Source organism: Leptidea sinapis, chromosome 31, assembly GCF_905404315.1.
Source record: "Leptidea sinapis chromosome 31, ilLepSina1.1, whole genome shotgun sequence".
Taxonomy (NCBI): domain Eukaryota; kingdom Metazoa; phylum Arthropoda; class Insecta; order Lepidoptera; family Pieridae; genus Leptidea; species Leptidea sinapis.
The window spans coordinates 5,517,489-5,661,667 of record NC_066295.1 but is presented as its reverse complement, the minus strand read 5'-3'; the positions used below and the strand labels follow the sequence as shown (position 1 = coordinate 5,661,667).

General features: G+C 36.2%; 4 protein-coding genes across 5 annotated transcripts in view; 1 reads left to right on the top strand and 3 right to left on the bottom strand.

Annotated features, from left to right (window-relative positions):
* The window catches only part of LOC126974121 (serine/threonine-protein phosphatase PP1-beta catalytic subunit), a 13,987-nt gene extending 4,542 nt beyond the window's left edge, over positions 1-9,445 (bottom strand). The window contains exons 1-6 of the mRNA XM_050821546.1: positions 9,296-9,445; positions 8,347-8,478; positions 5,302-5,517; positions 4,983-5,174; positions 2,527-2,678; positions 201-335 (exon numbers count right to left, since the gene is read on the bottom strand). Of these exons, the coding sequence (XP_050677503.1) occupies positions 201-335; positions 2,527-2,678; positions 4,983-5,174; positions 5,302-5,517; positions 8,347-8,478; positions 9,296-9,344 (876 nt within the window). The 5' untranslated portion in view covers positions 9,345-9,445. The remainder of the gene's footprint in view (positions 1-200; positions 336-2,526; positions 2,679-4,982; positions 5,175-5,301; positions 5,518-8,346; positions 8,479-9,295) is intronic.
* Positions 9,446-30,630: 21,185 nt separating this feature from the next.
* Positions 30,631-55,511, bottom strand: LOC126974061 (breast cancer type 1 susceptibility protein homolog). The gene is made up of 9 exons (XM_050821445.1): positions 55,210-55,511; positions 44,329-44,528; positions 41,378-43,179; positions 41,045-41,184; positions 39,267-39,836; positions 37,153-37,249; positions 35,006-35,140; positions 34,142-34,259; positions 30,631-33,393 (listed from the first exon to the last, which is right to left on the bottom strand). The coding sequence occupies exons 1-9, from the start codon at positions 55,299-55,301 to the stop codon at positions 33,239-33,241; spliced, it is 3,309 nt and encodes a 1,102-aa protein (XP_050677402.1). The 5' UTR covers positions 55,302-55,511; the 3' UTR covers positions 30,631-33,238.
* A 27,684-nt stretch (positions 55,512-83,195) lies between these two features.
* Positions 83,196-123,059, top strand: LOC126974056 (nuclear factor related to kappa-B-binding protein). Of its 2 annotated transcripts, XM_050821439.1 has the most exons (23): positions 83,196-83,961; positions 84,069-84,362; positions 85,755-85,871; positions 86,681-87,039; positions 87,279-87,400; positions 87,500-87,739; positions 89,223-89,335; positions 90,286-90,401; positions 91,587-91,703; positions 98,732-98,896; positions 100,270-100,416; positions 102,108-102,219; positions 105,636-106,412; positions 107,380-107,493; positions 108,567-108,659; positions 109,844-109,943; positions 111,014-111,087; positions 113,162-113,983; positions 115,089-115,166; positions 117,211-117,280; positions 117,703-117,758; positions 118,951-119,001; positions 120,937-123,059. In XM_050821439.1, exons 1-23 carry the CDS (start codon positions 83,527-83,529, stop codon positions 121,042-121,044), a joined length of 4,680 nt encoding a protein of 1,559 aa, XP_050677396.1. In that variant the 5' UTR covers positions 83,196-83,526; the 3' UTR covers positions 121,045-123,059. The 2 variants fall into 2 exon arrangements, with proteins under 2 accessions (XP_050677396.1, XP_050677397.1); XM_050821440.1 differs by lacking the exon at positions 108,567-108,659.
* Positions 123,060-125,562: 2,503 nt separating this feature from the next.
* Positions 125,563-137,377, bottom strand: LOC126974109 (uncharacterized). The gene is made up of 3 exons (XM_050821527.1): positions 136,183-137,377; positions 135,750-135,878; positions 125,563-130,748 (listed from the first exon to the last, which is right to left on the bottom strand). The coding sequence occupies exons 1-3, from the start codon at positions 137,218-137,220 to the stop codon at positions 130,689-130,691; spliced, it is 1,227 nt and encodes a 408-aa protein (XP_050677484.1). The 5' UTR covers positions 137,221-137,377; the 3' UTR covers positions 125,563-130,688.
* Between the last annotated feature and the right edge of the window lie 6,802 nt (positions 137,378-144,179).

Here is a 144,179-nt window from a genome sequence, read left to right as displayed (position 1 = left end):
CAAAATTTATGAACGATACGGGTCTCGAACGGTTGGCTTAGTTGGTAAGAGCGCTCGGACGGAACCCGAGACGTCGCGGGTACGAATCCCGAACTAGTAACAAATTGTAGACATGTACAACCTAGTATAAATAATTGAGTTTCATAATTTGTTTTGTTGTGGTTCTATCACTTAATGTATGTGTATTGGTCGCATCTCACCTGAAACGAGCACATGAGTGTCTCGTCCACCGACATCATGCCACCGGCATTGTCGAACTCCCCGCAGTAGTTTGGAGCTGAGAACAATGTAACTAGCTGCCTCTTAGCGAAGAATTCATAGCCGTCCTCAACCACCTGCCAAAACACTTTCACACTACATTCATTTACAGGTTATTTTGTGTTACTCTACTGTCACCGTGACTGTCGTTCCAGTTCAATAAAAGACACTTCAATTCCAATGTGGTCATAGTTCCGTAGAGCTCCTTTAATAACGGTGGTGATACTCGGTAACTAGTGACTGTCTGATGTTAGCGCCATCTACTTTATGTAGTATATTCTTTAGAGGTAACTTCGAAAGTTCTGTTCATTGTGGTAAAACAGTACCTAATTTTTTAAATAATTTTGATGTAATAATAATTATTATTATGATTCAATAGTATATAGTACATTATTAAAATTGCGCGCAAATAATTCAAGGATATATTAAATAATGATAGTAATTAAGAAAATATATTTCTTAGAGGTACTATCAATTAATTATCAATATACTAGCTGTGAATAAATACGAATACGAAAAATATCAGAAATTAATATAATAAGTAGATACCTAATAACTAGAAATAAAAACGGTTTTAATTGAAATGTACTTTTATATTTTACTAACCTACATACATATATTATCTAAATAAATAGTATGTTAAATAAATGCATGAAAGAATTGTATTTATTATTGACGAAAATATCAGAAATATAAATATTCAGTAGTCAGTATAAGTAAACGGGGTTTTTTTATCCCTCATTTAAAAGAAGGGCTGAGCCTAACTATTTTATTATTGAATCAGAAATAATTTAACAGACCTACAAACAAACCACATAATTATAGCTGTGACAAAATACTAGTTGTTACTTAATACTCGTAATCACTTGTCCAGTGACAGCTGTTAGTCAAACAACAGTCGATACTGAAATGTCCGTGAGTTCCGGATCGTTGAAGTAACATTTATCACTCACCTCTATATGGAAGTTGTTTAACTTTACGTTTCTTGCTTTCTTAGTCTCTTACAAATAAACTTGGAATAAAGTTATACCAGATAATTTGCAAATAGACATTTTTTTATTTGCAAGGCTGCTTGACAGTCGGAATCTTCATAATTATCATTGTAATGACAGTGTTGTCAGTGATGTAGTCAAAATTTTGCATATTTTTGGTTTATTCTCAGGTATAGCTTTATAACCAAGTTTATTTGTAAGGTTGTTAGGATTGTGGACAATAAACCGGTTTATTACGGATTTTTTCATTCACCAATTCATTTGTCAGAGCACAGTTTCAATTTGAGTGATATATATCTTATATTGAAACGAGCGTGGGGTCTTGGTGGGTACGCTCACCTCTTAACGGTATAAACCGGTCACTACGGGCTCTTCAATGGTTTCCTAAAGTTAATTGTAATCAATGAAATCCGAGAGAGATAAGAATTCGTTTCAATATTTGACATTTAACATATAGAACAACAATTACAAGACACATTTTGTCGACGCAAGCTACTTTCATACCTTGTTTTATCCTATACATGTTTTATATATTGTTGTGAAGGCATTTCATTGCAATTTTGATACAAGTATTTTTGAACAGAAAACATAAGTAGTGTGAAGGATAAAAGTTGGATGAGAAAAATCGAATAGCACCAGATCAAGTTTTGAAGGGTCTTTTTAGAAATTGGCAAATAAAATGATGAAGAATTGTTCGCGAGGTACCTTAGTAAAATTAAAAATTACTTTCTTCCTGTAATTTGAGTTTCTAAGTGCTATATGCTTTCAAAATCGTACCGACCTACCTTACCTTACCTTCTACAATTTTACATACTGAATTATTGCTGGGATTTAATTGCTTTCATATAGTCATTTCGGCCGCCATTTTTATGACGCAGTATACGCCGCCGCCGCCCAATTTTGACCTCCACATAGGAGGCACGTCCGCCGGCCCGGGCACAACTAATACAATATAAAATGTTTTGAGATTCCTCTTATTTTAATGTATACGTCCCTCAAAGAATACATTTAAATTTGTTTGTCAGAACGACCGCCGTCAAGCTATTAAAATTGTAAATTTGATAAAAAAAAACAAAGAAGAAGCCCGCTGAGTATCTTGCGCCCGTTCTTCTCAGTTCTAAGACAATAATTTCCGAATGGACAGTAGTTTTTGACTTTCAATAAGTATTTCAAACCTAATTTTGAATAAAAATGCTGCTCAAACTATCGGGTTCAGTGAACATCCAAAGCGGCTCTGTATTGTATTGAGCAGGCAGTATCAATGACCCTCACTCACCTGATGGGCTCTACAAATCAAGTCCAGGTCGTGTCTGTTCAGAAACTTGCTAACGACATCAGGTCCGAACGTGAACGACACTCCACGGTCGTTCTCGCCCCAGCCTTGCACGTCCTTGTCTGGATCAGACCACAACAGGTCACACAGGAGACCTGTAATATTCAATTATAATTATAACGATTATATCCCTAAAAATCGATTTGACCACGCCGTCACCGACGTTTATATTAAAACAGTGTTCGACGTTTATAGTAAAACACAGAACACTACTTTAACTTCATACTAGAGTTCCCGAATTGACGCACACACACATACACGGCCGATAAGCAATCTTGAGATGACAAAACTGTTGAGTGTCACGCCGTACGCCGCCGAGACTGATCACTGAACGAGTTAAATTAGCTACGCCGCGACGTCCGCGTCGACAATATTTTTCTTTGTACCAACCCTAGCGCTCCGCCCAGACTTAAATATAAATTTCAAGGAGACCGCCGCTAAAAATATTGGTGTTAATATTATGGTTATGGCAGTTTCTAGCAAATACAAATACATAACATTATCAAGGATATATTGAGAAGAAACAGTTAAGATATTAATTTTGCTGTCAATTATTCTTTAGGACATAAATAGCGCGAATAGCCCTCTACTGCAGCACAAAGAAAGTATTAAAATCGGCTGGATTGCCTCATAGTAGGACATAATACTATGAAAATAATTACTAGTCGCGCCGTATCTATGTCAGTTTACCGGTGGGAGGCTCCCTTTGCACAGGATGCCGGCTAGATTATGGGTACTACAACGTCCTGCTTGTCTCGTCAGTGCAGTTAATTGTCTAATCTTTTTAACCTGAGTATGCTGCAGAACTGAGTCTATTCGCCAATCCTTAAATATGGGGCCCCATTGTAATTTGGATATTCCGTGAGACAACTTGTTCTATTAGTTTTATTGAAGATTAGCAAAGACGAATTGATGAAATTATTTAATATCATATTTTTGAAAATTAAGGAAAAATTTATTCTAATTCGGTCCACGGAGACTCGTACAAATTTTTCACCGTTTTCTGCTAGAAAAATAATTATATGATACTTGCCAAGACCCTATGTGAGATTTGGAAAGCTTTGGTCTGGTTTCGGGAGAGGGGATCTCCCTCTAGAACAGTAATTAATGGACGCCCCCTAAGCTCTAATCTCGAAAGTTAATACATTTTTGGTAAGTTCAGAATATCGGAAAAGAAATACTCACTTCTACATGTTTTATTAACATTTGGATATCATTCTTATACAGCAATGACATTCTATATACGTATGGACATATCATTCATAGTCTGATAGCGGAATAGCGAAAGTGGGCATAAAGACAATGTAAGCACAGTTTTCTGCTTACTCGTGTTTCAACTGTGTTTCAATCACCAAGCCTAAGTGTGCTATAAAAAAGTGCCCAAATAATGCATTAACGACGTAAAAAAGATGGTGTGACTTATCTCCGGTGAGTTTATTTTGTTGTGAAACAAATAAGTAAAACGATTATTTTTCATTAAATATTGTGCAATTATTGACAAGTATTCACATCCCGTTCTCTCCCGCTTGTCAGAATGAGACGGATGAAAGGACCCGACCAGCACACGGTCAGAAATGAAAACATAGAGTCGCTCTTTTTCATAAAGGCCCAGTGATCAATGATTTGTGCGCGAGTCGCTCTTTTTATTGTATTAACATAATATTAATACAATAAAAAGAACGACTCTATCGACTAACGGTAATTGTTACGCCCTGCCCATTACAATGCAGTGCCGCTCAGGATTTTTGGAAAGGTAATATTTTTCAGCTATTACGTATACGAGATTATTTTATGTAGAACCAGTTTACCAAATTATTTTATGTAGAATTATGTTTAGAAGTATTATATTATTTGAGTGTTTGTTTCTCTCATTAGGTATAGGTTACCTTAACTTATTAGATCCAAATCCATTATAACGTTAAGGAGTAACAAATATACAAACAAATCAACATACAAACTTTCGCCTTTATGAGTCTGATTTTTGATTAAAAACGTAAAAAACCTGCAACTTAACAGGTGATGGATAAGAAAATAAGGACAGACTGACAATCGTAAAACTCACAGCAACCCTCTTTTTCGTCAGGGCTTAAAAAAATACTTAACTGCTACTCCACTGATGTCACTGTCCAAATCGGGTTCTAAATTAATCACACGCAGCTTAAACTGAAAAAATGTTTACATTGCTGCCTATTGAAAAATAATATTCTAAATAATTGGAGTAAACGCAGTAATGTATACCTTTAGCAGTTGAAGCTAATTATGGTGTAATTGATGGCATGTGCCATATTTCGACTTTGTTTTTGTATGCCGTGCATTGCCTATGTGTATAGAACGTCATTAGGGCATGAGACCAGTGTTTAGTACAATGTTATAAAGTTAGTATACAAGACATTAATTACCAGTATCCGGCACATCTGTTGGTCTCATTATCCTTCGAATTTGCTCCATGCCCTGTAAATCTGGCGAAAGTCCTCCATGGCAGCAGAATATCTTCTCATCAATAATGGCAGCAATAGGAAGGCAATTGAAACAGTCTGTGAAGGTCTTCCACAGTTTTATGTTATAGCGACGTTTACACTCATCATAGAAACCTATAACAATCATATAAACATGTGAAACTTGATTCTGTACAAAAACATTAAGGTCTGGGTATATAATTTTACAAGCTTACAACACTAACAAGTCTAAACTATGAATTGAAGATAAACAGATTGTTACCATAAATACGATTAATGCTCGCGCACTCGTGATTCCCGCGGAGGAGAAAAAAATTCTCGGGATACTTGATTTTATAAGCGAGCAAAAGGCATATGGTTTCCAGAGATTGTTTGCCGCGATCTACGTAGTCGCCCAAAAATAGATAATTGGCTTCTGGCGGGAAGCCGCCGTACTCGAAGAGACGCAGCAAGTCAGTGTACTGACCGTGAATATCACCTGCAACAGAGAACAAACAAGCAGCTGCAATATTATATTAATAATACCACGTACTGGGAATATATCGTTTAATTATACATTTTAATATACTACAAGAAAATATATAAGTATTGTAACTAAATTAAGAAAAAAAAAAGCGCTGAGATTTTTGCAACCACTCTTCTTAGGTCTGAGGCATACTATTTCGAATAGGTGGTAGTTTTTGACATCCAATACGTGATTTTAAGTCCTATTTTGAATAAAAATTCTTGTATATGATTGTATGAGCAAACTAGTACAAATCAGTGGTTTAGATTTTGTGCTGACATCGATTTTTAAGGTAATAACTTTCACTTCTAGGATTAATACACAAATAAAATTTGAAAACAATTTTTTTTTGTTTGCAAGAGCGACATCTCATGGTTATCAACTGTTAAGTAAATCCTGTAGATGAAGCCGCAACCGAGAGTTGAACAAAGCATACAAGATTTTATGACGATACGTCACTCAACCGGTTAGCTCAGTTGGAAGAGCATTAACACAGAACGCGAGAGGTCGTTCGAGTACCGCATCGTTTATAAAATTTTGTTTTCAAATTTTATTTGTGTAGTTGTAATACAGCACTCCACACGAATCTATCACACAGTGATTTACCGCGTATCAATCAATCATTATATCAAACTGTAAATCTGCTTCTATTATACACTAGCGGCCTGCTCCGGCTTCGGACGGGTATAAAATATACAGCCTATGTCATTCACTGAAAAAATGATCCAGTAATTTTGATTTATTCATTACTACCCGTGGCCCGCACGCGTTAAATTTAGAGTAAAACAATTCTCTTTCCCTAAACCATGAAGATTTCCTGCTATCTTTGGAATATCTAAATTCATACACTACATTTTTACTTATTTTTTTTTTTTATGGAATAGGAGGACAAACGAGCGTACGGGTCACCTGTTGTTAAGTGATCACCGCCGCCCATACTCTCTTGCAACACCAGAGGAATCACAGGAGCGTTGCCGGCCTTTAAGGAAGGTGTACGCGCTTTTTTTGAAGGTACCCATGTCGTATCGTCCCTGAAACACCGCACAAGGAAGTTCATTCCACAGCTTTGTAGTACGTGGAAGAAAGCTCCTTGTAAACCGCACTGTGGAGGACCGCCACACATCCAGATGGTGAGGATGATATCCTAACTTGTGGCGTGTCGTGCGAAGGTGGAATTCGGCGGCTCTTCGGAACACTCCCCGTGATAAATGCGATAGAAGACACACAATGAAGCGACATTATTATTTACATTCATACCTATTTATTTTATTTTTACAACAATTAATATATTACAGCGCTATTTTATAGGCACGCTCCAGCCGTCCGGCCGACCGGATCGCCGCAAACGCTACGTCCGGCAATTATTAAATCTGTAATATCTTCGAAAATATTCATTTAAATCATATTCTGTAACGGGCCAAATAGATCTATATAAAATCAATAATATATTTAAGGTCTTTAATTAGATAATGATAAATGCTGTATTGGTTAAAAAAGCTTCGAAAATTAGCCATTATTTGTCGTAAAAAGTAAATGACAAACAAATGTTATTGTGGGATATCCATCAGAGATAGACATATACCATTTGTATACCAGCAGAGTTTTCTGTAGACCTTTTCAATGTGTACAATACTTAGTACATTATTATGATTAATCTCGTAGGGTTCAGCCTGTGTTTGCAATATAAGTATCATGTACTACATCACATTAGAAACCTCAAAAATAACAAGTATTTCTCCACTCCAATGGATGTTACTGTACATAGAAAAAAAAACGCATCAAAATCTGTAGTGTAGTTTTAAAGATTTAAGCATACATTGGATATTCGTTTTATACTATTTTATTCTATCAGTTTATCATTTAATCATCATACAATTCTCTCTATTCAAATGCAATGTACATTTTTTAATGATAAATTGATAGAATTAAATATGTATAATAAAGTAAGAAGCAGATTTACAGTTTGATATATTGACTGATAAGAGGTGAATCACTGTGTGATAGATCGCATAGAGTGCTGTATTACAACTACTGAACGTTAGAAATAACAAGTATGTGCTTCTCTGCTCATCTATATCAGCAAAAAACCTAAACTATGGGCACTACAATTGTGTGTTAGAATAACCTATTACATATATATATATGTAATATATTATTATTTATATGTTTAATTTGTTTCCAATACAATATTATCATAAAACAAAAATTAAAATGGAACTGCAAAACAACACACAGTAAATGTTGTTTAATTCAAGGTCTCTAATTCCTTTTTCAGATAGAGTAAAATTATTCTTTGGCTAAAAAATAGTTATTATGACAACTGCTGAAGCAATAATACTGACAAGTTAATCATGTAAAGATTCTCTGTGTTAAGTTTATTACTATGAGTGCTAATGCTAATGAATTGTGGACATAAATGAAATTTAATAAGAGCTACTAAAGTAAATAACAATGTTGGAATGTCAGGACCCCGTTACTGTAAGGGAATAATGATATCAACAGACCATGTTGATACATGATAAGGATGCTAGCCCTCCAATATAATATACAAAATGTTATTTAAAAAGATATTAATGTAAGTGAAACTTATATTTTATAAGCATACAGAGTGCATATTTTCTTTTGACAAATACAAAACACTTCTATAATATCAGACTTGTACTATAACTACATTTACAGCAAGCTTAGATGTTTCAAAAATATAATATATTTTAATAGCAAATGAGTTAGTGATTATAACTTGGTAAAAAGTATATCATTTTGAGGTTATTATGTTGCATTACAACATACAAAAATATTTACCACAAATTTTAAGTGGCGCCTCCAATTCCAATAATATTGGTTGTTGCAGGAATATTTCTCTGGATTTTGTACACAGTCCACGCACTTCTGACTCTGACATCTGCACTGTTTTCCCAGGACGGCATCCTCTGACTGTCATAATGTAATTTAGTTTACAAGCAACACCACATATAGTAACATGACAGATAGGAAAAGTGTGTTTTGTAAAATGTAGGTTTTGTAAAAATTGGTTATGCATGGATACAAACACAAATGGAAAATTGTAATGCACCTAACAGGTTAACATAATTCTACTAAGTACTAACAAATTTGAATACTCATCATTTTAAATGATTTTCAAAATGATGGATATACTTCAATAAAAGAGTTAAAGTGAAGTATCATAAGGATGAAATGAATATTTAATACAAAATTTATAAGAAAACGACTAAAATTAACTGAAAAATCTAGCATGTTACTGTTCTTATAACTCAGGATATTATCATACATTCTCCTGAAAAGATGTCTTTCAATTTTCCTTTTCTCCTTGCAGTCTCCTGTTGCAGCCTGAACACTGAAGTAACCCACACAACGCAGCATAACAAAAGTGAAATGAACCAGTAAAGTAATACACAATGTCATGTTAGCTAGGAAATTTAGTGGGAGATCTCATTGCGATAGGAATGGAAACCATCATCATCTTTACAAAGCACAAAATCAATTGTGTATCAATATCAACAGTAAAATCAATAAATTTCTCTGTGATTCAAAAACTTTTACAATATCAGATTCAGAATAATGGATACATAATCGATTAATAAATAAATATATGAGTTAGACGTTTCAATCGTCTAACACTCCAGTATATGTATGCAATTTTAAAATCCTATCACGTAACTCACATTATATTATCGCAAAACGATTAGAGATCGTAAAAAAACATTTTGTAAATGACTTAAGTATATTTTACCTTCTAAAAGCCTATGAATTAGACTATCAACATTGAGTTCCTCCGCCATGTTTACTAAATCACGATTATTTTACGTCAAACTCTGAAACCACAAACGAAACAATGAAAAAAACCCTTACAATATTCTAAGCTCTATCTACGTACGTTTCGACATTTCTACATCATCTTGACATAGACATATATCACCGTTGATATCGACAGCATACCTCGACCTGAAATTGGCTAAATTCTGATGACCTTTCCGCAAAATACACACTATTTTAATGGCATAGAAAATACAGATAACTGCATGACAATCAATTCTGATACATTACATAATCAAAAATATATTGAGAAGCAACAGTCAAAATGTTTATTTCTTTAAATTTTTCTCTTTCTTTAGGACCTAGGTTATAAAATGTGCGTATAGCCCTCTTCTGCAGCACAAAGATGGTATTAATATCGGCCGCACTGCCCCATAACAATATACCATAGGAAATAACTAAAGGTTACTTCTCACGCTGGTTTTACCACCTCTCCGTTTAATAAAATATTCGCACCTACATTTTTGACATTTGGCGCTGTAAATTTAATATTTATTTGGTTTTATGATTATTTAACAATAAGTTATTGGCGCTAAACCAGTACTCGATGTCAGATAGAGAATTGTTGACTTCGTCAAATAAAACTTGGCTTCCTTTCACTTTGAATATAAGTGAAGTGTCATCTGCAAACAATACCACCTTGTGTTTTTTTTCTACAATTAAAATGGGATCTCAATTTTGGGAGTGGAGGAAGATTTGCACTAGGATTAGGATAAAGGGAGTCAGGAGTTGAGAGAATGACAGTGGAATTATCACTATCATGAGAAGAAGAGAGGACAGACTAGAAGCCAGGGAAGGAGAAGTTATTAAGACATCAATTGCAGTCTTTGGATTTTGAGATGGAGGGACTCTGCGAGTAGGAGTCCCGTCATTCAAAACACCTAAATCTAATTCATCATAAAGGTCACCGAAGGAAAATGAAATAGAGTCATAGTAATAACATGCCCAAGAATTATGATGAATATTAAAGTCATCTAAAATAAGGATAGGTTTTTTTTTTATGGAATAGGAGGACAAACGAGCGTACGGGTCACCTGGTGTTAAGTGATAACCGCCACCCACATTCTCTTGCAACACTTGAGGAATCACAAGAGCGTTGTCGGCCTTTAAGGAGGGTGTAGCGCTTTTTTTGAAGATACCCATGTCGTATCGTCCCGGAAACACCGCACAAGGAAGCTCATTCCAAAGCTCTGTAGTACGAGGACAAAAGCTCCTTGAAAACCACACTGTGGAGGACCGCCACACATCTAGATGGTGGGGATGATATCCTAACTTGTGGCGTGTCGTGGTCGAAGGTGGAATTCGGCGGCAGGAATCAGGTTAAACAGCTCTTCGGAACACTCCCCATGATAAATGCGGTAGAAGACACACAATAAAGCGACGCCTCTATGCAACGTCAAGTGATCCAGCCGTTCACAGAGCACTGGGTCCCCGACAATTCAAGCTGCTCTACGTTGTACGCGGTTGATTGGATCGAGCTGATAGGTGAAGGAGGACTGGTAATAATGCATTTTGATTCAGAAAGGAGAGGATGGTTAGGATTAGGAATGTAGATGGAGAGGAAAGAAATATTATCAACTCTAATAGCAGTGGCAAAAATGTGGTTACTGTGGGAGACTCCTTTGCACAGGATGCCGGCTAGATTATGGGTACCACAACAGTGAACAACAAGTGAAGCAGTAATGTGTAAACATTACTGTGTTTCGGTTTGAATGGTGCCGTTGCTAGTGAAATTGCCGGGCAAATGAGACTTAACATGTTACGTCTCAAGGTGACGAGCGCAATTGTAGTGCCGCTCAGAATTTTTGGGTGTTTCAAGAATCCTGAGCGGCACTGCATTGTAATGGGCAGAGCGTATCAATTACCATCAGCTGAACGTCCTGCTCGTCTTGTCCCTTATTTTCATAACCAGCCTATCCACCAGTCCTATCGTCCCGAATACATGAGTAACCCGGGATCCTAAAGTGAGATCCCTTAGTCCCCTGCCATGTCTCCTGAACGGCGAAGTCAGAAGAATTGTATTTATTGATAAGAGAAATAATTTCATTCTTCTTGTGATGAATGCTGTGACAATTCCATTGAAGGATGTTCGGCTTTTTGAATAGTTTTCTAAAGTGAGTAAGAATCATCATCATTCACAAGAACTAATAACCACAGTGCGTAACCATCACTCATGAGGTTCTAAATTAAACTAATTTGTGTCATAGTTTTGTAATATTAAAAAAAGTTATAAAGTGAGGGTAATTTTAAATTGCATAAATAAACAACTAATCTCGTAACGTCGTCAAGCTCACGTATTAAAACACAGGTTTACAAATTTCAATCAACCAAGTGTGTAGTGTGTAGCTGTGCGGTAAAAGAACGTCTGTACATCGCGGCGCACCTGGTTCAAGTCCATGAAATACTAAGTGAACTATTTTAATTTTATTTTAATAACTTTTTAAATTCAAGTGTAATATTATTATTTTTTGGTCTATTCAGTTTTTTTTAAATAATATATTGAGAATATATAGTACATAATTGGATTATATACTAAAGATAAAATTAATCTATGAACAAAGAAACTGCGAACTTAAAAAACACTTCAATCATGCCTCCAGGTCCTTCAAAAGAGTTATTGCTGACGCGAAGTCGAAGCACATTGGCAGAATTGGCGAGAGACTTGCACGCCTTCCCTCGGGAACTCGTGCGTTCTGGTCGTTTGCCAAGGCTGTCCAAGGAAACTTCTGCCTGCCAGCCATTCCGCCACTGCACAGGGATGATGACTCGCTGGCCTATGACGCAAAAGAGAAAGCTGATCTCCTGGGCTCCCTCTTCGCGTCCAACTTGACTCTGGATGACCAACGTGCACCCACCACCGCATATTCCGCGGTGCGATTCATATATGCCGGAGGTAAAAATCCGGCATAGTGCCGTGCTTAAGGCGCTTCACACCTTGGACATTCACAAATCGAGCGGGCCCGATGGCATTCCCCCGATAGTGCTGCGGACATGTGCTCCGGAACTGGCGCCGGTCCTTACCCGTCTTTTCCGGCTCTAATACTCATCAGGCGTAGTCCCGAAATTATGGAAGGCAGCTTTAGTGCACCCGATCCCTAAGAAAGGTGTACGCTCAGATCCGTCCAACTAACGCCCCATTGCCATTACCTCCATTTTCTCCAAAGTAATGTAGTCGATCATCAACCGCCAGCTCTTGGGATACCTAGAGGGGCACCAGCTGATCAACGACTGCCAGTACGGTTTCCGTCAGGGTCGCTCAGCTGGTGATCTTCTTGCATACCTCACCCATAAATGGTCGCAAGCGGTTCAGTCGAAGGGAGAGGCGTTGGCGGTGAGTTTGGACATAGCGAAGGCCTTCGATCGGGTGTGGCATAAAGCGCTTATAGCGAAACTGCCATCCTATGGGCTTCCCGAGAAGTTGTGCAACTGGGTCACTAGCTTTTTGGCTGATCGGAGCATCAAGGTTGTTATCAACGGTGCATGCTCCGACTTAACACCCATAAACGCTGGTGTCCCGCAAGGCTGCGTGCTATCCCCTACGCTGTTTCTTCTGCATATCAATGATATGCTGCAAATCAGCAATATTCATTGCTATGCAGACGACAGCACAGGGTATGCTTCCTACACCGGCCGTGCCAACATGTCCCGGGATAGCGTCGACGAGAACCGGAACAAACTTGTGTCTGAAATCGAGACTATGCTTTGCAAAGTCTCGGAATGGGGCCGACATAATTTAGTCCAATTTAACCCCAAGAAGACACAAGTTTGTGCGTTCACCACTAAAAAGTCTCCCTTTGTCGTATCCCCTCGATTCGAGATCACTTCTCTAACTGCCACAGCCTGTATTGGCGTCGATATATCGAGCGACGTTCAGTTCCGTGGTCACTTGGAAGAAGGCCAAACTGGCCTCTAAAAAGCTTGGTGTACTCAGTAAGGCGAGACAGTACTTTACTAAAAGCCACCGCCTCCAACTTTATAAGGCGCAAATTCGGCCTCACATGGAGTACTGTTCTCACCTCTGGGCGGGTGCTCCCCAGTACCAGCTTCTTCCATTTGACCGCATACAACGAAGAGCGGCTCGAATCATCGACGATCAAGTCATCTCCGATCGGCTTGATTCTCTAGCATTGCGTAGAGATGTGGGTTCTCTCTGCATCTTCTACCGCATTTATCACGGGGAGTGCTCAGAGGAGCTGTTCGGGTTGATTCCAGCGGCCGAATTCCACCATCGGACATTACGTGCAAAGTACCATCCGCATCACGTAGACGTCTGGCATTCCACAACCGCGCGTTTTGTTCGAAATTTCTTGCCTCGCACAGCCACTTTGTGGAATCAACTACCGGCAGCGGTCTTCCCGAACAGATACGACTTAGAGACCTTCAAGAAAAAAGCATACTCCCACCTTAAAGGCCGGCAACGCATTTCTTGACACACCTGTTGTTGCGGATGTCCATGGGCGGTTGCCTCACCTCTCCCCATCCCGTGAGCCTCTTGCCCGTTTGCCCCTTCTCATATAAAAAAAAACTATGAACATTACTGTTCGTAAGAAGTCCACACCTTCTTCAGCTCTTACTTCATTTCGTTCTGAGTTACCGCGTATGTTATCTAGCGCTCTACACAAAGAGTTATCTGAAATAAAGCAAGAACTGCTTGAATATCGGAAATCAATTGACTTTTTGAGCAACTCTCATGATGATTTAATAAAGGCCGTGGAGCGTCTGAGTTCCGAAAATACGCAGCTGAAAAAAGAAAACGGATCTTTGAGCTCTACCGTACTTAATTTATGTGATAGATTGAACAATCTGGAACAACACCTGCGGGAAAATAATTTAGAATTAAACAGTGTACCTGAAAATCGTTCTGAGAGCTTGCCTAATTTAATACAACAATGTGCAAATGTTATTGGCCATAAATTGTACGACGCTGATATCGTTGACTGTACGAGAGTTGCAAAACGGGATAAAGATAGCAAGTTACCTCGTGCAATCGTAGTAAAGTTCAAAAGCCTAAGATGTAGAGATGAATTCAATTCTGCTGTATTTCGGTAAAACAAAGCGAATCCCAATAAAAAACTAAACACCGCATTACTCGGCATAACTGGACATAAAAAACCTGTATATGTCTCGGAGCATTTGTCTCCTCAAAACAAATTTTTACACGCTGCAGCCTGGAAAAAAGCCAAGGAATTAAAGTACTCATTTGTTTGGATTCGGAATGGAAAAATTTATGTTAGGAAATCTTCTGACTCAAGTCATTTTGATCAGAAATGAAAAAAGTCTTGAATTAATCAGTTAAAACGTAAGACGTTTTGTAACGGTATACTTTTTGCAATCGATATTTATTTGACTTCTCTTTTTGTACAAATGGCTATGTCTCTATATTACCAGAATGTAAGAGGTTTAAAGTCAAACGATTGATGTGTTTAATGCTTTTTTGTGTAATAATTATTTTGAGATTGTATGCTTAAATGAAACGTGGTTAAATGTCAATATCAACTCTTCTGAATTGTTCGATGATCGGTTTTTTGTAATGCGCAGAGATCGAAGGGAAAATTTCCTTAAACATTTAAAAAAAACCCATGGTGGAGGCGTACTTATGGCAATATCTAAAAAGGTTGAATACGTGTTGATATGCGATTTGCAATCCGACTTGGTGGAGGATTTATGGTTTCATATAAAAGTAGATCCTGTTGCTAATATCAATTTATGTACGGTATATGTACCGGATTACCTACCCACCTATATGTAGATTTTCTTAATAAATGTCAAAATATTATGAACAGCCATCCAAATCATAAAATCTGCATTATTGGTGACGTTAACTTGGGTAGTGTGATGTGGTCGAACCAAACAGGACTTCCTCTAAACCACGTGTGCGAACACTACCTTAGCTCTACATCTTAACATTGCAAAAGTATCATAATCTCTAGGATTACCGTAAGTTTTAAATTTGACATGAAATTTAAATTTAGATTTTAGCAGTTTTACTAGCCCAGTAGAGAACCAAACGGGATAAGATTTTTTGCGTACTTTGGTTTTGGGTGTGTACTTTTCAACTATTTCATACAAAGTATTATAAAAACAATGAACGAACTCATCACAATCAAGTTGCAATGCCGACTGCTTTCAATCAAAGTCTTGAATTTCCCTATTACAGCTCTCGTAATCGGTCTTATGAAAACAGAGTTTCTCAGTTACAGAGTTGTTGAGTTCAAGCAACGGGACTCGTCCACTAAGTAGGGTAAGCTCAAAGGGAGGGTGGTGTGAGTCTAGCAGTACTAAGTACGCCAGGATCAGATTTTTACCCTTACTATCCTTGTTCCTTACGAAGAGGCATGGATCACTCTCACATTGTTTAAATCATATCTTTAGGATGTATTCGGTAATGCAATGTTTCCAACACCGAGGAGTCTGCTTCAAACCATATAGACTCCTTTCGAGTTTGCATACCTTACTTGACTTATCATTATAGCCTTCAGGAGGCTTTTTCCATATAGAAACGCGGTTGAAACGTCGAATTGTGACAAAACTAGATTTTCTTGCGCAGCGACACTCAAAACTGCTCTAATTGTACTCGTCTTTGCTAGAGGACTAAATATCTCATAAAAATCCAGTCCTTTCTTCTGTGAATAACCTTTTATTACCAAACGTGCTTTCTATTTATCAACCGTGCCATCAGGATTGGTCTTGATCTTATAAACCCACTTACAAGGGATCGCTTTCCTATCTTTGGGTAAGTCTACCATATCCCACGTTTGATTTTCATTAAGAGAGTTGATTTCGCTTTCCATTGCTTTACGCCATTTGTCAGCTTCAGTACTTTCAATCGTTTGCTTGTATGTGGTCGCTTCTATTATAGGCCGATCTGATTTGGACTGAGCATGATAGATATTACACACAAAATCTCTGTATCGGTTTGGAGGTCGAGGATTTCCACGATTGCGTAGAGTCATTTATACCTTTGTGCTCTATTTCTGTTAAAGGGATCTGTGCATCATCATCTTCAACATCTTCTGCATCATCGTAAGCACTTTCACTACCAGATTGAATTAAGTGTGCTATATCGCAATCTTCGTCATTTACTCCATTATTTATAATCTCTAACCCTTGTTTAGTATCAGTGTTTTCATCACTGAGAACTCCTTCGCCATTGAGTTCTCTTTCATTATTACTGACTGATTCTTCTCCCACAACAAAGTCTTTACTGGATCCATACTGAAATCCTAAGAAATCAAGGTTAAATTTATTGTACTGTGACTGGCTACAATCCTTTTGAGTGTTTATCATATTTGGCTTCTCTGCCTTACGTTGCAGCTCTAATTTGTTCTCTTCCAAATCCTCTGCTTCACCAACGAGAGGATATTCTTTGAAAATGACATCATGTGACCGAATCAATTTGTGATGTTGCTCATCCCAAATTCGATATCCTTCATCATGGTCATATCCGACTAGTAATCCCTTTTGAGCCTTCTTGTCCAACTTCTTCCGTTTCTCTTTTGGAACATGAGGATAGCATGTACTTCCAATTACACGCAGGTGCTTTATTCTTGGTTTCTTGCTATGCCATGATTCATACGGTGACTTTCCATCAGGTCCTGGTACTGTTATGTTAAGGATATACACCGACGTTAGAATTAATTCTGCCCATAACGGCGCTTGCATCTTTCTCTTGCCATCTCCACAACAGTCCTAATCTCTTTCGCTCAGTACGATTCTGTTGAGGGGTGTAAGGCATCGTCAGCCTTTATATGATACCTTGTTTTTGCAGTATTTCTCGAACCTTAGCATTGACAAATTCACCTCCATTGTCGCTCAAAATCTCTTTCACCTTCACACTGGCTGCCTTAACTTCAGCTAGCATTAATAATAGCTTTAGGTGGACTTCTGACTTTTCTCGCATTACATACGATACTTAGTATGGACATCCTTGAATAATACAAAGTAGCGATTCTTCGCATGGGAGAAGGGGAAAGGGCCGCAAACATCAGTACAAATTAATTCACCTGGTCGGGTTGCCTTCTCTCTGGTACCAAATTTAAGTCTGTGGGATTTTCCGTTAATGCAACCTTCACAAATTTCCTTGTTAGCCTGTGTTTTGATGTGCAGTTCCTTTTCTAAAATTTTCTTAACATTCTTATTTGATGGCCGAAACTATATTATTCTGATGGCCGAATCGTTCATGGTAAAGTTGAATAACGTTCAGCGTCGATAACTGGTTTACTTCTGCAGGCTTTAAGCATCTCATTACTAGGCAATAGAGATCACCATGCTTCTCTTTCTTTCCAATTAACCGCTTTACACCGTTCACCTTAAATATGCACGTTGTTGGTGTTGACTCAAATGTGCTATTATTCAAAATATCATGTGCCGCAAGGACTGAGAAAAGATTTCGACTTATGGTGCATACGTACCATACGTTCTTTAAGGTAATCTGATCTACTTTGCCATCTAAATGTATTTCTGCTCTAATGGTACCAATCCCTACTGCATGATTTTTTTGTCCATTAGCGCCTCGTACTGTGTGCTTGCTCTTGAAATGGTTGAACTCCACAAAAAGATCTTCTCTTTTTTTTACGTGATTTGTTGCTCCATTATCTACATAAAAATTTATCGTATCTTTTGTTTCATTATCAGTTATGGACAAGATAATCATGTTGACATTCTTATTGTCATTTTTTGACTTCTTTGGCCTTCCATCACTTATCCATTTCTCACATTTCCTTACAAAGTGACCGAGTTTGCCACAATAATTGCACCTTTTCTTATCTTTTCGTGTCTCTACCTTGCTTTCTTCTTTGCTGTTAGCTTTGACTTCCTTCTTTCCTGTTTTTACCCATAATGCGTCAGCATTGCTGCTGCATTCATCGTTTTCTTCTACTTTTACAAGAACCTTCTCATGAGAACACAACTGGACAGTCAGGTTATCAACTCTGCGTTCCTTCTTCGTCATCAAGAGCCAGCTTGATTTGAACATCATGTATTCCGGTGGTAACGTATCAAGAATTTTGTAGATTAACAGAATATCTGGCAGATCCTTTTCCAGGTCCAGTGCTCTGTGTAGTTCATGCCATAAATTCTTGAGCGTCGAAATATGACTTGCCATATCATGCGTAGTGTCTCTTTTGTATGAGAAGAAAGTTTGGCACAACTCCTAGCTTTTATCTACTATGCAACCTCCGAATAATCTGTGTAACTCATCCCACATATCTTTTGAGTAGTTGAAGCGCATCATTTTCTCTAGTATGTCATTTTCAGATTTGATATCAACAGGACGGAAATTACGCTATCGAGCTTATCGTAATCCTGTACTTCTTTTTCATACCTCGTCTTGTCTTCTGGTGTGGCATTAGGCAGTAGTGTTGGCCTAGGTTTCTTTCCTTCCAACACATGTCTTGCCCCTGGTAGCCCCTTTAGTACCATGAAAACTCTAAACTTCCACGTATTGAATTTCTTGGCATCTAAATCCCCAATTCGAACCTTGCAAACCTCTGCAATAGATTTATCCATCTTGACTGCAGGTCCAATTTTGTCAAATTATTAGAACTATGTCAATCTGTAAACGCTCTGCTACCATATTAACGAATAATGAACTGATGTGGAAGTAAACACGAGTATAATATATTTATAATATAATTACAATATGATACAAATACGGAATCGAAACATAACTCTTTTCAGACAGATGTCAACACATAAAACATTTGACAATTATAACGTTCGTTTACCAAGAAGGTGCGTAGGCTAAAGGCTTACTACCTTCTTAACACTTCTAAGTTTCTTCTTCTTCTTCTAAGTTAACTTCCTAACAAATGTGGCGTACAAGGAACCACCTCTTACCGAGAGATAATTCGTACAGATGGGAATCATCGTACGCATGAACGATTGAACGTAATGGTTTTTATGCAGTGAATGAATAGTATCGGGTAGTAGAGTAGAAATAATACGACAAGTTATTTTAATAGTTTTATTATTCGGATTCCGATGATAAAAAATATACCTATCTTATAATATTATTATACCTATCTTGTAATATTATTTATACCTATCTTATTATAATAAATTAAAAAAATAATATTATATTAAATTAAAAAAAACAATTAAGTGACCAGGAGATTTACGTCAGGAGCGAAGTTCGTTATTCCAATTTCATAAACTGTTCAGTAAGTTACGAAATGATAATAACTAATAATAATGTAGTTCCACCTCCACGAAAATTTATATAAATTTTTAACTCTGCGTTTAGAGTTTCCCCAAAGTCGGTACCTCCTTTCTGACTAAAATAAAAATAAAATACTTGAAATGTATACCACAAGTATTTTATTTCGAACTACACACAGATCAAAATCATCCAAAATATTTTTTTTTCTTGAATGCGTTTTTTTTTGAAAAGTGGATATGGCAACTTCGCCTTCTTTAGTTATGGTGCTTACGGTTTTTTCAGATATTCCTGAAACAGGAAAAAAGTTTTATTTTATAAAGCCTATTTTATTTTAAATCAAAAAAAGCTGTGTATATAATATATAGACATTTATTTCTTACCAATAATGTTCATATTTAAATATATACCTGATCATACATACATAAAACATACAAAAAACATCACAAGACTCGCAAGAACAACAACAAGCAGTCTAACATTTATGGTGAGAGAAAATCAAAGTTGACGCGACAGAAATTATGTACCGATGCCGGTAACGCTAGGACATCAAGTTTCCACTAAAATTGGGAAAAATACCAAAGATGGCTAACCCTAATTTACATAACCCTCATGGCGGCAACTCGTTGAGGAACATTTCCAAATGGAATTAAAGGAGCATTATTTTCTTTTTCTCTTTCACAGAAATCACGCACCGATAGTATAATATTTCTTCCGCTACTTTGAATTCTTTTCGGCATGCTAACGGTTGAAATATCACAAATATGAAAGAAAAACGCTAGGAACTTCACAGAACGACTCGACAGGAACACCGACTTAAGAAAACATATAATGACTTCTGTCAGAGGTAAAATAACTGTGAACGGACTGTACTCTGTTTGTTGTCCTGTCATTTCATCTTTTGACCCGTGGGACGTGCCTTCTATATAGGCATTTAGGCAACGCCTACCTTAATAAGAACCTAAACTAATATATATCACTAGTTTTAGATAATTTAGTTCCATTATTTCTATAACAAAATTTATATTGAACATCCACCCAGTAATTTTTAGCTTACTTACATTTAAAACCACAAAATTGACATGTCGAGAGTAAATCTACAAATTCTACCGCATTTCTCACGGGGAGAGTTCCGAAGAGCTGTTTATCCTGATTCCTGCCGCCAAATTCCACCTTAGCACGACACGCCACAAATTAGGATATCATCCCCACCATCTGGATGTGTGGCGGTCCGCCACTGTGCGGTTTTCAAGGAGCTTTCTTCCACGTACTACAAAGCTGTGGAATGAGCTTCCTTGTGCGGTGTTTCCGGGACGATACGACATGGGTACCTTAAAAAAAAGCGCGTACACCTTCCTTAAAGGCAGGCAACGCTCTTGTGATTCCTCTGGTGTTGCAAGAGAATGTGGGCGGCGGTGATCACTTAACACCAGGTGACCCGTACGCTCGTTTGTCCTCCGATTCCATAAAAAAAAAATCACAACGTCAACCTCTTCGCATTATGTGTGCGGTACCTAAATATTATATTATTAAGGTAAGTACTTGTATCTACAGTGCCTACCTGGCTAGAAAATCAATGCACGCCCCTGCGTCGGACTGGATTGAACAATTCTCTTGTAGACTAGTAGTTTGGTTTCCGCAAGGGTTCTAGTACTGTGGATAGTCTAAGCATATTTGTCACTGATATTCGTGTTTCCTTTTCTGAAATGAAGCCTTTAGTAGGTATGTTTTTAGATGTTTCATCGGCATATCACAATGACTTTCTTCCAGTGCTGAGTATGTTCATTCATTAACCAAAATAATCCGGCCTATGTCAAAGTATAGGTCCAGCATAAAATCAGGATCAAATAGAGCGTGTTGTATTACTAGTTACTTTACCCTAGCCCGTATGCCGCTGCCAAGCACATGCTATGTATCCTATACTGTATTCCAGTTGGTATCGACTAACAACAGGAAGAGTTGAACAGCTGATGGCTTGCAAGAAATAGACATTGTATGCAGATTGAAGGAATCTGGGCAACACACCACTAACAATCACTGAAACCAATGTTACTAGGACGCTTCGAGGAGGAGGAAATGTCATTCCATCCAGACACTTGCTTCTTTATGGACCAAAACCTCCACACGTGGAGGTTTTTGCTGACCACCTCAAAATGTTGATTTTTGTGACTCCCCACAAGCCTGGGACTTTCTTATTATTTTTAATCGAATAGGGAGAAATTTATTCAGCTAAAGCTGATATAGATTTAGGCTAGCAACATAGGTCTACCGTTACGACAATGTCTGATTTATATAGTTGTTGTGCATCCATTTGTCAAAAAACCACGTTGACAACGAAAATTTGACCTATATTGTGACATAACTTTTTAATTGCAATTAAATATCATTCGTCGTAAACGGCTGCAGAATATTACTAAACATTACCAACTCTAAACATCTTTATTCTAATTAATCTATGCTTTCACCGGATCCATTAATTTGGTGAGTCGAAGTTTTCTGAATTCTATTGTGACATGTGGCAAGGCAATGATTATGTTATTTTGAATTTGACAGTTCATAATAATTCAGATTTCATTTCAGCCTGTTTTAAAAATTAATTTTAAAATCTCATTTCACTATCAAATAAATCAATCAATAATCATTATTGACGAGTATACTAGAGACCAGAGTATACTGTACTGTACTGTGCAGTACTGCAGTGCGCACAATCGGACATCGGTCCAGCGGAGCATTAATAGTGAATATTTCTAATTTGTTAATCAACAGAGTCCTAGACGGTTATATATAGGTACCGATTTTTTTTTTCAGAATTAGATCGTAAATCGTAATCTAATATGGCTGATAAACAAAAGGTAGATCTTGGATTATTAGAAGAGGATGATGAATTTGAAGAATTTCCTGCAGAGAGTAAGTAACCGTTAATCTCTTTATTATATTATCTGTATTGAGAAATACCTTTTATTAATTGGTAACTTCAAAATCTTTTATTTATTCAGACTGGGGAACAGAAGATGCTGATGATGAAGAACTCTCTGTATGGGAGGATAATTGGGAAGATGATGTTGTTCAAGATGATTTTAACCAACAATTAAGGTAAAATGTCTTTGTAAGCTTTGTAAGCTGTTTGTCTCTTTATTTTTTCGTTTGTCTCTGGCTGGTTCTGAAAGGCAAAGTGCAAAAAAAGAAAGAAATTAGTAATATGTTTTTCTTTTCGTCAAAAAGAGTGAATCTAGTGAAGAAATTTAATACATTTAATCTAGTACTGATGAGATTAAAGTGGTGTGGGCATAGCCAACTATTTAAGTTGATACAAGCCCTGCTAAGTGTGGCTTGCTGGCAATATTCAAATGAGTGGTGCTATCTTACTTTATTATTATAAATCTGAAAGTTTATGAGGATGTGTTGATGCTTATTAATGTTTAACCCAAAAACTACTAATCAGATTTTCATGAAACTTTCCAGTAATATAGCTTAGATACCAGACTAACACTTGGGCTAGAAAGTATATAGATAATATTTAATTTCGCTATTATATAATGATAAGAACCAAATATGCGAGTGAAAACGAGTCTTATATTTCAAACTCATTTTCTAAATCTAAAATTCTAAACTGTAGGTAAATTTATGTTAAAAGATGTTTGTGATATTAGGTATTAAAACAGGTAGGTATTATTATTAGATAGATTAGATATCTTTATTAAAAACTTAAATCAATACAAGAGTGTTCAGTTTAGATTATTTAATATAATATTAGAAAATTATTTTTATAATTTTTCCAACAGATTTCAGAGAGCCACAAAGTTCACAAGTATTATTGAAATCTGTATCAAAATAATCTGATGTTAAACTTTTATAAAATGTTACATTGTAAAGTAATTACTTCTGATTATTGATAGTGACCAACAACAATATATTCAAATATAGAGGCAAGGTGATACAAAACATATTATTTAACTGAATCTGTTGGAATAAAAAAAAACACCTTTGTTTAAAATAAATACACTTTACCAGATAACTGTCCTTTACTCTCAATTGCCAACTGCTGACACATCTTGCAACTAATCTTACATTGAACTATATGTGCTGCAGAACCACACACATATGAGATAGCAGATTCATTAGGTTCTTATAATTCTAAGCAATCAGTAAAAAGAGAAAGGTTATCGTCACTTTTAAATTAACTTATTTTCTTAACACATTCTAAAATATTGGTTAAACTAAAATTATAATTGCTACAAGGTAATCTATGATAGGCGCTAAGTCATAATAGGCATTTATTTTATAATTATTGGATCACTTAGATATTACATATGCATGGACAAATCTGTTAAAATCATAAGTACAAAATAAGTTAGTTGCTTAGTAGTTTCAAAGTTGTATGTGAACTTAAAAATGTGTCACTAAATCAATTTCTGCCATTGTTAACGATTTGTAAATAATCTGTGTGTAAACTGTTGTCTGTATGTCTCAAAATCTTATCTGCTAAAAGTACTTTGCCTATGTAGCTTTTTGGGATATAATGACTTGTAATTTAATGACCATGCTCTATTGACTAAACATTTAGACTATTTTTAATGAAAATGGTGGCATTATTGATTCTGTGAATGATTCTTCAGTGGATGTAGGAATAGATTCATAATCATTTTTTTTAAACCAGCTCAATAGGTTTGCAAGTTGAGAGTAAAGAGTTTCATAGAACTGTGTAAAATCCATTCCAAATAATTAAATGTTAATTTATTATCACAAAGATACAGAGTTGCAACTAAATCACTAATACTGCTAAATAAAAATATAATATGAAGACACAAAAGAATTTATCTTACTTAAAAACTCATCATAAATTTTAATATCATCTATGTTCCAAAACTCATCAACTACATAGTCATAGTTGTATGTTATTCTCTCTACACTTTCATTGGCACTTGGTGGTAGGTTAAGTTTGCTTAATTATGAGGGCACATTTAGAAAAATCAGAGCATCACACCAACTAATTTTAAATGTTCTATGGGCATTAATAACACCCACTGAAGTAACTTTTTTTATTGTTCTATCACTTCACTGTCACTTAAGTGCTTAATGTACACCACAGAGGACTCAGAAAAGGGAACATCTTTTCCGAGGTATCACCTTCTTTGTAATTCTTCCAACTTTCAAGATGACAAACTAGAAACTATTCCTTCGATCTTCACAGTCTTGTCATAATAGTTGGAGTAATATTCTGGTAAGCAGCATCTCCTCGGCATCTGTGTGGTAATAAAACAATAAAAATAAGCTTACTTTGAGTATTCTGGAAGGTTAGAAAGTAAATTTTTCTTGATTGTTAATACTTGAAAGAGAAACTGCGGTAAATATGCCATGTTGCATTAGAACCATAAACCTTGTTTATTTTACACATTATACTGAGATAAGTATATTACTGTATACTAAGTTAATAAAAAAGATGTGTGCAAGTCACACACGGAAGAAGTGAAACTTCTTAAAAGTATTTGCGCACTGTATATTTATAAATACATAAAAAAAGAATAAGGATTATTGAAAACAATTCAAATTTAATCTTTTTCAATGAATATTTTTAATCAGGTAGGCTATGAGAGATTGAGATGGATGTAGAGTATCAGGATAAATGTAAGATTTACTATTTTTCACCAAACTTAAAAATGATTTAATACAGGGTGAACCAAAAGTCTGAACCTAAACTATGTGGCCAACTACAGAAAACGCGCGAGGTAATTGCATGGTCAGGAATAAATGCATACCTAATAATTATTATGGTTTTAATTATTTTATGTACTGTAAATATTAATTATGTTATGTACTTACATAATATTTTTTTCTTTTTTCAGACAACAACTGGAAAAGTTGCAGGAACAAAATAAAGGATAATTTCATCAAAACTACATTTACATATTAATTGTTAAGGTTATTTCAAATGATTTTTTATTTCATTTAATTACATCTAAGTTATTGTAATATCTGATGTAAATCTTTCATTTTCCAACACCCAAATATAGCTCAAAATAAAAGCCTATATTGACTCTGCTCCAAAATCTTAATGTGATTTTGGAGATAAGCTGATATGTTTACAGATAATACTTTTTCAATGTCGGCCATTAATAGTTTTCTAACTTCTTCCTATGTGATTTAATTAGCTATGAATGATGCACTGCCTATTAAGTTTATGTCACAAATAACCAAACCTTTATTTGAGAACAGCTGTAGAAATGAAACTTCCGAAAACTTCCTGATTTAAAATACTCATTGAAAAGTATTGAAAATTAGGATTATTAAAAACACTTCAAATTTCATCATTGTAGTAATAAGTGTTTTTATCAGGGGTAGGCTACGAAAGATTGGATATTATAGGCTAGAGTATAAGATAAATGTAAGTACTATTTTTCACCAATCTTAAAAATTACTTAATATTTAATGTAAACAATTATATTACAAATTCTGCAGCTTTACAAACCACTTATACGTCGCTGGAGGCATATGTTATTTCATCTGCATCTTGTGAGCTTACATACTCATTTGAGGTACTTAAATTTACTACACTAAGTTTTTTACTAAGTTGATGCAACCCATGCATGACATTTTGAGGTGACAGAGATCTCACCTCAAAACCAGCTATATATCCAACTATTTGCTATACCTAAGCCTTGAATGAATGAATGATTTATTTATTCAACAAAATGCAGGTACAATAGATCGAAAACAATCTGTCATGAGCCATAAACATTTACATTTTACCAATGTAACTGGCGTTTGAATATAACATTAAATTTAATTAAATAAAGAAACAGAAACAAGATAGGATTAAAAAGTTAAGTTATACATAAAATTTATACAAACAAAGCATAATTGCCACAAAGAAAAAAATATCTATTGAAAATAAGATTTAACATAATTATAAAAAGCTTATTCAAAGTGGTCTCCATTGGCTGCAATACAGTCCTTTAAACGTTGAGGCCAGTTATCAATAGAAGCACGCACTCTTTCCATGGGAAAATTCTTCACTGCCAATCGTACGGATTGTTTTAGGGACTCAAAATTATCATGGCTCTTGTCATACTCTCTAAAACACACCATAAAGCATAATGCAGCAGTTTAAGACGGACTAGACGACGGCTAGAGTCTCCATTCTTGGTTATTGAACATGGTTTTGTTAAGGGGCTTCACTACCTTCTCAAGAATGGTATTTTTATACACTTGTGCCGATGTTTAGATACCTACATTTTTCACAAAATTATGGCTCAGTCACTCTTTCATAGCTAATACCCCACCAAACCATCACAGAAGTCGGATAGTGCCCACGCTACTAATTGCGAAGCTTCCTTAGAGCTTTTAGCATAAATACGGTCATTTTGTTGGTTAAAATGTTGGTCAATTGTAAAAAAAATCTCATCCCTATACACAATTTTTCTGTGACCTCCCACCGCCACCACCCTACGTTCCGCTTCAGTAGTTGTTCCGATTTTACTGCCCTATTCTTTTTAAAAATTATCAGTTAAGAAATTACCAGTAGGCATCCGTCTATGGACATCCGCAACATCAGGGACATAAGATGCGTTACCGGCCTTTAAGGTGGGAGTATGATATTCTTGAAGGTCCCTATGTCATATCGGTTCGAGAAAACAGCAGCCGGTAATTGATTCCACAAAGTGCGAGGCCAAGAAATTTCTTGCACAACGCGCGGTTGTGGGAAGTCAATCGCCAACGTGATATTTAGTATTTACAATTTTGACGTAATGTCCGGTGGTGGAGTCCGGCCACTGGTATCAACCTGAACACTCCCACTGATAAATGCGGTATAAGATGCAAAGAAACCCATATCTACGCAGCGCTAAAGAATCAAGCCGATCGGAGATGACTTGATCGTCGATGATTCGAGCCTCTCTTCGTTGTATGCGTCAAATAGAAAAAGTTGGTACTGAGGAGCGGCCGCCGAGGTGAGAACTTTCATATGAGGGCAAATTTGCGTCTTATAGTGAAGTACTGTCTCGCCTTACTGAGTACACCGAGTCTCTTCCAAGTGACCCCGGAACTGGACAACGCTCGATATATGGACGTCTAGTATGTCGATACATGCTGTAGCAGTTAGAGGAGTGAACTCGAATCAAAGTATATAAAAGGGCCTAGGGGATAAGACTTAGTACTTTTAGCGGTGAACGCACACTTGTGTCTTTTTAGGGTTGAATTGGACTAAATTTTCTCGGCGCCATTCCAAGACTTTGCAAAGCATAGTCTCGATTTCAGACAAGAATTTATTAGGTTTAAAGATATTTATTTTCTTATTAAAAACTTATCGTCACTTACATGAGAACAATAATATGATTAATAATTTGTGTGCCGCTTAACATGTCTCAGTTCATACATATCTAGGTACTTTTACTAGTGGGAGGCTCCTTTGCACAGGATGCCGGGGTTATGGGTACCACAACGGCGCCTATTTCTGCGTGAAACCGTAATGTGTAAACATTATTGTTTCAGTCTGAAGGGCGTTGTAGCTATTGAAATTACTGGGAAAATAAACATCTTATTTCTCAAGGTGACAAGCGCAATTGTTGTGCCGCTCAGAATTTTTCAAGAATCTGAGCGGCACTACATTATAATGGGCAGGGCGTATCAATTTCCATCAGCTGAACGTCATGCTCGTCTGGTCTCTTTTTTCATAAAAAAAACGTACTTAGTATATTCTTAACAAAATTTATAATTACACTTTTACAGGTCACTGTCGAATTACAACCTATTTCAGACATGTTTTTTATAAAAACTTTGAAATAATGTAGTAACTAAGAAAGAAGAATGTTTATTGACGTCATTATACATTATGATAATAGTTCTTAAATTTATACCATTCTAATTATGATCTAATGACGCCAATGGGCAACTCAACTCAGCATAAGTAGTTGTGGTTTCGAAAGAATCTACAACGCTGGTCTTCCGTGGAAACCTAGAGAGCGCTATAAATAACGCGCAGTCCTATCAAACGAAGGTTTAAAAACTATTAATTCTCTATGAGCACAGAGCACAAAAATAGTGAAACTAGGATCTAAAATGAAAACTAAAGCAATTAATTTATTTTTTCCGGAACAATACAATTAAACTTGCCATTGCCACACAAAACTATCTTCTTTTTTTAAATATTTTAAAATGATTTTTGGACATTAATGAGATATTCCTTGTATTTTAATTTAAATAGCCCTTAACAAACTCAGTTCCGTATGGGAGGCGGGATATTCCAACACTTCGTGGAAGCATACCGAAAGCTGCCAAGAAATGCAGTTGTACGGTGTTTTGGGCAAACCAAACGTGTAGCCATACGCACCTGGCGTCGTAAGAACTCTAATTTGTGGAACAAATAAGGTGGTGTACGAGTACGGATAATTTTAAAAAGCAAAGTGGCAAAATGAAGGTACCGACGCCAATTCATGTTCATAAGGTTACTGCGGTTAAGGTAAGGGGTAATGTGGACTCTACGAAGGATCTCTAAAAGCTAAAGCGTGCACATGCGTTCTGTACTTGCTGAATATTTTTTTTAGATTTAGACAGAAGACACTGGCCAATAGCAGAGTCAGCGTAATTAAGTTTAGATAGATAGATGGAACAGAATCCTAAGTTCCTCGCTTAAATATTGCCGCACGTTATACAAAACTTTTAACCTGTAGTAACAGCTTCTAACAGTCTCAAGCACATGGCTATGAAATTGCAGTCTGCCATCCATCAAAACACCCAAATTCCGAGCTTCATCAACCCGATCAATACTATTACCCGAAATACTAACAACAGGTGAATTATCACTAATAACTTGTATTTGAGTTTTTGAACCTAAAATCATAATTTTTGATTTAGATGGATTTAGAACTAACCCGTTTCTATGAGACCATAAATCCATTCTATCCAAATCTTCGTTCAGTTTAACAACTGCTGTTGTAGTATCGTTAGGATTGAAGGTAATATGCGCTTGGATGTCGTCAGCATAAATATGAAATTTACAGTTCCGGAAACTACTTGTTATATCCGTGCAATACTAAATAAAAAGGATTAGCCTCAGAATTGAGCCTTGCGGCACTCCTCTAGTAACCGAAGAAGCTCTCGAATAATGTTTAGCACCAGAGGAATCACTGATTTCAACTCGTTGCGAACGCCCACTTAAGTAACTGGAAAACCATTTTAATGAGGCGCTGTCGACACCGTAGTAAACTAGCTTGGAAAGAAGTATTGGATGGCTTACAGTTTCCAACACGCGAGAAAGTCTAGTAACGCAAGAAGACTTCCCTCCCCCACATCCTGCCCCGCTAGAATATCATCAACTACATCCAAAAGTGCTCCGGTCTGCCCGGAACCCCGATTGTTTTTGAGGCAAGATATTTATTACATAAAAATTCTGACAATTGCATGCAGACTTCCTTTTCAACAATTTTCGATATAACACATAGGATACTTATTGGCCGAAGATCTTAAGGAGCAGTTGGATGAAGTTAGTCTGATAATTTGAACATAAAACATTTAAATGTTTTTAACGACTTTGTTCCGGTTCTCGTCGACGCTATCCCGCCACTTGTTGGCTGGGACATGGCTGGTGTTAGGAAGCCACCCTGTGCTGTCGTCAGCAATGGCTTGTTATCGCCATCGCTATCGCGGCTGATTGATGCTCCGATGACCCATTTGCACAACCTCCAGGAAGCGCTTTATACCACACCCGATCGAAGACCTTCGCTATGTTCAAAATTACCGCCAACGAACGGATGGGCCTTGAACTGAACCGCTTGCGCTCATTTATACGAAGATATCAAGAATATCACCATCTGTGCGGCCCTGATGGACCGTACTGGCAGTCGCTGATCAGCTGGTATGGCAAGAGCTGGTGGTTGAAAATCGACTCCATAACTTTGGAGGTAATGGCAATGGGACGGTAGTTGGACGGATCCGAGCGTACACCTTTCTTAAGGATCGGGTGCACTAAAGTCGCCTTCCATAATTTCGTGACTACGCCTGATGAGGAAGAGAGCTGGAAAAGACGGGTAAGGACCGGCGCCAACTTTCTTCTCAGAGTTTCTTCATGGAAATAAACCAATTCAAAAATAAAATAACTAAAATAGTTCATAACGTTATATTAACAATTCTATGTACATGTATAGGTATATAGTATATTTATTATCAGATTAAATTACAAAAACAGTTGGATATAGTCTAATCACAGAGTAGGGATACATAATTACGTATTAACAGAGATACAGCTCTCTTATTACGAATGAAGCTATCGTAGGGAACATAGCGACAGTGTTGAGCAACAGAAAGTAACACAAATAATTTATACATACGGCACGCTATGATGGCCGTTTTAAAGTTTGTCTACTCATGAAGTTTCGTATTAACTAATAATTACATTGAAGGAGCAAATTACTGTTCATTATTGTCTATTTTCGAGAATAAATTGACATTTTACATCACTATTACAATATGTCAAAACGGCCATCATAGCGTGCCGCTAGTATAGTTCTTATATTATGCGTTTCGAATGTGCTGTAGTTGTGTCATGTTACTGACACAAGATGGCGCTTAGCACAAAACTTGATGTATGAAATATGTAGGTGAAAATAATACTTTCGTATGATTGGAATTAAATGACGCTGAGAATCAATAACGTTGCGCGGGATTTACAATATATATAATTTATATAGGTAGCGTCTGTAATTTAACTGTGGATTTTCTAAACTTACGATTTATTTAGTTTGTCAATAGATTTGCTTTTTTATACTTTTTACATCTGAATTACACTTTTCTCACAAAGTTGTTACATACATAAAATAGCTGATAAGAATGTAACGCTGTACACGGTGTCTTTACATGAGACTATACTATATTTTATTCGCTCTTTCACCCGATGTATTTATTTTGGATATGGCAGGATATAACGATCTGAAGGATACAAGGTACCTGGGGCTGATCTTATAAAAAATGTTTAAAGTAAAGGTACATAATGCGGATATTTTGTATAGATTATAAATTGTTTTTCCGGATAGGAACGTCGACCTCCGACGTCGGCCAAACACCGATGACGCGTGCTCTTCGTGCTCGAAACACCCGAATTTTATTTTTAAATTTCATGATTTTATATATGTGTAAAATATTACATCTCTATCGCATTAAGATGTGATGCATTAATCATAGTGTTTAAAATAAAGAAAATATTTTAGTCAGAAGTTGAAGCTTTTGTTAGATCGAGCAAATAATCCAAGTCTATTTATGTATGACAACCACAGGCCTACTAGACCAGGGTCGATAATTTTTGAAACAAAAAAAAAATAGTAGGATGAAACCTATTGGAAAAGGAAAAGAATATAACAAAAATGAAAGGAAAAATAAATTACGGGCGATCTGAGGTCGGGAACGGGAAAAGGCCCCCTTCTTTGTAAAAAGGTAAAAACCCGTTTATTTTGATTTGCGACGAAACTACAAGTCCTATGGAAAAAAGGTAAATAGTAAAGATGTAGGTTAAAAAAGATCTACCACTTTAATCTTCACACTTTTTTCACATAACCTCAAAATTTATGTGAAAAATTCAAATAACCAAGTCTTTGGTTTTTATTTTTATCATATACAAAGTAATTAATTTTTTCACGAACGCTCGGCTTCTACTTTAAATGAATATGTTAAATTCATCGCTAAAAAGTCTCATTTGTCTTATTTCCTTGACTCGAGATGACACGTCCTTGATGAGACCCCTTTCATGTGAAATTTTATGGCGAAACCCGTCAAAGCAAGGGACAAAATAAAGTTAATAATTATTCGAAGAAATAGCAGTTGGCCTGTACAAACCAGATTTAAAGTTTTACATGACACTTTTTAGCCTGCTTCTGTAGCGCCATTACTTGAATCGTTACCCTGAAAGCTACGCAGGCAAAGTCGCGGGTACCTGCTTGCTACATAATTATCACATAAAATTACAAAAAATATTACATTTACATATTTAATTTAAATAATCTATTATCTACGGATAGAGACCTTTTTCCATGCTTTAATAGCCCATGTTATTACTCAAAACAAACATCCAAGTGGTCCATTGGGTGAAGTCTCTCGTTATTATCTCGGCATGAATCTTAAATTGTATAGAGCTGACCAGACATGCTTGTACAGTTATTATGACCATAAAATGATGTACCTATAGAGAGGTTGTCGTTAAGGTCTATATTGTCGTTGAGCAAAAACACCTCAAGTAAAATTCCAATATTTGACGTTTTAAAATGATGTTGATTGCCATCACACAGTATTGCGCATTTCAATATTAATTCCATAAAAATGAGGCCAGCTCTTGAAATGACATTACAATACTAATAAAATTCTGAACAAAAAATATGTTAAAAGATGAATCAAAGCCATATCGATCGTTTTAAAATTTCAATAAACAATTTAACGTTCAGAACGTATATTTATTGCTAAACGCATTTCTGTTTTTTTTATAAAACTCTTATTTATAAATGAATCGTCATTGGTTTTAATATCCACCGAAACCGACGCGGACGTTCACCGAGAGTAAACACAATACTCGTTCAAAGAATAAAATATGTACAAGATAAACGTTTCCGCGATGTTGGAAATTTGTTAGCGAAATTAATATTCGGAAACAAACAAATTCGTTTTCATCTAGCAAGATTTAAACCCAGGTGTGCCATATACTAGCTCAGAGGTCAGGTTAAGAAGTCGTCACATGAAAGATTCCAGCCAGGTGGCGGCAGCCTGTGGCAGCGACGATTCTGGACACAACAAAAGGTCTCGTATGGAATCCAATGTGTACTTTCCGATACAGTTGAGAACCCATTCAAAATTTACGGGGACAATCTTTGCTTTTTCCGCTAAATCTGAAAATAAATAACACATATTTATATTTTAGTATCTAGCCCCACCCCACCCCATTGAATAGTAGGTACGAATGCTGGGGAATATTGATATACATGTATAGTAATACTAGTAGATCCGACAGATATACCGCCTAAATAAAAATATGTATGTTCAGAATTCATAAGCTCAGTATGAATTTATGAGAGGTGATTTAATTCCAGATATAAATACGTGATCCGTACACTCAGCTTCAAATGCAGCTTACTCAGGAGCTCAACGCATCACAGCATGCCGGAACTTTCGTTCAATGGGTAATGTGGAGCAATGTGAAGTGAAATTAAAGATTTCCTTTTACTTTCCGGGATAAATAAAAATAGTAATGGTGACCGGTGACGTCGCCAACAATTCATCGTTCGCCTGGCGGTGTGTCACTCTCTATTATACACCGCACAACACTAATGTTCTCTTGAGTCGTGTAAACAGTGGCAAGAGATGGGAGTTCATCGATAAAGGCCAATCTTAGACTATCATAACTTTCTTACTGCCTTATATGTCATCGAAAGTCATTAAAACAATTTTGAATTCACCGCCAAATCGTAAATTAAATGACAAATTAATAACATACAATATACATAGTCAATAATATTGGCAGAGTTCCATTTATATAATTTTTATTATATTGTTTACAATGGGCCGGTTCTAAAATCTATCAATGTACCCTCGTACCTACAGCAGCGACCTTCACCAATGGAATATACTCAAACTTACCTATGAAACGTTGATCTTGGGTGTCCTCGGGTTCGGCCAGGACCAGCGAAGGTACTCGAGGGTTCTGTATCTGCTTGAAATCCTTCACCACTTTCCCACCAGCAGCTTCTAACATTTCCTTTAAAACCATTTAAGAGGCTATTATAATAATTACACTTAAGACTAAGAAACGAGTCAAATTGAACGTCATAATCTAGCACGCATTACAAATAATATGCCACAAACATGGGAAGAAAGGAAGGAAACTGATAACCGACCTTCATCTTCATCGCCTTCTCAGAAAACTCAGCGGGCATCTTTTATAGGGTTCCGTACTTTCTAAGGAAATAACGGAACTTCTATTTTATTCTTATATATTTTTAAGTCTATGGGTATAACAATACTTCCCGTCAAAGGAAAAGTGTTATTTAATTTTGTCCAATAATTAAGTTCCTGCATCTATCTAACGATTGTAGTATCAAAAAACTATAATCTTATTGAATCTTATTTCGAATTACGGCTGAAATACTGATTTGAGTAGGTATAGTTAGTTTGATGTTGTCGGAACATCCATATAACTAATGACAAGGACTGTCATGTCAAAAAAATGTAGATGTAAATTGCAATAATTAGATTTATTTTTTAATAAATTATAATAATTTAACTTTTGACTTTTCTCTCTTTGAACTAGTACTTGTACGATGATTCCTTAATTTTTAAATTATGTCGGTCCATTCTCGCCATCCTCCTTTATCGACACACTCATGATTATGGTGGTCATCAGTTAGAATTAGGTCACAGCTGTATCACATTCGTGCACTGGTATCTGTACCTTGTAGTCAGTATGACATGGCAGGCAGTGGCCAGCAGGAAGTGACACAGTACCTGTAGAGTATCAGAGTCCAGCACGGAGAACGGCGGCATACAGAAGAATGTTATTGAGCTGAACAGTTTCACTTTGGAGAGCCGCGACCGCTTCGGTCCGGGCTCACCCATCGCGTCCAACATCTCATACGGCTCCTGTTAATGTACACGTAATTGTATTAACACTGGCCACACAACTTGCACTGACATTTAATGCAGATTTGCACAGTAAAAAATAGGCTCCTGGGATTAATTGATAGTTAATACATTTTTCTCGTAATGATTCTTTGATAGGTATCTATACTAAGTTTATATTAATACCTACTTAGGTTACGAAAATAATATTAGGCCTATTAGGTGTTTAATACACCTATCGTTATACGTTCACGAATTTATTAGAATTACTACAGTATTTTTGATAGGGATATCACCTTAAAAAAAACAAACTGTTTAGATTTGAAAGAGTCAAACATCAGACATCTCAAGTCAATTACTTCATCATGTGAATTAGTAAAGTACTTAGATCTGTAGATGAAGCCACAAACTGAGAGTTGAACAAAGCATACAAGATTTATGAACGTCACGTCACTCGAACAGCGGAAATGTGAAAGCATAATTGTGTTTTGGTCTGAAGGGCGCCGTAGCTAGTGAAATTAGTGGTCAAATTAGACATCTTTTGTCTCATTTGCCCACGATATGATTATGGTCAGTTTTAGAGAGTACGGCTTGCTCTTTAGAGCCATGATAATTTGGAATAATAACCCGTATGATTGGCAGTGACGAATTTTCCCATGGAAAGTGTGCTCGCTTCTATCGATCACTGGCCTGAACGTTTAAAGGACTGACAGTATTGCAGCCAATGGAGACCACTTGGAAGGAGCTTTTATATTCTAAATTGTTTTATATTTATGTACTAAACTATGAAAGTAATAAATGTTATTTGCAATAGAAATTTTTTTTCTTTGTTTCACTATTTATGGCAAGACAAGGTATTTTTGATTATTTTTGCTATAATAGCCACAGACACGCCCCATAAATCTTAAGAATTTAAAGTATTTGTAATCTGAACAGGAATATTAGAGCGATATTCCTACTATTTTCGATGACCACTCCAACTTTTTTAATATAGATAGAATCTTGTTTTATTTTTACCTGTTTCCCTATTTATATCCCTAAGTAATTTTTATTTTATTATTTAATGAAACAATCTGGTCGCGAATATGGGTACGTATTGCCTCTTTTTTTTAAATATTGACATAGGTACTTTTAGACAAATTATCTTGCCCCAAACTAGGCATAACCTGTACTATGGGTACAAGACAATGATATATTTAATACAATATACTTACTTAAACATACATAAATACATATAAACATCCATGACTCGGAAACAAACATCTATATTCATCATATAAATGTTTGCATCGAACCCGGGACCTCTAGCTTAGTAGTCAGGGCCACTAACCATTCGGCTATATGGGTCGTCAACGATGGTTCACAAACTTTTTTAATTATTTTAGAATACTGTATTAATGTAATCTTTATATATATAATTCTTGTGTGCGTGTGTATGTCACTGAACTCCTAGACGGCTGGACCGATTTTATTGAAACTTTCTGTGTGGATTCGAGAATGGTTTAGATTCACAATTGAACTACCTCCTGAACGGCTGGACCGATTTTGATGAGATTTTTGTGTGTTCCAGTGAATTTGAGATTGATGTGTGTCTTCGGGTCGATTCAGGAATGGTTTAGATTCCCAATTAAACTACCTCCTAAACGGCTGGACCGATTTTGATGACTTTTTGTTTGTTTCAGTGAATTTGAGATTGGTTTAGATTCTCAATTACGTCCATATAATATAATTCTCCTGTTCATGTGTATGTTAGTGAACTCCTCCTAACGGCTGGACAGATTTTTCAAATTTAAGACGTGTGTCTGTACACACGTCTTAAATTTGAAAATATAACGACAACGTCTGTTGGGTCCACTAGTACTATATAATAATAATCTATATTCAATACAATCATTGTGGCCCTGTGCGATCTTAATTGCACCTAATTGTATCGCGGCCAGAGTCCTTATTTCTCTAATATATTTTGTGGAGTGATTCTCTGTAACTGTTCTATAATGTATTCTGTGAGAATTTAACGTCAAAAAAAATTTTACCTCTTCTATGAAATCGTTGGTGCTCAAACATTGTTCTACCCATTCGTACGACACGACCCATTTAGAGGCTGCTACTGCACACATAAACTTTAATGTTCTGAAAAATAAAGATTAATGTAATTATAAAGGGCGAGCGTGCCGCACGCTTATGAACATGTGCATGGCGACACTGTTAATGTATCAACGAATAAATAGTCTAAAGAAAAATTTAAAATCATTACAAAAATGACCCAGTTTCGATATAAATATTGAGATTACTAAGATTTTCATTAAAACGAAAGTATAAAATTGAGAAAGTCATCTGAAACAGTCCTCAATTGTCATCGCTGTGTCGCTTTCAAATTTGGTTTGATTACTGAGGCGCGCCATGACAATTACACTAATTTAAAGAATGTTTGTAAAAATACATACATTTGCATGATATAGTATTTTATTTGCACCGATATAATCGACGACAAATCCTAAATTTGTGATTTTGTTTATTGTAAATAGTGGTGATCGCGTCTATCAATATTTCTAGAATTACCAGAACAAATACAAAGGGACGACCATATAGCTGTTGATTCCACTAAACAAAACTTTTGATAGTTCGGTGGCATGTATAATACATCTGTGATGTGAACATATAGCGCGCCATACCGCCGCGTCCGGGACATCCAACGTACGTACGCTGATGCCTCATTTATGAGAGAGTTAAAAAAGCGTGGTATTATAATACAAACAACCAACCGCTCTTCGACAACACTACCCTCAAAGCCTCGCCTAGTATCGGAATACTGGGTCTCGAAATCTCGAGCGATTGCCAATTTCGTGGTTATCTGGAAGGCAAAGCCAAATTGGCTTCAAAGAAACTGGGCGTCATTAATAGAGCACGGCAATACTTCAAGCCGGCCCACATTCTAGCGCCCTACAAAGCGCAGGTCCGGCCACACATGGAGTATTGCTGTCATCTCTGGTCTGGCGCACCCCAGTATCAGCTCGATCCATTTGACCGCGTGCAACGCAGTGCAGCTCGAATTGTCGGGGACCCAGTGCTCTGTGAACGGCTGGATCACTTGGCGTTGCGTAGAGACGTCGCTTCATTGTGTGTCTTCTACCGCATTTATCACGGGGAGTGTTCCGAAGAGCTGTTTAACCTGATTCCTGCCGCCGAATTCCACCTTCGCACGACACGCCACAAGTTAGGATATCATCCTCACCATCTGGATGTGTGGCGGTCCTCCACAGTGCGGTTTTCAAGAAGCTTTCTTCCACGTACTACAAAGCTGTTGAATGAGCTTCTTCTTCTTCAAAAAAAGCGCGTACACCTTCCTTAAAGGCCGGCAACGCTCCTGTGATTCCTCTGGTGTTGCAAGAGATTGTGGGCGGCGGTGATCACTTAACAACAGGTGACCCGTACGCTCGTTTGTCCTCCTATTCCATAATTTAAAAAAAAAAAAAACAAAGCAAAAGATACAATATTAAACCCAACGTATAATTACTACCATCCAGCGCTTTAATATCAGGTGGTTATTTAATTTAAACAAACTTTACAGCATTTCTATTCTATAGATTAATTCTATAAACTATATACATGTATTACTATTGCGATTGGCAGATAAAATTATAATGAAATAATAACGTTGGCAAATAAATGGTAAGTAATTTTATAAAATAAAGAAGAAGAAGTCCTAAATAATGTGTGCTATGTGTGTGTATGAATATGTGAGAGTGTTATGAGTTGTGAGTAGTGTGTAGGGTTCAGTCTAATGGGCATCGTTCTCAGCATGGGACATGTGTTCGATCACAGAGTTAATAAATTTATTACGGCTGACGAAAAAATGTCAATATCTTTAAAATTATTTTTCGTATAAATTTACTATCAGGATAGTATAGTAGCAGACATTCTGTTGCATTCTGGTTTGCACAGGTGCAAAACAGAATGTCTGCCATAATTAGTACGCGGTTGGCCAACGTCGAAAAATCGACCATTTCAAAATACGGGTTTTCACAGTAAATAGAACAACAAGTGCAGGCTACCATATCAGTATATACATGTATATAATATATTAAGCGGCATGATTTTGTCTTCAAGCCTTAACAAAAACAATATAATTACTAAGAATACAAGTTACCGTTGTCCCTTTTTATCTCCGTTTGAGCCAACAACTAAATGTGTTAACTCGTTGCTATATTTATCAAGATATGTCCAATTCCTTCTAGCACACAGCATTCGAGTATTAGCAAGTTCAGCAGAAGATAGGAAAGAACCTGCGACAAAATAGTTCAGACCCTTGTCATTTCTTTTACTCTGAATCATATGATTTTGTTCAAATGCTTTGCTCATAAATTCCTTCTCTTGGGTCGTTGATACAATTTCAACCAAACTGGGACATAATGTTTTCTCAATACTATCATTTATTCGCTCAACATTATCTTTAAAATTAAGTGATTTTCTGGCATTAGGTGTAGATTTGTGTTGAATCTGATCAGAAAAGTTTCTGATGGACGATGGTGTTTCCAGACTGTCTTTGACATTTGTGATTACGGTGATATTTTGACTGGTTGATGTATTCCTTATTTGATATGGCTGTTGAAACTGATGTAACTGTTTGACAGTGTTTTGTGAGATAATGTCATCATTTGATGTTATTTCATCTATTGCTTTATTGCTTGCAACTTTTTTCTTTGAAAAAGATGTACTTCTGAAAATTTCAAATAGGTTTAATATGACACCAGTGGGGGTTACCAACTAACATGGGGGCTATCAGTAACCCCCATGTTAGTTTTACTGAAGAATTAGTTCGCTTTTCAATTTTTGTAATCATTCATAACCATTAATTTAATTTAGAATCATTGATGTACCAACATTTTAAAACTAGCTTCCAAATCGAAAGGTCGTCAAAAATGTCCGAGCGGCGTTGTATTATATAGGTATACATTAACTTGTACAGGTAACATTAAAACACATTCCAACTTACTAGTAATGTTCAAAGTATTGTCATTGTATACGCTCATAATAAGCTCATCGATAATGGTGATACAAGTGACATACGTCTTAGCACATTTCGTCGGCGATGTAATAATTATGTTTTAGAAATTTAATTATTTAGCAAAATTATTAAAAACATCAAGATTATGCAACACGCAATTATGTTAATTTAAAGGGTTACCTGAAATACGACACTCCATCTTAATTAAGTTTGGATATCCTGTTATTTGGACATTAATTCATTGCGTAGCGTTGTATTCAAAGCGCGGGCAAAACAAAATTCTGCCTAATAGATGCGTAGACAGAGTTTTGCTTCAGATAATTTTTGTACCTAGTTATTTATTGTACATCAATGTATAGAATATGTCCAATATTGAAACATGTTTTCAACCTTTTGCTATCTATACTGAAACACGTGGCAGTTGGTTACTGCGTGCAAAACGATCGTAACTCGTTAATATGTATTTGATTTCACACTTTGTTTTAATAAATACTTATACACGTTACATGTGTTATGTGCCTACAATTACAATTATATACAACATCAACAAATAACAAGCTACACACAATATAAAAATATTACCAATAGCACAATAGGATTCTAAACTTTTTAGGAGCGAGATCTACATTAAGTTTGATTCTATATTAGTTCTAAAAAACATTAAAGTTTGACTAACTATCATTAAAAGCATCGGATTTTTAAAAAAAATAAATAAAAAACATAGATTATTATTGGATATTGATTAGTGTAATTTTGTGTATTAATAATAGATATTAAAAATTATTAATTATTAAAAATAAGTATTAATACTTTTAGAAAGTATTTCGCACACATCATACGTGTTTCACTAAAATATTGCTATAAATGTTTGTAATATATAAATGTTAACAGTAGTTATGTTATTCTGAGCCGCTACTCACTTTTGCGGAGTTTCTTCCACTACGCTCTCGTCAGAATCACAATCGTTGTCCTGTGGAGTGCACAGTTCATGTGGCTCCATAACACAATCTGACATATTGCTAGCATCTGTCTTATGTTCTTTATGGCTAGCTATACTTTTCTAAAAAATATTAAAGTACAAATGATTGCAATGCACATAATATAGAATTTAATATTTTTGAATCATAAATCGTTTTCATGTTACCCCAGTAAAAAGTTATCATCTTGTCACAGTTAAAGCCCGCAGTCAAAGGCAATTCCTTAACATCAAGTTACATCAAGCAGCGTTTTCACAGTATAATAAAAAAAATTACCTGGGTGTGAGTTTTTTTAGCTTCAATATCAATATCTTTTTCTGAAATAGTAAATAAATTTTGACTATATAGTTCAACTGTATTTTGTTTTGTTCTCTGAGACAGTGCTAGTTCAGCTTTTAAACTTTTGCAATCTGATAGTATTTGAGTATTTTTATTGATAATCTTTCTTTTACTATTAGCTTTCATATCAACATCATCGTGAGTGAACACTTGACTCATGATAACACCATAACTATCACTATCTTGTTCAATTTTTTTAGATTCCATCGGAAGAGCTTCAATATTATTCGCTCTTAGTTTTTTACTATCTGGCTCAAGTTCTGAGTTCAGGAGTTCCCTCCCTCTCTTTTCTGTACACAACTGTGATTTTGTTCTATGTTTATATGAGGGCAAAATAATTGCAGATGGAGTACTTTTTGTTGATTGAAGTGACTGAGTAGCACATTCCTTAACAATATAACTTTTTGTATTATTTATATCATTATTTGTTTTTGATTGTTGAAGATTCTGATTTGTTGGTACATGTCTACTTTCCATCATAGTTGACAACACTTTTTCAATACTTTCTGTAGCTATAGTTTGTACAGAAGTAGTGATAGCTGATGCAGTGTTCTTTTTATCACTTACTGATTTTAGGGAGTGTGACACTCCTTCAACAATCTTTCGTCCATTTAAAGTATTTTTTGAAGGTTGACTATAAACAATTCTGTCTGTATCACCTTTGTCTTCCAGAAATTCTTTAATTGGAGAAGTTGCTACAGTAGCTTTATCCAAATTACTTTCTCTAAGTGTTGTTTGAACTTCTTTATCAGCATTGACATTAACCTGTATATTTTTGTTTTTCTTAATCATTATATTAGTTACAGTGTTACCAATTTTAATAGTTAATTCAATATCATCATTATGAAAAGGTTCTGTTTCTATTTCACTGCCATCATTTACTGCATCAGTTAACACTGAATTATATTTAACTTTACTATACAGTGAACTTTGCATATGAAATAACACATTCTTTCGATTAGGATCTGTATTTAAAGTATTAGTTTCAGTAGTGATCTTATTTCGGGAAAGCATATTACTAGCTATATTGTTTTTATTTGTATGATTTTTAATTTCATTTGAATAAATAACCTTTTCAGAATCGATATTATCTTTAATTAGGCTGTCTTGCATATTTTCATTAATTCGCATTTTGTCTTTTATCATTGAAGTATGTATTTTTTTATTTTGAGTATCACAATTTTTATCCAAATTATTTCCTACTAGTAGAGCATTTCGCATATTTGTAAATGTTTCAACAGAAGAATTTATCTTTTTCTTATTCTGTGCTTTCACAATATTCAATGGTTTTGATATGGTTTTTTCATTGTGAATTTTATTCAATTCCATCTCTTTGAATTCTATATTTTTTCTAGAACTTCTACGAGGGTTTTCTACAGTATATTCAACTTCATCCGCCAAATAATCACATTGCTCTATATCCATTGGTCCTACAATATTTTCTTTATCCTTTGTGACAAAATCTTCAGATTCAAGTACCTCTATTTTATTCCAATCATCTTGTTGTTGTTGCATTTTGCATGATTTTACACTGTTATTTTTAATTTTATTACTTTCTGTGTGGATCTGAATATCTTCTACAATGACATTAACAAAAGCATTTACTTCTTGAGTTGAATCTTGCGAATCTACTGTTGGAGCAGAAAATTTATTTTGAGAGCTAGACAACCATTCATCAACATTTTTATTTTGAACTGATTGTTGAATATTATCACACTTGGAAAAAATAAAATCATCCACTGAAATAAAAAAAAATATATAATGTATAATAATAAGCATATATTTTGTATCTATTCTTTTTGAAATAATTACGATTAACCAAATGGTGACGAAAGTTTTTAGCAGTACAATTGCTTCCACAGATGAACTAAGTGAAACTAGTTCCCAGAATATCCTACACATTTCATTAGTTTAACATAGAGTTATATTATGCCAACATACGTAGATAACAAGAAATCCCCTCATAATGGCTACAACTAATCATAATAATAATTACTACACCAGATGCAAAGTAGGGCTTCCAATCCCGCAATACCGAGATCTCGGTATGGCGGGATCCCGCACCATTTTCCAATCCCGCGAGATTTGCGGGACTGAAAAAGTGTGCATGCGATGCAAAATAGGATAATCTGCGTGATTATTATTCTTAATAACTCAAGTTATTAACTGTTTCGTATTTTCGTGATGTTTATTGATACATCCTTTTAGACTAGAATAAAAATTTAAGGGTGTGTACGTGAATGCCTGTATACCTAGTTCTTCTTTTAAAAAGTGTGTCATTCGATTATCGACTTTGTTCGATTGTTGATCGATGTTGTTAGTATTTTTTTTTTTATAATTACATAATTATAATTTCGGCACTTTGAGTTTATCTTATTTCTGTAATCTAAACTGTAGTTGATATTTTTTGAACATTTACAATTTTTGTTTTTATGTATGTTAACCTTTCAAACCCATAAGAATGCCATAATTTGCGGTTAGGTTATAATGATTTTTTCTCTAAGTGCTATTTAGAGACATATACAAATTAGAAAATTGTAAAATAGGAAATAAAAAATTTCATTAAAATCCATTAAGCTTGTGTTACGTTATTTCGTTTAAAAACATTTTTAATATTTCCATTTAATTCAACAGAACTACTGTGTGAGAGGTTGCCAGATAAGTATTCTAGTATTCACTTTTATTCAAACATATTGGTGACGTGATAGTGAAACACAATCAATTTTATTTTTACTTTTATATATTGTTATTAAAAATCAGATAAATTATAGGCTAGAGCCTATGACAATCTGCGACTTGAACATTATGAAACAGACCCTTAATGTAATTATTTAGTGAGTAATCACACTGATAATTAAAGTTAATATTATTATGTAGATATTACTTACAGTTCTTTCTAAAGTATTTCTCAAACTCATCTACAAGCCTCAGGATATCTTCAGTTACTTTCTGTTTAGGCAAATTCAATGTTAATCCTTTTCTATCCAACTTTAGTTTACATATTGGACATACAGGATTCTTTCGCCAACAGCTTTGACATAGGTTGTGACCACACTTGGAAATAGTGGGTACCTTATAGTACTTACAACTGAAAATAAGAAGCTGTATAATATTCTAATGTGTGTATTTTATTAATTCAGTGATTCATTATGTGCATATTATCTTATATCTTTAAACGAGCAATTCTTGTATATATATATATAATTGGAATCTCGGAATCGGCTCCAACGATTTTCATAAAATTTAGTATACAGGGGATTTCGGGGGCGATAAATCGATCTAGCTAGGTTTTAATTTAAAATAATGGAGTTTTATCCATGTTTTAATGAGAAACAGCTACAATAACCTTAGAATACAAAGGTAAATTTCGCCACTAAATACATGACTGTAATAGATCAATGGGACATTGGGTGATCCGGAAAAGGGTCTTCCGCTTTCCGGCTTTGAAGACCCCGGTTCGAATCCAGATTTCCTATTAGTTTTTTTTTCAAGTTTTATACATTCTTAAAAATCCGAGCAAGGCTCGGTCCTCCGGATATTATTAATTATACCGAATTAAATAATATCTATTATGATAATGTTGAACATCTTGAGCCGCACTAACAGGTTCTTACTAAGTGTGGGTCGGCACGGAGAACAACATGACCAATGAAGGTGACTCCTGCTGTATATAGCTACACCAGAGCCAATGTGTGGGGCTCATATAACATTTATATACCTATACTCAGAGATGCACTCTGCCATTACATTGACCCTGAATTTGTTTTTATGAAAATAAGAGTGACAAGACGAGCAGGACGTTCAGCTGATAGTTATTGATACGCCCTGCCCATTATAATGCAGTGCCGCTCAGAATTCTTGAAAAACCCAAAAATTCTGAACGGCACTAAAATTGCGCTCGTCACCTTGAGACAAGATGTTAAGTCTCATTCGCCCAGTAATTTCACTAGCTATGGCGCCCTTCGGACCGAAACACAGTAATGTTTACACATTCCTGCTTCCAGACAGAAATAGGCGCCGTTGTGGTACCCATAATCTAGCCGGCTTCCTGTGCAAAGGAGCCTCCCCTGTATCTAAATTAGCAATTGTAAGTGAGTATGAGTGGCAGTGATTACTTACCATACACACACTTGTGTAAGTTTTTTTTTCGTCTAAAATTATTATGCTTAAATTAAGCGCTTTTGAATCGTCACTATAAATATTTCTTTTAAATTATTGAATCTACCATTTGTTCGAAAAAAAAGTTGAGCTCGTGAGAAGGACTAACAAGAAACTCAACTGCCGCTCTTTCCAATCAAATAGAGTATTTTACAATGGCTGTAATATACAAAACAAATTAGTTTGTTGGGTGCTACATCCAATAAATGAATCGTGTTTAACTATTATAAATTATTTCATAAAAAGTAATAAACAATAAACTGTATAAATATAAATGATCGTATATTGGATGCATCAACCTTTACCTTCTTGGGTATCACGTTAGATAAAAAGCTTCAGTGGGGTCCACATATTGCCCATCTAGCAGATAGACTCAGCTCTGCGGCATATGCAGTTAGAAAGATTAGAGAGTACACGAATGTTGCGACCGCTAGATTAGTGTACTTTAGTTATTTTCACAGCATCATGACGTACGGTATATTACTATGGGGTCATGCTGCTGACATTGATATAGTGTTTGCTCTGCAAAAGAGAGCTGTTCGTGCTATATATCAGCTTGGTTATAGACAGTCTCTCAAAGAAAAATTTAAAGAAATAAATATTATGACTGTTTATTGTCAGTACATTTATGAAAATTTAATATATGTTCACAAAAATCGTCACCTTTTTGCTCTTAATAGTGATTTTCATTATTATAACACTAGAAATAAGGGATTGCTTGTAACTAATTCTAGTAGGCTTCATAAGATACATAATAGCTTTAAGGGTAAATGTATACACTTCTACAATAAAGTCCCAGCCACTGTTCAGGCATTATCTATAAATAAATTTAAATGTTTTATAAAAAAATGGCTCTGTCGTAAATCCTATTACTCCACTGCTGAATATCTAAATGATCGGACAGCCTGGGACTAGATTGTGATTATTTTATAGCAACTGTACAATATTGTATATTTTTATTGAAAAGAGCGCAAAAAAAAGAATGCTGGGAGAGTTTCTTGCGCCGCTTCTTCTCTCTCAGAGCGCCATTTGTTTCCGAAGCGGTAGTAGTATCTAGTAGTATAAGAAATGACATCAAAAAGAATTCTAAAGGAATCAATTTTGAGAAAATAAATGCCTTTTATGCCTTTAATACATTGTTTTATACAAACATGGATGTTTCGTGAACAAGATGATCGTTATATTTTATTAAGTTAGTTATTATTGTCATATTCTTTATATTATATTGTATACTAGCTGACCCGCCAGAATACTGCCTCAATCGATAAACAAAAGGAATCCTTTTTTTATTAAAACAAATGCTCGGTATGAATGAAATTTTATTATTATTACGATTTTTCCTGAAATACTGGCTATTTCTTAGGCTTAAATTTGATATTGACAGACACACAGTTATGATACAGTCTGTTAATCAATTTAAAGCTTTCTGATAAACTATGTTTTTTGTTTTGTTTTGGTTTTGGTATACTATTTATGTATCAAACGACGTAAGAAACATAAAGATACCGATATCACGCCGCCAAATTCCCATGAAGATGGAAGACCAGCTGATGACAGGACTTTGAGGCGTGATACAAGGTCACGGTACAAGATATTTTTGGTGAATCTTCTACCGACGAAACTCCTGCTTATCCTGTAGATCTACTCTTATTCAACGAAAAACGAAGTTTCGGGTGTTTCCTACTACCACAGTAGACATATGTACCAGTACGGAAACTACCTACAAACGTTCGAAATGACACACTCACACAAACATGCGCATCGACGAGGCCCCTAAGCGGTTTTCGCGGTCAATACGAGTCGAGTGTCACGTTGTTATTTCTTTCCGCGATCTTTTTGAAAATGCCAGCGTATTGCGTGGTATACGGCTATTAGAACTCGTCTCGATCAAAACTCCAGTTTTCGTTTTTTAAACTATAAAGTAGTATAGTATATAAGAATGATTTATTGTTATATTAATATTATAATTAGTAGGTATTCGAATTATAAGTCCGTGAGATCGATTATAATAAATTCGTGAACATAATTCACAGTTTACACTTAGATGGCGGCTGCAATAGTTATTATCATTTTTTTATAAGTGTGGTTTAATGCTTTTCTAAGATGTTTTTTATATTTATTTATTTTGGACAAAAATACTTACCTACATGTGTTTTTGTCATGGTTTTCGTGAGTGTTGAAATCAATAGAAGCTAGTGCTGCCAAAATGAAAATTCAAGATGGCGGCTGCAAAAAATTATCAAAATTTTCGTCAAGCGTGTCGTTTTCATTGTGTACGAGGGTGCTGAAATAGATAGTGGTTTCAGAATATAAATCCAAAATGGTGGCTGCATGAAATTGACAATTTTTGCATCATGGGTGTCGTTTTCATGGTTTTTGCGTGTGCTCAAATTGATAGTGCCGATACATAATGCTGTCAAAATTTAATCCAAGATGGTGGCCGCATGAAATTGACAATTTTATGATAGTGCTGTCAAAATGTAAATCCAAGTTGGAGCTACATGAAATTATCGACTTTGTTATCATGGGTGTTGTTTTCATCATTCTCGAGGGTGTTGAAGCCTGTAATGCTGGACTTAAATAAACGAAGACTGAAATTAAATTGTGTGTTCACCGACACTGAAAATGATACCCATATTGATTTTATTGAAAATGCCACATCCGCCATCTTGGATCTTGAAAATCTCGAAAATGATACCCAATCTGATTTTATTGTAAAAGTCACATACGCAATCTCGGATCTCAAAATAGATGTCATATTCGTTATTGACACTCACGAAAATAATAATTGCCCCGTCTAGACATGTTCGTGGGATGACTGCAGGGAAGAGTTTCTTAAGACTGTGGTAGAAGTGAAACTTCAACGGACAAAGTTTAAAAACACATATTTCAAATAAAAATTTTCAACGAGAATTAAAAAAAATATTTCCAAGAAAAACATTCAATAAAATGTTGTTTAAAAACATTACATAACAGTCATCATGTAAACTATAATATTGCATTATACACTGTATAGCTATCATACATACACTATACATAAAAATCTTACGCTTTTTACTTTTTTACGCTCTGCAACGCCCCATAAGGAACTTCGTTCCAAAACTCCTTTTTTAAAGTCGGTTAGAAAATTAACCTGACAACCCTATTGCTTCAATGGAGTGTACGCACATATTGGTAAGTATTTTATCAACAAGGCTTAGTTTCCGTACTGATACATGTCTACTGTAGTGCTACTACGGTTCCATTCGTTTCGAAGTTTCGTTCCGAACGTCATTCTTTGACATTTCGAATTTCTGAACCTATTCTAATTAATTTACGTTGCTAACGAAAATTTGAATACGACAGCTGTTTGTTCGGAATTTTAACCTTAACTTGACGAAACCAAATGATTTGATTTTCGTTAGTGTTGATTTTGTTGCAGATTTGCTTAAAATGGCTTCAAGAATGGTTTCAGTCGAGGCTGCCCTAAGTGAAGAACATTTAGAACGAAGAGGCGCCACTTGCGCTTACAATTTAATATTACTGAAATTCCCCACTTAGAGTGTGTAGGAAACTGAAAAAAATTATAGCCTAATGTGTTTTACATAAGTTATGTATAAGGGGTGCTATTAATATTTCCGACTTGCCTCAGACAGAGTCTGAACTCCAATCTGAAAGAAGCAGGCTGGTTCCCTCTCAATCAGCTGCTTCTTCACATCAAGCTCTACAGGAAGGTCGAAGGGCATGAGCTGCATTAGTACAACTGTTAGAAATAGTTAATAAAGGTAGAACTATATCTTATTTATTCCTTTCTAACAGTAACAGTAGTCCTATATTTAGTGAAATTTAAGATAAGTTTCATTTTTGTTATTAATAAAAAAACAAAATTTATTTTTTATTTTATTATAACAGGAAATCTTACTTACAATTAGCTAGCGAGTAGGTACTCAGACATATCAATTAAAAGGTATTGCTTCATCATCGTATGTGCAGCCATTTGAAAAGATGTACCTTTAAAAGGATGTTAGGTATATGTAGAGGCAATATTTTAGTGAAAAAAACAAATAAGTATATATCTGATATTTAGTTGTAGATAGAACGAGTAGGTATCGCGTTTGCTAGGTATTTTTAAAAGCTCTTTAAAAGATCATTTATTAGCATAATAATTGAGAACTCTTTTTAAAGAATTAAAAAAAAAATCTTATGTACTAATTTGACATATTTACATTGCGTTTATACAGATATTTTTGGTTGTCATAAGTTACTACCCGTTGTTGGCATGAAATAGTAATCTTGAAATTAGTCGGATACAAATAACATTACATTTCAATCGTTCACGAATATTGTCTATGGTTCTGGAAGTTCGTTGATGTGTCCGAAAACAAAATAGAGTAGGGTCACTACCGAAACATCGTTTAAATTTTGTTCGTTTACGAAGTTTCGTTTCGGAGAAAGAGAGTTGACCCCTTGTTTCTAATGTGCGCAAATCTGCTATCTTTGTCCATCAAAGGCTCGTAGGATGACGAAACATTGATGCATTAAATGTAAGAATGCAATTGTGGATCTCACAATAGTAGTCGCTGTGCAGAATAGTAATTAGTAAGTGTATTTCTCTTAAATTAGTTCCTATTGAACCAAACTTAATTGTCATATAACAAGTAATTATTTTTAAAAAATACTTTTGATAATATTGACGTTTTTTATTGCGTAGTTCATCCGACGAAAGTTTAGCTAATGTAACTCGAAATTATGAACTCTATGCTTAGAAATTTGAACAACAATCCAGTATTCAAGGAATGTGTGCGTAACTATTCTAAAATATTTAAAAAAGTTTGTGAAGAGGCAAAACATATCCATATTCGTGACCAGATTTTTTCTTCAAAGAATAAAATTAAAAATGACTTGGGCAATAATAGATAGGGAAACAGGTAAAAATAAAACAAATAAAGACTCGATCTCCACACATCAAAAAAGTCTAGCAACATGTACTAATTTAAATTTTAGGAGGGTTTTTCACATTATAACGTGGTATTTTATTAACCGACTTAAAAAAAGGAGGAGGTTCTCAATTCGTCGGTATGTTTTTTTTTTATCTTTGTTACCTCAAAACTTTCGACTGGGTGAACCGATTTTGATAATTCTTTTTTTATTCGACAGCTGGTGCTACTCGTGTGGTCCCATTGTAATTCCAAAAATAACAATAATCGTAACTAGAATTAGATTTATTAATTAGATTGTATAAAAATACGCAATTATTTTTACACTTTTTAGTGCATATTATATCTATTGTTTTCGAATACTGTTTTTGAAGTCGGTTGTTTTTTGTCAATTTTTTTTAAATAGTATTTTTAGGGTCCTATCACTCCTATGATGTAAAAATAACAGCTGTTGTCTTTATAAGTTCTATTAATAACAGAAATTAACAATATTAAAATATACTGCAGAAACTAAGCAACTAAACATTTTTTTAACAAAATTAAAGAAAATGAATTTATTGTGAAAGAATAGGATAATTTAATACAAAGTATGGCCTCCTCTGCTATTCAGAACTTATCGGCAATGATTATTCATTGAATTAATGAGACTGTTTATGTCATCTTGCGTTATTCGCTCTCAATGGAATTGTAGCAAATCCTTCAGCTGTTGGGTTGTTGTCACTCCGTCCAAGTCCTTTAAAACACGTCTCTGGAGCATGTCCCATGCGTGCTCGATGGGTTGAGGTCTGGCGATTGTGCAGGCCAGGGCAATACCCGGACGTTCTCCGTTGCCAAGTATTGACCGGTTCGCCGAGCTGTATATGAACGCGTATTGTAAAGCATTAACGAAAAATCGGAGTCAAAGCTTTATGCAAATAGATGGACATAAGGTCTGAGAATATCCTCAACGTAATTTTCAGCGTTCATGTTTCCATTTACAAAAACGAGCTCAGTTTGCCTGTTCTTCATAATACCCGCCTGTATCATAACTGTTGAGCCGCTGTATGGATGAACTTCCTGAATGCACCTGAGCCTTACAGAATTTCCGGGCTGACGGTACACTCGTACATGTATCAGGCCTAAACCCGAATCGCGACTCATCGGAAAACATAATTTTATCGCATTGTTCCTGGGACCATGTCCTGTGTTCTCTACACTATTCATTTCGACGAGCGCGATTCCCGTGACATATCGGTGGGCACCTAATTGGGCGTCGAGCTTGTAGACCGTAGGTACTCATGCAGTCGAGTTTGGGGACTTACATCAACACCAATTGAATTTTGTAACCTCAAACTTATCTTTCGAGCGGTTAACATAGCCTGGCGTCTTGCAGTCTGTACCGGTCTTGCCGAGTGGTTGTACTCCTTTTACGGCCTGAATGCTGTTCAGCGGGTTCCCTTGTATTATTGTAGCGCTGCCAAAGACGACAAATAACACTTCTATGAATGCCAAAATGCCAGCCAGTATGTCATCAATAACAAAAAAGTTTACATACCTATGCACTTTGAGTGAATAAAGACTTAGAAATTAATTAATATAAATGGTAAATTTGTAATATCATGCATGTTGCTTAGACTTTTTTGATGTGTGTATATTCAAAAAGTTGGGAGTGGTCATCTAAAATAGTAGGGATATTGCTCTTATATTACTGTTCAGGTTAAAAATACTTCAAATTATTCTTTTCTTCTTCAGAACAAGCTGAATCAAAACTTAAAAGCAATGTACCTGAGTGGTTTCATTTCAATTTAGGCGCTGGTGAAATAATTAATTTAATTTAAAAAAAAAACAAAATATTTCTCCCTAATTATGTTTTATGTTCAATAAATGTTGTGATACTGGAATTTGTCCAGTTTATCTAAAGTACAGTAAAGTTATACCAGTTTTTAAGTCAGGCAATAAGGAAGATACTAAAAATTATAGACCAGTTTCTGTTCTACCTAATTTGGTTTTATGAAAGGTGCAACATCTGATGCTGGTATGGCGTTGATTCAACATATATATACATGCTTGGGAGAGATCAGATAATGCTATAGGAATAAGCTAATCTTTCGAAAGCATTTAATTGCATAGATGGTTAGTAGATACTAACACAGCAAGATTGAATTATTTCAGTTATTTCCATAGCTTTATGTCATATGGAATTTGCTATGGGGGAAAGCAGCTGATATTGAAATAATATTTGTTTTGCATAAAGGGAGATTAGGGCCATCTATAATCTGAATTCTAGAAAATCCCTTAAAAATCACTTTAAACACATAGGACTTCTAACACTAGCTTCCCAAACCCATTATCTTCCACTGATTTGAAATTTAAGTAAGTTACAGGTAGCAATATAATAAAAATCTTTAAATTAATTAACATAAAAAATACAAAAGACCTATGGGGCCATTTGACTTATATTGTAAAATACATACTTGACATTATAGCACCTGAATTAGCAATAATATTTAATGAATGCATAGATGAGGGTGTGTTCCCTGACCTCATGAAATATAGCAAAGTTATACCTTTGTTTAAATGAGGCAGTTCTTTTGACCCTGCTAATTTCAGATCTATTTCAGTGCTGCCTGTTTTTAGTAAAAACTTTTGCTTCAACAGCTACAAATGCATTTTGTAAATTAATGAACAAAAATCAATTTGGTTTCACTAGGGGCTTATCAAAAATTATTAATGCGGGTACTACACTCATTAAGCACGTCTTTGACGCCTCGGAAGAGTCACAGGATGCATTGGGCATTTTTTGTGATTTGTCCAAAGCATTTGACTACGTCCACCATGAAACTTTACTCCTAAAACTAAAGCACTATGGAATGAAAAATAGAGCCCTAAATCATATTTAAGCGAAAGAGTTCAGATAGTCGATTTAAATGGCAAACGGTCTTCGGGTAAACCTGTGGGAATAGGTGTTCCACGGGGTTCTATTCTCAGTTCTTTCTTGTTTCTTATATATATTAACGATCTACCGTTTGTGGTAGATGATAGCCATGAGATTGTATTGTTTGCTGATGATACTTCACTTATTTCTAAAGTGAAGCAACATGCAGATATTGATGACGAGGTAAACAATGTACTCTCAAAGATAGTGTGTTGGTTTGAGATGAATAATCTGCACTTAAACAGTAAAAAAACAAAGTGTTTACGGTTCATTACCCCAAACACAGTACAACATACTTATAAATGACCAGAGGTTGGAACTTGTGGACATTACGGTCTTCTTGGGTATCACGTTAGATAAAAAGCTTCAGTGGGGTCCACATATTGTCCATCTAGCAGATAGACTCAGCTCCGCGGCATATGCAGTTAGAAAGATTAGAGAGTACACGAATGTTGCGACCGCTAGATTAGTGCACTTTAGTTAATTTCACAGCATCATGACGTACGGTATTTTACTATGGGGTTATGCTGCTGACATTGATATAGTGTTTGCTCTGCAAAAGAGAGCTGTTCGTGCTATATATCAGCTTGGTTATAGACAGTCTCATTATCATTATTGTAACACTAGAAATAATGGATTGCTTGTAACTAATTCTAGTAGGCTTCATAAGATACATTATAGCTTTAAGGGTAAATGTATTCACTTCTATAATAAAGTTCCAGCCACTGTTCAGGCGTTATCTATAAATAAATTTAAATGTTTTATAAAAAAATGCCTCTGTCGTAAATCCTATTATTCCACTGCTGATTATCTAAATGATCAGACAGCCTGGGACTAGATTATGATTTCTTTATAGCGATAGAAATGACTGTACAATATTGTATATTTTTATTGAAAAGAGCGCAAAAAAAAGAATGCTGAGAGTGTCTTGCGCCGCTTCTCCTCTCTCGGAGCGCCATTTATTTCCGAAGCGGTAGTAGTATCTAGTAGTTATTAGAAATGACATCAAAAAGAATTCTAAAGGAATCAATTTTGAGAAAATAAATGCCTCTTATGCCTTTTCATTTATAATAATATATGTATAGTTTATAATAAAAATAATGAATAAATTCAAAATATATAGATATACATACCATCAACACAAGAAATAAAAATAAAATTGCTATTCCAAAAACGAGACTCAGTAAAATACAAAATTTGTTTACATGTTGTTTAATATGAATATAATATATTCTTTTGGTTTATATAGAATCCACTGCAAATGCATAAATCATTTGTGGGGTTCCTTTGTGAGCATTAATTTTGTTATATTTAGTTATCATGTTTAGGTATGCTAGAGCATGGTTTGTCATGTGCCTGGTCTAGGGAAAGTGAATCCTAAGAGATCCTTATATAAGACCAGTTTCAAATCCATGGAAGCAGGTTGACTGAACCGGTTTCCCGGCATTTCCAATATGTTGTGAATAAGGCTGGCAATGTAAGACTTAACATCTTGTCTCAAGGTGACAAGCGCAGTTGCAGCGCAGCTCACAATTTTTGGGTCTTTCAAGAATCCTGAGTGGCACTGCACTGTAATGGGCAGGGCGTATCAATTACCATCAGCTGAATGTCCTGCTCATCTCGTCCCTTATTTTCATTAAAAAAATGCCTATTCACCTCTGATACTGCAAGGTAGCCTGGGTGGCAAGGATGTAAACAATTTGATGGCCTGTATTGATATCAATAAATGATGTCCTATTCTATAAAAAACAAGAAGGCAAACACAAAAAAAATATTCATACCATTCCAAGCAAGTCACTGGATCCAGAAGCTGTGAAATTAATTTTGCTACCTTACTTATTTCAAGTTCCGTTAGTGCTTTACACTTGTCCATAATATTATTGTAATAATCAATAATTATCCTTTCCACTACAGAAAACTTTTACTCTAACGAGTTGGTACTATAGGACATGTTTTATATGTTTTTACTTTTTTTTTATTTTTTTTTGTGGCACGGGATGCTTTTATTTATTTGTATAAAGTTCTTTGAGATTCTTTGCTACTGATTGCTGGTGTTATTACGATAGATTTTTTTTTTTTGGTTCTGTTCGTCCATCTGGACAGGCAAAGGTTACCATAGATACTTACTTATCGCTTTGACACTTCACTTACTTAATGTAGGTATACTCGTAGATCGAGCATGTACAATAATTGTATACTAAAGGCATCTATGGATAACGTCAGGGATGAATCGATACCATTGAGGTATCGATACTTTTACTCGATACAGTATCGTTCGTCAAGTATCGATACGTACTCGTATCGAATCTTTTTTGGAAAATTTAGATTAAAAACCATAACAAGTATTGGTATTCTTTATTGACAAGTACAAAATATTATATAAAATGATGACAAGTTTGTTTTTGTGATGCTTCCCAAGACTATTAATTTTTCCAAATGTTTGAGTGATAAACGATTTCTGGCAGCAGTGACTGTTGCACCAGCTTTGGAAAAAAGCCTTTCGCAAGCTACCGAGGTATCTAATACTTTCAAATATATGCGTGCTTGTTTATACAACGCTGGGAATACGGTCTTTAAATCATCCCATTCCTTTAATGGGTTGGCTTTTAAAGCGCACAGTGGATTAGCCAAATAAATTGACACTTCATCGGCTTTTGAGGAAGTTGTTGATTTTCAACCACTCAAGACAAGAAATAAAAATGCTTTAAACACAAAACAAAAACTGATTATTGTTAAAGGTTAGGAATAACGTATCTAGGCGGGACGCGGAACAAACGTAAATAATGACAATCACATACAATTATCAATATGGGCATATACCAACAAGCTTGCTAACTACACAAAACTCAGACTAGGATGTGTTCAAAAACATCAATTTAAGATATTTTATTTTATTAATCTTACAGTGAAAAAGTTTTATTAAGTGGCTTCAAAGCGAGATCCTACATGTGGCATACCTACTGATATTAAAACTTTTGACTGATACATACTCGATACATATTTTCTAAGTATCGATTCTAAAACTACTTGGTATCGGTGAAAAGTATCGAGTATGTACTTGTATTTACTCGTATCGTTTCTTCCCGAAATAAAGGTTTTTTATTACTCTATAATCTATTCCTATAATATAGGAATAACTCTCTAGTTATATTATAACTAGAGAGTTATTACGTCAAAGAGAATTTAAACACTACAGATTACATTACGTAGTATTCTCATCCTCTTTGACTATGTCGTTTTCCTATTAATTAGCGAATTTCAAATATTTATTTTTAGTTAATATAATAAAGCCTTTTATTCAACTTAAAAGAATACAATTTCTTATAGGTACTTGCTACAGGTCACTCCTGCGAATTTGGCCAGGTCGTCCTCCCATCATTGGCGGGGTCTTCGCCTGTTTCTTATGCCTATGGAGGTTAAGGCCTTTAAGGGTTGTGAAAGGAAACAAACTATTATGGCGAGCGCTCAAGCCCGGCGTGCAATGTTAACTGTCTTTATTAATCATAAAATTAACCAGGCCTCCGTGCAATACGCACACATATATGAATTGCAGCGTATCCGCATGCACACACGTACATAATGCAAACATAGTAAATTATCAATAAGAATGTACCTACATCAGCCCTCCCCTTATAATGAAAGAAAAATACATAATTTATTATATTACTATAGACGAGTTACATAAACTTTCAAAAACTAACTATAAGTACTTAATAAAAAAAGTACATTTCAAGAATCATGAGCATTGATTACAATGTGGAACTTGAGTAGGTAATGCTGAAGCATGACATTCATTAACATTGTTATTCAAATTACACAGAATTGGACTGTATGCAGGTACTTAAATTAATTACTACTACGAATGTACTGAATTTATTACTTAAAAATGTTACAATAAAAACATTTAATCACATTAAATTCGTTTTTATACACCAAACCTTTTAAATAATGTCACATGGAATAAACGTTTTGCGCTCCTTGCGGACTGGAAATTGGTGATCGGCACTGAATGCACCTTGACCATAGGAGGCGTGGAACAAATCGCTGCTGACGCTTCCTTCCTGAACCAACTTCGTATTTTTTTCTTACACAGAGTTTTTAACAAAAATATTATCAGCAGTCCAAATATTACTGCAATAATTACCCGTTTAATTCCCATAAGGTTCAACTTTTCTCCAATACTTTGCGTAAGTACAACGTTATTTTGTTGTTCCGGCTTACTATGATAAGAACCCATAACTAGTTATAATACTTCAATACAACCGTAATCGTTTAAATAACATATGTAAAATAAGGTTAATTATAAATATGTCATCTTAAATAATATTTTATAACCTACCAATTTTAGTGCAGTCTGCAATTTCGAAATACCTAATACTTTAAATGAACTACTTACTAATATGATTGCTTAACCTTTATGCTACCTAATCATTAACAAATTAAAGGTAAACCCACACATACAAAATCATTCACGAAAAAATTCTAAACTACATCCAACCTTTTTAAAACACGATAAGGACCCTTGAACGGTGGCTGTAGTGATCGCTTAACCAAGTCAACTCGCACGAAAAGGTGTGAACATGTGCGTAAATCTGTATGAACAAAAACAGTACGAGAATCTTTATGGGTTACAGGTTTTGGTTTAAGTTTATGATATTTCGAACTGTCTCCGCGTATTCATAAGAATCGCTAATTTCAGTACTGGAAATACTGTCGTAAAAATATCCGGGCATTCTTAAGAACATTATATTGAAACACACGGACCTCCATTACATTGCCGTGCTCGTCCCATGCCGAGGATTTGCTCATAGCCTCAGCAAACGAGACTGAGCATCGCGATCACTTAAGAACAGTTCTTAGAAGATTGGAAGAAAACGGTATCACTATCAACCCCGCGAAGTGTAACTTAGGCCAAACGAAAGTCAAATTTCTTGGATACATCGTATCAAAAAACAGTATACAGCCACCAGAAGAGAAGATTAAAGCCATAACCGAATATTCAAAACCGAAAACTATAGAAGGATTAAGACGATTTCTAGGCATGTTAAATTTCTATCGTGACCACATACCGAATGCTGCATCAATACAAGCTCCGCTAAACGCTTACCTACACCATGTCAAGAAACGTGATAAAACAATAATTGAATGGACCGACGAAGCATCACAATCATTCGAAGAGTGCAAGAATAGTATATCCAAAGCTACCTTACTCGCTCACCCATCACATGATGCCCCTATCGCAATATTCTGCGATGCGTCTGACAATGCAGTAGGTGCAGTCCTACAACAATACATCGAAAATAATTGGCAACCACTCGGTTACTTCTCAAAGAAATTCTCAGAGGCGGAGAAGAAATACTCAGCGTATGACAGAGAACTCTCAGCCGTCTATAAGTCAGTGAAACATTTCCGTAAGATGTTTGAAGGACGTGAATTAATTATATTCACAGACCACAAACCCCTCACATTCGCTAAGAATAAAACACATACTGCAAAAGAAACGCCACGCCGAACGCGCCAATTATTATTCATCAGTGAATTCACAACCGATATTCGACACATCAGTGGAAAAAACAATATTATTGCCGACGCATTAAGTCGAATAGAAACAATAACAGTGTCACCTACAATCGACTACAGCGAGATTGCAAACGCACAAGAGCGAGACAGCAGCATAACACAACTCATTCAACAACCAAATTTAACATTCAAGAAAATAAATGTACCTAACACGAACCTAGAATTATATTGCGAAACATCAACAAGTCATATACGTCCTTACATACCTACAGAATTCCGCAAACAAATTTTTAATAGCGTACATAATATTACTCACCCAGGAATACGAACATCACGTAAATTAATATCTCAAAAATTATTTTGGCCATCAATGAATATCGACATCGGGAAGTGGAGTAAAACTTGTATAAATTGTCAGAAAAGTAAAATACAACGCCACACAGTCAGCAAAATTCAATGTTTTGACGCAAGCGGTCGTTTTCAGCATATACACATAGATATTGTTGGACCTCTACCTACCTCTGCTCAAGGACATCGTTAACTGATAACAATGATCGACAGACATACTGGTTGGCCTGAGGCAATCCCTAGCGACAATATTACAGCCGAGACAATTGCAGATATCATATACAATCACTGGATCTCAAGATTTGGATGCCCAGCGACACTAACAAGCGATCAAGGTCGACTATTCGAAAGCTCTCTGTTTACCAACCTCATGAAAACTATGGGAGTTAAACGGATACGAAGTACTAGCTACAACCCAAAGAGTAACGGAAAGGTAGAACGCTTTCATCGTTGCTTGAAGACAAACCTTCGTTCAAGGTTAACGAACACCTGTGCATGGGTCAATGAACTACCAACCGTATATTCTACGATCGGACACAGGCGTTAGCGCCGCCGAACAAACATACGGCTATAACCTTCGTCTACCAAGTGATTTCTTCGACATAAACATACAAACATCATCTACCTCATTGGATCATACCTACGTTGATAAATTACGTACCCATATCGCAGCTAATAAACCACACTCACCTACTTCACATCGTAATAACAAACACATATTCGTTCATCAAGACTTACATACATGCAGTCATGTGTTTATTAGAATAGATTCAGTAAAACCACCATTACAAACACCATATGAAGGACCGTACCGTGTTATCAAACGAAGCGGTAAAGTTTATACCATTCAGTTACCAGGTCGACAAACAAACATATCGATCGACTGTTTAAAACCTGCATATTTATTAAATGAAACTGAAGAAAACAATACATTATATTCATTACCTTTACCTGTACAAGTTACCAAAAACCTTACCGATACCATACCTAACAAACATACCACCAATACCCAAAATACCGGGTTGCCAGACCCTACGAACAACTTGACGTCCCAGCCTATCAAAATGTCAAGGACAGGCCGACACATCAAGTTGCCGGTGCATTTCACTTGAAGGGGACTCCTGTAGACCTACAACCAATAATATCAATTAATACAAATGTCTAATATCTAACTTTTAACGTAGCATTATAGATCGTAGAAATATTAATCGTGCATAATAACTGTAATAAGCGTGTGCCGAAAGATTCGTTCTGAAAAGAACATTTTATTATATATAACGTAATATTAGCTCTGATAAGAACCATTTCATAATGCTGTACATCAACTCATAGAATCATACAGATCACCAGTAGTCATCTCATGGATGTACGAGCATCGTCACGTTCTCTCGACGACCGCAGATATACTCACGTGATCAGTCATATGCTCCGCGTTACACAACCGCACAGCAAGGCCGAGCGGACTCGACTGAAGAGTGAAGTGTCGGGGGTCGATCACTATTCATGCAATTTTAATCAATGAGCAACAGCGTAGGTGCTGAATGCTCATTGACATCGTATGATCGAGGTTCGACGCGAGTTTACACAAACTGCGATAGCATTAGTTTTAGAGCAAGATAGAACACATAATATTATTCTCAATTCTTATTGAATGAAACGTTTTACTATTGGTTGAAATATAAGCTTTAGTAGTGGCGTGTATTTTCTGAACTTGTTGATGTTTTAAGTAACGATTGTAATTGGGTAACTAGTTTTAAGGATTTTGTATATATATCATGTAACTTTTTAATAAATCATATCTTCCACATATTCCTCACAGTCAAGCAGTTGTTTTATTTAATCGCCAAACGCTCAGTCTCTAAATCTTGAATACTTTAGATTTAATTGATATGTGCAGTTCTTTATCTTTCATTATTTCTTTCATGCTCCAATATCTTTTCCATCCATTTTCTATTCTCCTGTTGATTTCTTTTTCTATATCTTCTCTGGGTGAAATAATTTGTTCTAGATAGACATTCTCCCACTTAATCTACCTCACTTTGGCCAACCCTAATGGTTTCTTTCTTAGATCCGTTGGTCATAGCCTTCTCCGTGTTCATTTTTAATCCTATAGTGTGACTTTCTAATGCCAGATTTCCTATTGATTGTCGTCTAATTTTGTTTCAAGTCTTCTTAGCAGTATTTTTGCAAATATTTTATATAGATTGGACATAAGACTGATTGAACGATAATTACCAATATTAAGTTTGTCACCTTTGTTATATAACAATGTTATATTAGATTGCATCCATTGAATCGGGATAATTTCAGTTTCGAACATTTCATTAAATAGTTTCGTGATTACTGGTAATAGGATTTTTTTTGCCATTAGTAGGATTTCATTTTCAGTTCCGTCTGGCCCTGGGGCTTTGTCTTTACTTTGGGACTGTAATGCTGCCTATTGTTGTAGTATATCGGGTAAGCTCGTTCGTCATCCTTGCCATCGTTTAGTACTATTGATTCGCCATGTTCCTCTAGTGTGTTCTCATATAATTTTTTTATAATATGATGTAGCGATATCTTTTATATCTGTTCTTCTGTTCTGTTCCTTTCCTTTCATATTTCTTACTTTTGTAACCCAATCTTTAGATTTTTTGATTTGTTTTTCAATTTTCTCTCTTCTGCTTTCTAGCCTTACTCATACTTTGTTTTATATCTTTACTCAACTTTGACATACGTTTTCTACGATCCTTTGTATCTCTGGAACTGATTACTTGTTTCCTTCTTCAAGTAGATTTTTTATTTTTATCTGCACATCTTTCGGTCAGCTTTGTTTGTTGGTTCTTCTAGGTTTTTAATCGACTTCAAAAAAGGAGGAGGTTCTCAATTCGTCGGTATGTTTTTTTTATGTTTGTTACATTACATATTTATACTTTTTATTGCATATTATATCTATTGTTTTGAAAAAGTGTTTTTGAGTCGGTTGTTTTTTTGTTATTTTTTTTTAATATTCAGCTTAACATCAAAGTTCCTTCTGGTTCTTTGTGTCTTTTGTGTGTCGTGGTATGAGATCTGCCCTGACAATTCTATGGTTCGTGTTAAAATTAAATTAGTTGTTAATTAAATTAAATGTGTAAAAATAAAATCAAATCAATAAAATAAATATCTATCAATTTTTTGGCATACCATGTCTACATGCTCTTTCCATTTTAGATTTTTATCTAGAAGTACTCCTAAAAATTTAACATGCAGAGCTTCTTCTATTTGGGTATTTGTATAATTTATCTTAAGGCTATAGTTATTAGAGCGGTTACTTAAACTAAATTGCATAAATGAGGTTTTTTTAATATTAACTTGAAGATTATTATCCTCTAGCCAATTTACCACTGTATTAATTTCATTATTAATTTCACTTTCATAAATATCAATCTCATTTTTATTGATATGTCATCGGCGAATAAATAACAGTCATTTTTTGTCACACTAGCAGTTAATATAAATTAAAAATAATAATGGTCCAAGGACACTTCCTTGCGGAACACCAAATCTATTTAATTTAAAGTTTGATTGTTGGGCAATTATGGTAGCCTTTTCGTCGATAGAATTGATCTCCACACATTGCTTACGGTCTTTTAAGTAGGACTCCATCCAGCTAAGAGCTGGTCCTCTAACGCCATTTTGCTCCAACTTATCCAACAAGATGGTTTGTGATACGAAGTCAAAAGCCTTGCTCATATCAAAATATATTACACACGTTGGTTTTTTTGAATCTATATTTACTGCTATTTTGTTAACCAGTTTAAATGCAGCTAATGTTGTCGACTTGTTTTTTTGAAAGCCAAATTGTTGCTTGTTTATTATATTATTTTTTGTAAAAAAAATTGTTAAACGGCCATACATTGCTTTCTCAAAGACTTTTGAAAAAATAGATACGAGTGCAATTGGGCGGTACTTATTAAGTTGTTTTTTATCGTCTTTTTTAGCTTGACCACCGATAATTTTAGTGCGTCTGGGAATTCAAACGACAAATTGATTAGGTATGTTATAACTAGTACTAGTTCATCTTTGCATATTTTAATAATTTTTGTGAGAATTTCATCATAGCCTACTGCTTTAGTATTCCGCAACAATTGTATTATTTTTAATGTTTCGTTTTCCGTTACTGGATTGAGAAAAATACTACTTCCAGTTTTATTTTGATTAATACAAGGTTTCAAATTTCACTTTGTCAGACATTTATCACTGCTGTTAGTCAAATTTATCCAATAATCATTAAAACTGTTTGCTATATCTTTAGTGTTTGTCTAAGTTAGTGAGAAATGATTGCTTTGTAATCAATAAAATTCCTAAAATTTCCGAGAGATGGCGCTGTGCCCAAAGGGTACAAAATTACATCGCACTATCATGTGTTCTTTACAATTCATGTAGATCAAGGTCTTATACTCATGTTTAGTACATAAATATAGGCAGATGCTCTTGCGTCCACTACTACTAACAAGTTCGATTCAGGCAGGCAACGCGAGCACACGTGCCGCGTTATCTGTCCTCCTTCGAATATTTTTATTACCTGCGTTATCGCACTATCTGCTCAGGCCACCTGGGCTAGCTATTGTTATCGCGCGCTATTGTTCGGGACACTTTGAGTCTCGCACCTGTTACGTTCCTTCGCGGAACGTAGCTTAGTTATTATCAGTGTTAATTACCCGGTTTTACGATCGTGTTAGTTAGCACCTGTGCTTTGTTTCGCGATTCTGCACGCTAATCGTGTGTGTTTGTGAGTTGCAGTTCGTGCCGTGTGTGTCTTCTCCGCGGAGGCCTGCACAGCGTGCATCGGGGTTCCGGCCCAGTTAGTCTACAGCCAGCAAAGCTAAGTCTTAGGCTTAATTATTATTATTAATTTCCTTTAATTTTTGCATATTTTATTATTATTAATAGTATTTTATTAATGTGCAAGTGTATAACTAAACTATAGTTGTCCACTTTATTATTATATTCCCCCTCTGCCTGACTCGGGCAGCGGGGGTTGTCACCCGCTTAACCTAATTAATAACAACCATGGCTTCACCAATGGTTGCCGACGAGGGCCTTCTAAGCGCCCTCCTAGATAAGTTATTTACGGAGAAGACCGCTCCGTTAATTAAGGAAACAATAGATATCCAGACAGCGAAATCCAAAAAATATAAATCGTCATCTGACGTTTCGAGTTCCGACGGAGGGGTTCGAGTTCGAATCCGAAATGGAGATAGGTAATGCGTCCGACGCAAGTTCCTTGGCCTCGGTCAAACCGAGAAAAGTGATCACCCGATCAGCCCGTCCGCCTGTCCTTCAGGCGTACTTTGACGCGCAGGCGACCCCTAAGGTCCCCGCGGTCAGTCCTGACCGCACGGAAGCCCCTCAGGCTTCCAGTGCTTCACCGGCCCAGCCGGAAACCGCTCTACCGTTGAGAGCGGAGAGTGTCGCGTCGGATGCTGACGGCTTCATCACCGTCAGTCGCAAGAAGAAGCGCGGTCACGAATCGCCTTCTCTTGATGGCACACCCGCCAAGAAAGCCGCGGCCACGACTGGCTCCACTCCCGCGTCCGCGCCCGCGCCCTTAAAGCCCGCGTACCGCCTCCGACCAAGCGCCCGCCTCCTATTTTTATAGGAGACCGAGGCCGCTGGTTAGTTATCAAATATAGGATCCCGAAGACGCTCTCCTTCCAGGCGAGGGCGTACCAATCACTCATCAAATTAGAGACCAGAGAGGTAGCGGACCACCGCACCCTGACATATCTTCTTGGAGAGCTGAGTGTGGGTTTCCACACGTACGAGGCAGGGCCTCAGGAGAAGCGTCTGAGGGTCGTTATTAGGAACGTCCCCAGAGAGTTAGACGAGGCCGACATTCTGTCGGACCTCAAAGAGCAGGGTTACCCTGCACACGAGGTGCACCGTATGCGCGGAACCACCAACAAACAACCATTTAACATGGTTCTCGTCGTCCTCGACCTCACGCAAGAGGGAAAGGAAATTTTTAATATTAAATCGATTTGCTCCCTTCAGGGCATCCGGGCCGAAGCTCCTCGCAACCGCGGGGGGCCTGGTCAGTGTCACAGATGCCAGTTATACGGTACTCGGCACGCAACTGCAAACACACCCCGAGGTGTGTGAAGTGCCTCGGAAAACACGGCACGCCGGAGTGCCCTCGACCAGCGAAATGCGCGGAGCCCCCGGCCTGCGTCTTGTCCGGGGAGAAGTGGCACCCCGCGAGCTATCGCGGGTGTCCCAAGGCACCTAAACCCAAGCGTCACCCAGGGCGCCGCCAGCCGCAAGGCAGAGCAGAGAAGGTGGAGTTCACTCCGACCTTCAAACCTGCGCCGCCTCCGAAGGTAAACGCCTGGGCGAGGTCTCCTCCGGCTGCCAACAGCCACAGAGGCCACTCTCGCGGCCCCCGCGCCCCTCCGGCCACCGCTAGCGTCCCGCCCGGCGGCGTCGGTCCCGCGACCGAGGCCACCGGCGCCCGCGTCCGCGGCAATAGGTAACAAAAGCAGCAGCACCTTTGCCTTCATGTTCGAACTGTCAGAGCTGTTCGACATTGATGAAATCACAGCCCTGGCCAGCAGGCTCGATGCTGTCCGGGACGACCCGCCGTCGCTCCTGCAAGTTATGGCAGACAACGGCAAAATATTCCGTGCCCTCACCGATATGGGGCGAAAGTATAAAAACATTCGCGATGCCTAATTACGTAAGCGGACGGGTTAAACCACATACGCTCCGTATAGCGTATTTTAACGCCCAAGGCCTTAAGCCTCAACTAGAGTTCGCTCACGAACATCAATTAGACCTATTCTTAGTGCAAGAGACATTTCTAAAACCACGTATACGCGATCCGCGTATCGCTTATTATAACTTAGTCAGGAATGATCGCACCACCCGTATGGGCGGCACCCTCATTTATTTTAAAAGGTCTCTACACTGTATACCTATAGATCCTCCGGTCCTCACTAACATCGAGGCCTCTGTCATCCGGGTCAGTATGGCGAATCACCAGCCGATCAATGTTATTTCAGCTTGTCTTCCGCCGAACAAACAAATATAAGACACAGATATAAAAGCATTACTCGGCCACGGGGTAGTCATAGTGGGCGGCGATCTTAACGCCAAACACTCCAGCTGGAACAGTAGAGCCACAAATAGAAACGGAATTTTATTAGATTCTCTCACAGACACGCTGAACTTTTCAGTAATAGCACCAGACGAACCAACACGTTATCCGGATAACGTCGCGCACCGACCCGACATTCTAGACGTTGCGTTACTTAAAAACGTAACGCTCAATGTAAATTCAATCGAAGTTTTTCATGAATTAGAGTCAGACCACCGGCCCGTCGTCCTAAATCTAGGCCCACCGGTTAACTTTCAACCACCGACGAAAACAGTGATCGACTGGCAACGGCTGGAAAAGGATCTCGAGTCTATCAAGTCCGACGACTTTGACCTTATACCGGACGTCATCGACTCGGTCGACACGGCTCACAGTGCTATCTCTCATGTGACGTCACATATACAGAATAGGATCAAGGCCTGCTCCAGGCAGGTTCCGACGATGCAACCGCATCGCCTAAACCTGCCTCCAGAGGTCAGGAACTTACTCACACAGAAGCACAGAGCCACTAGACTTTACGACAGGTATCCGTCGGTCAAGAATAGGCGCCACCTCCGCTACCTACAGCGGGTGGTACGGGAACGTATCGCGGAACTCCGCGGCGAACGTTGGGACCGCTTGCTCGGCAACCTTAAGCCATCACATGTGGCTTTCTGGAAGCTGCCTCGCGCGTTCAAACAGGAGCCGCCCACTGTCATGCCTCCTTTGGACAGACCGGGACTGCAGCCGGCGCTCGATGACGATGAGAAGGCTGAATGCCTCGCCGATAGCCTCGAGAGTCAGTGCTCTCCAAATGCAGCAGCCGACCCGACACACGTTGACGAAGTTGATCGTGAAGTTGAACGTCGCTCCGCTCTGAGCCCTTCAGGCGATGTAATAAAACCCACCTCTTACGAAGAGGTGAAGCTAATCATTAAGGAGCTTCACTCCAAGAAGGCCCCGGGGCCCGACACTATAAACAATAGGGTTTTTGAAATCCTATCCTCAACTCTTATTACTTTATTGGTTACCATTTTTAACATTCTATTGTCTAATTGCGCGTTCCCCAAACAATAGAAGGATTCCATTGTTATCGATATCCCAAAACCCAATAAACCTAAAGCTAATCCGAGTAGCTATAGGCCTATTAGCTTAATTAACTCGATCGGGAAACTTTACGAAAGATTAATTCTCGCGCGTCTTAATCATTACATCGCGGAGCTTAACCTGATACCCGACATACAGTTCGGATTCAGAACCGCTCACTCGTGTCCCCAGCAGGCTCACCGACTCACCGAGTACATTCTCATACGGCGTCAATTTCACGCTACCACAGCAGCCGTGTTTTTCGATGTCGCGAAGGCCTTCGACAAGGTATGGCACAACGGCTTAGTATTCAAGCTGTATCAAGTGGGAGTGCCAGACAGGCTCGTGCGCATCATTCGAGCCTACCTTACTGATCGCTCCTTCCGATATCGAGTAGAGGGCACCCTATCCTCACCCAGACCCATTAGGTCTGGCGTGCCACAGGGTTCGGTCCTCTCTCCCACTCTTTTCTCGCTCTTCACGAGCGAAATGATTGATACAAGTAGAAGTAAAGCTTCTGTGCAGATTCATCACATTCCGAGAACCAAATCCTTTCATACTTCAGTTTTTGACCAAAGCAATTCGGTTAAGGATCCTGTTTGTACATTATGTGAAGGGCATCATTATCTGTTTACGTGTAAAAAATTTAGTACACAACAACCAAAAGAGAGACAAGAGTTTGTACAAACCAAAGGATTGTGTTTTAACTGCTTAGCTCCGACCCATTCGGTTAAAAACTGTAGGCTATCAAAATCCTGCCAGAAATGTGGCAGACGTCATCACACTCTCTTGCACTATAACAAAGAATCGAACAAAACTGAGAATAATGCGCAACTATCAACTTTGTTGGGATCAGAGACGAGAATTATATCTAACTTCGCAACAGAGAAGCTTCAACCCAGCGAGGTCCTACTTGCAACTGCGCTTTTAAAGACAAAAGAACGAAACGGCTGTGAGCACCATATCAGAGCACTTTTAGATCAGGGCTCACAGGCGTCATTCATCACGGAAGCTACAACTCAACTGCTTGGACTTAAGCGCTCACCAGTTAATGGTTGGGTGTCAGGTCTGGGTCCTGGTGAAACGAGAGTCAGACACATGGTTTCTATACATGTCGAATCACGCCAGAATCCCAAAAATTCAATCCAAGTAGAAGCGTATGTGCTGAGATCATTTTCATGGGTACTTCCGTCAACTGATGTTATAACACCTGATGATAAAGAAATTTGGGTATGTATTCCTAGCCAATCCAGGCTACGCAACTCCTAGTAAAATCGATCTTTTACTTGGAGCTGAAGCGTATAGTGAAATATTGACTGAGGGCATGATCAAACATCCAAAAGGCAATTTAATTGCCCAAAACACAATTTTTGGATGGATTATATCGGGAAGCCTGTCAAATGGCACAAATACACGAGTGAAAAGAGTAGTTAACATGCATCTTCAAATCAGAGAAGACAATCTACTAAAACAATTTTGGAAACTAGAGACGGAACCTAATAACATTTTCAAAAAGAAGTTGACCAAAGAAGAAATTCAGTGTAATAACCTATTCGAAACTACAACTACGAGAGATAACGATGGGCGGTACATTGTTCGGCTTCCGTTCAAAAAAGACAAACCCGGACTTGAAAAAGAACAGTTTAAAGAGTTAGCTTTAAAAAGATTTTATTCAACTAAACGAAGACTGTTAAGGAATTTTAAACACTATGAAGAATATCAAAGGGTTCTGGAAGAATACATCACGCTAAATCATATGAAGTTAGTAGACAGTAGAGAAGAGATAGAAGATTCTGCAGCAGTTTATCTCCCCCACCATGCAGTAATAAGGGAAAATAAAGACACAACAAAGCTACGAGTAGTTTTTGACGGTTCCCTAAAGGGAGCAATAAATAATGTCTCATTAAACGATAGTCTTTTGATAGGTCCAAAATTGCAACAAGATTTGAGACATTTATTAATGAGGTGGCGATGTGGAGGTATTGCTATAGTAGCAGACATTGTTAAAATGTATCGCCAAGTGAGAGTACATGATAAAGACACAAAATATCAGCGTGTAATGTGGAGACCTAGTCTTACTCAACCAGTGCAGCACTATGAATTGCTTACACTTACTTTTGGAACAGCTTGTGCACCATATCTTGCTGTTAAGTGTTTACAACAAGTAGCTAAAGATGATGGACATAAATTTCCAAATGCGGCAGAAAAGGTTTTGAAAGACTTTTACGTAGATGACCTCATGACCACATGTGAATCTGAAGAAGAAGCTAAAATTGTGTATAAGGAAATGAATAATATATTACAAGGAGCAGGATTCCAGCTTCAAAAATGGAGTAGCAACAGTGAGGAGTTTTTAAAATACGCTAGTGAAGAAAATACTTGTATAGATCAAAAAATTCATATAAAAGCAAATGATACTTTAAAAGTTTTGGGAATAAGCTGGAATCGAACTACAGACAATTTTGAATATACAGTAAATTTAGATGACGTTAAAGATACAATTACGAAGAGAAAAGTTCTATCAGACATTGCAAGGCTGTATGACCCTATGGGTTGGATAGCGCCAGTCGTGGTCAAGGCCGAGATATATATCCAAAAATTTTGCCGAGCAAATTTAGAATGGGACAATATACTATCAAAAGATCTTTTAAAGGAATGGTTAAATTTTAGATCAGATTTAGTGAGTCTAAAGAATGTAAGAATTCCGAGATGGATGCACTTGACAAAGAATTCTCGTAGAGAATTGCATGCATTTTCCGATGCATCTAAATTAGCGTATGCAGCGGTTATTTACCTTAGAACAGTAAATACTGATGGCAATGTCCATGTGAGTTTGGTGACAGCTAAGACAAAGGTTGCCCCAATTGAGAAAGAGGTAACTATTCCAAGATTAGAGCTTTGCGGTGGCGTACTAGCTGCAAAATTGTTGTATGAGGTTTCCCAGATCTTAGACATACCCAAAGAAGACCTTTACGCATGGACTGACTCGGCTGTTGTTTTAGCATGGCTAAAGGGCTTGCCAAATCGATGGACAACTTTTGTGAGCAACCGAGACTCTGAAATAATCAACATAATTGAATATGACCAATGGGCCCATGTTCCGACGGATATGAATCCGGCTGACTGTGCTTCGAGAGGTCTGCAGCCATCAGAATTGTCAGGCCACCAGCTTTGGTGGAACGGGCCACAATGGCTCAGAGGGCGTGTGATTAAATCTGACAAAAAAGAATTTACTACACACGAAGAACAGACGGCTATCAAAACTTGTATTGCCTTAAAGAAAACAGAAAATATATTTTTATGGACAAGATTTTCATCGCTATCAAAAGCCCTTCGAATTTTATCATGATGTAGAAGATTTTGTACTATGACCAAATTATGTAAAGAAGAAAGAAATAAAAACAAAGATGTTATAACTACAGAAGAAATGGAAAAATATTACTTATTTGCGTTAAACAAGCTCAAGAGGTCGACTTTAGTGACAGCATAAAGGAGATCAGAAAGCGAGGATGTGTCAGTAAGAAAAACGTGCTTCACACACTTCATCCTTTTGTTGATAAAGAACTTTTAAGAGTTGGTGGACGAATTAAATTCGCCAATGCATGCTACGATACAAAACATCCGTTAATCATGCCTGCTAAGAGCCACCTTTTCAAATTACTAGTTAGGGATGCTCATGAGAAAACATTGCATGGCGGACCTCAAATTATGCTTAATCTATTGAGGGAGAAATACTGGATTGTAAGAAGCAGAGATCAAGTAAAAAAATGCTATAGAGAATGTGTAAAATGTTTGCGATATTCAAAAATGAATAAAACACCGTTGATGGGACAGTTACCTGAAGTTAGACTAAGGCCAAGTACGCCTTTTAAATCAACAGGTATGGATTATGCTGGTCCAATTAATGTTCGAGCATCACCTGGCAGAGTAATAAGATCTTATAAAGGCTACAGTGATCTATTCATTTGCATGGTGACACGTGCAATTCAGCTGGAACTTGTGTCTGTGTTGTCAGCTAAAGGTTTTATAGCGGACATCAGGAGATTCGAGTTGAGACGAGGCTTTTGCCAAGATATTTTTAGTGACACTGGCACTAATTTTGTGAGCACTGATAAAACACTAAGAGAAATGTTTGACGCAGCAAAATTGAAATTGCCAGAGTACTTAACATTGAATTTTGCAGTTTTAGTGATACATGGGAAGCCGGAGTACGTTCTACAAAGATGCACCTGAGAAAGGTGTTGACACAAGTTGAAGCTTGCTTAAATTCAAGGCCAATCACTCAACTCAGCAATGATCCTGATGATTGCCTACCATTGACACCAGGTCATTTCCTTGTCGACGAGCCACTTATTACTATACCAGATAAAGACTATTCCGAATATAAATTTACTGGAATACATAGATGGAGGCTGATGCAAAAGATGTTAAATGATTTTTGGAAGAGATGGTCAAAGGAATATTTAGTTACTTTAAGTCAGCGATATAAATGGAATAAAGAAACAAACGAACCTGAAATAAATGATATTGTCATTGTTAAGGAAGATAACATTCCTCCTGCCAAGAGTATCAGAATATCACAAGAGTTGTAAATATAAAGTGTAAAAATACATTTTTTAAAAGACCTGTTAGTAAATTATGTTTTTTGCCTAGATCAAGTTAGAATTTTCATTATTTAAAATAGTTGTCACGGTTGGCGGTTGCCACCCAATCAAATAGTGGTTGTAAAATGTTTTCATGAATTTATAACGGTTTAGATTTAAACTAATTTTTATTGTGTTTTCTTGTATTAAGTATTAGATTCAAAAGTTTATTTTTGTTTACTTTGCTTTATTTGTGTTGTTAATTTCAGTTTATTTTTTGTTAAAGAGTTTGATATTTATTTGAAGGACAAGTCCTTGATGGGCAGAATGTCTAAGTTAGTGAGAAATGATTGCTTTGTAATCAATAAAATTCCTAAAATTTCCGAGAGATGGCGCTGTGCTCAAAGGGTACAAAATTACATCGCACTATCATGTGTTCTTTACTATTCATGTAGATCAAGGTCTTATACACATGTTTAATATTTGTTCAATATAGTGTTTGAGAAGAATAAAGGTGCAAGTGCAAGAGTGTGTTTTATTGTGAGCCATATAGTAAGAGTGTTGAGTAAAGTGTTAAACAGTGTTATTAATCTCATTATTATTTACTATAACTGATTCTATACAAGTGTCACTATTGTTACTTTTTGTTTCATTTTTAATAATTCTCCACGTCGCAGCATATGTTTTTACTGTTTGCTACATAATGGGTATTACTAAATTTTTTTTATGTGGCAATACAATATTTAAGTGTTCTTGCATATTTCAAATAATTATCCTTATTGCTATCGTCTTTTTTTCTACATTTTCTATATCTTAATACTCTTTTTATTTTACAGCTTATTCTTTAGTTATCCATTTGGGCTTTCCATTGGATTCCATATTTTTAATTTTTATTCTCGGAAAACAAAGTCTATATAATAGAGTTACTAAGGAATGAAATTTGCTAAAAGCGTTATTGAAATTTTTTTCTTCATAGATTTCATTGAACGACAAGCTTTTTAGGTAATTTTTGAATATCTCAATATTATAATTACTATAATTACGTTTGTACATAAACATAGATTTTTTTTTTAATGTTAACACTTTCGAAACTTAGAATTTGTGCTGTGTTATGGTCAGAAATATCGTAATTATGTAAAGAACCTATAGCCCCATTAATATTACTCATTATATGATCAATGCATGTGCTATTTCTCGTTGGTAGATTGTATGTATGTAGTAATCTAAATATGGTACGGTATGTAATCTAAAGTTAAAGTTTTGCACGATTTGCTGTAACTGTTGAGAGATTTTATTACAATTCAGTGTATTAATATTAAAATCACCTGATATAATATTTTTTTTATTCTTTTTACAGTATTTCTGAAGCACGGTTCTTAGTTTTTCAAAAAATATACTTACATCAGAATCAGGTGTCCTGTAGATACAAATGATAAACAAATTTTTGTCCACTATGTCTATCCCACAACATTCAAATGGTTTCGGTTCACACAAAGTATGTAGGTATTCTAAATTTTTGGATCCTATCCCTTGTCATGTTAATATACAAACACCACCCCTTCTTTTTATTCTACTGTAATTTGATGCTAATAGATACCCATTTAGTTTTATATTACTTTCATGCCCTTTTGAATGAATGTTTCCGTGAAGCATAGTATGTCAATTTTATCTGTATTTTGCAGATCTTCAACCATGATTTCTTTTAAGTCTTTCTTTGCTAGAAAGCCAGCAACATTTTGGTGAAGAACTTTACAAATGCACGTTGAATTATTAATTTTTGCACGAAAAAACAGTTTTTCCCCATTTTTGCTATCATCAACTTTATTTGGTTTAAAATAAAAAGGAATTGTTCCCTTCTTTGGTGCATCCTGAGATGAAGCTAAAGTTTGATCATTTTTTGAAGTTACGTCATGAGTCACTTTCTTAAAATAATATGGTATCGTTCCTTTTAATGTGGAACGAATTATGTGTATTTGTTTTTTGAAATTCGAAAACCTTTTATTGTAGTCTATTTGGTCAATTTCGAGATTTATTTTATGGCACATATTATAATACGGCGTGTTATTTCGATAAATGTTTTCATCGAGATTAAGAAACGTACAATTAGGAAACTTGTTACATATCAATCGCAACATGTCATTAAGTTTCAGTTCATTCAAATGCCTACTGAAAGTCACACTAGTTACAATAATATGGACTTGTGGTAGAGAATTTATTTTTGTATATAAGTCAGATGATATTTTAATTGGATCACAGTCATTTTCACCTACAGTTAATATTAATTTGTCGTTACAGGAAAAATCATACAACTCACAAGATTTGAGGATGTCCCCTGTCGTTGCATCGGGTTTGATGAACGCTTCAATTGTATATTTTTCATACGGATTGGTTCTTCTCGACTGAATGAGACCTTTCATCCATAATTGCAACGACTGTCTAACGAAATTTTGAACAGGTCACGTGTCCTGACGCGAATTTTAAATTTCAAACCCATCCCAGCTTCTTTAGCGGCTTAGCTAAAGAAGCTTTCACATCAAAAATGTTCAATAAGACACATTATGGAAAGGTATGAAAAGCAGTGATAATGTTGAATTGTAAAGAAAACTTTTTTTTTATGGAATAGGAGGACAAACGAGCGTACGGGTCACCTGGTGTTAAGTGATCACCGCCGCCCACATTCTCTTGCAACACCAGAGGAATCACAAGAGCGTTGCCGGCCTTTAAGGAAGGTGTACGCGCTTTTTTTGAAGGTACCCATGTCGTATCGTCCCGGAAACACCGCACAAGGAAGCTCATTCCACAGCTTTGTAGTACGAGGGAGAAAGCTCCTTGAAAACCGCACTGTGGAGGACCGCCACACATCCAGATGGTGGGGAATTGAAATGAAACTGATAACTGAAAATCTGAATTTAAATGCTGTTTTTATTTCATAAATCTCTAAAAGTAAAATTGATGAATATGTGACATCACACTAGATAGTCCCACAAATGTCACCAGCTGTAAGAAGGACGGGTGAGAAATTATGGATGGCCCCCTAACAGAGCAACACTATTACCAACTTACCCAATACAAGCCCACAGAATACTTTAAATTGTTAGTCATACTGGAACACCAAGGTACAAGCCGGTCAATAGTCATTACTCAAGCTATCTCGGCACTTGAGTCGAGACTCGAGATTCAAGAAGCAAGCACCATTCTCCCTTACATCCTCCATTTTTCCCTACCCAGCCAATGTCTTGCTAGTAGCGTTAGCAACTTAGCACACTGAGCACACGTAGATTATTATACGTACTGTTTTATTACTGTTGTATTTTGTTATAATTGTGTTTATTTCATTAAATGGACAAAATATCGATAAATAATGTGATAGAGACACTTTCCCTATATATTATTATACTCTTTGTAGTAAGGTTAAACAGGTATGCTTAAGACCTATACATATTGTTGCGTAGCAACGCTTCGAAGTATATGACGAGAGTTGTCAAACTTCATATGGTGCAGCAACGAAAATGACGAGAGTTGTCAAACTTCAAGACATTGTTAATTTCAACAGCTCCGTCAGCAATACTCGTAGCTTTGGCGTAAAAGTGTGTACACATACCAGTGTATGGATTTTTTTGTGTTTTGTAAAGTTAAAGGAAATTTCTAGTAAGATCAGGATCAAATCGAACAGAAAAAAAGGGATGGAAATGTGTAAGCAGGATAAAAATAGTTAAAAGAATTTTCTAGTACAATTTAAATTTAAAGGTGGAATGGGAGAATCATTTTGAAAATAGAACGGATCCGGGGGTATATAAGCCATACTAAGCGTGGCCTACGGCAGTTCTAGTTCTGACTCGAAAGTGTAAAGAAGAAGAAGAAGAAAAGAAGAAGTAGTGAAAAGTGGAAGTGTTCCAAGAAGAAGAAGATAGAAGAGACTTAGTGTTCGATGCGGTGTGACGCGTTGAAGGTACCGCCGCCCACAAGAGGAACAGCGGCAGACCGGCGAAGTCCAAGTTCAGAAAGAGTGAACGCAAATAAAGACTCGTTCCTATAAGCGGAGTATTATTTTCAATCCCTGACCCACTCCCGTGTCAATTGGTGTCAGAAGTGGGATTGGAAAGATGACATTAGTGCCCAGGAACGAGAATGGAGTGACCAAGCGAGCGGGAGCAGCTGCAGACGAGTCAGAAACATCCGGCTCTGGACTCAGTGCGACCGTGTCAGCAACGCAGGCTCCTGCCGTAGACATCAGCCCGCTCATGCAGCAGATGGCCGCCATGATGCAAGAGCAAGCGCGCCGACAGGAGGAGCAGCTGCGGGCCTTGCAAGAGGAACAAGCGCGCCGACAGGAGGAGCAAGCGCGCCGACAGGGGGAGCAAGCGCGCCGACAGGAGGAGCAAGCGCGCCTACAGGAGGAGCAGCTGCGGGGCTTGCAAGAGGAACAAGCGCGCCGACAGGAGGAGCAGTTCCGGGGCTTGCAAGAGGAACAAGCGCGCCGACAGGAAGAACAGCTACAGGGCTTGAAAGAGGAGCAAGCGCGCCAACAGAAGGAACAAGTACGCCGACAGGAGGAGCAGCTGCGAGGCCTGCATGAAGGCCTCTCCAAAGACATTTTATCCGTTGTGCAGAAGAACTCCACCCGTATTGATGCTGTGGAAGAAGAGATCGCCCGGATTGACAGTGTGGAAAAGAAGATGGACAAAGTTGAAGAGAACTTTCAACGGAAGATGGGAGAGATGGAAGTTGCCATTAATCAGCTCAGTGGTAGGGTCGTGTGTCCTTCAGCCAACACAGGAGTTTCCTGCGGAACCACATCGAGCAGAAATTTAAAAGTACCTCCCTACGACGGCAAGTCTTCCTGGGCTGCCTTCAAGCTACAATTGGAGACGGTCAGAAGAGCCTGCGGTTGGAGTGACCAAGAAGCGCACTCTGACTCTCCAGCAGTGGTCCGTGGAAGCCGAGAAACTAGTGCTCCAAGTTTTCATCGATGGAATACGGGACGCCGAAGTTAGAGCAGCCGTACGATTGAGTCATCATACTAGCTTGAAGAAAGCGGTGGCACATGCGTTGGAAAAGAAAGCGGTTCGCCACGATTCTCGGGGGTTGAGACTCCTCAAAATTGTACCAGCAGATTCCAGCCAAAGGCAAGCATATAACCCAGTCTGCTATGGTTGTGGGGAGCGAGGACACATTAGGAGCACTTGCCCTAGGCTTGAGAGAGCATAACGCAAGGTAGGAAGGATGCGGCGGTCTCAACATCACCGCTGGAGCAGCAGGAAAACTAGAAAAGGCCAGGGCAGTGGGGTGGGCGCTGGCCGGTAGAAGCAAAGCCCCAAGGATCTTCGTTAAGCAGACATGTGACGGAAACACTTTATTTATAGAAGGAATGATAAATGGAAAATCTTGCCGTTTCACTTTGGATACAGCCTCACATACAGTCGTTAGCCAAAGAAGACTAGAGAGCATCAGAAGACGACATATGCGAGACAAAATAAACTTAACATTCACAACAGCTACCGGCCAGCGCATACCAAGTCAAGGGAGAGAAGATCGTGGCCATGAAAATTGGGGAAACGTTGTACTGGCAAAAAGTGGTAATCGCGGATATCACAGATGACTGCATCATTGGGTTGGATTTTCGTTGAAATCATCAGTGTACCATTGACATGAAACATGGTGTATTGAAGCATGGAGGTGAAGGAATTCCAATAAAAGGCGGAACTGTTGAGAAAGTGTTGTGCTTAAGAGACACTACTTTAAATCCGAGATCGCAGACCCTAGTCCCGGTAGTCCTGCCAAGGGATGACAGAGGAAGACCTTGTAAATGCGCTATAATAGAAAGAGAGACATCGGACACGACATGGATCCCAGCCAGGACTGCGGGAAACTCCCAAATTGCTATGGTTCCCGTGTTTAATCCTCATGAGGACAAGCAAATCATTAGGAAGGGAACAGTGATCGGAGCTTGTGAGGAGATAGCTTGGTTAGGAAAGTGTGAAGAAGGGAGGAAGACCGTAGCCGCAAGCCAGGATGTGAACATACAGAAATTTCTGGATGGCTGTAAGGACAATCTTACCAAGCTACAGTTAATAAAAGCGAGAAATTTCCTACTACGCTACTCCGGGATACATCAACACAGGAGACACTGTTCCGATACTGCAAAGACCAAGACGTATTCCGTTTGCACGCGAACAAGAAGTGGAAGACATGATTCGGGATATGAAAGAAAATGGTGTGATAGAACCGTCATCGAGTCCATGGTGTTCTCCAGTGGTTCTGGTAAAGAAGAAGGATGGAGCAACTAGATTTTATGTGGACAATCGGCGTTTGAACGATGTTACTAAGAAAGACAGTTATCCATTGCCAAGAATCGATGACACCTTAGATTCACTTTGTGACATGACGTGCTTCTCTACTATGGATTTGAAAAGTGGCTACTGGCAAGTCGATCTGGACCCTAAAGACAAGGAGAAGACGGCTTTTGCAACCGGAAGAGGGTTATGGCAGTTCAAAACAATGCCCTTCGGATTATGCAACGCCCCAGCTACTTTCGAAAGGTTGATGGAGCATGTGCTGGCAGGTATGTTGGGAGAAACCTGCCTTGTCTACTTGGATGACATAATCATTATGGGACGAAGTTTTGAAGATCATCTTAAGAAGCTCGAAAAAGTCTTCGCAAAACTGCAGGGTGCCAACTTGAAGTTGAGTCCAAAGAAATGTTCCTTCTTTCAACGTCAGGTTGGGCAATTACTTTGGGCACGTTATCTCGGAGCAAGGCGTTGCGACGGATCCTGCCAAGGTAAGTGCTGTCAAGGACTGGCCGACGCCGACAGCAAAGACACATGTGAGAGCATTCCTTGGACTTTGCTCTTATTATCGACGCTTTGTGAAAGGGTTTTCCGATGTTGCTAAGCCCTTACATCGACTGACGGAGGAGAAAAGAGCCTTTTCCTAGGATGAAGACTGCGAACAAGCTTTCTTAGAGTTGAAGAAACGACTATGTGAATCACCTATCCTCGGATATCCTGACACGGAGGGAAGATTCATAGTAGATACTGATGCTAGCAATTCTGGAATTAGTGGAGTGTTATCTCAGAAGAAGGGAGATCAAGAAGTTGTAATTGTATACTTTAGCAAATCTTTATCGAAGCCGGAGAGAAACTACTGTGTAACTCGTAAGGAGTTACTGACCGTGGTAAAGACATAACAACATTTCAAAAAGTACTTATTGGGTCGCAAATTCCTCGTAAGGACTGATCATGCCGCCTTGAAGTGGTTACTAGAATTCAAGAATCCGGAAGGACAAGTGGCCAGTTGGATTGAGTAACATCAAGAGTATGACTTTGAAATCGAGCATCGTAGAGGAAAAAGTCATGGAAATGCAGATGCGTTATCTAGAAGACCTTGTCCAATGGAATGTATACATTGCATTCGTCAGGAGGAGAAAGAGAATTTTATGATCCGGCTGATCAGAACAGATTCAGTCGACAAGAACTGGAGCAGCGATGCAATGAGGATAGCTCAGGAAAATGATAAGGATCTTCAACCACTTTTACATTGGCTAGCAAGTGGATCACTTAAACCAAAATGGTCTGAAGTGGCTAGACACAGTACGGCTACCAAGAGTCTCTGGGCACAATGGAATAGTTTGGTGATGCATGACGGGTTGCTCTGCCGGAAATGGGAAACCCCGCAAGGAAAGGATTGCCATCTGCAACTGGTCGTTCCCAGGGAGAAGGTGAATGAGATCCTGAGAGCTTATCACGATGGTTCTTCAGGTGGACATTTGGTAATAAGAAGAACTCTCATAAAAATTAAAGAACGATTTTACTAGTTGCATTGCCGTGATGATGTGGAAGACTGGTGCCGTAAATGCAAGAGTTGTGCAGCTGTCAAAGGACCTCAGACCGAGCAGAGGAGCTATGAAGTTGTATAATGTTGGGGCTCCGTGGGAGAGAGTAGCTCTGGATATAGCCGGACCGTTTCCAGTCACCAAAGCTGGAAGCCGTTACATAATGGTGGTAATGGATTATTTTACGAAGTGGTCGGAAGCATTTGCTCTACCGAATCAAGAAGCAGTTACCGTTACGACGAAGCTGGTGAATGAAGTTTTCTGCTGATTCGGTGTGCCTTTGGAGATGCACAGTGACCAAGGGCGGAACTTCGAGTCACAAGTATTTCAAGAAGTTTGCAAGATCTTGGGAATCCATAAGACCAGAACTACGCCATATCATCCACAGTCGGACAGGATGGTGGAGAGGTTTAACCAAACATTGGAGCGACATCTGGTAAAAGTAGTGGACAGTCATCAGGATAACTGGGATGAGTACATTCCACTGTTTCTTATGTCGTATAGAACCTTATGTGGGGGACCCAGTACTCTGTGAACGGCTGGATCACTTGGCGTTGCGTAGAGACGTCGCTTCATTGTGTGTCTTCTACCGCATTTATCACGGGGAGTGTTCCGAAGAGCTGTTCAACCTGATTCCTGCCGCCGAATTTCACCTTCGCACGACACGCCACAAGTTACGATATCATCCCCACCATCTGGATGTGTGGCGGTCCTCCACAGTGCGGTTTTCAAGGAGCTTTCTTCCTCGTACCACGAAGCTGTGGAATGAGCTTCCTTGTGCGGTGTTTCCGGGACGATACGACATGGGTACCTTCAAGAAAAGCGCGTACACCTTCCTTAAAGGCCGGCAACGCTCTTGTGATTCCTCTGGTGTTGCAGGAGACTGTGGGCGGCGGTGATCACTTAACACCAGGTGACCCGTACGCTCGTTTGTCCTCCTATTCCATAAAAAAAAAAAATAGAAGCGCAATACACGAGACGACAACGGTGACTTCTGCGTACGCCAATTTTGGAAGAGAATTGAAATTGCCAGCTGATTTACTCTCAGGCTGTCCACCGGATACTCCGAAAAGTATAACAGAATATGTGGATGAGTTACGGAAAAAGATGGTTGACATCTACGAGGAAATTAGAACAACTGGGCTTAAGGCTAGTGAACGGATGAAGACCCGCTACGATCGAAGAGCTTATATTCCTAGTTTTGAAGAGGAAACCCTGACCAGACATAATATGTCTGCTAGCCACTCAACAGTCGTTTTCGAACCAGGCATAATATGTCTGCTTGCCACCTCGAGGGAAGGTAGGGAGAATTAAATACATTAAGTTTTGTTCGCGTTATGTGCCAAATGAATTAAGTTAATACTGAAAGGAGGAATTAATAATTTTAAAGTACTTACAATTCGAATATATTTTTAATTTTGTTTGTTTTTGAATTTGTACGAATTCTATGCGCAGTGCCTAGTGAGACTCTCTCACTTGGCAAAGGTCACGGCCTCCTCTATAGAATTCGATTTATCTCAGTCTATAGCTATAAGCTGAAGCCAGCAGGGGCCAGCTATTTTTGTTATATCGTCTGCCCATCTTGTGTGATGTCTACCTCTGATACGTTTTAGGTATAGACCCTTCCATTTTGTTGCCCTGCTAATGCTGGTCCACCTCTCTTTTAGTCTAGCTACATGACCTCCTTTTATTTTTAGCTTGGATCAGAACATCTTTTGCATTGGTTATTTGTCTAATTTTATTATGGCGAAATTTCGCATTTTTTTAATTTTTAGCATGCTTCATTCCATACTGCGTTGGCAGGTAGTAACTTTGTTTTTGCCATAGTCAGATCTCGAAGCCTACCCGTCAGACAAAGCAATGTCATATTTCCCAAGCTGTGCACCGCTGCGTTGGTTGATATCTTTAAGCTTCTGGACTGGAACGGACTGGGCATTGATATCAACGGCGAATACAATATCACTCACCTTCGATTCGCAGACGATATTTTAATCATGGCAGAGACTATGGAAGACCAGACATATGCTCGATGCCCTCAATACAGCTTCCCAAGGAGTAGGTCTCAAAATAAACATGGAAAAGACGAAGATCATGTCAAATATCCATGTCGCACCTACTCCCGTAACGATTGGGAACTGTACTCTCAAAATTTTTGACGAGTACGTCTACCTTTGACAAACAATCCAGTTAGGCAGGTGTAATTTCGCGAAAGAGGTCACTCGTCGAATCCAACTCAGATGGGCAGCTTTCGGGAAGCTCCGTAAAATGTTCTCGTTCCAAATACCGCAGTGTCTGAAGACGTTTTCAACTAGTGTGTGTTGCCAGTGATGACTTACGGTACGCGGACGTGGTTGCTAACTATGGGCCTTATGAGGAAGGTCATTGGGCAATGGAAAGGGCTTTGATGGATGGGCTCGGAGTTTCCTTGCGAGATCGAATCAGAAATGAGGACATCTGTAGGAGAACCAAAGTCACCGACATATCCCACATGATTGCGAAACTGAAGTGGTAGTGGGCAGTGCACAAGTGGTGAATCGTGGAGATCATTGGGGGAGGCCTTTGTCCAGCAGTGGACGTCTTCCGGCTGATGATGATCAGTGCGTGCAAATTTGGAATGATAATGGGAAATGATAAAAACAAACAAAATAGCGTGGAGCACACAAATGAGTAATAGTCTATACACTACACGGTCAGCTGCTGCGAACTATGCCGCCCGACCGTCACGCGACATGCAACACACAGACGAAAAAGTTTGAGACGATGTAATAAAAGTTGCACTTTAAAAACATTTTAAAAGACAGTATTATTTGACGCCAGTCACCTTAGACTTGGCCGGCCTGAGTTGAAAGCAGTTGTTGAAATTAATTATTCAACATCAACAAGTCAGAGAGGGTATATCTAGAGTTAAGCGTCGGATAAGTCACAGACTGAACGAAACACATTGACTGTGTCCTTTTTCACGTTTGTTGGGAACTGCGACAATGATGCTTTCACTGGCCTGCAAGTTCTAGTTGGTTGTGCTCTAATAGTCACAATGTATCTCTACCACTTATGAATGTACAATTATTCTGATAAATTGTAAAGTAGTAGCTTATTCTTTGTGTTGTAATTTTTTTAATTACTAGTTTTATTTGTGTTATATTTTTAATATAACATTTTTAACAAGCAAAATATCTACGTTACTTGGCTGTAAGGCATAGTCCATTTGCCCACCTGGAAAATCCTAGAAAAGTTTCAAGAAAATATCTGTGGTGCTCCGTAGACAAATTAAGATTTGTTTTTAATATTCCATTTTGAAACGGCAAAATGTCGCTGAACCTGGTTGTCAAGCTATTTTCTCATCGCAATGTGCCGATTTGGCGCATACTATGTATGAAACTCTACAGTTTGGCGTTTGCGTTGTATTTTATTTTAGACAAGACATGACGGCTATACAAAAGGCTCAATGGGCTTCTACAGGTTAAGACATAATTATCGGTTTGTAGGTTCGTAAACATCTAAACTAAACAAGACTGTATACCTACCTAATGGGGCGAAACATTGTGATCAAATAAGTTAAACGCTATAATTAAGTGAAGTAAAAAGCATTTATAGTTCCTACCTTACTGCTATTGCATTCTGGTGCACTATGGAAGATAAGATGGATAGTGAACAGAGTAACAGTGGCGAGAGCAGTAGTAGTACTTCTGATTCCTCTACTGAGACTTCTGACAGTGAAGAAGAAGTAATGGAATCGATTCGTGTGCTGGGTCAAGACCTGGAGCTACCTCAAGATTTATGTGAAGACTACTCTCTTTTTACAGAATTCTTTTCAATGAATACATGGGATAGTTTGGAAGAAAACCACAAGAAAATACTGTTAGAACTATTGCCTAAGTTCCCAGAAAATGATGATGAAGAAAAGCAAACTACTATAAAAATGTTGTTTAATCATGAACCATTTCATTTTACTTCTCCACTTACTTGTTTTTTTAGGAATTTAAGGCAAGGTAATTATAGGCCAGACATAGCAAGAATGAGGAAGTTCCTTATGAAGGCACGAGCTAAACAGCAGAGGCGTAAGGTAATTAGTTTGAATGTTTATAAATTATATTCAGCTAAGTATTATTAACAAAAACAAATTTTTTAATTTCATAAATTTTAATGGTTCCCTAATGAATCTCATTTCAGATTAAATCTTATTATGCTAAATTACTACCTGAAGTACTTATATCAAGAGAACGATTATTAGCAGTAGCTAAGTCAACCCCTCCCGGCTTTATACCTTCTTTACCACTGCTACCACCAAAACCGGCAACAAAAAACAACTATAAGCCCATTTATGTTAGAGCAAGGCACAGATATTTTGAAGAGTTAACAGCTATTTGGAGTGAAGTGGGTTGTCAAGAATCAGATGATGAAAACTACCCAGAGGGACCACCAGAGCACTTTATGAAAAAGAGAAAAAGAACAACCACATTACAGGTAAATAATGTATAAGAAATTAGATTATCAAAAAATTGTGACAGTTCAATTGATTAGCACATAAAATGTTTATCTGCTGACATGATACAGTTGTCACCCACCAAAATTGAAAGTGCTGTACGGCACACTATTCCTACACCAAGTTCTGACCTTAATTTTATTTATAAGATGGTTTATTTGCATGGTCTTATAGCTTGTTTCAAAAACTTTCAGATACATTCACTTAAATCATTCTAATTATAAGCTATCTATTAATATATGTAAAATAATAATATACATTGAAAGAACACTGCAAGTGTGCCAAAATAACCCCAATATATAATATAAAACTAAAATGAGGCAGTCTTTTTTGAATGGGAAAAGCTACCAGCTTTTGACATTCAATAAGTGATTTTGAATAAAAACATTTGAATTAGAAAATAAAACTAGGTATCTACAAAAAATAAGAAAAAATAGAATAGGAAAATGTATTTTGCTGTAGATTACTTAGGTGTTATACTTTATTTAAAAAAAAACATCCTGTATGTACTTTTGTAAGTCTAAGTATGTATGTACATTGTTTTGTGTTAACATGAATGTTAAGTAACCTAACCCTTCCTTGCATGATGAAGGAAATTTCCATCATAATATGTGTTGAATAAAAAATATACTTCAAACAAGTGTTCTGTAAATTGGTTATTGCTGGCAAAATTAAATTTTTTTACCTGACTATTGTGTACTGTAAAGTGTAGTTGTCAAAAAAATAAAATATCACAATCAATAAAGCAGCTATGAGCTTGTCATTCCGCTGTTTGTTGTAGTTACAAGAAACAGTCAATTTCATGAAGTTCTTTTTATTGGTATTCTGAGATTTATTGACTCAAATGTAATAATTAGTGGTAAAAAGGTTTCTGTTTTGTTTTTCTCTTATTTTATGTGCAATTAATATTGTACCTATAAATACCTCAAATAATGTTAACAAACTGTGGCGGTGATCACTTAAAAACAGGTGATCCGTACACTCGTTTGTCCTCCTATTCGATGACATTGTGGATCCAGAAGCATAAATAATCAGGATGAAATTAGATGAGTATATATTATATATATAGCTACAGATAGGGAACAATTTAAAAAGATGAAATAAGCTATTCCAAACAATAAAAGACATTATTATTATAATAACATTTTATAAATGTGTGGAAAATAAAGTTTAATAATAGCATAATAAATAATACTATAATTTACGAATTTTAATGTAATATAAAGAGTTTTTATAAAATAAAGTTTGAATGTTGTTCTTATCCCTTGTAAATAGCAATTTCTAGTAATGGAACCAAACTAGAAGTGAACACTTTCAAATGAAAAACATTTTTTTAGAAATATATTGAACTCAAATTGTTATTTTTGTTCCAGGGAATCGATAACAGCATATCTGGTACTCTCAATAGTGGAGACATATCACAGCCTTCATCATTAGCATGTTTGAAAAATGTCCTTTCTACACATAGGTCTAGGAGACAGTACAGAGAAGTAAGAAATATAATATGATATTTAAAATATAAGTTAACTGAAACAAGCTATTATTGTTAAATATATCTTATCTTGTTTGTTCTTAGGATAGCATGTGTGTTTAATTAAATTTCATAACCAAACACTAATAAATTATTGGGTATAAAATATAATTGAAAAGATGTTCATTATTTTGTTCCGTGATTTTATCTCTCTAGTAAATCTTTATTGTTAAAAATTGCTTAATTAATTAAAATAAATATATTTATTACTATGTGTAAATAATACAATTATAATTAATATTATTTATATTTTGTATTTAATATGTAGTATAAACATGTTTTTCATTTGAATTCTTTCCCAGCATCTCTTTTATGATGATAACTTTACTAATTGTCTTATTTAATATTTAGGTTGTTTAGATATTTTTTTTTAATTAAAGTTAGAATATTTGTTTTGTATCACTGTACCTGTACCTTGAGTGCCTGATGATTGATTTATCTTCAGCACCACTATCACCCATTGCTCTTTTAATGTGGTTGTAACATATTAAAAATGTGTCTGAGTAATTTTTTTAATTCAATGAAATCAGATTAATCTAAATTAAAGATGAATCCTAACAGATTTTTTTTTTTTATTTATTACATGACCTTTCATGGTCATGTAATAAATTAAGAGCTTCAATCACAGAAAATAATCAACATTACAAAAGTTATACATAAAGCAAAACTATTATATATTACTTACTTAGATGGTATTTACATACACCAGCAATTATTTTTACAGTCCAGTTCCATTTAATACTATTTTATTTTAAAAATGTATTTCAGAATCATCCAGAGTTAAATACTACAGGCATAACATTAGAAGACATAAAGCAAAGAGTGGCTTTAGTTAATGAACCAAGAAAGGCTATGTTTGGTTGTGCCAAGACTGATTTACCTGCACAGAAACAGAAGAAAGGTGTAAAGAGAGATATAAATCAAAAACTAAAAAAAAACAAAATGCCTGTAAAAAATGTTAAGGATGAAGATAATGATGAAAAGCTACTTCCCCATATAAAAATAAAATGCGAACAGGTGTCTGACTCAGAAAACTCTTCAATATTTGATCCAATGAATAGTCCCAGACAATTTAAAAAAATGGAGTGTGATGAAATTAAAGAGGAAGTCACTGATTATGATGTTAAGTAAGCTAATACAATTGTTATTATAGTCTATTCTTCATACTGTGAACAACACACCACTCATTTATCAGTATCATGTCAAAGTATACTACCTTTGAGTATGTGGTTCCAAAGTCTAACGGTAATTGGTGCTAAGATAAACAAAGTTTTATTTTCTTATAATATCTGAAACAAATAAAATACACACTGTTAAGTTACTTTCATTGACTGTCTTACAAAAAATAATATTGTATTTGTTTAAGGTTTGGAGATTCTAAAGAATTTGTAATAAAAAAAGAGCCACAGGATTGTTTAACTTCTCTGCAAAATAATTCAAGAATAAATCAGCCAGTGCCTATTAAGCTGGAAGACTTAGATGGAATAGGTATGTTGACTAATTAATAGTTATAGCTGTGAAATATTAAGTGGCAGAGACATAAGTGTGTTATTTACTCATAACTCATAAGTTATACTTGTTTGGCAGATATGATGGCACTGCCTGTTGAAATAGCAGACGAGTCAGGAGAAGTGCTGGTTGACTCATCTACTGAAGTATGTGATGAAGATGAAGCACTCACAGAGACCACCCACGCAAACTTCTTGTCATTAGTAAGGGCATTGTTCCCTGCTAAAGCAGCACACAGGGCTACCAAACAAGAGCTACATGCAAGATGCATGGCCGTTATGCGATCTCCTATTGCACCCTTAAACACTTGGTATCATTGTAAGTAAATTGAATTTCCAGTGCCTGTTTGTGTGTCACAGTTGTTGTTTATCTGGTTACACATTTACCTATTCCACTAGCTGGTTGCACTGGGACATAAAATCATCAGATACATACCTATATAGATACTTAGTCTCCAAATAATCGGTGGCCATTGTGTTTGAAAAGTCACTTGTATTTGTTCTCACCAAAGATCAGTATTTGCCCCGTGCTGTCACAAGACGTCCAGGACAGGTGTCATAGAAGCAATGAAGGTCTCTACCGCTTATGACTGAGGAAAACGAGATAATAACTCAGGCAGCTCCACAACAATTGCAACATTAGCCTTTTAACTGAAACGCCGCCATTATCATCTTGGGACGGCGCAGCCCGCCTCTTTTTTTATTCCACAGGTACAAAATTGAGTATCATTTTTTATCACATGTTTGTTTGTTCGTGAGGGAGGAAAACTGCTGTCTGAGTCTAGGAACCTTTCTACTTGATGACTTGATCTTGAGGACCCACTTCTGTGTGTCTACATCTAATAGTGGTAACGCAGAAACTTATCATCCTGTGGGCTATTTCATCCATAGTCGACGTGCTTACACAGATCCCGTCCGCTGAAATTGTAGGCCGCACACCACAGATTACGCACGGATCGAATGGTTTGATGCGCTTATTAAAGTATCAGCAGAAAAACAGGTGTATCAAACCCGGGCTACGCTTAAGGATCCGAATAGCAAGAGATCAGCTAGGAGAATCTTGTACCCCCTTAATACCTCGCCTAGTATCGGAATGCTAGGTGTCGACATCTCGGGGCGATTGCTAATTCGGCAGTTTTCTGGAAGCAAATATTAATAAGGCAAAGGCACTACTTCAAACCCAAACGGAGGTCCAGTCACATGGGAGTATTGTCACTCATCTCTGTTGCACCCAAGTTGCACCCAAAAACTAAAATCACGTCGCTTCATTGTGTCTTCTAACACATGTATCACGGGGAGTTTTCGGAAGAGATGTTTGACTTTGCCGCCGATCTCCACCTTCGCATGGCTTGCTGCGAACTTATGTATAATCTGCATCATCTGGATGTGTGACGTTCTTCTACAGTTCTCTTTCAAGGCAATTTCTGCCATGTACAACCCAACATCAAGTAATCCGTTCACTCTTTAATGTTCGTCCATAAAAAATATAGTTTGAACCTTTAAATATTTAATAAGTGTTTAGGGTAAATATTCAAAGTTAAAGTCAAAGTCTAATAAACGATATTCAATTAACCTTAAATTAAGCGCTTTTGAAGTGTAAATATTTCTTTGAAATTACTGAATCTACCATATGTTCGGAAAAAGTAGAGCTCATGAGAAGAACATACCTACAAGAGACTCAACTGCCACTCTTTTCAATCAATAGAGTATTTTATAATGGCTGCAATATACATAACAAATTAGTTTGTAAGTTTATTATTACATTAATATTTATTCTAATACCTGTTATTTATTTATTTCAGTATCTGATGACTGGTGCATGGAGTTAAATTCAGCTTTAGATTTTCTTGCCGGTGAAAGAGGTCCACACCCTGATGATTATGTGCCTTATCTACAATATTTGCCAGAAACGCAGGTGTGTGGCATCAATAATTTTTTGCCTTTGATTAAACTGTGAATGTAACTTGGGAATATGTTGATGATTGGATGTTACATGCGTTTTATAGAACGTATGCAATGAGTTGACATTTTATAACCTATAGATTTTTATTATTGATAACTCTACTACTCACCCTGACGAAGAACCTCCGAATGGTCCGAAGCTAGTCGGTATCCACACCGACAAACGGGGAGTGGAGCCATGTTCATAAATAAAATAATAAGTTAATATAAGGCCGGCTTCAGTGCTCCGACCGCGGTCATTTATATAAACATTCATTAAGCGTACAGTGCTGTACCGACGCGACCGTCGAGCGCGTGCCATGGTTCACAATGCTGCACCGACCTTACGGTTGTCTGTAATCTGTATCATGGTCGTTAAAAAGTGATTTCGTACTGCACATGAACAAATATATCGCATATATATACACTGAACGCTTAATCACCAAGGTTTGAGTTCGCGACCCACTGCAGGATATCTAATACAGGAGCTCGAAATAAGTTTTGATGTTTCAAGTTGCCTTGTTATTTCGCTTGTAATTCATCCATACTTTTGATCGACATTCTGAAGTAATTTTTTTTTATTCTTATACGCGCAATAATGAATATATTATTGTTATAGTAATGTTCTTTTGGCATCGAAAACGTCTACGAAGATAATAAACAACAATTAGACTATTCGTAGACACATTCATTTCGTGTACGACATTACCAGTCCGATCAATTTGTTGGTCAGGAGAGCACTGAATGATACAAAATGACGATTAGTATTAACTAACACCGTCGGTGCGTACGTATGTATTAACGTATCGTACGCACCGACGGTCGGTGGATCACTGAAACTGACCTAAATCTTACTAGAATCATGTTAAAAGATGATAAGATGATTGTGAAATAAAACTTTTTTAAATTATTAACAACACTTAGACATATCAATGGATCGGCGCAGGGCGAGACTGTGACGCCATTCTCGGCCGACTTTGTGAAAGATGGCTGAGAGCTGCGTCTCCCCCAGCGCCCACAGTGGAGCCCCCTCCTCCCAGGTAATGTTATAACATTACTGATACATCTCTGACACTAGGTGCCCGACTGACTGTCAATTTAACAAAGATACTTAATTCGCGATGTTGATGCTTACAATGGAAATGAGAGAATTGTCTATTATAATTATTATTAACACGATGTCTCTACTAAAGCCATTACAAATGTGTAATCAAAGTTAATGACTTAAAAACATTTAATGATAAGGATTGATATAGTATTTGTGTAAACATGTTTTACACTATCGCTTGTTGCCATTTCTAAAGTGTTAAATAGCATGTTATCCTTATGAGATAGACATATGCCATTGTGGACTTTTCTGTAGATCTATATAAGATTCACAACACAATTCCACTACACATTATTTTGATGTATCTTTTATGGCTTCGACAGTGTTTTTGTTGAAAGTTCCCTGATGGCTTTTTTTCCGACACCTCCAACAAATATCGTTAGTGTATACAAATATGTAAACAAAAACTTAACAAATTATATACTTAAGTGCACAGAAGTATCGCAAAAAATATTTAATTAAAAACTTTTTATAGAATTGTGACATTTTCAAACAAAATAAATATTTAAATAAATTTAGAAAGACTCGTACATTGACCTCTGAAGCGAAGCGCGAGGCTGGCAAATCGTCGGCTTCACCATTCGTTTGACGGAATTGTTTGCGACGAAATAAAAATTCACTTGATATGTTCATTTTTACGCAAAACTTTTTCATTTCGATATAATTGAATTGAACTTTAAATTCAATATTGTGCACCCTGTTTTCTGTTCCTAAAAACTCACCTGTACCCGCAAACGTCGCCAACTTAAACACATAATTTACACATAAGTATACACAAAGTCAAGTAGTTAATAAGTGCCCATTTCACCTTGAAAAAAACTAATTGTATTTAAACAATTTGTTATTTTTTAAAGTGATAAACCTCACTTCCGGGATTTATTACACAAATCTAATTGATTTATTAATTCAAATTGCTCAAAGTTTTATTAATAAATACAATACCTACGTTTTTACTTACTAAGCTATCTATCTACTTAGAACTATGTAATAAATCAATTATGTAATAAATACAATTAGATTTTCATCATCGAAGCAATCGCGCGAAAAAACTCAAATTATTGAGTAAAGCAATTAAAACCACCACAATCATTAAATATGTGTCGCATTTAATTTACAGGTACCCAACAAACTGGGTGATAAGACAGCCAACTAATTCTGAGATTGCTGAATTCAGATCACAGGAAAGGAAAAGATTTGCATCAGCATCAAAACCCTTTACCTACGTACAATATGGGTATGTATAGAGACATGATATAACATTTTCATTATTTTTATTACTAACTGGCTTTGTCGACTGGATGTCACGATTGAGACATTGTTGGGGTGGAGAGATTTTTTTATGTTTAGCTAGCTGATTGAAGTGCAGAAAGAACTAAGTAAAAAGAAATGATCGGTTTATATAGCTGTGGTTTCCTTTTGTGAACTGAAGAATAGGCAACTAGAGTTAGTACGGTTAGTGTTAAACACCTATAATTTATTAGCTACATTCTTAGAATTTAATTAAAGGGACAGTTGGGAATATGTGTCTAATACAAGGGGTAGAAATTATGGAAGAATTAAACTACAATTTAATATTATTGCGGGAAATAAATTTGTAAAAAATCTTTACGAAAGGGAAATGGAATAATGTGAGAAGAAAAGGAAGGTTGATGAGGCGATGGATATTCATCGGTAAAAGGTCATATAAACGAACTGACAATTTGGAGCAATAGAAAAAAATATGTTCAAGAGTACCTTCCTCGAGGCCACATTCACATAATATTATGGAATGGTCCCTTACCCGGATCTTGGCTAAAAAGACTGGTGGACAGACAAATCCCAGGCGAAGTTGTATGATGACGGAATTGCACAATTTATTTTGATTTTCTTGGTGGAAGAACCAGGGCTTTCAGGGGATAAATGGTTGGACAGAACAGTAGAATTTACCTTTAGTTTGTTTTGTGGTTTGCCATAAAGCTTGCCATGACTCAACCATAAAGTGTTTAGGCATAGCGCGTAGATCTCGGATGAAACAGTAAATATATTTTAACATTCCAGAGTTAAGCGCACGAATCTGCAATTTCATTGCCAGTAATCCCTCTGTGGCTAGGAATACAAGCAATAGCCAGAAATTATGATTCATGGTTTTAAAATTGAATATTATTATATTTTTATAATTGCTAATAAAATGCTCGTAAATAAACTTTATTTATTTACGGTGTGTGTGTTGATGAATCTACTGCACTTAATAACATTTGTTTTTAAGTATTAATTTACATTTATTTACTTTTTTGACTTAGGTACTCGTTTAAGGCGTTGAATTTTTTAATGATATGTATGCAATATATTATATTGTAACTTTAAATGTTGATTTAAAAGAGTGGCAAAGAGTTTTTTGCCATTTCTTCGTCCTTAATGCTCTACCTTCAAATGCGGTGGATATAAAAGGAAAAGAAAACTAAACATGAACATTCATAAGTGTTATTTCCTTGACCTACATAAATAAAGTGATTTTGATTTGATTTGATTAGCCTAAAGGATTTGAGATTTTAATTAGTAATAATATAATTTTATCACAGAGTAGGGATACATAATTACGTATTAACAGAGAGACAGCTTCCTTATTACGAATGAAGCTACCTTAGGGAACATTGCAACAGCGACAGCTTAGAGTTAAGAAAAAGACTATCGAATTCAATATTATATACAAGCGGGACTAATTCATCACCTATTGGTTATTTATGACCGGGATAGCGTGTTTGCGGGGAGCGTGAACGCCTTGCTCGTTTCGTCCCTTATTGTCATAAAAAAATCTTGCAAATGATATTGATTAACCTAACAGGAATACTCAGCTGGTGCATTTTCTGCCTGAGTAGAGGAAGGTGAACGTTGTCATATGTTGTTGAGACATCTAGAAAGACCTCAATAAGAATAGTTGGTCAAATTTACACCAATACTTTGAATGTGGTCATCGGTGTGTGTCTTTGATTGCTCACGATGTTGTCTTTCACCGTAATTTGAGTAAATAAACGTATTTATGAATTCGGATAACGAAAAACTCAATTGGTACACATGAAAACCCTAGCGCCACTGAGGCTCTAAGTGGGAGTAATCTTTTAAAAATCTTAATTTCTTTCGTAGTTGAAGTCTTTCAAGTTTAATGTTTAATACATAATGTATGCTTTTATGTACGATTTCTATTAGAAAACAGACATATTTTTATTTTACTTTGAAAAGTATAAGTAGGATGTACACACAAATACTAAGATATAAAATAAACTAAAAATGACGTACGGTATTTTACTATGGGGTCATGCTGTTGACATTGATATAGTGTTTGCTGTGCAAAAGAGAGCTGTTCGTGCTATATACCAGCTTGGTTATAGAATGTCTCTCAAAGAAAAATTTAAAGAAATAAATATTATGACTGTTCATTGTCAGTACATTTATGAAAATTTCATGTACGTTCACAAAAATCGTCACCTTTTTGCTCTTAATAGTGATTTTCATTATTGTAACACTAGAAATAAGGGATTGCTTGTAACTAATTCTAGTAGGCTCCATAAGATACATAATAGCTTTAAGGGTAAATTTATACACTTCTATAATAAAGTCTCAGCCACTGTTCAGGCATTATCTATAAATAAATTTAAATGTTTTATGAAAAAATGGCTCTGTCGTAAATCGTATTACTCCACTGCTGAATATCTAAATGATAAGACACCCTGGGACTAGATTGTGATTATTTTATAGCGATAGAAATGACTGTACAATATTGTAAATTTATATTGAAAAGAGCGCAAAAAAAGAATGCTGGGAGAGTTTCTCGCGGCGCTTCTTCTCTCTCAAAGCGCCAATTGTTTCCAAAGCGATTTTTTTATTTTACTTTTTTTGGAAAACTTACAGCTAGGTTAAAAAATATAAGTTACAAACATAATTACAGAAGGACAATTAAAAGTTTTCACAGATAGAAATCGATATATGGTGTAAGAGTTAAGTGGACAACAAATACGAAAATTATATAAAATGATAAAGAGACAAAAATAAATTAACAAAATAACTCAAATTTACAATTACACCTGATTGAAAAAGTTCTCGGTAAGGAGCTGTTTTACCTGACTAATTGGAGTGGTGAACAAATCCAGGTCTAATAGCTTAGACAAGTCGTTGAAAGACCGACCAGCCCGCAGTAGATAACTATTTTGTCTATAATTAGTTCTAGCTCCGGGAACATGCAGGCAGCATGGTCTCCGGAGTGAAGCAAACGGAACCTGAAAACCAATGCGCGCGAGCAGTTCAGGACAGTCGACCGAACCCCTCGCTATATTCATTAAGTAAATGAGATCGGCTATACGTCTCCTCTCTTCCAATGGCAGAATATGGAATTTTTGACAGCGCTGATTGTAGTTCGGAAGATATGCTTTTATTTTAAACTGAAGATGACGCAGAAACCGTTTTTGTAACGCTTCAATACGTTCAATACGGTTCCACACTTGTGAGGCGTATTCTAAGTGACTTCTAACATATGCACAGTATAATATTTTTATGGCTTTAATGGATTTAAATTCTGAAGACATACGTAAGATAAAACCTAAGGATTTCGATGCCTTACTTATGATCGAGTTAATGTGATCGTCAAAAATTAATTTATTATCAAATACAATTCCTAGGTCGCGAATCGAGTGGACTCTTTTTAGAAACGAATATTTTAATTTATAATTGAATGTAATGGGAGTAGATTTTCTAGTATATGAAGTTATATAACATTTATTAACATTTAAATCTTATTTATTTTCTAAGCAATAATTTTCAAATCTATCGAGATCATCCTGAAGGTGTTGTGCACATTCAAGTGATCTGATAGGAGATAGTATCTTCATATCGTCAGCATATAATAATATTTTTGAATTAAGAAAGCATGAAGAAATATCGTTTATAAATATATTAAAAAGAAGGGCACCTAGAAGTGATCCTTGAGGAACTCCTGATGGGATCAGGATTGTTGACGATGCGTAGCTTTGTAGTACGACGGTCTGGCACCTGTTTTGTACATATGATGTAAACCATCTGAACAGATTACCACGTATACCAACAGACTGCAACTTACACAATATATAATAAGTGGTCAATTCTATCGAAACATTTACTGTAATCCGTATATATGACATATGACAGCCAGATAGTCGCTACAAATAATAAGGTTTGAAACAGTGGACCGTCCTTTCAAGAAACCATGTTGCTCTGAGCTAAAAGTGTGTTTTAAGCAATTATATAATTGCTTATGAACAACTCTCTCTAAAATTTTGGCAAATAAGCATAATTTAGATATAGGTCTATAATTTGTAACTATATCTTTAGGGCCTTTTTTGTGTATCGGAGTAATGTAAGCCGTTTTCCAAATTTTAGGTACCACTCCCTCTGATAGAGAGCATTTGAACAACAAGGTGAGGGGAATGACAAGACTCCTGGCACAATTTACAACAAACACTGCAGGGATGTTATCTGGGCCAGCAGATTTGGCTAGATTGAGTGATTTTAATAATTTATACAATTCCTGGGGCAAAATTTCAACATCATGAATATCTGTTACTGTAAAATTGTTATTTGCAATTTCATGTGAAGAGTAGTCATTATAATTATTATCTAGGAAATTGGAATAGAAGTAATCATTAAACGTATTGCAAATGTCTTCCCCATGGTCTGAGGAGCGCTCCCCAAAGCGTAAAACCGCAGGCAATGAGCTATTGTGGTTTTTTGATTTTATGTATGACCAAAAAGCTCTTGGGTTTGTGCAGATGTTTTTTTCTATACTGGAAATATAATCTGAGAACATGTTCTTTTCTAAGGCTTTACCACGTTCCCTGAGAGTTATAAAGGAATTGAAGTCTGATCTGTTACCGTACATCTTGTATTTAGAATGGAATTTGTATTTCTCTTTTAGAATTTTAATGAGTGGCTTTTTATACCAAGGAGGATATTTACGTGACGGGGTAATTATTTTTGAGGGTATATACTGATTTTTTAAGTCGTTTAAGATGCCATAGAAAAAGGTCACCGGTTGTTCAAGGGATCTATAGGAATGGGATAGTTCGAGATGCCAATCAATTACACTCAGCTTTGATATAATTGAGTCATAATCACCCGAATTATATAAGTACTTTGTATAGGGTCGAGGTCTTAAAGTATGAAGCTGCACAAAGTCGGCTAAAATGCAGAGAGCTGGGTGATGCTGGTCTTCAGGTACTAGGGGGTTAGGACAGGACGAGGCAAATACTTCACTATTACAAAAAATTAAATCTAATATTTACGTTAGGTATGTGGTTATATTGCGATAAGTTACTTAAATTAATATTATCAAAAAATTCTACTTGGTGTGGGCCTCGTACATTAAAAACAGTATAGGACGAATTTTCATTACATTGATTCCACCTTAGGTTCGGCATATTGAAATCTCCTAGTAATATAAACTTATCGTATGGGTTATTTAAAACAAGATCGGTAAGGTGTTCCGAAAAGGATATAATTGTACAGGTAATGAGTTACCTGAACGTTGGTTACAAAAATAAGCAGTACATAAATGCAATTTATACTTAATTACAGGCTTACGGCATTGCAATGTCAGCATCACCCATATATCCTCAACATTCGAGCACCAGTCACTGCGACATTCGGAAGCCAGCTCTCTTATTACCGCGATTAATACCCCACCCCCCAAAGTTTGCTTGGTCTTACCATAGTTACGGTCACGTCTATAAACAACGTAGCGATCATCAAAGAGTTCACTGTCATGCACTCCATCAATTAACCAAGTTTCTGTCAAACACACAATATCATAAGTATGTATGCAAATGTTTCAATAGAAAGCCGATGTTTTAGTACGTAAACCACGTACGTTTTGATAGTAGATTTTGACCATCATTATAACAAATATTGCATAGGTACAGAATAGTTAAGCGTTTTAGAATAGCGCAAGAAACAGTCTATAAAACCACAAAAATATAAGTAATGAAATAAAGAAACTAATTTAATTAAATCATTAGTGTCTACTATAGGCACAATGGGAAAAAAGCAGAGATGAAAGGCTGGCCAACCAAAAAAATACGATATTATTTGCAATTTGAGGGAAAATCTGCACGTGCGCATGGCACGTAAGTAAGCATAGTAATGAACTGCTGGCAAATCGGCCCTTCTGAAACTTACAATACGATTAAAGGGATTATTAGTAGAAAAAATCACAAGCTGAAACTTTATAAAACTATAGCTTACAACTAATTTGATTATGAAATCTTTTTGAGATCTGATTCTGATGCAATTGATTAATATGAGAAGTAGGGTTTTTTCAAGCAAATATTTTGCACCCCTTGACCCAGATGTAGGAAAAATCCCGCTCCTTACCTAGCCTCTTTGCTTTATTTAAGAGCATCTTGTTTGTATACGTGAGGTGATCGTTCACGTAAACCCTGTTTACACCCTGTAGGCCCAGGTCGGTGGGTATCAATGTACGCTTCTTTGCTGCAGCGACGAAGTCATCTTTTAGGTATCTGTTATGCACCGAAGCTATAATGTGCCTATTATGCTTGTCATTGCGCATAGGGACTCTTGAAATGTAGTTTTGTTGCTCTTTGGGGATGATGCATCCAATATGGCTCCCTAGTTTGTCAAAGACCTCAAAGAGATTTTCAGATGGACGCATAGGGACAACCTTTATTTCTATATTGTTCATCCTAGATCGTTGCTCCGTTTCCTTCATAGAGATTTCAAGATTCGCAAACCGCTGTTGCAACGCTTGAACGTCTTCCTTAGCCTTTATTAAACCTTTCACTTCTTTGTTGACTTCCGTGAAACTACATGTTAGAGACTCCACTGAATTTTGGGCAAATTCTAAAGAAGTCTTCACTTCGCAAAGTTCTGGTTTAAGTAGCTTTAGCTCGGCAATGTCTGCTTTCATGTTTTTGATATCTGGGATATCAGCCTGTATAGCTCTGATGCTAGCGATTAGCGACGGTAGGGATTCCATCTGAGCAGGCAGGCGCTTCAACTCGACGGTAATGCTTTCAATATCGGCTGATGTAGGTGATTTCGGGAGCAGCGGGTGGGTGCTTTTCCGTTGAAGATGGGAGGGGGCTGGCAGCTCCGGCACTCCTACAATTCACGTATTTCACTTCACGTATATTAGAAATGACATCAAAAAGAATTGTAAAGGAATCAATTTTGAGAAAATAAATGCCTTTTATGCCTTTTAAGTTAAGATAGATATGTAAGTGACGTGACCCTCGCCGGCAGCTACCGCGCGGTGGTGGGCCCGGCGGGCGCGGCGCGGGCGGCGGCCGGCCTGCTGGTGTCGTGTCCGCGGCCGCGCGCCGTGAGCCTGGCCGCGCTGCTGCGGGACGCCGTGGCGCGCCTGCCCAACGGAGAGGGCACGCAGCGGGACATACTCACGCTGCTCAAGTGAGGACCGTACTCTACTAACTGACTAGTCTTACTTCATAACACAAACATCATCATCACTCCGGCCGGGACACGTCCACTGCTGGTGTCGTGTCCGCGGCCGCGCGCCGTGAGCCTGGCCGCGCTGCTGCGGGACGGAGACGTAGACAGATGTATAGAGGTAGACGTAGACAGATGTATAGAGGTAGACGTAGACAGATATATAGAGGTAGACGTTGACAGATATATAGAGGTAGACGTAGACAGATATATAGAGGTAGACGTAGACAGATATATAGAGGTAGACGTAGACAGATATATAGAGGTAGACGTAGACAGATATATAGAGGTAGACGTAGACAGATATATAGAGGTAGACGTAGACAGATATATAGAGGTAGACGTAGACAGATATATAGAGGTAGACTTAGACAGATATATAGAGTTAGACGTAGACAGATATATAGAGGTAGACGTAGACAGATATATAGAGGTAGACGTAGACAGATATATAGAGGTAGACGTAGACAGATATATAGAGGTAGACGTAGACAGATATATAGAGGTAGACGTAGACAGATATATAGAGGTAGACGTAGACAGATATATAGAGGTAGACGTAGACAGATATATAGAGGTAGACGTAGACAGATATATAGAGGTAGACGTAGACAGATATATAGAGGTAGACGTAGACAGATGTATAGAGGTAGACGTAGACAGATATATAGAGGTAGACGTAGACAGATGTATAGAGGTAGACGTAGACAGATATATAGAGGTAGACGTAGACAAATATATAGAGGTAGACGTAGACAGATACATAGAGGTAGACGTAGACAAATATATAGAGGTAGACGTAGACAGATACATAGAGGTAGACGTAGACAGATATATAGAGGTAGACGTCTGGCGTGGCCTTACCCCGGGCTCGTGTACGGCGTGTGTCACCACATGTGTCACACGGTGTACGGGTGGTGATCTGAACACCTGTGTGACTTTAATACGGCTGCATCACTTGGCTTTGCGCAGAAACGTCGCTTCATTGTGTGTCGTCTACCGCATTTATCACGGGGAGTGTTCCGAAGAGCTGTTTCATCAGACTCCTGCCGCCGAATTCCACCTTCACACGACACGCCACAAGTTAGGATATCATTCCCACCATCTGGATGTGTGGCGGTCCTCCACAGTTGGGTTTTCAAGGAGCTTTCTTCCACGTACTATAAAGCTGAACAAGAACTTGCTTGTGCGGTGTTTCCGGGACGATACGACATGTGTACCTTCATAAAAAGCGCGGCCACCTACTTTAAAAGCCGAGAGCTCTCCTGTTATTCCTCTGGCGTTACATAAGAGTATTGGAGGTTTATGTGGTGGTTCGATTTCTTTTCTTTCAGAATGTCTCAATGGATAGTACCGAACAATGACCAAACACTGACAGCCGCCGTGTCTTCTGCATTGGATCGTCTGGCGGCAGTTAAACGTGACCCCATAGTCAAGTACGAGCATCGAACTGCAACTTGGATATTTCTGCATCGAAATAGGTATAAATTTTTGTCTATCTATTGATGCATTTAGGGAAACCTTAAATCATCATACAAATATATCTAAAACAGTATTTATGTTGTCTTGTACATCCCTTCAATGCTACGTTATTTGAGTCATATGCATTGTGACGTTTAAGTATTGATAAATCAAAAAAAAGAAGAAAAAAGCCCCTACAAAATAAAAATATTAATTTTCAATTTCTTTTCTTAGACAACTCTAACTTTTAAAGATACCACCATTTTTAGGCAGAGCCGTTGTTTGTTAACAAAATAAGGTAACCAACCTTCGCGCGAAAAACGCGTACCTACACCTTTCGTAAAGGCCGGCAACGCTTCTGTGATTCCTCTGGGGTTGCAAGAGAATGTGGGCGGCGGTGATCACTTAACAACAGGTGACACGTACGCTAGTTTGCCCTCCTTTTCGCAAAATAGATGTATAAGAGCTATGACAGCAGCTTTTTACTTAGATTTGTGTCAACTACTGTCTAAAGAATTATGTATTCTCACAAATATGTATCTTTATCAAACAACATCTATTTATAAAAGCAAAAGATATTTATCCCAGAAATACAAGAATCGGTGACAGACTGGTGACTGCACATATATTTTATAATACATCTTACGGATAATGTAGCTATGTCATGTGTATGAAAATATTTAATAAACTCTCTCCAGGCTTACGCGTATTATCCGCACAACGATTTAAGAAGGATCTTTTTACATGGCTTACAGATAAATGTTTTTATTGCATAAATGAAATATCGGCACATTGGGTTAAATTTTAATAATATATTAATTCCAGGCTTAAAATAATGACATTTAATAATAATATACATAATTGAAATTAACATAAGTGCATGTTAATATATTATTATTATAATAATAACTAGAATTTTGTAATGAATGAAATGAAATAAAATATGAATTAATATTAAAAGGTTGCATTGATATCTTAAATATGTTTACACCCATTGTTACATGTTTAAATAAATATTTATATATGTCTTTGTATTGCTAACTTTAAGTTTATGGATTACACTCTCATGTATGACACCTATGAGACTGTTAAAACCTTGTTATGAAATGTATACTGTATTCTTTTGACTGATTTGTGATACAACACTACAAATAAGGGATTGCTTGTAACTAATCTAGTAGGCTTCATAACATACATAGTAGCTGTAAGGATACATTTTTACATTTCACTTTTATAATAACGTTCCAGTTCAGGCATTATCTATAAATAAATTTAAATGCTTTATTAAAAAATAGCTCTGTCGTATATCCTACTACTCCACAGATGAATATCTAAGTTATCGGGTAGATTATGACTATTTTAAAGCAAAAATGACAGTAAAACATTGTATATTTTATCCAAAAGAGTGCAAAATAAGTGAATTTCTTGCGCCGTTTCTCTTTTCTCAGAGCCATATGCCCATTGTTTCCGAAGCGGTGGCAGTGTTAGAAATGTCATCAAAAAGAATTTTAAAGGTATCAATTTTGAGAAAAATTCATTCCTTTTTTATTGCCTTTACAAACAAATGCCTAGTGTTATATCAGGCAAGTAAGAACGCTTAAGTAAGAATCTCTTGAAACAGTTAAATATACAATTTGTTAAATAATCACAGATAATATGGTAATGCAATTTGCTAACGAAAGTTAAAGACAATATTATATTGTAATAACAGGTCTGAAGAAGATTGGTTGAAAACAAGCAGTGCTAAAAGTCGCAACAACAAGATCCAACCGACGGAAGCTCATTCTCAGACTACACACAACACCTCAGTGGTATTCAATAATGTGAGTTGGAATAAATATTTGTTTTACACACATCCTGCTACACTTTTCATCATTTATTACTAACAAGCTGATTTTTCGTGAGTAGCGTCCATGTGAGTAGACGCCCAACTTTTTTCCTTACAGTAATGTTTGTAAATGGTAGTTTAATAGCGATAGCAAATATAAAATATGTTGATTTGACGAATTTTAAATATTTATTACTAACCGAATTTTTCTTTGTTAATTATCTAATGTGAAAAAATATTTGTCCTACAAAATATAAAGTTTTATTAGAGAGTCCCTACTCTCCAACATGTATCATAAACATGGTCATGAAAAATAATTACTTAATTGTTTTTTATTAGTTAACTAACATTTACATAGTTCACCACCCATATAGTCCTACAAATTGCGTGGTATGTCTTCTTGGTCCTACAATCAAAAGTTGTCATTACCGCGGGACGTTTTTATTAGTAACTGTAGGACAAAGGTATCACGTGATAGGTTAATATATTTTTCGTCCAAATACAACAATGTCCTACAAAAAAGGTATATTTTATTAGTCCTACAAGATATGTAATTTTTGAGTATTAAAAAAATAAAGGAAATATACATATCTATATAATACATCCTATATATATAAACATTAATTTTCATCTGATTCATCTGATAAATCTACATCATCGGTAGCTGCTCCAATCTCATATTCGTCTTCCTCTTCCTCACTTTGCTCATTGTTGACGTCTGCCTCTGTAATAACATGAAATAATTAATAAATCGCCGAATAATTATAAATAAGTAATAATAAATTCAGTAGAGTATCTACATTGTAAATCAGAAGATATTTCTACAGTAAATGGGATTTGGGGATCATCAAACCAATAGTATTGATATTCATTATCAATAATTGTCCATCCATAATTTTCTGGTACTTTGTCGGTGGGACTGCGCGTATGTGCATTACACAATACATTTGAAATAATTACCGTTCTATTTATTTGTTGTAGTAATTCTTGTTTCGTTGGTTGTAAACTAGAAGGACCATATCTTATAATACTTTTCTTACTTCATTTTCATTCTTTGATTGACCCTTTTTCGAACAGTTCATACCGTCCTTTGTTGATGTCATTTTTTGTTTTTAAAGAGTACAATATACTCTTCAATAATTCGAACTACTTCATTTGAACTTGTTAGAGATGTATGTTCGCTTCGTAAAAGTTTAATAAAAGCGTCTTGAAAATTTTTATTTTTCTTCAAAATACTGAACGGTCTCTTCTTTTCTCTACGAAAGAAAGCAGGATTATAATCATTTCCTGTAAAAATGTGCCACATGGCGAGTGAACAAGATAATTGATCTCCAAGCTTGGTATCAATTTCATTCATGTTTAAGTACTTATTTTTTTACTTGTTCTGAAATTAGTTGTAATTTGAATTTGATCTTTTAAATACTTGAAATTTGCCAACATTATTATCGGGATATCAGAGTCTGTACAATCTATCTCCCCATTATAGTTACAATTCAGTTACAATCGTGGTACACAATTTTGGCGTCAGCTTCTCCGTGATAACAAGAAAGGTTACAATGAATAACTCTTTTTAATATATTTTCACTTGATATTTCAATTTGTGTAGCATTGGTCATAATTAAGTTTAATAGGTTTTCCTTTCATTAATACCACAGTTGGTACTTCTCAATAATTTGCAGAAATCAATGGGACGATTGTTGTCCCTACGTATGACGTCATATTGTGTGTTCTCTGTACCTCTCAAATCATGTACAAAATCTTTAATACTAGGTTTTTTTGTAGTTTTTAAATATAATATGTACTTCTTTTCTATTATATGTAAGTATTTTTAATATATAAGTTGAGATTTTACCACAACTATTTGGAATAGTTATGATTCATGAGCGGAGGATTTACAATTTCAGTTTGATATTGTAATAATTCACTAATAATTACAGATTTGCAAATGTATCTGTAATATAATTGCATTAGTATGACAGAGTGAAAATGGAATAGGAGCTAGAGGATTACTTAATGCTTTTACTATTTCAATTATATTTTTTATTCAAAGAATACAGCAAATCTTACAGATTAATATAACTCCATTTTTGTGTTTTTTCCAGACATTTAATTACGTAAAAATATGAACTTATAAAATTATTTTTAATTTATTTAAAACAAAATAAATGGACTTACTTACCTTTCATAAGACAAATATTTAGATTTTACTCTAAATTTCTTGTACCAAGAGGAATGATAACCTATTAATTCATCACTCGTAATTTCAGGCAATACAGCATCACAATATTTGTGTTTATAATGCTTTCGAGCAGATAAAAATAAAACTACGTTTAAAAAAACTAGTATCAAAAAGATAAGTATCAAATAACTAAAGATTTAATTTAATACACCTCTTATGCAAAACTTTACCTTTAATATTAATAAAATACTATTATTTATATGTGCTACCTATTGATATGTTTTAAGTCAGTGCCAAGCAAAATAAAACTAAATATTATAAACAGCTTACTTACTGTAATTATTTAGGTTGTCTGGCCACACGTGTGCCATGCTTGGGTTGTTTTTATTTTTTACGTTTTAGAGTCATTTAAATAATAATATATAATCCACATGAATGAAAACTCCAAAAAAATGCCGTACACAGAAAACAATTATGTCATCCAGGTAGACGAAAATTTTCATATAACTGTTCATAAAATGAAAACTACTGGGTGATACTATGAAAATTGTCAATGGAATACCTGCTTCCAGCGAAGTCAAAGGGAAAGTATATGATAATTTTATGAGTTGGAAATACGATAAATGAGTGAATATCTTCTCCAAAACAGTATTTTTGGCGTATTTTAATGAGATTCATAAAACTAAAAAGCCATCTACATAACGCAGCTGGTACCACGCAATTTGTAGGACAATATGGGTGGTGAATTATGTAAATGTTAGTTAACTAATAAAAAACAATTAAGATTTTTTTATGACCTTTCTTTTATAATACATGTTGGAGAGGGGGGACTCTAATAAAACTTTATATTTTGTAGGACAAATATTTTTTCACGTTATTTAGATAATTATCTCGATAATTAACAAAGAAAAATTCGGTTAGTAATAAATATTTAAAATTCGTCAAATCAACATATTTTATATTTGCTATCGCTATTAAACTACCATTTACAAACATTATTGTAAGGAAAAAAGTTGGGCGTCTAGTCACAAGGACGCTACTCACGAAAAATCAGCTTGTTAGTAATAAAAGATGAAAAGTGTACCAGGGCTCGTATACTATAATTATAATATGTGAAATAGTAATTACACCTTACTGTAAATAATATAAAAATATAATAATAGTTATATTATATTTTATGATATTGTATACACTTGTGTAATGTTACTCTAGTAAATATTTATTGTTTGTAGACTGATTCAGAAGTACCAGCTGTGGATGAAGTGCTGGAGAATGCATCTGATAGTGACGTGGACGTGGATGATACAAGCACGACCACAGCGGGCACAGCATTATCCTCAGCTCAGCTCCTGATGCAAGCGACCCAAGCTGTACAGAATAAGCAGCTCATTCCAAAACCTAAAGCGAGACTTGTTCCCACACCATTAAAGCAAAAAGCAATCTCAAAACAAACACCCAATAAAATAAATTTGACGCAAAACAAACAAAATAATGTTAAAATAAACCACAATAAGGCAATCGCACAACCTAAAAGTAGCATATTGGCGAAAACAAAACAAAATGTGAAGAATGTGGCACCAAAATGTAATATCAAACAAAGTGTACCATCACCAACCACTCTCATAGAATCACCTAAACATAGAACACACTCTCCAAAGCAGAGTGCGCCGTCTCCGAACACACCCGTCCCACCTGTGAAGCAGACTGTTCAAACTGTGAAGCAAACTGTTCAAACTGTGAAGCAGACTGTTCAAACTGTGAAGCAGACTGTTCAAACTGTGAAGCAGACTGTTCAAACTGTGAAGCCGAGTGTTCCGTCACCTCAAACAATTGTGCCAAAACCAAAGACGATTCAAACTCCTAAAGTAAATGTCATTCAAAATGTCAACTCAAATATCGTAATGAGTGATTTAACTTCAAAGCAGCCCTCAAGTGTTGGAGTGGTCGTGGCACAACAACCTCCGTTGACGAAGCAAAAATCTGTCGTGAAAACAGACGCTTCAGTGGTCGTAAGTATGTCTCTATATAAAATAAACTGATCCGTTCAGGTGATGATAATTAATACGCCCTGCCCATTACAATGCAGTGCCGCTCAGGTTGCTTGGATAACCCAAAAATTCTATGGGGCATTATAATCGCGCTCATCACCTTGAGACAGGATGTTAAGTCTCATTCGCCCTATAATTTCTCTAGTTATGCCGCCCTTTAGACAGTAACAATAATTCTTACACATTACTGAAGCTTATACATTTAACCAAATTGTGCTTGTTTAGATAATCAGTATGCATTAACATCATATTGTTCAGTGTATCACTAAATCACTAATCATGTCTGGGAGGCCATATCTGAGTATCAAAATAAATTGTTACACGGGACAATTCCTCACGATTATTTTCCCATGGCCTGATAATAATAAATACTTTTTACTATATTATAATTATTACACAATAATGAATACTTATTACATTATAATAAAAATTGATTATTTATTTGATGCCAAAATAATTGTGACCAATAATTGTGTTTTCTTTTAGTTGTTGTGTTTTCAGTACCAGCTGGAACCATTTGACCGCTTGTTGCTGCTCGAATTGTGATGCATAGAAATAGTATATTATTTGTATGGCAGTAACTGGAAGTGTTCCGGAGATATGTTAGAATTGATTGTTGATGCCGACTGCCACTACATTACTCCATATACGCCATATACTACAAATGAACCTTAACATCTCGATGTGTGTCCAATCTATCTATCTCCTCCAGACTGTGGTTTTCGACGCACTTTCTTGCACATACAAACAAACCGGAACTAACTTCCTTGAGTGGAGTTTCCAGCTCAATATAAAATATTAAGATATTACAAAAGTAGGTACATAACTACATACCTTAGCTCAATAGGACACGGCACTGTAGGTACCTACTGACTCATTCTGTGTATTACAATTGTTATTTATAAAATAATTCCATATTTGTGTTTAGTTATCAACACACAATGTGTTAAGTCATCAAACAACTCCAGTATTAGTATCATCGCTGCTTCAGGGAAATGCAGTGTCATCATTACAGCAGAGCTCCATTCTCCAGACTGCTAAGGTACTTATCATTGTGGTGTATAATACACGTAACTTTAAGCCTTTAAGCCTCAACTTAGTTAAGCCGCCTTTATGTGTTAAAAAGGTTAGACAATGAACTGACACATACGGCGCCACAATTCTACGTCATTTAAATTAAATCCTTTTTAAAGGATTAAAACGCGTGTAATTGTAACAATGTTTTTACATTAGATGAGCGTAAAAGTTACGTTTTTATTGTTATATTATATTTATTTTAGACGTTTCGTGACTTTTCCAGATTACGTTTTCAGGGACTGCACTAAAAACACACACACGTTTTAATACTTTAAAAAGAGTTTTATTTAAATGTGTTACACTCGTTAATTAAAGAAAATACAATGTGTACTTTAATTTTGTATATATACTTACGTGTTATGGTTATATTGCTGTGGGTCAGTGCAGCCGATATTACTACAATTTTTGTGCCGCAGAAGAGGGCTATTCGCGTTATCTATATTATGTTAAACATTAAGAGAAAAAATTGAAGAAACAAACATTTTAACTATTGCATTTTCATATATCGTTGAGACTGTTATGTATTTTCATAAGCATATTAGGTAATTTGCTTGAAACTTTGATAATCACAATGTAAAACAACACAAGGAACAAACATAATGAATGTTATGTTCTCTAATCCAATATGGTTGTATAGACAGCGTCAACAAGATAGCGTTCACCCATTGTATGTTAAAACATGGCAACACCCACCGTTACCATATACATTGATTTACTGACAGTGACCAAATAGATAGCGTCATCCAAAGTAGTCAATTATATCGGGACACCATAAGCGTCATAAACATAGATACATTCAAAGTACCAAATATATCGCTACATACGAAATGTTCAAAAATATTAATACATTTGTGGAAAATGAACATTCGGTGAGAGGATAAAGGATTCAAATCACAATTTTTAAAGATTCATTTGTAGCTATTTGGTACTATGGGTGTTGCCACGTTTTGTAATACAATGTGTGACGCTATCTCTATCTCTTCCTCTACGTTGTTGCCGCCGACTGTACCTACTATACCTACTGTATATACGTGACAGCCGCCAGTGAGTCGGTCCCTGCTGCTCCGCGCGGCCTCCGTCCAGACCACGGCCTGCGTGTCCGCTCTCACCTCGTGCACGCCCTCCACACAGGTTACACTGTAGTATAATTATACTTTTCTCAAACATGCATGGAAATATTGTCGTTATTTTCGAAAAACGAACACGCGAAGTACTTATCGAATTTTCGGACAAACAAAATCAAATCCATTGCAGGAGCGTTTTTTGAATTTGGAACATTACAACGCTCCAGCAATGTTGTATGATACGGCGTGCTGGGTTATTAAATACTCTTTGATCGGATCTCTGTTGTCATTATTGGCATACCATAGTCTCTTTGCTTTTGACTGTCGGCACAGATGACGAAAACAATTGGCGGCAAAGCTGAAAATTCGTCTTGATTTGTTATTTACATACCCACTTAATAAATATAAATTTAATAATAATTAAAATGAGTTCCGACGGTTCAGAGAGTGAAATGGAGATTGATTGTATTCCACCATATTTAAGATCAGAAGCCAAATTGGCAATAGAAAACCTGCTCCCATGAAAATTTTGTGAGTTGGAAAAACCATCTATATTATAAGCAATTTATTCCATGCTGAAATGTACAGTTTATGTTAAAAACAGCATTAACTTGAAAAATTATGGGAATTCAACTACCATTCATAAACAACAATCGACCGGATTCAAAAGAAAGAAATCAAAAATTTTTACTGGCGAAAACATAAAGCAATTTTTAAAGCCCCAGATGATATATATTTAGCGACAAAGGTAAATTAAATTTAATGTGTAATATAAAAAGAGTGTTGTATTTCCCTGCATTCTTTTGAGAAAATCACTAAAAAGGCATATTTAATGCTTTTCTCGCTTTCTAGTTATAACGGCGAGAAATAGCAATTTCTCAATATTTATTGAGCAATTGAGGATGGAGGGTTGGGAAGGATACACTTATTAACAGTGAAGCTAGTGTTACATGACGGCTATATATTATTAGCTGGTTATTTTATTATTATTTCATCTATATCTATACATATATATAAGAGATTTCTACGTGTATAGTCACTCATCACGATATCTTGGGAACCATTAGGCGAAGAGACTTGAAATTCGGTAGGAATATTAATTTCGCCGAGTAGAGGTCAGCTAAGAACGGATTTTACGAAATTACATCCGCAAGAGTTTTTTTTTAATATGAACAGAACAATGTCTGTCGGGTCAGCTAGTATTTTATATCAGATATTAAATTTTTCTGATCAACAATTGTATGTTCTCAGGTGGTCACCAACCCAAGACGCGGAGTGGTGAGAGTGTTAAGTCCGGCTAATTCGACATCCGGCAAGTCACTCATATCACCCCGGGCACTTATGCCGCAAGGTAACCGACATGTTATTTTCTGTTCTTTGGTCTCATGACACAGATAACTTGGGTATAATAATATAAGCCGTTATTGATTCCAACAATATTCAAATACAAATTATTAAATATTATCTTAACACTACTCGTATAATACAATAGTTATGTTATTGGAACCCCACTCTGGCTGTAGAGCTCCGCCAGCTTACTACAAGTATCTCTCTCCATTCTTTACCTATCGTTTTTATTATTTCATTCACCCTTCTGTTTCTTGGGAGCGAGAAGGAATTATAATAGTTACGTGGGCGACAAGGGTACTAGCTGTACAGGACAACTTTTACGACGGGAAAATAGATAGCATAAAAATATTTAACCGGAGTAGAACATGGAGTTAATTTACAAAAAAAGGGCTTATAGGTATTCAAGTTGCCATTTGTATGATTTTACAAGCATTCATGTGGAGAAGTTTGATTATAGTTTTATCAATTACCGCCGCCCACATTCTCTTGGAACACCAGAGGAATCACAGGAGCGTTGCCGGCCTTTAAGGAATGTGTACGCACTTTTTTGAAGGTACCCATGTCGAATCGTCCCGGAAACACCGCGCAAGGAAGTTCATTCCACAGCTTTGTAGTACGTGGTTTGTAGTACCAGATAGTGGGGATGATATCCTAACTTGTGGCGTGAACTATCCCCATGATAAATGCGGTAGAAGACACACATTAAGTGAGCAACGCCAAGTGATCCAGCCGTTCACAGAGCACCGGGTCCCCGACAATTCGAGATGCTCTCTTGTTTGCACACGGTCAAATGGATCGAGCTGATACTGGGGTGCGCCAGACCAGAGATGACATGAAATACTCCAACTGTTGTTATAACAATAAATAACAATAACAATGTTTTACAACAATTGTTGTTTGAAATATCAATGATTAGTACATAATATGGTTGGTTTAATTTCAAATAGTAAATAAAAATTAAATGTTTCATAATTCATTTAATCTATTCTGATTAGTTAAAATAATCGGGTGCTGAAGCAAAGCATTCGTATTTTTTGTTTATCCGTTAATAATAACTAGTTTGTTATAAAGCTATCGCGGCGACAAACACAAAGCGGTCATCCCTGCCGGCCTCGTCTACGGTCTCCACCTTGAGTGTGGCTCAGGTAAGCTTTTATATTATTTACCAGTGGGAGGCTCCATTGCACAGGATGCCGGCTTGATTATAGGTACCACAACGGCGTCTATTTCAGCCGTGAAGTAGTAATGTGTAAACATTATTGTGTTACGCTCTGAAGTTTGTCGCAGCCTGTGAAATTACTGGGCTGAGGCTCTAAATGAGACTTGAAGATGGCAGAGAGAAATGAGAAGGTGGCGAGCGCAATTGTAGTGCCGCTCATAATCTCTTCTAATACCTAACCTTAACCCATCAGAAATGATCACAAAATTGTAAAAGGTGAAATCTTAACAATAATTATAAATTGAATGGAAATAAACTAAATGTAAATATTAAAAAAAAACCAAAATAATTCAATTTTGTACCAAAAACACGAATAAAAACATTTTAAGAGTATAATTTACCAAGGTACTATAAAATTCCATGGTATCAGTATAGATGATAAAAATTTAGACTGAAAGGCTCATATATAATCACTGGTTAAAAGAATATATCAATTTGTCTTTGCTCTTAGACGAACCAGAAAGACAGCAAAAGAAGCTGCAATCATTGTCTATCATTGCTATATAGCATCTATAATTAGGTTATGGTATCTTGCTATGGGGTAACTCCACAAACATAAACAAAATATTACTGGCTCAAAAGAGATGTATAAGAGCTGTGGCTGGTATAGCTGACCCTTCGATGGCTGCAGACCTCTATTTTTAAATTTAAACATACTTACTGTTATCGAAATTTATGTACTAGAGGCTACTTTATTTGTTAAGAAATATTCAAATTTATTCACTCGGCTGGGCGACTGTTCTTTGTTTCCATCGCGTGATCCTACTAGACTTAGAGTACGTGGGGTATATTAGAACCACTCTGTACCAAATAACACTGTCATGCTATGTGTGTAATAATATTTAATAAATTACCAAAAGAAATAAGAGAGGAGGCAGTGTTAAATAGATTTAAATTATTAACACTTAAAAATATTGTTTATAATATTGTGAAGTGAAACTACAAAAATATTATATCGTGCCTGTCAAGCCGAAACATGTGCCTGCTCTTAAATTGTAACAACTTTACATGTAAATGTTTCTGGCAAATAAAGAACTTTCACTTTGGGTTCTTCGAGAATCCTGAGCGGCACTGAGTTGTAATGGGCAGGGCGTATTAATAACAATCAGCTGAACGTCTCGCTCGTATCGTCCCTCAACGTCATAAAAAAACCTTATTTGGATAAAAAAAACTATTTACTAAATATCCTATGGTATTAATTTCATTATTTAGTGCTTTTTCAGTGGTTTATTATTTATATAACATTTGATGTGTTACGTATTTGTGTACTAATAATTCATGAACATAACCTTTAATGTAGTGCATATTTGATTGAAATCTCATGTGCCTGTTTGGCACCCACACCCTTCCAAGTAGAACAAAACTAACGGTACTGCATTAGTTTCGCTCACCAATATTTAATTAAAGTTATACTTCTTTTGGCGCGATGGAGAAAAATGATGAGAGTGAATTTTTACGATGCGCGCGCACACCGACACCTGAATTCTACATCATCATAGAACACGTGTTTCGTAACAGTACAATTAAACAGTGTGAATAAATAAATATTATTTTGGTGTTTTTATTAAATAAAATAAATTAGTACTTACTAATTATTTATTAGTATATCTATATAATATTATATTGAATATAAGTGATAAAGCTGGTTTGAATAAACTGTTTTGAGTGCATTTATATTGTTTGTATGTATTAATAGTTATTTATGCAAGTGTTGTGTAATAAGGTAAATTTAAATGCTGAGTGTTTATACTATCGTTGATCTTAACTATTTGATAAAATTTGATTTATTTTTCCATACGCTAAAGAAGTATAATTTCTAACGCGTGTACAAGAGTACACACCCATTTTTAATTTTGGTATTTGACTTTGATACCAAGTATCGTTAAGTGTTACCAAACAGTACATTGGAATTTTTGGTACATTCGAAGGTGCCATATTGCCTAGATTTTTTTAAATAGTGTGAGTGTTAGAAATTGAACAAATATAAAAATCTTTTTCAGAGTTCTGCCGGATTAACTAACATTAGCAGTTCACAAGGAGTGGTCACATCATCAGTTACAACAAGAACTGTTCAAATATCTGGCGGTCGCACTGTGCAACTGTCCAACCAGACTGTCCAATTAGCAACCGGACAATCTGTACAACTTTCCGGTCACACGTTGCAACTTTCTTCTTTACAATTGCCAACGCATAGTGTTCGTCTACCAAGCGGGCAAACGGTCCAATTAGCATCACCGCAAACAGTTCAAGCCATTAGAGCTGCCACCCAGAAATCTCAAACACCTCGGCCGCAAACGCAAAGTATCCGACCCTTAACCCAAATTCCTGTCTCTACGGTCCAATTAGCGGGCCAAACAGTTCAAATAGCCGGCCAAACTGTTCAATTGGCTGGCCAAAGCGTGCAATTAACTGGGCATACCGTGAAGTTACCGAGTGGCCAGAGCGTCCAAGTCGCTAGTCAAAGCGTTCTACCAACTCAAAGTGTCCAATTACCTTCTGGACAGACAGTTCAGTTAGCCAGTGGCAATGTGCAGACCGTACTGAGTGGACAAAACGTGCAACTTGGCAATCAAAGTGTACAATTAGGTTCGCAGACGGTTCAAATTGGGAACCAAACAGTACAGCTAGCCGGTGGACAAACTGTCCAACTGCCGAGCGGCCAGACGTTACAGTTGTCGAGTGGGCAAACGATACAATTGGCCAGCGGTCAGACATTGCAGTTGGGTAACCAGACCCCCAAGTCGATGGCACAAGTCGTCAGGACGTCGAGTGGCGAGAAAACTACGCAACCTATTGTCGCGAAACTTCTAACTAATGCGCAGGTAATTTTTGAAATTGTATTATATATTTATACTAAGTTCTATCATTTATAATCACCGCGAATTGAGTGGGCACGGAACCTTATTATAATATCATGTCGATGTCTCATCATCAGCCGGAATACGTTCACTGCGGGACAAAGGACTCGCCCAAAGATTTTCACGACGATCTGTTCTGTGCCCTCATCCAACTTATTCCGGCGATCTTGATTAGATCGCCGGTCCATCTTGTGAGGGCCTACTAACACTGCGTCTTGCGGGACGTGATCGCCATTCGAGGACTTTACTGTCGCACCGGGCATCTGTCCGTCGAACTATGTGCCTCACATTAAGGAATTTGTTAGAAACTGTGACAATCATAATTTTAATACAAAGCTGTGGAATGAACTTCCTTGTGCGGTGTTTCCGGGACGATACGACATGGGTACCTTCAAAAAAAGCGCGTACACCTTCCTTAAAGGTCGGCAACGCTCCTGTGATTTCTCTGGTGTTGCAAGAGAGTATGGACGGCGGTGATCACTTAACAACAGGTGACCCGTACGCTCGTTTGTCCTCCTATTCCATAAAAAAAAAATACGAGGAACAAACATAAACTTGTTATGCCTACTACTCGGTTGAGTCGAATTTTTTTCTGTGAGTTTTTTATTGGGCGATGTATATGCTTTTCAATACGATCCCAGAAAATGTACAAAACAAACGTGTTCCGAACTTTAAAAGAATTGTTAAAAAACTTTGTGTGGGAAAGGTTATTAAAACATAAATTATTTTCTTAATGATATCGTACCACAGACTGAGAATGAAGCGGACACCCTCGGGCTCTTTAACTGTAAATGTTCATTGGACGATATTGCGTTCGTTCTTTTCAGGTCTGAGGCAGTAAATCATGTATAATTTTACCAATTATAATACAGTAATGCTAGATTTTGTTTTTTGAATTTTCTTAATATTTGTATTGGTACATATAAATATTTATGTATTTGTATTTTATTTGAAATAGCTAATAAAAGCACACTATATGCATTATATGAACATCAGTTTTTAATATATTAGCACTGACTTAGTACTATATATGTGTTGTGTGACGTGACGTGTACATGACGTGTGTCAGGGCCAGGTGATGTCGGTGGAGCGACGCGGCCGCCCCGTACTGCTCGCGGGCAAGCCGCTGACCAACATTATACTGCAGGTGAGTGACACAACGAGTCAAGTGAAACTTAATATATTGTGTCCAGTGAACTCTTGAACTAATTAACTGATTTTAATGGAGCGCAGTTAAGTCCGACTTGCGATGTAAGATAGTTTTTGTTTAGATTTGAGACCCAAAATTATTTTTATTTCCAATATTTGTTTTGTGCATGTTTTCTATGAGAAAATTTATTGACGCACGGTTTGACAGTTCTGCTGTGAAATCATTTCATTATAATGACTGAAGGCCTACCCTCAGCTTTCGATTGGCGATTAAATTCCGATGCAGTTCAGTTTAGGTACCTACAGTACTACCTAGGTGGAAAGCGATGGAATCGCTTATGGAAAAATGAACGAAGGAATTTGTCTGTGGTCCGCGATGTGAGAAAGAGGTGACTATGCAGTCGTTGCATAAGTCTGTCTCTTTTACTCGAACCATATCTATCCGTTGCGTTTTGAAATCTAAAGACCCCCATCAGCGTAATTTATTCGATTGACTGATCTTAAGAGACTTTTTTTTTTTATGGAATAGGAGGACAAACGAGCGTACGGGTCACCTGTTGTTAAGTGATCACCGCCGCCCACAATCTCTTGCAACACCAGAAGAATCACAGGAGCGTTGCCGGCCTTTAAGGAAGGTGTACACGCTTGTGACGTTCCTTCCGTATTTTAATAGTTTAGCGAAATATTTTAAGTTAAAAAAAGGAGAAGGCTCCAAAAGTATTGTAGAATTTTTAGATTAGAATTACATATTACTTATAGAATTACATATAGTCCATAATAAATTAAATACTTTTTTTACTTTTAATGTTTGTGGATATTGATGTAAGTTTTAATTATATTTTTTTATAATATTTTCAATAAAATATTTTCATCATCTTGAAATAATGTGGCACATTCGTCATGACTGTGACATTTTATATGGTTTCTTATCCAGAATCTATGTTTTCGTCGATAGTTTAAATATTGAAGAATTAATTGAGTTTCTTCAAAATCTTGAATCCTCTTCCTAAAGCAAACTAAAATATAACTTTTGTAATATATAATGTATAACTTTCGTAGACATCAGTTGACTGATTTCAAACTCACACAAGTCACAGCCCACATCTGCCCGCTACACATCTCCTCTCCGCTTTGGTGGTAATATCCTGACCGCTTCGCGGCTAATCTCCTCTCATCTCACATGAAACAATAAAGACTTTAAATTAAAAGTCATATAATTAACTTTCTAAAGATGTTTTTTTACTTGAGCTGTAATTTATAATAATATCTATTTGAAAAATAATGTGATCATTGTTGTTGCTCGGGACTAAGATGCCTAACATCTATTAATGTTTCTACTCATATTATGTGCGATATTATAAACGTATACAAGAAGTTATCTCTCCATGAAAAGTCTCGGCGGGAGTCGTATATTAAATTAAATTAAAGTTGGCATATATGAGGAGAGGGGGTGGGGGAAAAAGGCATTTGCACTGTCAAAGTCATCATACTTCAACCATTAATTATTAATAAATTAAAAAAATTCTGAAGGCAAATTTTATGGAGAACTCCAGCCTTAAATTCCTCAAAATCTTGGCTCTCCAAATTTCAAATTCCCAATAAAACAGTGATATCAAACTATTTGTTGTTTACGTTTTATTATATATGCTTGTACTCCAGTTTTTCTAGCAAATTAAGAATCGCAGACAATTAATTCCCTTTGTGAATGTGGCCTAGATGAAGGAAATGTGGATCATATGTTCTGTAATGATGCAACCGTCGTTGTACACTTTTATACCTGCTGAGTTCCCCGCCCAACTTCCTTTATATATCTCCTCTCCCTAGTTTTCAAGTTCCTAGTAAGTATCTTGTATAATATTTAATAAAAAGAATAGGATTACGTTGTAAATATCACTAAGTATATTTAGTAATTTATATTTGTGTATGTCCTTTATAGTCATGTATGTACATTTGCTTCAGGTGTAAAATAAGTAATATAATATTATATATAATAGAATGTTAATTGTTATTGTTCTGTTTGTGATTCATTACAATGATTGTAGCAGAGTGACGGCGGCAGTGTGCGGGGAGCGGGGAGTCACACACCACAGACCATAGTTATTAGTAATATGGGTGAGTAGTTGTATAACATTATAATGTCAGTCATTAACTTAACACTCGAGAGGAGAGGAGAGTGAATATAAATTATCACAATGGTAGTAGCGTAAATTACAACTACCAATTTTACAATTTAATTTAATTTTTTTTTTATTATAATCACGCTTACAATGTTTGAAAAGCTGTCACATAGTTTGTTTATAATTTCTAAACGGCCAGTCTCGCTCTCCGGCAAAATATTCAATAGCCAAATAAAAAACAAATCAAGAACTCATTTGAAATAGACTTTTCAAAAAAAAAAAAAATCTCAAACATTTGAGTGGCAAACAATTAATGACATACCTTAAAGTTAGAGTAATCGCATCAGATTCCCAGAATGTGTAGTTTAGGTTATGTTCTACTCATTAAAATGTTTTTAATATATTTGTCCATTGCAGCTTCCCAAAGTGCCACAACGTCGTCGACTTCAGCGCCTATTTTGAAGTTACAACAGGTAAGACTCTCTCTCACTTTGTTATTGTCAAAACGTATCAAAGAAGTATTGTGAAGATGTTCCTATACAGGCATTAATAATGTTGTACATGACGCCAGCAGCTGGGTGAGTACCTCCGCCACCAAACAAGTGTGTTATCACAGCTATGACAATTATGAAGCTTCTAATCATTGACGTACAAGAAACAACTAAACTTTTAATCGCCAATAAAAAGGTCGTCAAAAATTTCCGAGCGTTGTTTTATACATGTAAAAACATTAATTTATACAAATAACATCAAAATATTTAATCAAATTAGAACCTTATTTCGTGGCAGTAATGTTAAAAGTCTATTGTATACGGTCATTAGAAGTAGCAATACTACGTCACACACACGAACACGACGCAGAAAATTTTTGTTTTACCAATTGAAATGTAATTATTTTGCAAAATTAATAAACGCCAAATTACTTACATAATTAAGTTAATTTAAAGGGGCACTTACCAGTAATTCGACAAATCCATCCTTTTTAATTTATTTTGAGTTTTTCAATGAAAAAATGTAATTGCGTGGCGTTGTATTCAAAGCGCGGTCGAAACTCATTTGAATGAGTCCTCTGCTTAAAAGACGCGTACACAGAGTTTTGCTTTAGTAAATTTTTGATGGTCAAAAGTTGTGAGAGATTGTGAGCCTAGTTGTTAATTGTACGTCAATGTTTGTAAGTCTTAACATCTTAATATGATGTAAGTGCCCACTTACCTTGTGGTAAACATCTTACACCAGACTCAGTACTCGCAGGTATTGTTTGTTCAACACTATCTTTGAGCAGACTAATTTTGTCACTCGCTCGAACTATAAAAAATATTATTTTTGAAGTGAAACTTCTTTATGGACTTATGAGAGAAAGAGAAATTTTATATCAATGTGGTCACTATTTTCGAAAATTTTTCAAAGTTCAGTATTATAGTGAAGTAAAGAATAATATATTAGTTTGAAAGTGATTAAATAGAAAGAACATAGCTTTAGAGTTTAAAGTGAGTATTAAAATAGCTTTAATTTAATACGAATGTTTTTTTTCTTAAGCCTTACCTACCTGGTTTCTGTGAAGTTGTAAATAGTAGAAAAATGATATGTTATAAAGAAGTTGAACTGTAGCCTGTATTCTCTGGTACACAGACATTTTTTTTTCTATAGTTTTAATCTTATTTGTAGGTAAACCCAATACATCAGGTTAAAGTACCGCAGGGAACAAAAATACAACAGGTGAACAAAATAAGCATGGAACACATAATATTAACATAATATATGCACCTAGTACACTTTAACTGCATGAATTATTTATAGATCACCGAAAAAAACTACTAGATATAGGCCTGTGTTTTGTAAACATATAATACTTTAGTATTATTTTGATTTTACTTTTAAAGGATTAAAACTTGTGTAATTGTAACTGTGTTTTTATATTTGTGTAAGAATCACATTCTTTTTAAGATTTTAGCTAGCGTTTCGTGACCTTTTCAAAGCACTTTTTTAGTGGGACCAATAACACTTGTTTTGATGTATTCTAATCTTCTGATACGGTTGTCATTAATGCAAGTGTAAACCTGAAAACATGCTCTCAATAGGTCACGAAACGTAGAATTAGCTAAAATAATGACAAAAGTATGTGCGTGTAATATTTACGCGCGGTTGAAGTAAAAGTATAATTAACAGATACATATATTATATACTTTTATTGGTTATCTGAAAGCACATAGACAAAATATTATGTTATTTTCGTTTGCCCTTGTTTGTCCCACCTATTCTAGGACATCCAGTATATAACAAATTTAATAGTTGTATTTTATTTCAAAACTAATGTATGAGCACATTTATAATTACACGCCTTTTAATCATATAAAAATGGTTTTTATTTAAGTATTTTTATATTTATTTTTTATATATATATTTATTTTATTTACATTTTCTTTCATTTTGTTACGTTTTCACTATCGTTTAACTGATGAAGAATTTTCTTATATATTTGTGTAAAACGCTCATAATAGATTGGCGAATGGTTATATTTATTAAAATTCACTCAGAAAATGAGGTTTTTGTTATGGATTTGAGGCTTGTCAGTTGTCGCTGTTGAACTATTTAATAGTATAGTGATTGATAGTGATAAACTGTAGGTAACATGTCATTAAATTGAGTGTTATAACTCGCTTGACACAATACTTGATCTTATTATTGTTCTGTTTATTACAACGATTAATGTAATTTAATAGTGGAATTATCACTAGCATTCGATGTTTGTTTCCAATGGCTAGAAATAGGCATACAATGTTGTAGAAAATTTTGATTTTTTCAATCAAAATTTGAATAAAATTCCATAATTGTCTGCATATTTTAGTCAAGTCATCGAATTGAATTATATCAAATGTTTCCTGTGACCGCGTGTACTCAATGTAAGCACGCCAATCATATTTTTAATACCTTATTCAATTTGTTGTCGTTGAAGGGGGAGCGGTTTTGTTTGCGCGGCGTGTGTACACTTGATGTTACGTTGACGAATAAAGTAAAACGATTGTGTCGCTTTAAATAAAATAAATGCTATAAACTTAGATCATTTATACATCCAGATAGGTCCTCTTGCTGCTAGACAACCGATGAACACAGGCCAGGCGAAAATGAAAAATATTTATTTCAGTAACAAAAATGGTACAAACATAATAGTGGATGTGACCTTCTATTAAGTGAGGAACACCTGTACCTAAAGATCACGGTCTTCCATATCAATTAAAATTAACAGTACCAAAAACCAGGGATCACAAATTAAGTCTATAAAAATATAATATAACGAAAGAAAAATATTATACGAACAGGATGTCTGCGTGTGGGTGTGAGTGATTGTGTGTCTGTGTGTGTCATTGTTACTTATCTTAAGGCACTACTTATTGTATTACTAAACGTATACATAAACAATTTACTCCGCAACATAATTGATAGATTTCAATCAAGTGGTTATACTTCGCGTACATTCCACTTTGTTAAACGTATAGATCTCGAACGTATAATTCTAAAAATGTTCATAAAATGATAACTACTGGGCCATACAATGTCAAATTTTTATGGGACCAAATGGCAAACATTCTGACTCAAACTTGAAAACCTCCTCCTTTTTGAAGTCGGTTAAAACCATTTGTTTGACTGTTTCAGGGTGCCGCGAGTACGTCAGTAGCGCCACCTGGCGGCGTGCGCAGCGTCCTGATGGGTGGCCGACACGTGCTGGCGCGGCTCTGGAGACCCAGCAACCAGCAGCCGTGACCGACAGACTGACACCTGTGGACACGACCAAATATTATCCTCATTTTATCTGCTTTTTAAAACCCGCCCGACCAGAATCCGATCGTGCTCACTCTCGTAACCGACTTGACCCACGTGCCGGTACAGTTAGTAAGCCCTGCCCACTCACGGTATAGTTTAAGTTGCGCTATTTAAAAGCGTCAGAAATGCTTCCATATTTTATATACGGTCACTGGCGCATACTAACACAAAGTGATTAATCACGAGTGTAAGACGTAGCTTGTGACGCACACTAAAGTATTATATAACCCTGGCCTGTTTGCTTCGGTTGTCTAGATGCAAGAGGCTCCATCTAGACGTATAAATGATCTAATCCTTACACATAAATGCCCCGTGATTCCATTGGAATTGTAAAGGGTTACCAGTTCATTGGACCACCAATTCTGAAAGTAATAGTTTTTATAATTTTATTACGGTATGTAGGACCTTATTTGTGTATCGAAAAAGACTTACAGACTAATAACATCAATAGATATAACTTTACCCATTGTGTTACTTGATTTATCAACTTAATGTGACTTATGTTTCGGTACTGTGTGTAAGATTGTTATTGTTTCATCCTGTGATTTAAAACCGCAGGATGAATGAAATAAACCCGTTGGAACTGAATCAATATTAATTAGATTATATATTTGGTGTTATAATAAAGGTGAACATTTGCAGATCTTCCAAATAACATTATGCAAAATCAGTTAAAGTATGTATTTGTTTTTATATTTACCATTTCGCTTGTATTCATTGAAGTTTCTGTACACTTACGGCCTTACAAATAAACTTGGTATGAAGTTATGTCTGTGAATAAACCAAGCAAAATGTTTACCAATAAATATATTGCTAATGATTGGTTTATTCGACGTTTAACGTTTCCCGGTGTTATTTGCAAGGTGCTTAACACTCGCAAAACTTTAAAATTATCATTGTGTCAACATGTTCATGCATATTGTTTATTTTTATTTATTCTCAAGTAAGTATCTATAAATAAAATTTTCGTGTCCCGGTGTTTGTTACCAAACTCCTCCCAAACGATTGAATCGATTTGTATAAAAATATGTCTGTACATCGGGTAGGTCTGAGAATCGGCCAACATCTATTTTTAAAGCCCAAATTTTTTTTTTATTTGTATGGCAATACAACGTTTGCTGGGTCAGCTAGTATCTTTATACAAAGTTTATTTGTAAGGCCGCAAGTTATCGTTAGTTACGTTATTAATAATTGTCTGTATATATGGTATTTTGTTACCACTACACAGAGTTATACTGGTTGTTAGTTTGAAAGTATTATTTATTTGTATATCATTAGTTTATATTGGAGTAAATCATTTAGGAATGCTGAATTTTTATTATTTAAAGTGTGCTTGAGTTTGTTTCATATTTCGTTATACAAATCTATTGGTCGTCACATAGAAAATATCAATTTAATAACATTAGGTAGGTTGTAATATGACGAAAAAAAGCAGCTTCACTTTCTTAATGATGCGCGCTGAAGTGAAGTGATCACCTAATATCAAGTGATTCGTTGTTCATGATTGACATATAAACAAGTACAGGGACAAATATCATTTTCAAACTTGTATTACCTTTTTCAAATTCGACCCCTTGTTTCGTGTGTATCTCGCATCAATTTTTTTGAGACGCACATAAAAAATAATTGTTTAGTTGAAAGAATAAATATTTTGTAATTTATTCATAAATAATTGAACCGATAGTGTATATATTATAAACATTTCCAAATGTTCACAATTGATACAAAGACTTGTGAACTCTACTTATTAGTGGGTAACATTTAAAGTATCTGATACTGGACTGGACTGGAGTATTGTACGAGTGCACTCGTTTTATGTTTAATTATAACAATTATAATAAACCTGTAAATTGTATATATTAATTATAATATAGTTAGTATGGTATTACAATACAATATAGTTTACGTTAACTTTCGCACATTTTGGTATATGTAATATATTAAGGTCAATTCTGTATTTGGTTTTTATTTACTCCTGTACCTGTGTATATTGTTATTGTCTTGATGATTATTGATAAGGAACTGTTGAACATAATAGAGAGGACACCTGATAAAAGTACTTCATATGTTAAAGAAGCGAAAATGAACGAAAGTGCTGTGAAAGGTGAAGACGTACTGGCAAGTAATGTTATCTGTGGATCTGACGTGATGACATCACTATATAGGTGATATCTATTTATTTATTCAAGGTCCACCACCACGTAATACACGTCATGTCAATTCATAAAACTGTCACACAAAGTCCAAAAATCGTGTTCCTGCAATTATAAGTGTACAATTACACATCATTCACATAAAGAAAAATAAAAGAAACAAACAAATATGTGTAGATTCGCGGATAGTCGTCGCAGTCTGCACGCAGCCAGGTGATAGCCCTAAGAAAGGGGCTCACTCGGATCCGTTCAACTACCGCCCCATTGCCATTACCTCCATTTTCTCCAAAGTATATAATGTAATGTAATGGAGTCGTCATCAACCGCCAGCTCTTGGGATACCTAGAGGAGATTCTCGATCTATCGGAGCATCAAGGTCTTGTTATCAACGGTGCATGCTGCGTGCTATCCCCTACACTGTTTCGTCTGCATGTCAATGATATGCTGCAAATCAGCAGTATTCATTGCTATGCAGACGACAGCACAGGGTATGCTTCCTACACCCGGGAAAGCGACACAAGTTTGTGCGTTCACCGCTAACAAGTCTCCCTTCGTCGTATCCCCTCGATTCGAGATCACTCCTATAACTGCCACAGCGTGTATTGGCATACTTGGCGTTGATATATCGAGCGACGTTCACTTCCGTGGTCACTTGGAAGAGAAGACCAAATGTTAAGAAGGGACGAGACGAGCTGGACGTTCAGCGGTAATTGATACGCTCTGCCCATAACAATGCAGTGCCGATCATGAGTTTTGAAAATAGGTCTCGTCTCTAGGTAGCGTACGTAGACTGTACGTACGAAGTTAACTGAAATCTAATACAAACCGCTAGTGCCGCTGTCGCCGGGCGATACCAGTCTCTGTGTACAGTTGCCGTCGCTGCCTTTTTCTTTATGAAAAATAAGGGACGCAACGAGCAGGAAGTTCAGCTGATGGTAATTGATACGCCCTGCCCATAACAATGAATTCAAATCCTCAGCGAAAGATTATACCACTTTAATGATAGTATTCTCTACGCATTCCAATTTAGAAACGGTTATAATCTTATAACGCCGTAATTTTTTTATAAATTTAAATATATAAGCTACCGATCGTATGAATTAATCCATTTTGAAAATTTTAAACGTGATAAATGGATGCTCTGTAGTATTGCTAACGGTATAAATTATAGTCTTCTCATCCGGTAGTCCGGAAGTAGATAGCGGAACTGCTTGTATAGGCCACTCACTCATCGGTGAGGACAGCCAAGCGGGACTGGGTCGTTTTGTAGTTCTGACCGTGGTAGAAGACAGAGGAGTGCTGCTTCGCTTGATCATGTGTGATGTATCTGGGCTGTTTTGAAGGTACCAGTGATGAAATAACTAGGTAGGTGCTTTTAAAAGCTGCGCAGGTAAGTTATGGTAAGGATGGTATGTTCCTACGCTTTGTCTATGGTATGTCCTTAAGTGTGTAGGTTAGGTTACCTTATTTTGTTTACAAACAACGCCTAAAAATGGCGGTTTCTTTAAAAGTTAGGGTTGTCTAAGAAAAGAAATTGAAAAATAATATTTCTATTTTGTAGGGGAGTTTTTTTTATTAAAATTTGAACATCACGACCAACGATCATCAAACAACGATTCCTGATTCACGCTACTTATAAATTAAATTGGATATCAGGGTTTATTTTTATGGGACAACTTGTTTTTAAAGGAGGAAAATACATTTTATTAATACCCCGAAACGATGTCATATTATTATGTCGGGCTCGGGTGTAACATCCCAAACAACTAAAAACCTCCTGTGTGCTGATAGTCCTTAATGTTTTTACAGGGAAGGCATGCGAAGGGGTTGGAAGCCGACTCTTTGACTGTACGATGTACATTATGTAGGTATAATAATTTCAAATTTTAACATATTGTGTCTTGGATTGTCTTTCTGTGTAACCACAATTATATCACTGGCGTTTTATGTGCCAAAATGTAATTTTCGGATATGGGTGTCTTGACATACACGTATAATGATAAATAATTATACGTGTTGATAGAGTCTTGTTGCAAGACAATCTTGAAAACAGGCAGGGTTTGTTACTTCAGTATGCGTGACAAGCTGTCTCACACTCGCGATTTGTATGTCACTTTGTGTTAGTGTGCGTGCATTTCTCAAAATTGAGTTTAACTGTCAACCTCAATTTTTCTCGACGTTTTCACAGCTCTCACACTCTATCTAGGCGTATAAATGATCTAAGGTCTTGCGATCTTGCGGTGTTCGTTATAAGCTGATTTCTCGTTCTATGATTCATGTTGTAGGGAAAAATTAAAAACGACTATGGTGGTAAAACATGATTTATTTCTGTACAGTGTTTGCTGAAAATAGAGGATACAAATACCTTCTATCTTCGAAAGCTAGATAGAGCTAATGCTGCAGCTGTGTTCAAACAATTTTTGTAGCTTAACATTCATGCTGATATTTTCCGTAACTTGCTTCCGTAACAAAATGATATGTCAGATATATAAATGTGTCTGTTAGTAATTCCTCACCCACGCCGACGAAGGTATGACTCCACTAAGGCCAGAGAGACGGGATAAAGATTGTAAACAACCGACCGTTACACTGCGAGGCTCTGTTCCTATGTCAGTTGGTCGACGTCAGCTGTCATTGCGTGTTTCATGCTACAGAAAAGCAGTCAGTACCGCAACTGTCAACTTTTGGTCCGGCTTTTAATGAACACGTCCACTCATGTTAGGATGGCGTTCGAAGTGATACGTATTTTTTCGTTTCCGTATTAAGTAGTTGTTTTTGTTACTATTACTCCGTAACTGTTAGTTTTCTTATTGATTTTTGCTGTTATTGTGAGTAGTTGTTGATTTTAATTATGGAATCACACACCAAATTTGAAATATATCAATTCTTTTCAATATTCAAAGATATCGATGAAAATGTTTTGAACCCCTGAAAACTTTGTTTACATTCTTTATTTCGTCTCGTTGGCCTTACTTTACATTAGCTGATCACTCCCGTTAAATGTAAATTACTCCAATTTCAATTTCCAAATTCAATAATTTCTACTGTAGAAATTATTATAATAGGTCAAGATATCTGGCTATTAATTCATTATCGCCTATTTTCGTTCGCCGACATCATATTACATTCTTTTACTTCGAACACCAAATAAAACTAAACAAGCAAACTCTACATGCATATAAAAATTGTCAAGTTACACATCATTTACTAAATTGGAAACAAAATTGGGTTTCCAGGACAAACCTTTATCAATATATAGATATATAGGAAACAAACAGTTTTCTTACGCTATTACAAACAGTTCTTATTACAATAAAAAAAATCATTAGACATTAGCTATTACTATTTTTAAACATTAATGGAATTTTGTATAAGTTACAGTTGACCAAACCTATTTCCTGAATTTCTCATTTACGTTGAACAATTTGCAAGCACGCCTTACAAATACATTGAATCGAAACAATTTCTAGGTTAGTTTGATGGAGTAGTGATTTTATTATGAAAATGTTATTTAATATAATAGAGTGTGTACAGTCACGACAGTCAGTGAGCGTTTGTAGTTTATGATGATTCAGTTATTGGTGGTAGCAGTAATACTGTCAGTATCTATGTGCACCACTTGTTGTGCTCTGTTTTGGATGGTGCAAGTAATATTATAGGCACATGAGATGTTCCATCAAGTGTCAGCGCTATGTTTTGTGATTTTTATTCTGATTACGTTGTCACTGTTGGACAGATTATTTTGAAACAGTCGACTGCTTTAGCGCAGAACCGTCTTGGTACTTATACCGACGCGGACGCTTGGAGTTCAATCGAAAGTTGTATTGACGCAACCCACTCGTTGGAGCTCGCAGAGTTGAAACTCTTGAGGCATCTTGTTAGAAAACACTGACTTACAGATAAGCGTCAGTGGACATTTTTGAAGAATAATATTTTGATAAGTGCATGAATTGAATTTGACGTTATTACATGCTTAAATAATTTATACGTCTAGATAGAGACTCTAGCTGCTACACAAGGCGCGACAACAAAAGGTCAGGTTTATTACTGTAGTGTGCGAGGCAAGTTCGTCTTACACTCGCAATACGTTATTCACTTTGTTTGTGCGTGCGTTGCTAAAAATAGATTCGCCATTACTTTTCCGACGTGTTTACAGCTATCAAAGTATCACTATCTAGACGTACCTATACTCAGTCTGGCCATAAATACTGTTACAATTAAAAATAAACAAAACATTACTTTGAATTTGGAACCTGTCATTGTTATACGATTGTTTATTGAGATTCCTCATTTTGGCGCCAATACATTTTACAATATTTTGCGATATCAAAATGGAATGGGGTGATAAAGAGATTCGAATCGCTCTGATTGCATTACACAAAGTAGGTATAAAGCCAATTGTGTACCGGTACCTATTAATGGGTACAATGAGACCTCCTCTGTTTGTGACAGAAAAAGATCTGGCCGTCCACGTAGTGTTCGTACGAAAAAAGTGGTCAAAGTAGTAAGGAAAAGAATTCGAAGAAATCCTGTCCGAAAGCAAAAGATTTCATCTCGGGAGATGAAAATAGCACCTAGGACCATGTCGCGCATTTTAAAAGATGAATTAGGACTTGCAGCCTATAAGGGACAGATAGATAATTTAAAAAAGTATAGGGTGGTAAAATCGAAACAACTACTGAAGCGGTACGCTAAGGGAGGTAACAGAAAATTTTTGTTTACGGATGAGAACATTTTCACAACTGAGCATCTTGGCAATGAAGAATTTTTCCATGAAATGAGTGCGTACTTCTATTGATAACTGGCCTCAACGTTTAAAGGACTGTATTGCAGCCAATGGAGACCATTTCGAATAAGCTCTTTATATTTTAAATTGTTTTGTATTTATGTATTAAACTAACACACTGTAAAAGTAATAAATGTTATTTAACAATAAATTATTGCGGCCATTCTAATGTCAATAAACGTGACGAGCGAACAGACATGTTTTCCTCTTTGCTTGAAACTTACAAGTGTAGTAATAATGCTTTTGCTGGCAACCACAAACATATTGAATTATAGTTCAGTCTTATATCTATACATATAACGATGTAATACATTAATATTTTTGACATTAATAAAACCTATCCTACAGTTTATTATAGAAATTATTAAAAATATGTTGTCAATATTATATTAATTATAATACTGATAGAATTTACTTTTCTTTATGGATATAGGTAATTATAGGAAAAAGCGTCTAAGCAGGCGATTCTTATTGAGGATAATAGGTTTTAACTTTTGATGGCTTACAAGATTAGTCTATGTCTGTACCTACTCTTTGCGGAGATGGTGAACTTATATAAGTTTATAAAATGGAACTTAGCCACCAGTTATGTAACGAAATGCGAGGGGAGGTGAATGACCTCTAATATCTGAAGTGAGTGAAGCTGACAAGCACCGCTGAAACAGTCAGCTGTACTGTCTGAGGACACCTCAACTCGTTCTGGTCTGCTCATCAGGCAGATACGTCACTGACTTCCAAAAATTAAAAGTTCTATTTTCCATTCATATTTACTTCAAATAATATTAATTGATCATTTCTACGTCTTGATAAACTTTGCCAGGTATGGAAAAAAAATTGAGGTTGACAGTTAGTCTCTATTTTGAGGAAAGCCCGAACACTAACACAAAGTGACATACAAATCCGAGTGTAAAACGTAGCTTATTACGCACACTAAAGTAATAAACCTGGCCTGTTTTCATCGGTTGCCTAGATGCAAGAGGCTCCATTTAGACGTACATATAAATGATCTAAACATTAACTAATTGTATAAGGCAGATTTTCTGCACAAATAGTGTTAGTTTATACAATATTAATTTGTGATTCTTATTGTAAGTATAAGATTGATCTCACGAAAATTAATTTAATGAAAATGTATATTACTTATGATATTATTAGTTTTTCTACTAATATTTTTTCTATTAATATTTCTATAAAGATACTCGATTTTTTCAATTTTGATTTATAGTAGGTAATTTAATTTTAAGCAGGCCATTCCCCTTCCCTACATATAATTCCTTCCTTCCCTGTATAGTACAGCCAACGAGATGAGACAAAGAATGTAAACAAACGGACGGTTACACACACACACACAGTTACACTGTGATTGCAAGCGATTGTTTTACCACTCGTACGCAGTCACAATGTTTCGTGTTTTTGTTATTATTAATCCGCCACTGCTACTTTCGTATTGATTGTTTCTGTAATTGTAAGCAGTTGTTGATTTAAATTATGGAAACACAGTCTGACAGCTCTAGACAACCTTTGAAATACATATCAATTGTTTTATTTTCAAAATATACCATATTAGATATCGTTGAAAATATTTTAGGCCCTGAAACTTTGTTGACATTCTGTAACTCATCTTGTTGGCCTTACTATAGCTCTTTCGTGGTTATTTTATAAGTAATTCCGCTCATACAAGTCAAAGAACGAAATTTATTCGTCTTCGCGAATTGGATTTTAATTTTATTATTTCAACATGCAGTTATTGTACAAATGCCATGAGGTGTATAAAATACTAAATAAATTGATCGTAACAAAAATAACGATTTGGCAAATAACGTTACCAATTCAGTCCAAATTTAAGTTGATTACAAAATATATTATTACATTCTATTAATTTTTGTCTACACTATTAGTGATCTAGACTATAGCAATAATATTTAATGTACAAAGCTCTAGGATTTCGAATAGATTTCGCCAAAAACATGTAATTAATAAGTCCTTCAAATCTTATGCACAAATTAAGGAAAATGTTACGCAAAAGGTATATTATTATTAGGATAATTATTATGGAGGTATGTTCGGATTTCCAATAGATACCTGTGATTTAAAAACGTATTTAACTTTATTAAATTATTTAAAAACTAATTTAATAATTAATAACCAAAGACTTAGTTATATGTGTACACACAGTACACAAGTAGTTTGATATAACAATTGTATCGCAATATTGGATCACGCGGGCGGGCGAAGACGGGAGCAGGCATCGTGAATATGACTTACAAACGTAGATGTAATAATAATGACAATATTTTATTGGTCACTTTAAACAAAATCGGTGTTAGTTTGTTGATAACAACGTTCACGGCTTACAAAACAGTGCACTGGTCTTCCTGCTTGCTCGCAGTTGACTCAACGAGTTGCGGCGTCGGAACCGAAACTCAATGAGCATCTACGGCCACAGATCTTGTCTAGTAGGTAGTAAACATACATTTTTCTACTATGTTAATAACCAAATAAAAATATAATAACCGTTAATTAGAAATAGTTTTTCTATATTTAACGCGATGTTCATTGTAAGTTTTAAACGATTTATATGTACATTTTCCTCGACTTGTTTATAAGAATTGAGTCCGCAGAAATCCAAGTAATAGTGACGGCAATCATTCTTCGGCTTCTTCTGGGTTTTCAGCTGTTAGTAATTCAGTGTGGTCTGTTGTATTCTGAAACAAATAACTGATATCTTAATTTCTTTCACAAAAACAATGACGGTCAATACACACAGATAATTGCCATCATATAAGAACAAAGCCGAAATATGGAACACACCATAATAAGATTCGACTGCTATAATATAATAGCATACATTGCTGCATTTACTGGAGTCGCTTAAAATATTCTTGCTCAATAAGCAGCAATGTAAAACATTTATTCAGTTCATTCGGACAGTGACAGTTGATACACGACTGAGGAGAAAAGTGTGCTTACATTGTATTGTCTTTTGCTGTTCCACTAGCAGACTGCGAATGATAATATTATGTCCTTATATGTGTATAGAACGTCAATGACTAGAAAAGTTAATTTTGTCTTTATTGGTCTCCGCTGCGCTCCTACTAGATACCGCACTATTTAAGCACAATAGCTTTTATATTACGGCACCTATTAGATGCTTGTGTGCGTGGCATCTTGACACTCAATGAAATTAGTAAAATATAATATACTTACTGAGGGTATGTGTCTTGTGTGTTTCTTATTTCTTGTAGTTTTATTTTTACAAAGTTTTACTTTGCAACCCGGCTTTAGTTTTTTTGTTAATTTTAGTTTCAATTTTAAGCAAAGTTTAACAGAACATGTGGCACGTCAACGTCACACATTGTTTGAGACTGACTTGGGTACGCCCACTTGGGCGTAGTATTGGTTGCCGCACTTTGCGACTACGCCTGCGGTATCCAGTTGGAACGCAGCGGAGACCAATCCTTAATATATGACTTTATGTTAAAAAAAAGCAATTTAAAACATATTAAATTAAAACTAATAGTATTTAATAAGTAGCTTGTACTAATGTAACTTGTAATTACTAAGTACTTTACACTGGCGAGGCATTTAATTTATCGATTTCTGGCATTTAGCAAAACAGATAGAGTTCCATTCTTCTTCTCAACGTTATTTGTAGCAAGTGTGCCCAGGGTTCAGATATGGGTTGTGAGCTGGCCAGGGTTCAGATACCCATAACCACCCATTGTTATAGCTGGCCAGGATTCAGATATGGATTGTTAGCTGGCCAGGGTTCAGATACCCATAACCACCCATTGTTATAGCTGGCCAGGATTCAGATATGGATTGTAAGCTGGCCAGGGTTCAGATACCCATAACCACCCATTGTTATAGCTGGCCAGGATTCAGAAATGGGTAGTAAGCTGGCCAGGGTTCAGATACCCATAACCACCCATTGTTATAGCTGGCCAGGATTCAGATATGGGTTGTTAGCTGGCCAGGGTTCAGATACCCATAACCACCCATTGTTATAGCTGGCCAGGATTCAGATATGGGTTGTAAGCTGGCGAGGGTTCAGATACCCATAACCACCCATTGTTATAGCTGGCCAGGATTCAGATATGGATTGTTAGCTGGCCAGGGTTCAGATACCCATAACCACCCATTGTTATAGCTGGCCAGGATTCAGATATGGGTAGTAAGCTGGCCAGGGTTCAGATACCCATAACCACCCATTGTTATAGCTGGCCAGGATTCAGATATGGGTTGTTAGCTGGCCAGGGTTCAGATACCCATAACCACCCATTGTTATAGCTGGCCAGGATTCAGATATGGGTTGTAAGCTGGCGAGGGTTCAGATACCCATAACCACCCATTGTTATAGCTGGCCAGGATTCAGATAAGGATTGTTAGCTGGCCAGGGTTCAGATACCCATAACCACCCATTGTTATAGCTGGCCAGGATTCAGATATGGGTTGTAAGCTGGCCAGGGTTCAGATACCCATAACCACCCATTGTTATAGCTGGCCAGGATTCAGATATGGGTTGTAAGCTGGCCAGGGTTCAGATATGGATTGTAAGCTGGCCAGGGTTCAGATACCCATAACCACCCATTGTTATAGCTGGCCAGGATTTAGATATGGATTGTAAGCTGGCCAGGGTTCAGATACCCATAACCACCCATTGTTATAGCTGGCCAGGATTCAGATATGGGTAGTAAGCTGGCCAGGGTTCAGATACCCATAACCACCCATTGTTATAGCTGGCCAGGGTTCAGATACCCATAACCACCCATTGTTATAGCTGGCCAGGATTCAGATATGGATTGTTAGCTGGCCAGGGTTCAGCCATGGGGTGTTAGCTGGCCAATGTAAGACTGCAACTGTGTGTAACATTGCTTTTTCCATTATATTTTTGTATTAAATTTGATCCATGTTTCCTTCTATTAGCTTAAAAGTGTTCTTAATTGCGACCAGCCAGTAAGTAGTAATACTTAGTTCAGATTTATAAAGTTTATCTATTTGTTTTATACCAATCACGTGCATCAACGAATGTACGGATAGTATCGAAAAGTTTTATAAATAAATAAATAAAATTTTTGCGATACAGAGATAAATAGAAAAATAAATAAACAACAACAAACAAAAGTTAGTTTGAAAAAAAATTGCTTAAATAAGCTTTCTTAATTATTTGACTACCACTATTGGTATATAAGAGTAGTATTTATGCCTCGTCGTGTTTTATGTTTGTAGAATTAATACAACCGAAACAAAATATTATTATACCCCACAATTTAGTTAAATAACGTTTATATTTTAACCATTTTTATATCATAAATTTATTTTTTTTAATTAGAAAGAATTGAATTTTTTATTTTGCACTAAAACATATTGAAAGTTATTTATTTCTCGTCCATTGGCTGTACACATATGAGTTTCAAATGGGTATGTTGTTACGTAGCTGAAGTATGATACAAATGGTGTCGGTGTACGCACGCATGCTAATAATTATTATTCACTCTGTTATTTTGATTTTTCCGGAACGCGCCAAGAAGTATTACTATTTCTATAATAATATATTATTTGGTATAAATTACAAAAATAAATAAAAATTTAACAAAAAAATAACCGACTTCAAAAACATTATTTCATAACAATAGTTACAATATGTGTACTAAAAAGTAAAAAGTGTCCTCCCGTCGCGGCCCCGCTCTCACCTATAACTATGTATGTCAACAAAAATCGTAACTAGAATTAGATTATTTTATTAGATTGGTTAAAAATACGCAATTATTTTTTTACTTTTTAATGCATATGTGTTTTTGCATATTATGTATATGTGTTTTTGAAGTCGGTTGTTTTTTTGTTAGTCTTATTTTATTTTTTGATTGTTAGTGAATCTGAAGTACAATAACCAATAATTTGTCTAAATATGTGTAGATCTGCACGTAAGCGCATTGCAATTTGATTACAGACAGAAATTCTGTCACAGATCGCACCCTTACTGTATTTCGTTAAGGATTTGCAATGATCTTCATATTTGACTATGACAATAACTTGACCATAACGACGTTACGGTAGGTGACTCAAATATCCGGATAGCGTAAAAAAGATTCGGTCGAGTATCGTTAATTTCCTAAGAATTGAAGAGTTCTGTTACTTTGTAATGGATCCCATAATCAGAACCTAATCAAACTCTCACCAAACTATCTTTGAAGTATAATATCCTTTCTAATAAAAAATCCTCGAAATCGTTTAGCGCGATATCGAGTTATTTGTAAATTTGTCGCATACATACTTATAGCAAATTTAAGACTTTTATGGTTTTCTCATGTATTCCATTGTCAGATCTGGACCAAATTGAAATAATGGGACCACACGGGAAGCACCATCTTTCAAACAAAAAAGAATTATCCAAATCGGTTCACCCAGTCGAAAGTTCGGAGGCATTAAACAACATACCTACGAACTGAGTACCACCTCCTTTCTTGAATTCGCTTAAAAAGGTACACTTTGTTTAAAATTGGCAAGGTTGTTATTCCTCTGGACCAATAAAAATTATGTGTACATAAAAAAACTTTCATCGTTAAAAAGGGGTTGGTAATATGTGCATATAAAACGTAAGATAATTATGAGCAACAGAAAAATTATTAGAAAATAGTTTGATGTGGTATTTTATAATAGTACATAGTTTGGTATTTTGTAATATTATGGTTTAATACAATTGGCACAAGTCTATCTCTGAAATGACAATTGTCATAAATGTAGGAGGGCTGGGCGAGCCGGCGCGGGCGTGGGTCCGGTCTTATTTGATTGTGTTCTTGTACTTTCATGTAATTCAGTTACTACAATTACTGGGTAGAAGTTTCATTCAAATTCAATTATTTTGATTCAAATTGTTTGAAAATAACTTATTGAACGCCAACAACTACCACGGAGTCGATCTATGCCTCAGACCTGAGAAGAACGGGCGCATCAAACTCAGCAGGCTTCTTTTTTTTTAGGTTTTAAAAAGCACGATTATCTCTCTTCTCCAGCACAAATATGTTACTCGGATTCGGCTGCACTTCCCCATAACAATGAATGTAACTACACTAGTCGCGCAGTACCTATCTCTCTATACCACTTGTCTAAGCTTAACCGCAGTTGCCGCGACGTACTTTTATAACGAACAAAAGACAATATTAATTTTGCCCAGTTTAATAGATATACTTAAAAAGGGGTTAACAGGTTTTTTCTACTTACGTATTGTATATTTGCAGTAAAAAGAAATAAACTAATCTGGATTGCAGCCTAAACAAATTCTTTATCCTACGAACAAATTTTGTTTTGATGGCGTTGTGATTTGTGATCGTTATTAGATGTTGTCGAGTTTCAGGAAAATGCATTACCATCGCTATTTAATTGTTATTATGCCCTATCCTATTCTTTATCATTAATTCATTCATACGTCAATATCATTTTTCCTAAAAGGATGTCAGTGAAATATTCGTAGAAAAATGTTGTTCTTCTTCGAGATAGCCCAAAAGTGTCCATTCCATTGGCCTCTTTTTAATATGAATTTTGTAATATTATGTGTACTTGTGTCAGACAGACGAACATTGATAGGATCCCGTTAAACATTTTAACTAGTTAATACAGGGCACTGGTCCGACTGCTGACACCATGTCTTGTTTTATTGAGAAAATTAATATGTTGTGATACGTGGTAAAAGTTAAATAGATACATACCCCAGCCTTATCGACCTTCGGACACAGGATCCTTCTTAATTTCACCATATATATGCACATCACGATCATTATCAGTATGGACGACAAGGGGATGAGGAGAGGCAGAATTTTGTATATGAGATGTTGGTCCTGCGGACAAATGTGTTTTATGTCATGAGGTCGTTGAATCAATATCTATCTCATGTGCTACTTGTAATACTGCGACTTTAATAAAAAAATATTTTAAATGGTTAAGAAATTGTCAAACGTTATCGAAGTAACGTCATTACAGTTCACATAAAATAATAATAATATGCATTCAGTAAGTACATTAACACATTCTACAAGGCTTGCAACTTAAAGGAGTCATTTCTTATTATTATCTAATATTATTTTTTTAAACAAAGTGAAACAAGTTAATTTACAACAATTATAATAAGGTTAATGTACTTACACTGAAAAATCGATTGGACCAGGTCTGCAAAACTGAAAAGTCGAAAGGCCACTTGAGTCCTTTAGAACCAACCACAGTCCTTGACACAGTGACTTCGTCGGAATCTGAAACCGGTACTTCCGCATTTGGCTTTATTGACGGTAGCGAAAATACTTCATCTACTTCCAGTGACTCTTTGAACTCATCATCATCATCTACGGATAACAATGTCTCTTTTAAATCCTTAAACAGGTTCACCTCACTCGTACTCGTAACATCAGTTGAAGCCATAAGTTTTGTTGTCGGTGCTTTTGTTGTGATCAAAACATCTTCGAAACTTGTCTTATCAGTCGGTTTTTCGGATGGAATCGGAGGGTTTGAATAATAGTTGAAAACGGCACGGAACGTGACATGCTCAGATGTTACTGTAGGTCTTATGATAGTATCTTTGTCCCATGACTTCATAGACATGTAGTGGTCTAATAGACGAACACCACTAACTGACGCCGTTGAAATAACTGAGATTCCAGCGATTTTTTCAGTTGGCAGAGAAGTTGATGAAACTGGAGCTTTCCATGATCTTAACGCAGGGATAATCCATGGCTGATTAAAATTTATTTCAGAATTCAAGGGTGGAGATGTTGAACTAGAACTAGTGGCTTGAACTGGAGTAGTCGTTGTTTGGATATATTTTTCCGGCATTGGCTGCACAGTCATAAGATCTGGTAATATTTTCAATTCCTTCTTTCGAGAACGAATAAATTCTCTGCCACTTGGAGATAATGCTGGTGTTGTTATTTCGTGATGAACCTTACGCGTGCAGTCATCCCAGTCCATAACGTACAGGGGTACACAAGCAAGTGCTAGTGCAATAATCATTCCGAATATTGCAATTAAAACATATTTCATCGGTCTCCTTTTTCTTGATCGTATTATGTGAATTGATGGGCTGAAATCTCGACCTTTTCCTTTCATTCCACTGTTGTTTAACACTTCCTCGGTTTGCGGAAGGATAGTGTATTGAAGACTATTTTCACCGTGACGCACTGTTTTGTACATGGTGATAGATAAAGCTACACTGAAGTTTTAATCTATCAAAAATTAAAATCACATACTCATTTTTTACTCAAAAATCAATGGATTTTGTTACTGTATACAAGCTAAAATGTTCACGTTTACTTTTATCAGTAGTGTGCTAGTCGTCGCAGGTTTTGTGCTTTGTGTGCAGCGTTTAGGGTATTTTCGCTGGTAAAAGTGCTTGGCGCATGCGCGATAACATTGAGCGGATGCGCGTTTCCTGCTTTCTGTCCTTAGAAACAAATTTTAAGGTTATAACACGAGATGCCGGCAGATCCGTTATTATTATTTTTGATTGATAATACACTGGCCTGCAAAAGTAAGTATCACACTTTTCAAATTAAATTTTTTTCTTAACTATAGAAGGTAGAGATTTAAGATTAAAAACGTTTTGTTGCAAATTTTATAGGCTTTAATTCTTAGAAACTAAAATTATACATTAGTAACATTTTTAACTTAAAAAAGATAAAACAATGAAAATAGACATTTTTAGTTTAGTGTAAAAAAAATCAACTAAAATGTATTACATGTTATTTAATTTTTAATAACTGGTATTGCCTCCTCAAGCTCTGATTACAGCTTCGAGCCAGTTTGGCATACTGAACACTAGGTTTCGGAGCCGATGTTGGGGAATATTCTCCCATTCTTCTACCAGGGCCTGCTTTAGTGCCCTGAGGGTAGTAGGTGGTGGTCTGCGATTTCTGACTAGCCTCCCAAGCTCATCCCAGGCGTGTTCAATCGGGTTGAGATCAGGACTTCTTGATGGCCAAGCCATCACGCTGATACCGACCTCCTGAATATACTCTTGTACGATATGAGCCGTGTGTGGCCGGGCATTATCATGCATCAGCATCATCCATCACCCATATTTGCTAAATACGGCCCTGCATACTCATTGAGAATCTCTTGAGCATCTTTGCCCAGTGAGGGTGCCATTTTCTATGGCTGCTAGCTCTGTGCGACCTTCTGAAGATATGCCAGCCCATACATGTACACTGCCTCCACCGTATTGGACTCTTTCTGAGATGCAGGCTTGAAGGTATGGCTCACCAGGTCGCCTGTAAACACTTCGCCTTCCATCAGAAGTGTAAAGGGAGAATCGAGACTCATCTGCAAACAAAATTCTTGACCATTGTTCTTCATCCCACTGCATGTGTTCACGGGCGTATCGCAGTCTCGCTACTCGATGCTGTCTCTCGAGTTTTGGGCCACTTGCTGGTCTTCGAGGTTTCAAATTTGCTTCAGCAAGTCTTCTTCTCACTGTACTGTCACTAATGTAGTCCCTCCGGGTCTGAAGTAGCTGTTGCTGGACTTCAACTGCATTTTGGTGGCGATTTCTTAACACAGTGGAAATAATATAACGAGCTTCTCGGGCACTGGTACACCTGGTTCTGCCATTACAAGGTCTCCTCAGATGGTGTCCAGTCTCTTCGTACCTTATTACCTTCTGGACCGTTCGTACCGTCACACCCATCATTCTTGCAGTGCGACGCATACTGATGCCTAGTTCCAGAAAAGCCGTGATCCTAGCACATTCTTCAACTGAAAGAGGCATGATAAATAAATGTTATGTGCTTTTTAGCATAAGTTTTTAAAACAAGACCCATCGATCTTGAAAAATATTTAAAACAGAAAGAAAAATGTGAATGGTAAATTTGTAATTCGAAAACGTCCACTTTGAAAAAGGAATGGTTTTGTTTTTGAAGTTTTTTTCGGCCAATTCTTAAAAGAAGGTTACCGAATATAAAGTTTTTATGTACAAAATTAAATTCTCTTTGGAGTCCTTTTTATTTCGAAAGTATATCTTGTGAACTTAAAACATTATCCCAATTTTAAATGTGTGATAATTACTTTTTAAGGCCAGTGTAGATTTTATGATTCTAATTACACGATACAATAGCAGATAACATCGGCTGGTTTTTACTTTCCAAAATGTGAGTGAGGCTCTTGTCCATTTCGCCCATATTAGACTTTTAATAATTTCGAAACAGTACTGCAAGAACTCTGTCAGGCGGTATTTAAATAAAAAGGAGGGTTTAAATGAAATATAATTTATGTTATTTTCAGCTCTTCGTGCTCAAAGAGTTCTATGTTTTTGAGCTCAAAAGTCGGATAAAAGTTAATTAAAACTGTATTTCATATCATGTAATACTAGACTGAAATCGGACACACTCCTTTAACAAGTGCTCAACATCCTCAATTGTGCCACATAACTCACATAGAGGTGACTCCGCAATTTTCATCAAAAATTTAAACTTATTCAAAGGCATGTGTCCGGATCTCAGTCTGTGAGCAATAACAATCAACCTCCTTTTAATCTTTACATTAAAAAACCACGGTATATGAGGAGGCTGAGACTGCAAAGTTCTATACCAAATTCCTTTTTCTAAAGTTCTACGATCAAAGTACTCTCCCCATAAATCCTGACATTTCCTTTTATATTTTGGTAAGAATTCAGTTAAACCGATTTAATATACATCTTTTTACCCTTCAGTGTTGCTTGCGTAGCCAGTCTGTCCGCCTCCTCATTGCCCCTTAAACCAATATGCGATGGAACCCATTGCAATCTAAGTCCTTTTTTATTTCTATTAAAATCCAAAATCTTTGAGAGTATAACATAAGCTATGTAGACACCTCTGCGGCCAGAGGCGCATCGAGCTATATGCTGTAATGCACTCTTGAAATGAAATGAAATGAAATTTTATTTGCAGGAAACATTGTACTTAAGATGTTAACAATATAATGGATAATCCAATATGTTTCGTCAATTGACATGCAAAATATGTTACAAAATTGTCTTAACACTACTCGTACTGTTATACCGAAACATGTCGGATTTTTGGTATTATTAAGTATTTGCTTATATGTATGGAAAATTCCATACATATAAGCAAATACTTTTACCCACCTTCAATTGATCTAGAATGGTAACTAATTTATCAATTAATATGTTATTATATGCATTTTCAATATCTAAATAACATTCCAAGGTAGGTACGTTCTTAGAAAAGCCAATTTGTATATTTGTAACTAATCCTGTTAGGCAATCCATGGTCGATTGTCCTCGTCTAAATCCTGAAGTACATGCCGATAAAATGTCATTTTTCTCGACAAACCATTCTAAGCGTTTTGCTATCATAACGTGAAAAATTTTACTAAGGCAGGACAATAATGAAATCGGACGTAACTTTGATGGTAAACCTGGCTGATTGGATTTCGGAATAACTACCACCTTGATATCACGCCACTGTTCTGATATCTTCCCAGAACTATAAATCAAATTATAAATTTTTAAAAGAAATACTTTCGCACACTTTGGCAAACTCCATATCATTGAATATGTAATCCCATCACAGCCCGGGGCTGTATCTTTTTTCTTCAAACAATTGTTCATCTCAGCTAAACTAAACGATTTATCCAACTTCTTGTTTGGAAATTCGAAAACCGGTATTGATGGAATTACATAATCAGGGGCTAGTTTACACAACAACTCAAACTTTCGTTCTTCAGATACAGAGAGTCTAGCTGTTTTCAATCCTTTCATCCACCTCATTCGACACCACATACTCGATGAAGTAGTTGCTTCATCGATACTTTCACAAAATTCAAACCAGTATTGTGCCCTTGCTTTATAGATTGGTGACCTTGCTTCTGAATGCTTTTTCACCAATACATTCAAATTATTTGAAATAGGATTTCTCCTAAATTCACGGAGTGCTAATCTACGTTGAGCCACTTTATGAGATAGTGAAGGACTCCAATAAGATCTTCGAATAAATTTACCAGTTGGATTCTGTGGTATAACTATCAAAAAGTACCTGTGGATTTTCCTCATTTCCTAAATTCTGGAATTGATTTTTAATATAATCTTTATACTTCTGCCAATTTGCACATTTAATATTACGCTTTTCAAAAACTTTTATCTCATCACTATAATTAAACCGCATATTAATGCACAAATGATCACTTCCTAATTCATTACCTTCCAGTCGAGTTTTACCGCTATGTTTGATGAGACGAATATTATATCAGGTGAGCTTTTCTGTAAATAACTATTAACCAATCTTATACGAGTGTACTCACCATTGTTATGTGTCATGAAGCCAGTATCTAAACCGACGTCATAAATTTGCGTACCTCGAGTATCTGACCTATTAGACCAACACGAGTGATGTGCGTTGAAATCCCCTGCTATTATAGAATTGCTCGTGAATGCCGAAAAAATATTCTCCCAGTCACTAAGTACCGTGCGAACCGATGAAGGACAATAAATAGACACTACATTTTCTATATCACTACAATTTAAAAATTTTAAGCTAATTATTTCTATACCATTATTACTTGTATTTACATGATATTCCTGTACAATTATCGACCTATGAACTACTATAGCGACACCTCCATAAGATTCAGCCTGAAGCCACGTTTCCGAAATGAATACAATGTGAATTTTTTCTTGCATCAATAACAATTCAAACTCTTTTAATTTAGGTCTTAAACTTTGTGCATTCCATTGCAATAAGTTCAAAGTACGGACTATATTTTTCTGTCTACCCATAATTGAATTTGGAAAGAAGCCATGTACAAATATCATTATCTCTAAACAAAACCAATAAATACTTTAATCTTTTCATCTACAGTACATTCAGACAAATATATTTCCTTCAATTTTTGAAAAAATTTCATAAAACTTATGCTACCTCTTTTTCTGTGGAACTTTTTCTTACCGATACCTTTGTTTTCATCATCACGCTCATCCACAGACATCCCTGTATCACTTTTTTCTCTCACGATATCACCACTGCTCTCTGTTTTCATATTATTCTTATTTCGTTTCTTAATCTTTATATTTCGTTTTACACGCTGTTTCGTATTTATTACATCTTTTTCTTGTTGACTCCCTCCATCCTCCATACAAACATACATACATACAATCATAAACACATACACACACACTTACATACATTACACTAAACATCACCACACTCGCCGGCGAGTGTGTTCTTCTCATCTTTTCATCTTCATTTTCATTTTCATTCTCTCTCCTTCCCACAAGCACACAGCCGGTCTGAGGTTCGAGTCTCCTTAGGAGACGCCCCGCGACTGTTGTTGCGTAGTCTTTGCGGCCTCCACGGCCCACGTCCTACTTCGCTGTGAAAGCCAGGGCTGCTAACAGCACAGAGGAGGTTTTAGTCGGTATGGGGTGTCCGCTTACGCGGACACTCGAGTCCGACATATTACGCCCCGTTCCGGGGCGTAAATACGTAATCGTATTTCCTCCTCTAAAAAAAAAAAAAATGTGTTGTTAAACAAATATTAGGTAAATACACAGAACAGAAAAGTCAAAGCTAGCTTAACGCGAAAACTATTTCTTCTACATATCAATGTTAGATCCATACAATATGCATTATAATGACGATAATAACATGTACTTATAATTATTAATCAGTGATTTATGAAATGATGAAATTATTTGAATTTGAAAAACAGGACTGCTAAATGTGACACGCCTTAAATATGGTGCAATAGTTAGCTTAACACAAGTTTATGTCTGGTGTGCGGCCTTGCTTACACATTTATTCCACAATTATACAAAATATTGCTATACGAGTATTCTGTATAAATCAAGAATAAGACAAGAATATTTCGCGACAAATAAACGCAGTATTACTCTGATATAACAATTATTGTTCCGTTTTTGTCAAGATATTCGGTTTAGCAATAGCGCAGAATGACGTATCTTTGATTTTTTTCATTTATAACATTCTCTAAAAAGTATCTTATGCTATTTTTATATTACTAAAATTATACAAATGATATGAGTTTTCTTTAGTGTTAATTCCGCCAATATTTGTCTTCCAACAATTCGACGCGTGTTGCGCCTCTACACGAGGCATCCTCAAGGCGTGTTGTCTCGCCAAAATCTGGCACGAGACTCACTCAAATCATTTGTATAATTATGGATTTCCGCAAAGTAACGCCTACTTCGATAAATTACTAAAATTATCAGAAATGAAACTTGTTACATATTTGTAAAAACAGAATTATTAAACACTATTATGATAGCCAGAAACAAATTCTCCATTAATAAATAATTATTTCTGCCTGTATGTACTTATGTCCTGTATGCTAATGGAAATAAATATATTCGTAAAAGCATAAATTATTGGCTCCACTATATTATAAATTTTTTTGCTAAAACCTAATATTATAATTATAATTAGATTTAATATATCTCACCATGTAAATAAGATAAACAACACTGTTTAGACACACACCGAAAATGCCGATCATTATACGATCTGAATTTCTGTTTAACGATAATGTTTTAACATTAAAAATATATTTAATAGATTAAATAAGACAAGAAACAGCTAATTAATCAGTGAAAACTCATAATTCTTTTTAGAAATATCCAAAAGTATTATGAAGTGCATATTCATATTAAGAGACTTTTTAGGCATTTGAAATACAGCACCCGGTACATTACTATTCCACAAAGTAGCTTTGCGAGGTAAATGCAGGGAGTGAAATTTCGTATTTTTGTGTAATTTCCGGTATTAACTTGTCAATACATTTAAAAAACTAAACATTTACAAAACTATTAACAGCCAAACTGACGTGACAACACTACAAAATGATATTGATGCTGTTCACTCTTGGTGCACCACAAATGGAATGTCCTTAAATATTGAAAAATGTTTCCACATTAAATTTACCAGAAAGAAAAATCCGTTAGACTGTGTTTATAAAATAAACAATGTTAGTCTTAAGGAAGTTTATAGTATCAGAGACCTTGGTGTTATTATAGACTCGGCTTTGAGTTTTCGCCCACACATAGAACAAATGACATCTAAAGCGTCAAAAATATCTGGCCTAGTCTACAGACAAATGAAAATATTAAAGGATCCCAGTTTATCTATACTCGTATACAACAGTGT

Bases quoted from the DNA above. Each gene is read 5' to 3' on its own strand.
- LOC126974061 (XM_050821445.1), bottom strand. From the start codon at position 55,301: ATGGACAAGTGTAAAGCACTAACGGAACTTGAAATAAGTAAGGTAGCA. The intron at 44,529-55,209 runs GTATGAATATTT...TCTTATTTTCAG, and splicing joins CCAGTGACTTGCTTGGAATG to TTGTAAGTACTATAAGGTAC. The intron at 35,141-37,152 runs GTAAAATTTTTT...GTACATTAACAG, and splicing joins CCAACGATTTCATAGAAGAG to GAGCCGTATGAGATGTTGGA.
- LOC126974056 (XM_050821439.1), top strand. From the start codon at position 83,527: ATGGAAGATAAGATGGATAGTGAACAGAGTAACAGTGGCGAGAGCAGT. The intron at 100,417-102,107 runs GTATAAATTTTT...TTGTAATAACAG, and splicing joins ATATTTCTGCATCGAAATAG to GTCTGAAGAAGATTGGTTGA. The intron at 107,494-108,566 runs GTACTTATCATT...TATACGTGACAG, and splicing joins CCATTCTCCAGACTGCTAAG to CCGCCAGTGAGTCGGTCCCT.
- LOC126974109 (XM_050821527.1), bottom strand. From the start codon at position 137,220: ATGTACAAAACAGTGCGTCACGGTGAAAATAGTCTTCAATACACTATC. The intron at 135,879-136,182 runs GTAAGTACATTA...ATTTGTCCGCAG, and splicing joins GGTCCAATCGATTTTTCAGT to GACCAACATCTCATATACAA. The intron at 130,749-135,749 runs GTATGTATCTAT...TATTTGTTTCAG, and splicing joins CGAAGGTCGATAAGGCTGGG to AATACAACAGACCACACTGA.